We start from the raw sequence: 144,179 nt of genomic DNA on the forward strand, positions 1-144,179 counted from the left end.
GGCAGGTGCTTAAGAAAGCCAAGTCCATTGGTATGGACAGCTCTCATCCTCTCAGCTCTGAGTACAAGCTGCCTACTGCCTACTACAAGCTGTAGTTGTAGTTTCATCATCTTTCAGGTACAGATATTTGACTGCACAGGTGTTAAAATAATGTGATGGAATATGATCAAAAAGATGATCTGGCTGGCTGGGAATTGGCTGGGAATGTATTCTGTTGTTTCAGAAATGTATTTTCAACATGGTATGAACAATGTATAATTATAATAAAGCTCTATATTCTGATAGCAATCATTACCATAAGAGTATGTGTACAGCAACAGGTGTCTGTATCTCCAGCTGTATAAACTGAAAATGATTTTAGGTGGGTTGACAATTTTATCACTGTACACTGATTGAGTGTACAGTGAGTGCTCCAGTTCCAATGTTGCATGCTCACTTGTTTATCAACTATCATGACATAAGTTCTTGCTTTGGATAGAAGTGGTATTTTGGACTCTCCCATTATTTACAACAGGGGTCTTCAACAGGGGGTCCGGGACCCCTAGGGGGTCCTCAGAGTTACTATAGGGGGTCCTCCAAATCTTTGTGTGATAGAAACTTTTTTCTATTCCACTTGAACCCTAGTGTCCTTATTCTGAGAACTTTAGACAAAAATAGCCGATCTACAAGCTCACTGTGAGCTTGTAGATCTGCTATTTTTGGCAAAGGGCTTTGGTGTAGAGGGGAAAAAGAGCAGACTAATTACAGAGTGAAAGTGAAGCTTATTAAGTATTGACGGTTCAAGTGGTTAAATATCTGAAAACACAAATTGACATGAATCCAAAATACACTGATGATTGTGCGGTCAGGCGAATAAACTATATGGAATCTATGAAAAGGTTGTGGGGGTCCCTGCTTCATCTCTATCTCATCTGGGTCCGTTGCCTGAAAACGTTGAAGACCCCTGATTTACAATATCAACCTGTGTTGTCATTCAGTGTGGTAATCTTAGCATTTTGCATGGATTCCTTGGGTGAAACGAGTCATAGTTAAAGTTACTGGTCTGTTCTAGACAAGCCTAGAGTTGTGTTCTGTTCCAGAAACAAGTTTAAATATAATTCATATAGGCCTAGTAGCTACAGTCTGAAATAGAGTATTTTTATTAGATGACAGTGTGTTGACATATAGAGACATTCTTTGAAATCCACATTAGATATTATATATATACTCTATGCATTAGATGCACTTTGTCCAAAATGAATACATTTAATTACGCATTTGTAAGTGTCACAGACAGAGTGATGGAGACAGGCCATGAGACAGACCCACTTATAACTCTATGAGACAGACAGGCCTACTCAGAAATGGCTTTCGCCTACTTGTGGGTTATCAAACCATGTATGTATCGCATTTAAATTCCATTTTGATAGTAAATCTTCATTAACATTTCACGTAAAGCTTCTATTTAAAAAAAAGATCGGACTTTTCAGAACCCAATGCAAAGTCAATGGCAGACAGCCTCTGTCAAGATGACAAAACGCGAAAATCGTAATAACTAATACTAATGAGTAAACCAACAGTTTTATAAGAACAATATTGTTGTAACTAAGAGATTCGGGAAGGTATCTATATTTAATAAACACAGAATAAGAAGTAATAAGAAGAAGTCGCTATGGTTATTTCCTGGTTTAATGCGGTCTGCGGTGCGGTGCTCTCCGCTCCGGAGAGGAACAGAGGATTCAGCTGTCTGGAGTGGAGGGGGTGGAGCCAAAATGCGCGTTCATGAGATTAGACCCAACTGCAGTACCTCAAAACGGCCAACATGTCCTTTTGGTTTCAGGGGTTCTGGGGGCTTGGAAGTGCCTCTACATCTCATGAACCGTTTATCGTACAGAGTTGTGGCTGGTGTCATACATTTTTTTTTTCTCAAAAAATTTTTTTTCTCAAAGTTTTTTTTTTCTCAAAATTTTTTTTCTCAAAAATTTTTTTTCTCAATTTTTTTTTCTCAATTTTTTTTTTCTTTCAAATTTTTTTTTCTCAATTTTTTTTTCTCTCAATTTTTTTTTCTCTCAAATTTTTTTTTTCTCTCAAATTTTTTTTTCTCAAATTTTTTTTTCTTTTTTTTTCTCAATTTTTTTTTCTCAAATTTTTTGCTCAAAAATTTTTTTTTCTCAAATTTTTTTTTCTCAAAAATTTTTTTTTCTCAAATTTTTTTTCTCAAAAAACTTTTTTTTCTCAAAAAACTTTTTTTCTCAAAAAACTTTTTTTTTCTCAAAAAACTTTTTCTCAATTTTTTTTTCTTTTTTTTTCTCAATTTTTTTTTCTCTCAAATTTTTTTCTCAAAAATTTTTTTTTCTCAAAAATTTTTTTTTCTCAATTTTTTTTTCTCAAAAAACTTTTTTCTCAAAAAACTTTTTTTCTCAAAAACTTTTTTTTTCTCAAAAAACTTTTTCTCAATTTTTTTTTCTCAAAATTTTTTTTTCTCAAATTTTTTTTTTCTCAAAAATGTTTTTTTTTCTCAATTTTCTATCTCAAAAATCTCTATTTCGCCAAACAGGAAGTGCCCCTCACCAAACAGGAAGTGACCCTTTACCTCGTGAACCGTTTGTCGTACAGACGCGTAAATGTAACGCTAATGCTAACACCAACCGCTACACAAGGTTGCACAGACTTAGCGAGCTGCAGGCACACTTAAAAATTCTTAGAAATTTTCTTTTCTAGTTTTATTTTAGCATCCGTTTTTCAAGAAAAAGTTGACTATAGCTCCTTTAAAGCATAAAATAATGACACTCAATAATGTGTACCCGTTGTTAAGGCATGTCTGAAGTTGAACTGAGGGGTGGAGGAGAGGGATCAGACTGGGGCTCAGCAGCACCAGGGGAGAAGAGGGAATCATAGGTAGGAGGATCATCCATAGATTGGTCCTGAGATGCTGTGGTCGTCGCCTGAAAGAAAGAAGACCAAAGGGATGATGATGCATGATACTCTAATGTACTTTTTTTTTTTTTTTTTTTTTTTTTTTCTAAATTTTTATCCCCCAATTTTGTAACCCATTTTTTCACCCAGTGCCAATTGCCTATGTAATCCTGGGCTCTGCTCTCCCTCTGACGTGCCTGGGGAGACAACGGACTGACCTCATGCTTCCTTCTATGCATGAGGAGTCCAAGTTGCTTCTTTTCACCTGACAGTGGAGATTTCCCTGGTTTGGACGTAGCGCGTGGAAGGAACACGTTATTCCAACCAGTTCCTTTCCCCTCCATCAGGCGCCCCGGCTGGCCAGGGGGAGGCATTATTGAGACCAGATTTACGTGCATGTTTTTGTGAGGGTATCAACCCTAGGAGACACGGGGAGAACATGCAAACTCCACACAGAAAGGCCCTATCGCCAACCCCACCTAGGGTGTGGGCGCTGATGACGCGGAGGGAGGAACACGCCGCCAGCGCCCACAGCGTCCCCCGGCGGGAATCGAACCCAGGACCTTTTAGCTGTGAGGCGAAGCGCTAACCACTGCGCCACCGTGCCCAAGTACATTAAACTACTTGTAGCTATACTGTATCATACATGGGCAACTGGCCCCGGGGGCCACATGCGGCCCCCACCTTCACTTAATGCGGCCCGCAGGTTAATACCGGAATACTGATATATTATTGATTTCAGCTGTTACAATTCCAAACATGACCTGCTTTAATTCCGTCAGTCTATGTTAGTAGCTTAATGACTAGTATAGTAGTATTAAAATGTATGTTTTATGTCCAATGCATTTGTATTTAGGTTCATAAATTTAACATGAGTATATAACTAAATGCGTTTGAAATTAAATAAAAATGTTACATTTCAGGATTCCAATTAAAAAGAAGCAAAAATAGCCGATCTACAAGCTCAAGCTATTTTTGCTTATTTTGTATGAGATACTAGAATGACAAAGATGGACGTAGCAATATGCAATGTGGCCCTCTGGAGTGAAGGTGGAAATATAGTGGCCCTCGCCATCATCAAAGTTGCCCACCCCTGCTGTATATAAACACTTATTTAGAAGTAAAAGGCCAATTTTAAATGTTTTACTTGAGTAAAAAGTACAACAATATCAGCATCGAACAACAAAAACAAACTAGAAGAAGTGCTCTTCCGAGCACATGTCTCCACCAGCCACGCGTCCTGGTGGTGCTATAGAGCACAGGTCTCCACCAGCCACGCGTCCTGGTGGTGCTATAGAGCACAGGTCTCCACCAGCCACGCGTCCTGGTGGTGCTATAATAGCACAGGTCTCCACCAGACCACGCGTCCTGGTGGTGCTATAATAGCACAGGTCTCCACCAGCCACGCGTCCTGGTGGTGCTATAATAGCACAGGTCTCCACCAGCCACGCGTCCTGGTGGTGCTATAATAGCACAGGTCTCCACCAGCCATGCGTCCTGGTGGTGCTATAATAGCACAGGTCTCCACCAGCCACGCGTCCTGGTGGTGCTATAATAGCACAGGTCTCCACCAGGCCAGGCGTCCTGGTGGTGCTATAATAGCACAGGTCTCCACCAGACCACGCGTCCTGGTGGTGCTATAATAGGCCAATGTAAAAAGGGTGGCATGTGTTCTTCACCAATCTTAGACCTTTCATGGCGCCACCATGAGGCTGATTTGAACATTTTGTAGTGTAATTTCTTCCTTGGCCGTTTGCGATTGTGCGTGCACAATTTCATTACAATTGCACGCTGTGTTTGATTTGAGGCATTTTGTTCGAAACGGATCAATCCTGCTAAGTTTGGAGGCCAGATCATCTTGATCATATGACTGTAGAGATACTGTGTACTGATTTGTGTTCATTTTGGGTAAAATCTGAAGGAGTAATATCCAAAAATGTGTCTTACATAAGTCGGCCTTCTGGTGGCGCTATAAAAGGCTGATGTGAAAAATACAAGGAAAGGGGTTTTCCTTGGCCTAGGGAGTGCGCTTACAAAGTTTGAAACTGATCGGTGGAGTTATAGGTAAAACCACAAATAGTTATAGTGCCACCATGAGGCTGATTTAAAAAAATTGAAGTGGCATTTCTTCCTCGGCCTAGTGGGAACGTGTGTGCGTTATTTCATGTTAATTGCACTCTGCGTTTGTGATTTGAAACACAAACTCAACATTTGACACAAACTCGGAGGACGGACGGACGGACGGACGGACGCACGGACAGGGGCGAAAACATACTCTCCCCCTGCCTTCGGCTGGTGGAGACAAACAAACATTTGAGAAACACAGTTGTATAAAACAGCAACGTACCAGTGGTGGCTGGTAGGAGGATGCAGAACATAGTTCTATAAAACAACGTACCAGTGGTGGCTGGTAGGAGGATGCAGAACACAGTTGTATAAAACAACGTACCAGTGGTAGCTGGTAGGAGGATGCAGAACACAGCTCTATAAAACAACGTACCAGTGGTAGCTGGTAGGAGGATGCAGAACACAGTTCTATAAAACAACGTACCAGTGGTAGCTGGTAGGAGGATGCAGAACATAGTTCTATAAAACAACGTACCAGTGGTGGCTGGTAGGAGGATGTAGAACATAGTTCTATAAAACAACGTACCAGTGGTAGCTGGTAGGAGGATGCAGAACATAGTTCTATAAAACAACGTACCAGTGGTGGCTGGTAGGAGGATGCAGAACACAGCTCTATAAAACAACGTACCAGTGGTAGCTGGTAGGAGGATGCAGAACACAGTTCTATAAAACAACGTACCAGTGGTAGCTGGTAGGAGGATGCAGAACACAGCTCTATAAAACAACGTACCAGTGGTAGCTGGTAGGAGGATGCAGAACACAGCTCTATAAAACAACGTACCAGTGGTGGCTGGTAGGAGGATGCAGAACACAGCTCTATAAAACAACGTACCAGTGGTGGCTGGTAGGAGGATGCAGAACACAGTTCTATAAAACAACGTACCAGTGGTAGCTGGTAGGAGGATGCAGAACATAGTTCTATAAAACAACGTACCAGTGGTGGCTGGTAGGAGGATGTAGAACATAGTTCTATAAAACAACGTACCAGTGGTAGCTGGTAGGAGGATGCAGAACACAGTTCTATAAAACAACGTACCAGTGGTAGCTGGTAGGAGGATGTAGAACATAGTTCTATAAAACAACGTACCAGTGGTAGCTGGTAGGAGGATGCAGAACATAGTTCTATAAAACAACGTACCAGTGGTGGCTGGTAGGAGGATGCAGAACACAGCTCTATAAAACAACGTACCAGTGGTAGCTGGTAGGAGGATGCAGAACACAGTTCTATAAAACAACGTACCAGTGGTAGCTGGTAGGAGGATGCAGAACACAGCTCTATAAAACAACGTACCAGTGGTAGCTGGTAGGAGGATGCAGAACACAGCTCTATAAAACAACGTACCAGTGGTAGCTGGTAGGAGGATGCAGAACACAGCTCTATAAAACAACGTACCAGTGGTAGCTGGTAGGAGGATGCAGAACATAGTTCTATAAAACAACGTACCAGTGGTAGCTGGTAGGAGGATGCAGAACACAGTTCTATAAAACAACGTACCAGTGGTAGCTGGTAGGAGGATGCAGAACAGTTCTATAAAACAACGTACCAGTGGTAGCTGGTAGGAGGATGCAGAACAGTTCTATAAAACAACGTACCAGTGGTAGCTGGTAGGAGGATGCAGAACACAGCTCTATAAAACAACGTACCAGTGGTGGCTGGTAGGAGGATGAAGGCTCTTGGGGGTGGAGTGGGTAGGAGTACGTTGGTCCATGTGATGGACTAGCAGTAGGATGAGCTGAGGTGGAAGGCTGGGTGTTGTCCTGTAATTGAACCAAGGAAGTTGGACTGTGTTGATTTCGTCGACTAAAACTATGATGAAAAATGTTTGTCGACTGCGTTTTTTTTCACTGACGAAAACTAAATAAAAACTAAGCTGTGATGACTAAAACTAAGACTAAATATATTGACAATTTTGTCAACAAAATAAAAACCAGACTAAAACGTTAGGGAGGGACTGGTGGAGAAGAGAGTCATTTTATGTTTGGTTGCTCACAACGCGTCGCAGTTGTGAGCTTGTAGATCGGCTATTTTCAGCACGCAACCAAGTGTAAAATTACGATTACGATGGCATCAAGGCCTGCCAAAATACTTTTCAGTTGACTAGTTCAACAGTAGATTTAGTCGCCTAAAAAAACGTATGATGTTTAGTCGACTAAAATTACACTAAAACTAAAACATTTCAGGTGACTAAATTATGACTAAAATTCTATTATATTTTATTCAAAAGACTGACTAAAACTAAATCAAAATTTGCTGTCAAAAACAACATTGAAGTTGGAAAACATTCTTTGGCAGTTTGGTGTGTTTGTGTTGGTGCTTACTGTACCTCAGTTTGGTGTGTTTGTGATGGTGCTTACTGTACCTCAGTTTGGTGTGTTTGTGATGGTGCTTACTGTACCTCAGTTTGGCGTGTTTGTGATGGTGCTTACTGTACCTCAGTTTGGTGTGTTTGTGATGGTGCTTACTGTACCTCAGTTTGGTGTGTTTGTGTTGGTGCTTACTGTACCTCAGTTTGGTGTGTTTGTGATGGTGCTTACTGTACCTCAGTTTGGTGTGTTTGTGTTGGTGCTTACTGTACCTCAGTTTGGTGTGTTTGTGTTGGTGCTTACTGTACCTCAGTTTGGTGTGTTTGTGTTGGTGCTTACTGTACCTCATTTTGGTGTGTTTGTGATGGTGCTTACTGTACCTCAGTTTGGTGTGTTTGTGTTGGTGCTTACTGTACCTCAGTTTGGTGTGTTTGTGATGGTGCTTACTGTACCTCAGTTTGGTGTGTTTGTGTTGGTGCTTACTGTACCTCAGTTTGGTGTGTTTGTGATGGTGCTTACTGTACCTCAGTTTGGTGTGTTTGTGATGGTGCTTACTGTACCTCAGTTTGGTGTGTTTGTGTTGGTGCTTACTGTACCTCAGTTTGGTGTGTTTGTGTTGGTGCTTACTGTACCTCAGTTTGGTGTGTTTGTGATGGTGCTTACTGTACCTCAGTTTGGTGTGTTTGTGTTGGTGCTTACTGTACCTCAGTTTGGTGTGTTTGTGATGGTGCTTACTGTACCTCAGTTTGGTGTGTTTGTGTTGGTGCTTACTGTACCTCAGTTTGGTGTGTTTGTGTTGGTGCTTACTGTACCTCAGTTTGGTGTGTTTGTGATGGTGCTTACTGTACCTCAGTTTGGTGTGTTTGTGTTGGTGCTTACTGTACCTCATGGTAATTTACAGGTCCATCCCCAAAAATTAGAATATTGTGTAAAAGTACATTTTCTTGAAACTTTCATATATTTTTTGAAACTTTCATATATACCATCATGGTAATATACTGGTACATCTACTATACATAGTGTTGGTATTCACATCATGGTAATAAACATAGTGTTGTACTCACATCATGGTAATAAACATAGTGTTGGTACTCACATCATGGTAATAAACTGGTTCATCTACTATACATAGTGTTGATACTCACATCATGGTAATGTTCATCTGGTGCTGCTTCAGTGTCAGCAGCAGAGCGGTTCTTTCCAGTGGTCTTGCAGCAGCACTTTCTCACGTAGCAACAGCAGATCACCAAGGCTAATATGCCCACAGCAACACCAATATATCTGAGGTAAGAAGGATATTTCTCTTCTGGAAGAACAGAAAAAAGAATGCCCTGTGTTGTTTACGTGAACCAGAAACTTGAGATTAAAGGCTCTCTTTTTACCCCAATTTACAATTCTGGCATTTAGCAGACGCTCTTAATCCAGAGCGACTTAAGCCTCATTCAGAGTCCAGGGTGAAGAGCTATTCACTTCACCGCTGTGTCGTTTTCTAGCTATCAAGCTAAAAATACATAACAAAGCCAAGGTGATAGCTAGGAAACTACAACGCGGTGAAGTGAATAGCTCTTCACCCTGGACTCTGATAGAGGCTTTACAATAAGCATCAATACAATAAGCAAGCTAATACATCAACATCAATACATCAAATACATAGAAATATCAATCTAGAAATAAATGACGTAGGTAGACCAAGCAGGCGAGCACCTAATCAATAAAAAGCTTCATATAAAAAACCTAAAAATAAAAATGCTATCTAGCTTTCATGAACGGTCATTGGTGGAAGGGGAGTGCTATATAAGTGCTATGGGCCACAGTGAAGTCTGAATAGATGAGTGTTCAGGTGAAGTCTGAATAGAGGAGTGTTCAGGTGAAGTCTGAATAGATGAGTGTTCAGGTGAAGTCTGAATAGATGAGTGTTCAGGTGAAGTCTGAATAGATGAGTGTTCAGGTGAAGTCTGAATAGATGAGTGTTCAGGTGAAGTCTGAATAGATGAGTGTTCAGGTGAAGTCTGAATAGATGAGTGTTCAGGTGAAGTCTGAATAGATGAGTGTTCAGGTGAAGTCTGAATAGAGGAGTGTTCAGGTGAAGTCTGAATAGATGAGTGTTCAGGTGAAGTCTGAATAGATGAGTGTTCAGGTGAAGTCTGAATAGATGAGTGTTCAGGTGAAGTCTGAATAGATGAGTGTTCAGGTGAAGTCTGAATAGATGAGTGTTCAGGTGAAGTCTGAATAGATGAGTGTTCAGGTGAAGTCTGAATAGATGAGTGTTCAGGTGAAGTCTGAATAGATGAGTGTTCAGGTGAAGTCTGAATAGATGAGTGTTCAGGTGAAGTCTGAATAGATGAGTGTTCAGGTGAAGTCTGAATAGAGGAGTGTTCAGGTGAAGTCTGAATAGATGAGTGTTCAGGTGAAGTCTGAATAGATGAGTGTTCAGGTGAAGTCTGAATAGATGAGTGTTCAGGTGAAGTCTGAATAGATGAGTGTTCAGGTGAAGTCTGAATAGATGAGTGTTCAGGTGAAGTCTGAATAGATGAGTGTTCAGGTGAAGTCTGAATAGATGAGTGTTCAGGTGAAGTCTGAATAGATGAGTGTTCAGGTGAAGTCTGAATAGATGAGTGTTCAGGTGAAGTCTGAATAGATGAGTGTTCAGGTGAAGTCTGAATAGATGAGTGTTCAGGTGAAGTCTGAATAGATGAGTGTTCAGGTGAAGTCTGAATAGATGAGTGTTCAGGTGAAGTCTGAATAGATGAGTGTTCAGGTGAAGTCTGAATAGATAAGTGTTCAGGTGAAGTCTGAATAGATGAGTGTTCAGGTGAAGTCTGAATAGATGAGTGTTCAGGTGAAGTCTGAATAGATGAGTGTTCAGGTGAAGTCTGAATAGATGAGTGTTCAGGTGAAGTCTGAATAGGTAAGTGTTCAGGTGAAGTCTGAATAGATGAGTGTTCAGGTGAAGTCTGAATAGATGAGTGTTCAGGTGAAGTCTGAATAGATGAGTGTTCAGGTGAAGTCTGAATAGATGAGTGTTCAGGTGAAGTCTGAATAGATGAGTGTTCAGGTGAAGTCTGAATAGATGAGTGTTCAGGTGAAGTCTGAATAGATGAGTGTTCAGGTGAAGTCTGAATAGATGAGTGTTCAGGTGAAGTCTGAATAGATGAGTGTTCAGGTGAAGTCTGAATAGATGAGTGTTCAGGTGAAGTCTGAATAGATGAGTGTTCAGGTGAAGTCTGAATAGATGAGTGTTCAGGTGAAGTCTGAATAGATGAGTGTTCAGGTGAAGTCTGAATAGATGAGTGTTCAGGTGAAGTCTGAATAGATGAGTGTTCAGGTGAAGTCTGAATAGATGAGTGTTCAGGTGAAGTCTGAATAGATAAGTGTTCAGGTGAAGTCTGAATAGATGAGTGTTCAGGTGAAGTCTGAATAGATGAGTGTTCAGGTGAAGTCTGAATAGATGAGTGTTCAGGTGAAGTCTGAATAGATGAGTGTTCAGGTGAAGTCTGAATAGATGAGTGTTCAGGTGAAGTCTGAATAGATGAGTGTTCAGGTGAAGTCTGAATAGATGAGTGTTCAGGCCACAAGAACGAAGCCAATTGATTGGTTTCCATTGCAGCTTGGTTTCACATACCCTGCTCAGGAGGTTCTACTAACCTTGAGTTCTGGGAATCCAAGAACTCAGAACTTTCAATTTGTCCAAAATGGCTGATCGATAAGAACTTGTAAATCGGCTATTTTCAACTCCGGTCACAAAAGCGATATCAAAAACATGCCGGGTGCACGGCTCCAAAAGTAAATCATGTAAAGAATGATAGCCAGCACTCACGCTCTGTCCATTCAGGTACTTCTGATTTATGCCATTTAGGCCTGCCATAACGCACCATTATTTTATGCTTTAACCATAAAAGAAATAGCAGATATACAAGCTTGTAGATCTGCTATTTCTTTGCTGTCTTTGAATATAAACAATATATAAACATATATATAAACATCTTCTAAATCCTTCTTTGGTTTTTGAATAACACGCTTAGCAATAACAAATGACACTTATCATCCTCTGTATCGCTACTTCCACCTCTTGCCATCGGGCGAAGATACACAACCTTGAAGTGGCTCGAGGTACGGTTTAGCAGGAGTTGTGTCCCCTCAGCCGATGGAAGGCTTTATAGTTGAGTACAGCAGGGGTTTTCAAAGTGGGTGACGGGGCACCCTGGGGTGCCGGCGTGCCGCGAGATCATTTGATAATATTTGGAAATTTATTTGGACACTTGAAAAAATATTATTTAGTATAATTTTAAACTTGAAGTACCAAGTTATTTTCAGTCAGTTCTAACCAAAATGGCTGTTATCTCAACGTTTTCCTTGCAACATAATCACTAAAATATCATCACTGTCGGGCAGAAATCTCCAAGTTTCAAATGTGTACGTCTTTTGCCCTGCTTCATCATACAAGACCGTCTCACAAAACTAGTGAAAACAGCCGATCTACAAGCACACAACGCCTCGCGGTGCGAGGCATTGTGTGCTTGTAGATCAGCTGTTTTCACTAGTTTAGTACATTTTATAGATGATAAATACAAAACGAACGGTTTTGGGGGTGAAAATTATAATGTAGGGGTGCCTCGGATTAAAACAAAAATATTTATGGGGTGCCCTGAGACAAAAGGGTTTGGGAACCCCTGGACTACAGCATGACTCACCCTTTACTTCCAGAATCACTACGAAGGCCAGGTTGCCCCTCTGGTCTCTGAACTCGTATCGACCCGAGTCGGACGGCTGGAGGTCCTCGATGGCGATCTGCAGCGTCGGCCCGTCCAGCTTCTGCATTCTACCTTGGAACACTTTATCCTTTACCCTGATCACTTTAGACTCCCAATGCAGCTCGCCTGCCGTCATCACGCGCACTTTCCTCTGGGAATGATCTGCTTGGAAGGTCATGTCGAACAGTGCGGGGTCCATCCCCAATGTGATGCGGAGGTCCTGGCCCTGGTCCAAGTCCTGGAAGTACTGGTACTGCTCTGTGATGTGAGATAGAAATTGCATTAAAATTATGGCATATTCCTCTATCTCATATTCACGGTTACATATCGGCACTCCGACACATTGCTAATCCGAGTCTCACCACCTAAACCTGGCTTAACCCTAACCTCCAGTAAAACTAATGCTGGTGAATGCTAACCTGGTGAATGCTAGCTTACCTGGTGAAATGCTAACCTGGTGAAATGCTAACCTGCCGATGCTGGTGAAATGCTAACCTGGTGAAATGCTAACCTGGTGAAATGCTAACCTGCCGACGCTGGTGAAATGCTAACCTGGTGAAATGCTAACCTGGTGAAATGCTAACCTGCCGACGCTGGTGAAATGCTAACCTGGTGAAATGCTAACCTGCTGACGCTGGTGAATTCTAACCTGTGAATGCTAACCTGGTGTTCGGAATGGGGATGTGTCGGAATGGAAGAAACCCGCCACCCATTTTAACCCCAGGCTGGAGTGCCTAACACGTTCCCAGACGTTTTAACAACATGTGTTAGCTGGTTACCATGGTAACCAATAGCCAGCACGCTACCGCAGGCGGGAGTGAGGGAAAAGACTCAGTTTCCCACAATGCCTTGTGAAATACTACATCCGGACGACCATTGAATTGTATTCATCTTGGCTGCTGAAACATGCATACAGTTTATCTCTGCTTCTTTTCCCATATCGCGTGGTTGGTCAAAACTGCCAGTTTTCTATGGACCATAACTTACAATTTACACACGGATCATCGCGGTTGAATGTTTTCTTCTCCGCGTGAAAGAAAAGACGTTGGTCGGCCGTCACATGCTGTGTACACGGAGCCCCAGAAAATCTGGTAAATACTAGGGGTGTAACGATATAGTAACTGCATCGAAATATTTAGTTTTTAACTAAAATCGAATCGTATCATTTGATTTTGTATCGGATCGAATTGGCAGTGCAAAGAATCGATTGTATCGATACTACCTACTTGTGCATTGTATTTAGCATTTTTAAGAAGAAAAAATGAAAAAGGAGGGTTTAATAACTTTTCCATTCCATATAGCTACACTGGTCTATCGGTAAATGTGTGTAATCTCTGGGTTTATGTCAAGGTGCAGGTTTGTCAATATACAATGTCCATGTATTTGGCAGATAATCACTGTGTTTACTTATTTATAAATCATAATAATACATGTTTCCCTTAAAAACCTGCACTATCCACACCTTTCACACAGATTTAATTTCTTTGCTAAATCGTTTTTTTTTTTTACTAAATCGATTTTAAATCATTGAATCGAATTGTATCATATTGCCATGAATGAACCAATATCGTGCATGTATCGTAACGTCAACCATGTATCGTGATATGTATCGAACCGCTATTTAAATTTATCGTTTCACCCCTAGTAAATACAATAGGAAAAAGCCTTGGCAGTAATCTACATTAGTTATGGCAAAATGATGGCAGTCAAAGTGTTAACCTTGAATTTGCATCCTGAATCTGGAAACCATCTTGTGGTTGTGGTCCCTGAAGGTGTAGTAGCCGTCGTATTCATAGGTGAGCTTGTTCATCGTCCACTTGCCGTCCAGCAACCTTCCCCTGCCACCTGGCTGGCCGGCTTGTGGGTTCGTGCGATTCCACAGCACCTGAGACTGGGTTGGAGAAAATGAAAAAAACGATATTCAGTAAAAAGACCTGAGGACCCCATTCTACAAATGTTGAAAAATGTTCAGTGGTTGTCAAACCTTTTCGTGTCAAGGACCCCTAGAATTATATGTATCTGACCGCAGACCCAAGGACCCCTAGAATTATATGTATCTGACCGCGGACCCAAGGACCCAAGTTTGTTGGCAGGGTATGAGTTAAAATATGTTGTTCCAGGGGCCCCGCCCCCGTTACAAACATTCAAACCCTTTAAACATATACTAGGGCTGTCAAATGATAAACATTTTTAATCAGATTAATCACAGCTCAAAAATTAATTAATCATGATTAATCACGAATCGAAATATGCCATTTCTTTATGTATATTGTTGCGGTAATGGCAAGCTAAAGGCAAAGATACATTTATCATACAATATGTAGGCCTATATATATGTTTATTATCATTATTGTTATTATTATTACTATTTATGCATTTTTTTTACCTTACCATTTATTGCGTAGCAATAGCAAATATTTATTCAATAGGCCTATGGCTACATCTAAAACACTGGCTTACACATGACTTTTCAGGCTGTGACCCCCCAAAATAATCATATTTGAACTGTTTTTTTTTTTGCACAAATCTTCTGTAAATATTATTTACTTTGGTTGTCGCTTAAAATAATTAACACATATGTTCTAAGCTTTTTACCCCTTTTTATGTAAAAATAAAAAATAGAATAGATAAGCAGAATCGCAACCGAAAAATCCTAATAATACCCATCCCCACTATTTTGGGCATGGAACCACCACAAGCTTGACATGCAATGCATTGTAAACTTGTAGATGAGGCTATTTTCCCCGCTATATTTAGTTTTAATGTTAAAGTATAATGTATGGATAAATGGTAATGTTTTTCGATTATTCAATTAATTGGAAAAGTAATCAAATAATCAATATTTGCAGACCTACCTGTGACCCGTTTGTGTTCAGAGGAGTGAATTCCAGGGAATGTGCATCATAGGGACCTTTGAAGTCGTAGTCAGACCCAAACTCCTTTGTTACTTTACTGGAACAATCTACACACACACACACACACACACACACACACACACACACACACACACACACACACACACACACACACACACACACACACACACACACACACACACACACACACACACACACACACAGGAAAAACGTTGATATGAATGTGACATGGGTTAACTCAGTGGTTCTCAACCTGTGGGGCGGGACCCCCAGGGGGTCCCCAAATTATTGTGGGGGGGGTCCCCAGATGATCAACTTTTCTCACTCAACATTTAACAAACCAACATAAAGAAAAGCAGAAATTGTGAAAATAGCTGATCTACATGCTCATAACGCCTGCTATTTTCACAATAGAACCATTATGTAATGCCTCAACTCTTAGCGCTTGTCATGGGGGGGGGGGGTCCCCAGTTATAATATGATTATTTATTTTGGTGGTCGCAGCCTGAAAAGGTTGAAAACCACTGGGTTAACTGACAGTACAGTGAAATAAAGTGGTCATAGAACCTAGATACGTCTCACCTTTGACTCTCAGTCTGAAGAGCGTTATTCTGAAGGGCAGTTTATTAGCAAGGGGGGCTTTAGTAGCGATATACCCTTCATCTCTCTGAGTAACGTCCCGTATGGTGAACTTATCGGACGATATGTCGTAGTGAGGATCCAACGTCTGGGAGAGGAGAGGGGAGGACACAGAGACATGGAGACAAGAGTCAATTGGAATTCTACCCGCACGCACGCACGCACACACACACGCACACACACGCACGCACGCACGCACGCACACACACACACACACACACACACACGCGCGCACACGCGCACGCACACACACATAGGGCTGTCACAATTATTACATAATCGTCTAATCGCAATTATTTGAGGTAATTTTAAAATATAGATTATTTTGGGGGTTGCAGCCTAATTTTGAGGTATTTTGCATAATCGTCATAATCGTCTCCATGTTGATGTTAACAGTTACAAACACTTTCAAACACTTTCAAAAAGTAGTGGAAATAGCAGATCTACAAGCTCACAATGCGTCGCGATGGGAACCGTTGTGAGCTTGTAGATTGTCTATTTCCACTATCATTGTTCTTTTTTAAGAATAAATGTGTCAAATACGTCAGAAATGTCTTTGCATATTTAGGTTGTGTCATGATTGACATGTGCAACTTCAAAGCCTACAAGCCAAACAGAAATGTAATTGTCAACGACAAATACACAATTAAATCGTTAATCGCAATTATTTGAGTGACAGTTAATCGTCATGTAAAATGTCATAATCGTGACAGCCCTACACACACACACACACTGTCAGACAATAACTTCAGAATGTTTAAAATAGTGAAAATAGCTGATCTACAAGGATCACAGCGCTTTGCAGTGCAATGCTTTGTGAGCTTGTGCTGTTAGTAGATCGGCTATTTTCACAACTTCTGAAATCTGACTTTAAGGGTCCCGGTTTGGAGTTTTTTGAAAATATGGTCTCCCTATGTAGGTAGGGCTGTCACGATTATGACATTTTACGCGACGATTCATTGTCACTCAAATCACAGCGATTAACGATTTAATTGTGTTTTTGTCGTTGATAATTAGATTCCGGTGCGTTTCTCTGCGTTTAGGCTTTGAAGTTGCACATAGCAGATATGACACATAACCTAAATATACAAAGAAATTTACATATTTGACAAGTATACTTATAAAAAAAATCACACCCGTGTGAACTGAGCGGTGGTCGTGGAGGCTGCGCGCGTGTGTGTGTGTGTGTGTGTGTGTGTGTGTGTGTGTCTGGTGTGTCTGGTCTGGCCTGAACAACAGCGCCCCTCCCTTAACATGTGTGGTCAAAAAAGGTACTGTAGGCTTAGGCTACATACAGACAGACACGGACGGACGGAGACAGACAGACCCACACACACGGCCACGTATAGGAGCGTTGTGACCACCGCTCAAAAAGAACATTGATAGTGGAAATAGCAGATCTACAAGCTCACAACGCATGATGAGCTTGTAGATCTGCTATTTCCACTATTTCTGAAAATGTTGAAAAATATATGAACACTTTCAACATGAAACGATTATGACAAACAATTGCGATTAAACCAAGGGTCTTCAACAGGGGGTCCGGGTCCCCTAGGAGATCCTTAGATTTACTACAGGGGGTCCTCCAAATCTTTGTGTGATAGAAACTCTTTTTTTCCCTGAGAACTTTAGCCAAAAATAGCAGATCTACAAGCTCACAACGCCTCGCGGGGCAAGGCACTGTGAGCTTGTAGATCAGCTATTTTAGGCAAAAGGGTTTAGTGTAGACGGGAAAAAGAGCAGACTAAGTACAGAGTGAAAGGTCAAGTTTATGAAGTATTGACGGTTCAAGTGGTTAAATATCTGAAAACACAAATTGACATGAATCCAAAATACACTGATGATTGTGCTGTCAAATGATGAAACTATATGGACTCTGTGAACAGGTTGTGGGGGTCCCCGCTTCATCTCTCTCTCTCGACTAAGGGGTCCCTGCTTCATCTCTCTCTCTCGACTAAGGGGTGCTTTGCCTGAAAGACCACAGTTTGTGAGACTGCAGAGCTGTCGGTCTGATGTGCTGGTGAGCAACACGGGGGCCCCTCAGGGAACTGTGCTCTCACCCTTCCTGTTCACTCTCTATACATCGGACTTCCGCTTCAATTCCAAGACCTGTCATCTGCAGAAGTTCTCAGATGATACTGTGGTGGTCAGCAAGATCTCGGGTGACAACACGGCTGAGCACGATGGTGTGGTTAGGGACTTTGTGCAGTGGAGCGAGGCTAACCATCTCAGGCTCAACTCAAGCAAGACCAAGGAGATGGTGGTGGACTTCCGTACTTCCAAGAGAGTCCCCCCGGTGCCAAGCACCATTAACGGAGAGGTGGTTGAGTTCGTGGATAACTACAAATTCCTCGGAGTACACCTGAATAGTTCACTGGACTGGTCGGACAACGCGCAGGCGATTCACAGCAAGGGGAAAAGCAGGCTGTTCCTCCTGAGAAGACTGAGATCGTTTGGTGTGTGCAAAAGGATGTTACAGATGTTCTACCAGTCTGTCATGGCAAGTGTCCTCTTCTTTGGTATAACATGCTGGGGTGGCAACAACAGAGCAGGTGACACGTTAAACCTAAACAGACTGGTGAGGAAAGCAGGCTCTGTCGTTGGGTCCTCTCTGCAGGGGGTGGAGGAAGTAACCAGGGTGCGATCAGCGAGGAAGCTGGACTCCATCTTGGAGAACTCCTCCAACCCCCTCCATCTTGAGATCACCAGCTACTGGAGTAAGAGAGGAAACGACCGCTTTGCCTACCCAGGACGGAGATGCGAGAGATTAGGAAAATCTTTTGTACCGGCTGCCCTTAAGCTGTACAACGAGACACATAACGGACGAATGAAAAGGACTTCCTTCCTAACTTAGACTGACGGAACTATTGCTGTATTGACTTTGACCTCTAAGGACCTTCCAGGGAAAGTGCTCATGTGCGTCTTGCGGTGACATGCTTCCTAGTTTCTTCTTCTCTGAGCTGTTATTGTTTTCTTTTTTTTTCGCACTGTTTTTTTTACTTTGCACTATTAAGTTGGAACTATTGCTGTATTGACTTTGACCTCTAAGGACCTTCCAGGGAGAGTGCTCATGTGCGTCTTGCGGTGACACGCTGCCTAGTTTTTCTGTTTTTTTCGCACTGTTTTTCGACATTGCACTATTGGGTTGTGTTGGTAGTTTCTGAGTATGTGTCTTGTTTAACAATGACAGTGAGATACTTGTTGCACTAACTAGCATTGACTGCTTTGGTCTCTTTTTGTAAGACACTTTATGTATATATACTTATATTTAATTCGCCCCCTCTATTTGATGCGCCTTCTCTTTTTTGGTACTCTACTGCTCTTGTTTTTACTCTTTCTATTTTTTCCTACTTCTCTGTAACTTTGTAAATAACTGTATACTGCTGTGCTACAACTGGACAACTAAATTTCCCCCTTGGGATAATAAAGATATCTATCTATCTATCTATCTATCTATCTATCTATCTATCTATCTATCTATCTATCTATCTGAAAACGTTGAAGACCCCTGGATTAGACAATTACTATGTAATAATTATTGTGTGTGGCAGAACATATAGCATGTCTTGTTCTTTACCGTGCCGTTCTCCATCGCCACGGGTATCCCCTCGTCAGTGTGGACGTAGGAGATATCACTGTTCCGATCGAACGGTGTAGACGGCAAGAAGAACAACTCTCCACCTCCTCCTAAGAGACGCATTTCCACCAAAGATATGGTGAAGTCGCTCCCATAGCAGACTTCATACGTACGTCTTCCGTATGAGCCTGAAAACACAGACAGAGAGATGTTAATAATCTACAATTAACCAGTGAAAAATAGCAGATATACAAACTCACCGCGTGGCACCGAGTGCCGCGCTGCGAGCTTGTAGATCTGCTATTTTTGAAAAAGTTGTGAAAATGTGTGCAAATCTATGAACATATGTATTTTCAAAGCGAACGTTCGTAACTCAAATTTTGCTTCTGGGTGGTCCCTGGAACTAAATATTTTGAGATGGGGGTCCGTGGCCAAATACATATAATTTTGGGGGTCCTTCACATGAAAAAGGTTTTAGAACCACTGACATAGTAGTCTCTCAAGAACAGGCTAACTGAGTTCCAGTTAAGTGAAAAGGACCTTTTCTTTGACGATGGCTGGCCAGATTGCTGACATAGAAACATAGGGTTTTTCAAAAAATCTTAGAAGGATTCAAAAGACACTCATAGAATCTGGTCAAAATTATAATTTTCACGATTTTTCAAAAATAGCAGATCTACAAGCTCGCAGCGCGGTACTCGGTGCCGCGCTGTGAACTTGTATATCTGCTATTTTTCACTGGTTAAAGGCAGAATTCAATAATTCTAGGCCTAAATGGGTTAAACCAGTGGTTCTCAACCTGTGGGTGGGAGCCCCCAGGGGGTCCCCAAATTATTTTGGGGGGTCCCCAGACGATTAACTTAATGTGCAACATAGTTTTTTCACTCAACAGTAAACAAATCAACATAGAGTTTTAAGTGTATAGAGCGTAAATGGACATTTCTAAAGTGGCAAATTAAGGACTTTTTAATACCTCTAAAACGACAAATTAAACATTGGCCGAATTGTCAAATATTAGAGGCAGAAATTGTGAAAATAGCAGATCTACATGCTCACAACGCCTTGCGTTGCGAGGCGTTGTGAGCATGTAGATCTGCTATTTTCACAATAGAACCGTGTTATACAAAATGTAATGCCTCAACTCTTAGTGCTCTGAAATGGTTGAGAACCACTGCAATAGAAAAGCATATTCAGGTGCTTTGCCAATTTCAGCCAATCAGGTCATGTTCCACTTCCAATTTCAGTTGTCACTACTGTTCTGTATGACAGCACGCGCGCGCGCACACACACACACACACACACACACACACACACACACACACACACACACACACACACACACACACACACACACACACACAGTGACACACACATTTACTAAAGAGCTGGAGTGTCGGGTCGTGGGCCCTTTTCTTTTACTGAACAAAATATAATAATTATGAATATCATTTTTCTTATATATATATATATAGTATATAGTTAATTAACTGCACCTTTAATTGCACATTAATTTACATAAAAAAGAGTAGGTAAATTAACCACGGTTAATTAAAATCAAAAGTATAATAAATCAATTTATTTAGCATTATACTATTTATTTTATAATATATGAGAACATGAGTGTATTAAACTTACCAGCACACGTGCCTGACAGAATCAGCAGGAATAGAAGTGACATGTCCTTTAGTTTACACAGAGAGAGAGAAGACAGACTGAAGACACAACAGCTGATACCATAGAGTATATATTTATATAAGGCTGATACTGGTTAAAAATGTTGTTTTACGACAGTGGGCATCCTAAATGAAACGTTTTCAGGGACACGGTAAGTATTAGTAACCTCATAGAGTTATCATATATAATAGATCTAGTACCGGTAACCCTATGAATCATAGCTATGAATAGTAAACAAACCTCTACCCGTAACCCACGTGACACCTATGCGTGACGCGATGCAGGTGGGATTTATGGCTCTTTGAAGTGAGCCGGATCTTTGCGATCCGTTCCTTTTCAAAGAGCCGTTCAAAATACTACATGTAAAAAGCACAAACATTCTTTACTACAATGTACAAAATAAATACACAAGCTGAAGTGTAATTAAAATGTACTTGAGTAAAAGCACAAAAGTATTGGTATCAAAATGCACTGAGTAGTTCACCCCCTAGCTCTGGTCCATATAGCGTTAGTGGAGTTGAGAACTCCACTAACGCTATGGACCAGAGCTATTCACCCCCCAAAATGACTTTTTGGAGCCGTGTGCAACATGGCTCCCTGTGCACAGCTTTCAGCTTTTGTCCCGTCTAGTGGGAAAAGGTTGTTTCGTCCAGTTCGAACAGGATCTACGCATGCGCGACTTTACCGCGCACACACCGATTGCACAGACACACACACACGCACACACACGCAGTAAGTGCAGCCTCTGTGTGCGATTCTGACAGTCAGTGTGAGATGCTGCTAGCAGCAGGGCTAGTAGAATGAGACCCCATAACTATGTATGAGACAGACAAAACGGCAGAGATTTTTGTAGCAGACAACCACAATCAAAACTACAATATAAGCGCTGACGGCGTCGCGCGCAGCAAATGCCGAAGTGTAGACAGCGCGAGCCCCATGACACACACCCTCCCAAGAACATCAGCGCTCCAACTTGTACACGAGCACATAGTAGCCTACGTCCTTTATACAGTGCAGACCCCCGCACCAACACGCTAACAGTGACCACCAAATGCATGCAAAAACGGCCACATAACCCACATAGCAAACAACATAGTTAACATCATAACATAACAGCTAGTTTATCTGCGTTCTGTTCAGTTCAGAACTCCATCCTATGGGTGGCACTCTAGCGTCACAGAACACCCCTGAGTTGCACTGTAGGCCTACTTGAGTTATTTTTCCATACGCCAACTCTCTTCACCAAAAATAGCCGATCTACAAGCTCTTGTAGCATCTTGTAGTGAGCTTGTAAATCTGCTACTTTTGGTGAATATTCCCTTAGAATAGGGATGCTGGGGTTTAGTGATTGAATGCCAAGTATAAACGTTTATTTTAAATCTGTCCCAATGAAATATAAGGGAGCTCAAAAGTGTGCAAAATCATGTTCTTTATTTTCAGTTAAATAAAGTGCAAGCTTTTGGTCATATACCTTCTTCAGGCATGCAGCACCTCGATGAGCGGTGGTCCTTTCACTATTAATCTGTCCTAAGATATTTGTGTTATATGTTTGTTAGGCCTATTATGGACAGTATTTGTTATTATTTCAAAAATAGTAAATATGCTGCATTTGCATAAAGCAAGTATTTGTCTACTCCCATGTTGATATGAGTAGTAATATCTGTTTAAGGTAGATTTAGAACAGATACGAAATATGCGATTAATTTGCGATTAATCGCGCGTTTAACTAAGAACGATCATGCGATTAATCTGATAAAATATTTTAATCGACTGACAGCTCTAACTAGACCACAAAATGTATAGATCTAGAAAACATAGAATTTATAGTTCTAGAACACATATAATTCATAGATCTAGAACACATAGAATCAAAAACATAGATCTGGAACTGCTCAAATTCACGGCTCCACTTCGAACCAAGGTTTGATTTTTTTCTATTGATTACTCGATCGTGCCATGGAGACTTCAATAATGTGTTGTAGGCCTATTTGTCGCATTCCTAACAAAAATATGATTATAGTACATTTAGCCCCATATTGAATAGAAAGTACTCAATATGCAGAACGTCACATTTCACAGGTTTTCCAATTAATAACATTTGGAAAAATCATTTGAAAATAGCAGATCTACAAGCTCACAATGTGTCGCAACGTGACACGTTGTGAGCTTGTAGATCGGCCAATATTTTCAAATGGCGGAAATATTATGGCCAAAATGTAGGCCTATATAGGGTTGAAGTGATTTGTAATTATAATCAAAATCTAGAAAGTAACAAAATAACTAAAAGTAACTAAAATGAGACAGTATTTTGAACGGCTCTTTGAAAGGGAACGGATCGCAGAGATCCGACTCGGCTCACTTCAAAGAGCCATAAATCCCACCTGCAAGAATCATCAAGCCGAATGAGCTCCTCGCATGCGTGACCGCCACCTGCTGGAGGAGCCCTGAAACATGACGGTCGCTGATAATCTGACCGTCATGGATGAGGATTAACCTCGGTTGGAGGACGCGAATTGATTCGCCTGTACAAACTACACAAGCATTCAAATTTCACAAACAAAGTGCTTTGTAGAGTCAGAACCAGTTATAAATCTTGGCCGGTGTTGTATAATTACTGGCCGGCATTGTGTTCTTTAATAAGTAAGAAGCCTTTCGTTTTATGTTTTCCCGTGTATTTCCGGACCCAGTTTAGTAAGGCCACGCCCACATTTCAGTGCGGATGGGGAACACCAGGAAACGCATGGGTAAACAGAAAAAGGCTTCTTATTAAAGAACACAATGCCGACCAGTAATTATACAACGCCGGCCAAGATGTATACCTGGTTGTGACTTTATAAAGCACTTTGTTTGTGAAATTTGAATGTTTGTGTAGTTTGTACAGGTGAATCAATTCGCGTCCTCCAAACGAGGTTAATCCTCGTCCATGACGGTCGTACGGCTACGTCAGATTATCAACGACCGTCATGTTTCAGGGTAGCTCTGGTCCATCGCTTTCACCTCCCGCATTGCTCCCGGTGAAGCTCTGACCCGTCGGGAAACGCATGGACTGGAAACGCATGGTCTGTCAGAGCTTCACCGGGAGCAATGCGGGAGGTGAAAGCGATGGACCAGAGCTAGTTTCAGGGCTGCCGGAATGATATCTTTTCACATCCCGTTCATTCATGGTCATGCATGTTTGGGCAGTGGTGGAAACTTAATTAACTATGCACATGTAGACTACTCAAGTTGGTTACAACGAGTTTAAAAATAATAATTTCTCCTCCACTATTAATCTAACAGTGCCAGGGTTGCCAACATTAGCCTACTGTCAGCATCCTGGAGATTTGTCGGGTGGGGGGATTTGGGTGTGGTGGAACTCCCTAAGCGGGGGTCTGGGGGTCCTCCTGTTGAAAAGATATAGGCTTTTATTCCTGTGTTCTGTTGAATGTTGTGTGTTTGATAGGCGTACTTCTATCAATCAGGCTTGCTTTAGCATGGACAATTATTATGGGTACAGTTTAAGCCTTTAAAACGCTAAAAGTATGCGTACAGAAATTGTATTTGATGACTGAAGCAATGTAAGACCCATCTTTAATAATAACCAGTAAATACTAGGGGTGTAACGATATAGTAACTGTATCGAAATATCGTTTTTAACTTGAAAAATCGAAGTATATCGAAATGAAAACAGCTAAAATCGAATCGTATCGTTTTATTTTGTATCGTATCGAATCGGCAGTGCAAAGAATCGAATGTATCGATACTACCTACTTGGGCATTGTATTTAGCATTTTTAAGAAGAAAAAATGAAAAGCAGGGGTTTGATTACTTTTCCATTCCATATAGCTACACTGGTCTATCGATAAATTAGTGTAATCTCTGGGTTCATGTCAAGGTGTAGGTGTGTCAATATACAATGTCCATGTATTTGGCAGATAATCACTGTGTTTACTTATTTATATCCATAATAATACATGTTTCCCTTAAAAACCTGCACTATCCATACCTTTCACACAGATTTAATGTCTTTGCTAAATAGTTACTATATCGATTTTAAATCATTGAATCGAATCGTATCGTATCGTCATGAATGAACCAATATCGTCCATGTATCGTATCGTCAACCATGTATCGTGATATGTATCGAATCGCTATTAAAATGTATCGTTACACCCCTAGTAAATACAGTATCTCTGATTGCTCTGCCCCCACCCCTCAAGCGGGGGGTCTGGGGGTCCTCCCCATACGGTCCTCCCCCATGAACCGTTTTAACAGGCTGTAATTTCATGTGTTCTGCTGAATTTGGGGAGTTTGATACCAAATCCAGGAGAAATTACAGGAGCATGGATTGGCAGGAGATGGGGTCAAAATTCAGGAGACTCCTGCAGGATTGTCCATAGTCTGAGAACTGTAGCCAAATTAGTAGATCTACAAGCTCACAACGCCTCGCAGCAAGGCGTTGTGAGCTTGTAGATCGGCTATTTTCGGCAAAGTGGTTTGGTGTAGAGGGGAAAAAAGAGCAGACCAAGTACAGAATGAAAGGTCAAGTTTATTAAGTATTGACGGCTCAAGTGGTTAAATATCTGAAAACACAAATTGACATGAATCCAAAATACACTGAGGATTGTGCTGTCAAACAATGAAACTACATGGAATCTATGAACAGGTTTTGGGGGTCCCTGCTTCATCTCTCTCTCAGCTAAGGGGTCCCTGCTTCATCTCTCTCTAAGGGGACCCTGCTTCATCTCTCTCTCAGCTAAGGGGTCCCTGCTTCATCTCTCTCTACACCCAAAAAACTGATTCAACCCCCCTATAAATGTGACACATATAAATTATGTTTGCTTTATTTAATTACTTCACTTCAAGGCATAAGCATATACATTTAATTGATATAACTCAAATATTATTAATAGTGCCAGATGTGATACATTTACATTATGTTGGCTTTATTTAAATGTATTTAATTATAATATATGCAAATGTATTGAATTGATGTAACTGAACAAATATTAATCGTGCTTACCTTAAATATATACATTTACAATATATGCATTTTTATTAAATTGTTCCAACTCAAATGTAATTAATAGTGCTTATACAAAATCTATTCATTTAACATTATGCATTTATATTACATTCACGTAACTCAAATCTTAGTAATGGAATTTAAAAACACATTGAAAATGAGTTCCAATGAAAACTCCCAGAGTCCCATAAACCACGCCTCTCACCAATTTTATTGAGTAGTTTTTAAGGCTGAAATCATTCTGAGAATATTGTTTGAATCCAACTCAATTTTATTAAGTACATTTTACAGATCTGAGAAGTGACTCCAGCCCTTTCCCTTGATTGGTCAAATAAGTTGGTCACATGTTATGCAAAGCATGCTGGGAACAGCATTTTTCTAGGTTTTCAGGGAAATGTTTAAGCTTTCGGGAGCTAAAAATGCTAAATGTATCATATCAATGTGTCTGCCTTGGCAAGATGACTGTCATATGTCAGAATTTGATTTGTCAGTATTTGAGCCTAAACCCTAACCCTAACTGCTAGGCTGCTAGTTTAAGCTTGAGCTCCCTCCCCATGCTAGGCTAAAAGAGAAGAACTCATGGTAACTTTGAGGTTATTGCGTTGGTTTTCTCTTAAATGTTCTGATTATTCAATAATCACTGCTATTGCATATATCCATTATGCATCTGTATGTTGATATTGTAAAACTTGAAACAAATCATCCAGAAGAAAACCTGAAACCGAACTCTTCTTATGTAAATGTAAAAGTATTTTATTTATCTTAGCTTAATTCCATAAAAATGAGTTGAACCAACACATTTACGTTAACATTTGTTTGAGTTGGACAAACGTAAATTAATTAAGTTCATATAATTAACTTGGCTTAAGTTAATGAAAATGAGTTGGACTAATTGAACAACATGCATTGCATTGAATGTAGATTTGACTTGGGACTACATATATCCCATATATAAATTTACTCATATAAAATGGGTGGAAAAGTTTCACACATTTAAAATGTGTTCAACTGAGAGATTATTTTTTTGGGTGTAAGGGGACTGCTTCATCTCTCTCTCAGCTAAGGGGTCCCTGCTTCATCTCTCTCTAAGGGGTCCCTGCTTCATCTCTCTTTCAACTAAGGGGTCCCTGCTTCATCTCTCTCTCAGCTAAGGGGTCCCTGCTTCATCTCTCTTTCAACTAAGGGGTCCCTGCTTCATCTCTCTCTCAGCTAGGGGGTCCCTGCTTCATCTCTCTCTCAGCTAAGGGGTCCTTAAATGGCTTGAAAACTTTGAAGACCCCTGGTGTAAAGTGTCTTTGGGTGGACACTGAAGACCAGTCACTCCAGCAGGGGGCGGCATGCTACAGCTAAGTAGGAAACCAACGCAGAAGGGAGTGTCACGTGGGCGGAGGGTGGACTGGGATCAATTCGCTTAGCAGATTGCAGATCCGGTCTGCAACGGATATGGAGACGGTACGGTTCTGTGCATGCATTTTGAGTGCAAAATGATGACCGGATACAGTAGGTGGCCTGTGGGCGGATCAGAGCACTGAGAAGTAAATAGAAACCAGGCTGGTACAGTAGGCCTACAGCAGAAAGAGGCGGAGGGTTGTTGTTACCAAGAACATGTTTTGTTCATAACTTGTGTCTGTCATGTTTACATACTGGATTAAATAGTAATACAAAAGCAAGGGATTTTAAATCATTTACCCTCGTTTTCTTTTTTTTCTGCTTAATTATTACTGTTAATTACTAATTAACATTGTTGGATGAAGTACTGTGATCAATGGAATACCTTTAATAAAAGTCTGTATAGTGTACAGACTTGAGATATGAGATACTTCAATGGTTTCCAGTGGAAATAAGCTTAGTCTTTTCATGGATTACCTTTTAGTAGACCTTGTACCAGTGAACTGTACCGTCATGAAACTGTACCTTTTCCTATGCAAACTTCTAATAAAGTCTTCAATCAATCAGTCAATGTATTCAGAATGAATGAAGTTAAATAGCTCTACTCTCTACTCTGATATCAGAATAATTGTTATATCTGCCTATAGTGTAACAGGGAGTCGCCCTGTCTCTCCAGCGCTTATTGATTGATTGATTGATTGATTGATTGAATACTTTATTAGTAGTTTGCATAATTCAGATACAGTCTACTAAAAGGATTTAAACCCAAGAAAGCACAGTGGCTTGTTTGCATTGGGGTCCAATTTGTACTCAATTCATGAAAAAAATATTTAGTAAGCACACGGATGGATTAACCCCCGCGAGGGCCCCTGGATGATATATTTTTAGGGCCCACCCTCCACCATAACCCTCCCTCCCTCCCTCCTGACGAGGTACTTTTACTTCGAGTGAAGTAAGTACCTCAAGGCGTCAGTTCAGAAAAAGCTAAGGTATGGCAACATGACTGGTGTCTTGTTGCTAAGGTATGGCAACATGACTGGTGTCTTGTTGCTAAGGTATGGCAACATGACTGGTGTCTTGTTGCTAAGGTATGGCAACATGACTGGTGTCTTGTTGCTAAGGTAAGGCAACATGACTGGTGTCTTGCACGTGCGCGAAGACACCAGTCATGTTGCCATACCTTAGCAACAGGCACGATGAAAAGTACATGTTATTATTTCTCCCCTGTAGCCAAGGTATGGCAGCTGCCATAGCTTGCCATACCCAATTGGCGCCTCTGATGGTCATTAACCCTGAACTGCTGCATGTTGGATTGCAACAAATAATAAACATTTGATGGATTTCTTGGCAGACTATTGCAGCTGTGGAGTTTGTGGAGTCGCGGTCCCGTCGGAACGGGACAAAATACCAAAGCCTTGTGGGCAAGACAGAAAGAGCACCAAGAACTTTCTTTTATCAAGCTATAAGACTCTTGAACAAATAGACATATACATATGTATAGGCTACTGACACACACATGTAATGTTTTTATTTTAGCGGCTAGTATTAAGTTAAGTTACAGAGGGTTTATGTGGTACTGGATATGCAGCTCGGCAAATAAAAGGTGAATTCATCCCAGGGCATGACGGAGGACGATATGACGATGAACTTCATCGTCATCCACGTCCCAAACGCCAACGAAAAGTCAGCAGTTTTCTGAAGGGCCACGTTGTGGAGCAGAGTCTTGGTCAACGTGAAGACGATACTGAACAGGAATGCAAGCGGCTGTTTTTTGCTGTTCTGGACTGTATTCTTGCTGAAATGGCTGTGCGTTTCAGCGAGCGTAATAGCAAGTACATGCAGGCTTTGGAGTCACTCGATCCTGCCAGCAAGAACTTTTTGGATCCCAGCAAAGTGCAGCCTCTACTGGATTTAACGAAGACTGAAATGAACAAGTCACAGTTCATCGTGGCACGTGCGTTTATTTTGCAAGACATGCAAGAACGCAAGAACGTTATACCGGACTCAGTGTTTTTCTTACATACGAGAGGAGGGACCCTGGGGACTGAGGAGACAGTTGTAAATGTTTTTTTTTTAATGTATGTGCAGCAATTGAACAATGTACTATTTTGCGTGTCCTAGAACTAATATTTCATACCACACCAACATGTAGACAAACATTTTATTCAACAACAATGTAAGTAACCCAACAACTAATCACCAAATTGCACATAATGTTGTACTGTTCACCGTAGTTATCTTATAGTCATAATGCTCTCCTTAAATATAATATTTCATTTACAAAGCTTTGTGAGCATTTTGTGACAAACCTTTTTTTCTTTCAGTTCCCTTTAAAATGATCTGTTGTAGCTTTGGTCACACATATCTAACCATAAACAGTAGTGTGTGTGCGTGCGTATATATCATTTATATATTTAATTTAGAATTCAACTCATAAGCGGTTGAATGTGTAACCACTTTCAAACTGGATTCCCTATTTTAATCATGTCGTTATTGTCAGAAATTAGCAAAATTCTTCTAATATTTAAAAACATATTTACAGAAAGAGCGAAAACAGCTGATCTACAAGCTCACATCACGTCGCATCGCACCGAGTTGTGATCTTATACAACTATAGTTGGCTATTTGGGGCCCCCGTCCGTTACAGACTCATTCATGTCCTTGTTGTCATCGAGGAACAAGAGGAAGGGACACCAACATCATTTTCGCTATCTTGCAATTCCAACAGGCAGATTGGTGGCACCATGAAGTTCAGTAGAAGCACTGGAGTCAGTGGAAGCCTGTGGAGCAGCTCATGACCAAACACTATTTCTGAAGAATTGAGAGGCCTTTAAACAAGTCTCAGGAAAATAAAAGAAGACCTCTCACAAAAAAATGTCTGCTTTTCGATGTGCGCACTGTCATTTTATAGAGGTATCTAAAGAGCACAAAGTACGTTTCTGAACGTGCCAATTAAGTATCGCGAGACTGTCCACCGTTTCCTGTCTGGAACCAAATCTCGCGATACTTCTGAGACAGAAATTATTATTATTTACTGTTATTATTATTATTTCATTATGTACTGTGTACATCAAAAAGCAAGTGATTGTAAAAATACCTGTGATAGGTTTTCTTTTATATTCCTGAACCGATTATATGACAAAGGTCTCAGTCATTCATAAATAGTGTTTGTTCATGAGCTGATCTAGCCGTCTCTATTCACTGCCTGCCATGGATTTCATCGCACTTCCGGGATGAGTTTTGGCTCCCATGTCTCAAGTCCTTAAATCAAATCCTATTTCCTTGCTTGTATGTTAGTCCCTCCCATTGAGGACATAGAGAAGAGGAGACATCCCATTTCTGATGACCAGCAGGACTCCCTAATCGGGGGATAAGCGACCGTCACGTGGCACACGTGGGCAGGACTAACATACAAGGAAACAGGAAAGAAGTGTAGGAAATAGGATCTAATTTAAGGACTTGAGACGCAGCTATAGCGAGCCTCATGATTGGTCAACGGCGCATCCCCGGCGTCACGTGTTTCCCTTCCTCCTAAATATTCCTTGGTCGTTCTAGAGCCGACGACACCCGGGCGTTTCCCTAACCGTCGTCGTGTTCCTGTGACGCGTGTGACTCCGCCTTGTTCTGAGGAGACGGGCCGTCCTGATTGGCTCTCGTCTTGAACTTGGAGATGAACTCGTTACTGGCCAACGCCCCTTCCTTCTTGGGACACGTGTGTTTTATCATCACGTGGTGTTCTGGGCGGTCTGCCAAAGAAACAAACAAGATAACAATATGTTTTATCATCACGTGGTGTTCTGGACGGTCTGCCAAAGAAACAAACAAGATAACAATATGTTTTATCATCACGTGGTGTTCTGGACGGTCTGACAAAGAAACAAACAAGATAACAATATGTTTTATCATCACGTGGTGCTCTGGACGGTCTGCCAAAGAAACAAACAAGATAACAATATGTTTTATCATCACGTGATGCTCTGGGCGGTCTGCCAAAGAAACAAACAAGATAACAATATGTTTTATCATCACGTGGTGCTCTGGACGGTCTGCCAAAGAAACAAACAAGATAACAATATGTTTTATCATCACGTGGTGCTCTGGACGGTCTGCCAAAGAAACAAACAAGATAACAATATGTTTTATCATCACGTGGTGCTCTGGACGGTCTGCCAAAGAAACAAACAAGATAACAATATGTTTTATCATCACGTGGTGCTCTGGACGGTCTGACAAAGAAACAAACAAGATAACAATATGTTTTATCATCACGTGGTGCTCTGGACGGTCTGCCAAAGAAACAAACAAGATAACAATATGTTTTATCATCACGTGATGCTCTGGACGGTCTGACAAAGAAACAAACAAGATAACAATATGTTTTATCATCACGTGGTGCTCTGGACGGTCTGACAAAGAAACAAACAAGATAACAATATGTTTTATCATCACGTGGTGCTCTGGACGGTCTGACAAAGAAACAAACAAGATAACAATATGTTTGATCATCACGTGGTGCTCTGGACGGTCTGCCAAAGAAACAAACAAGATAACAATATGTTTGATCATCACGTGGTGCTCTGGACGGTCTGACAAATAAACAAACAAGATAACAATATGTTTTATCATCACGTGGTGCTCTGGACGGTCTGACAAAGAAACAAACAAGATAACAATATGTTTTATCATCACGTGGTGCTCTGGACGGTCTGACAAAGAAACAAACAAGATAACAATATGTTTTATCATCACGTGGTGCTCTGGACGGTCTGACAAAGAAACAAACAAGATAACAATATGTTTTATCATCACGTGGTGCTCTGGACGGTCTGACAAAGAAACAAACAAGATAACAATATGTTTTATCATCACGTGGTGCTCTGGACGGTCTGCCAAAGAAACAAACAAGATAACAATATGTTTTATCATCACGTGGTGCTCTGGACGGTCTGCCAAAGAAACAAACAAGATAACAATATGTTTTATCATCACGTGGTGCTCTGGACGGTCTGACGAAGAAACAAACAAGATAACAATATTTTTTATCATCACATGGTGCTCTGGACGGTCTGCCAAAGAAACAAACAAGATAACAATATGTTTTATCATCACATGGTGCTCTGGACGGTCTGCCAAAGAAACAAACAAGATAACAATATGTTTTATCATCACGTGGTGCTCTGGACGGTCTGCCAAAGAAACAAACAAGATAACAATATGTTTTATCATCACATGGTGCTCTGGACGGTCTGACGAAGAAACAAACAAGATAACAATATGTTTTATCATCACATGGTGCTCTGGACGGTCTGCCAAAGAAACAAACAAGATAACAATATGTTTTATCATCACGTGGTGCTCTGGACGGTCTGACGAAGAAACAAACAAGATAACAATATGTTTTATCATCACATGGTGCTCTGGACGGTCTGACAAAGAAACAAACAAGATAACAATATGTTTTATCATCACGTGGTGCTCTGGACGGTCTGCCAAAGAAACAAACAAGATAACAATATGTTTTATCATCACGTGGTGCTCTGGACGGTCTGCCAAAGAAACAAACAAGATAACAATATGTTTTATCATCACATGGTGCTCTGGACGGTCTGACAAAGAAACAAACAAGATAACAATATGTTTTATCATCACGTGGTGCTCTGGACGGTCTGACAAAGAAACAAACAAGATAACAATATGTTTTATCATCACATGGTGCTCTGGACGGTCTGACAAAGAAACAAACAAGATAACAATATGTTTTATCATCACATGGTGCTCTGGACGGTCTGACAAAGAAACAAACAAGATAACAATATGTTTTATCATCACGTGGTGTTCTGGACGGTCTGACAAAGAAACAAACAAGATAACAATATGTTTTATCATCACGTGGTGCTCTGGACGGTCTGCCAAAGAAACAAACAAGATAACAATATGTTTTATCATCACGTGGTGCTCTGGACGGTCTGCCAAAGAAACAAACAAGATAACAATATGTTTTATCATCACGTGGTGCTCTGGACGGTCTGCCAAAGAAACAAACAAGATAACAATATGTTTTATCATCACGTGGTGTTCTGGACGGTCTGCCAAAGAAACAAACAAGATAACAATATGAGATCAATTATTCTTAAACACTTTTGACTTGGCAAAATATTTTTGGGCATGTAATTATAGGCAAAACAAGTTTTAAAAGGAATATTTTTTTTCCACGTTAAAGCTTGTGAAAAAAGTACATCTTGATTCTACAAATGGATCTGCTATGTTCGCTATTTGCTGTACAGCAAAGTATAAAGGGCTTCAGTGGTTAAGCAGCCCTGACGGGACGAAAGCAAGCAGCAACACAATTAATACAACATAAATAAATATAATGTATAAGTTCACACAGCTATTCTGCGTCACCAAATCAACTTTGGGATTTAGATTTCTGATCCTGCTTCAAGCAGATCAGAATTCAGATCTCAGGGAGTCTACTTTTTTTTTTACTTTATAATTTTTATCCCACGATTTTGCAACCCATTTCTTTCACCCAGTGCCAATTGCCTATGTAATCCTGGGCTCTGCTCTCCCTCTGCCGCGCCTGGGGAGACAACGGACTGACCTCATGCTTCCTTCAATGCATGAGTAGTCCAAGTTGTGTCTTTTCACCTGACAGGGGGGATTTCCCCGGGATGGACGTAGTGCGTGGAAGGAACACGTTATTCCAACCAGTTCCTTTCCCCATCAAGCGCCCCGGCTGGCCAGGGGGAGGCATTATTGAGACCAGGATTACTGCATGTTTTTGTGAGGGTATCAACCCTAGAAGACACGGGGAGAACACGCAAACTCCACACAGAAAGGCCCTATCGCCAACCCCACCTAGGGTGTGGGCGCTGATGACGCGGAGGGAGAAACACGCCCCCAGCACCCACAGCGTCCCCCGGCGGGAATCGAACCCAGGACCTTCTAGCTGTGAGGCGAAGCGTTAACCACTGCGCCACCGTGCCCCAGGGAGTCTACATTAGCTGTACCTTTAATCCTAAACTCAGCTCAGCTCTGTAGAAGAACGAGCCTAGAAACGGTCTGTGCGATCGGCACTAATCTTGTAAACCGCTGGACCGCTCAGCGCATTAGCAAAATGTATTCATCAAATCAAAACAAGTTATGAGGAAGATCCGTACCAGAATTACCCTAATTGTAATCTTCCAAACAAAACAATCTGATTTGGATAATAAATGTATGAATGTCCCCGCCCTACCTCCAGGTTCGATGGGCTTCATAAGGCGGTTGAGCTGGACGTTCCAGTGGCGGACATGTTGACTGGCGTACCTCAGCTTCTCCTGGATCTCCTGCACACATCAGTCCAACAAGAATGGTGACATCAACCCATTCATTCAGGCCTAGAATTATTGAATGCTTTATATCTATTGAAAAATAGCAGATCTAGCTTGTATTTTTGAAAAGTCGTGAAAATGTGTGCAAATCTTTGAATATTATGTATTTTTAAAGCGAACGTTTGTAACTCAAATATTGCTTCTGGGTGGTCCCTGGAACTAAATATTTTGAGATGGGGGTCTGTGGCCAAATAAATATCATTTTGGGGGTCTTTCACATGAAAAGTTTTGAGAACCACTGACAGTAGTCTCTCAAGAACAGACTAACTGAGCTCCAGTTGAGTGAAAAGGACCTTTTCTTTGACGATGGCTGGCCAGATTGCTGACATAGAAACATAGGTTTTTTCAAATAACCTTAGAAGGATTCAAAAGACACTTATAGAATCGGGTCAAAATTCTAATTTTCACGATTTTTCAAAAATAGCAGATCTACAAGCTTGTATATCTGCTATTTTTCAATAGTTAAAGCATAAAATAATAATACACAATAATGTGTACCCGTTCTAAATGGGTTAACACTTGGGATGCCATTATTGTTGTAATTATTTGGCTACAGAATGCCGTCATTCACTTGCGCTTTATTCTGAAGAGCCCCGGAAGCCACAATCGTGTCTATGTTGTGGAAATTCACGGTCTTGTAATGGCGGTCACTCACTGGTCAGTATGTTTATTTTCACACTGAAATGAAAAATTCTAACTGCGACTGACCATCGCGGCCCAGTGTCGCCGTGAAAAAAAAAAGCGGTTCTCTGCGATTGAAGCGTTTTTTTGGAAGTAGATTCCAAGATAAAGCCATTTCTTCGCAGCAGCAATGAATAGAGATTACATCATTTTCAATTGAAGTGGATGGCAGCGTCCACACCTCAACGATAAAGCGATATCGTTATCTTTATGGCGTCAGGGGGGAATGAATCGTAATGCATGTCAAACTGAGGGTCCTTCATGTTTGAGAATCACAGCTAGTAGGGATGGGTATCGTCTGCCATACTTTTAATGGTATCGATTGCATGACGTTGATACTATCGGGTATCGGTTCACGTGAAAACAAACGATACCTCGCTTCGATACTCTGGAACGCACCCCTGGCCGGTCGCATCTGTAACAGTTGGGCTACTGAGAGTTTAATGACGGCTACACTCGTTACTGTGGAAAATAGCTGACAATAGCCTATAATGTTTATTATTATGATGATTATCCAACGTCTACTGTCCGCTCCGCCACACTGTGTGATCATCATCATCACCTCAAAAATGGTATCGAAAAGGGTATCGTATCGATTCACAGGTATTGAAAAAGGTATCGTATCGATTCAAAGGTGAACGATACCCATCCCTAACTGCTAGTGCTGTGAAGATCTTCTCTTATGGAGGCCCCTGGCGTATCTTTTCAAACGGGGGTCAGCGGGCCTATATATCGTTGTTGTCGGGTGGAAACCTCGTATCTCCAAGTTTCAAATGTGTACGTTCTTTCGCAAAGCAAAGCCCTGCTTCATCGTACAAGGCCGTCGCACAAAAGTAGTGAAAACAGCAGATCTACAAGCACACAGCGCCTCACGGCGCGAGGCGTTGTGTGCTTGTAGATCGGCTGTTTTCACTAGTTTATATATATATATATATATTATATTTCTTGACATGAAAAGGTTTGAGAACCCCTGGTCTACCGGTCTCACCTCCAGCCTCTGGTGGCTCCTCTGGCGGGAGGCCTGCAGGTCCTGCAGCTCCTGGGAGGCGGAGTGGAGGGCCGATGAGGAGGGGGCGTCTCTCCCCTCCTCCACACCCAGAGAAGGAGCCTCCTCCCTGGGCAGGACCACGCTCTGACGCTCCTGCAGGAGCTGGAACTGCAGCTTCTTCTCCTCCTCGGCCTGCAACAACCTGGAGAGAGAGATTTGAAAAATAGCAGATCTACCAGTAAGACTCCCTAATCGGGAGATGAACAACCGTCAGGTCACAGCGTGATTTGGCCTAAAATCACGCTGCGACCTGACGGTTGTTCATCTCCCGATTTAAATGTGTAGGAGCAGTGTCCAAAAATGTGTTTGAAAAAATCGGCCTGATGGTGGCGCTATATGGGACAGATCCATGTTGATGAGATGAGTGTAGACATACTGTGTAGCGATTAGCGTGATTTTAGGGCAAAAATTGTAGGAGCAGTGTCCAAAAATGTGTTTTGCAAGAATCGGCCTCGTAGAAGAGGGGCATGTGAGAATTGATGGGTGGAGGTTGTGGTTTGGCAGGCAAGGAGTGTGTGTGCAATATTTGGCATGGATCGCGGCAACGGTTGCAGAGATATGAGCAGGGCAAAAGTGTGACGGACGGACAGACAGCCGGTGGAGGTTTTGATAGTAAATGCGTCCGTCGCTCGCAGCGTGGCACTCGGTGCCGCGTGGAAGGAACGCGTTAGTCCAACCAGTTCCTTTCCCCTCCTACCTACCCTAGGAGACACAGGGAGAACATGCAAACTCCACACAGAAAGGCCCTTTTGCTAACCCCACCTACAGTAGGGTGTGGGCGCTGATGACACGGAGGAGAGAACCCAGGACCTTCTAGCTGTGAGGCGACAGTACTACCAACTGTGTCTTAGTGAGTTCAAATCAACCACGCACTGTACTTTCAACATTGCATCCCTGTGTTGTGAAAGTCATGGGTGAAATGATAGCAAATATAGCAGATCGACAAGCTCATAACGTGTCTCATTGCTTTGATTGGCTATTTTTGTAGCATGATGACGCCGCTGTACGACAAAGTGTTTAACGGGGCTTAAGTGTTAAACGCAGTGCTCTAAGGGAGGTGATAAGGCTTAAACGTCTTAATACGTTTATATATATATATATATAAATATATTATATTATATACATACATTATATTATACTTTATACCATGGGCGTGATAAATAAACCATATGAGTATTCAAAACCAATAAATTCATGCCTCCTTCATGCAAGTTGCTGCCTTGAATCGTGCTGAAAAATCGGCCTCTTTCAGAGTATAAGTTGCATCACTTTATGGCTGTGTAATATTCACCTTCTGAGTGGATGTACACAATGTATATCATTTTGGGAGAATTAATCACACACACACACACACACACACACACACACACACACATTCCTTTCGTCAGTGAAATACTTGAAAAGGCTTTCTACAAACCAGTGCATACCGTAGCAATCTGTAGTATGTACCATTAGTCCATTACCAATGGGTTTTAGAGCCAATCAAAGCCCTCATAACGTTGTAACCCTAACTGAAAGCACTTAAACTTTTTTTTTCTTCGTTTGATGCATGTTTAAAACGCATTGGATTTGGTGTGCAAGGCTGTGCGGAATCCACACTGCGGATCCCAAAAGGAGTCATAAAAGGAGTCAATGAGTTTTTACTGCATGCGACAAGATGCACACATCGAACTGGATGCGATTGGAAAAACAACGCACTGCCGCAGCCACTTGTCGCGCGGCAAATTTGAAGCCGGTGTGTGCATGAGATCGTAGAGAATCATTGTTTTCTTTAAAAAAAATGCAATCGTCCGTTTTTTCCGTGCGAGAAAACGCGTCTGTGTGCAAAGCCCTTTACACTGATGCAAACAGACTCTCCGTTCTAGTGGTGTGCAACCGTTCATCCTTTTGATCACCATATCTTAATATCTAGACTAGGACATTGTGTTGACCTATCTGGCCATGTTCATAACTGCTTTTCCTCATTATGTATATAAAAGGCAGCACATTCTCTGTATCTCAGTCCTTTGACTGCCCATTTCCATTAAACTGATGAAATGCGATTCTTGGGCGATCCTGCCTGGGTCAGTCTGACCGACCTGCTGTAAATACTTCCCAGCGGGCTTGCACACGGCTGGGATGGGGCTGATTTGTTCAGACCGAATCCGAGACATGAGCACTGCTGTGACTCGCTACACACTCATCCTGCAGCGTCGCAGATGTGAGCTGCTGTGAGCTTGTAGATCGGCCACTTTTAGGCACGCAACACGGTGTGATGACGAAGGGTCACTCCGTGTGTAACAACCGGTTTGTTTTGTGGGCTAACGCTATACAATGGACGTTAATTAAGCGGCGGGGGAAAGAAAGTGTTATAGGAGGACGATATGGACCAGAAAGTCATCATTTATTCGCATTTATTGTCTGACCTGTTGCCATTCACAAATGCGCATTTAGTTTATTCGATTAAGCCTCAAAATCCTCCTCCTCCAAGCGGATAATCTTTTTTGCGGATAATGAAAGTTTATTCGAATTTTGAAGTGTTTCCATAAAAAGATTTATTTGCAAAACTCTTAATGCGCATTAAGAGGCTTTATGGAAACGCAGCTTCTGACCATCGAATCTCTCCACTCTGGACGAGTGTCTTGACGTCATAAAATCATCCCCTCCCCTACGGTACATTGGAATTCCGGACTTGTATTTGCAGTGTTGAGTGTGTAACAGAGGTGATCCGAACCTCCCCACTCGGCTTCGAACCCGGGTCTCCCGTGTGAAAGTCCAATATCTTAACCATCACTCCAAAAGACACATCCCTATGGAACGAGAGCAGATACTAGACTTTTGAGGCTTCGGGCTGAGGCTGCGTCTCATCACACTGTGCGACGGTCTACGACCCACCACAAGTGCATGCATGACTGCATGTGTGTGTGTGTGTGTGTGTGTGTGTGTGTGTGTGTGTGTGTGTGTGTGTGTGTGTGTGTGTGTGTGTGTGTGTGTGTTACTGTACCTCTCCAGGTCCAGTCTGGCTCTCTCCTCCTCCATCCTAGCCTGCACCTCCATGCTGAGAGCAGCCTCTAGCTCCTTCTGGGTGTTCTCCAGCTCCTGGATCCTCCTCTTCTGCTGCAGAGCCTCCTTCTCCTTCTCCTGCATCTCCGCCTGCATGCTCTCCCTCAGCTAGGAGACACAACGACAAGACAGATCAGACTGCATGCACTCCTTCAGCTAGGAGGCACAACGACAAGACAGATCAGACTGCATGCTCTCCTTCAGCTAGGAGGCACAACGACAAGACAGATCAGACTGCATGCTCTCCCTCAGCTAGGAGGCACAACGACAAGACAGATCAGACTGCATGCTCTCCCTCAGCTAGGAGGCACAATGACAAGACAGATCAAACATCCTGCATGCTCTCCCTCAGCTAGGAGGCACAAAGACAAGACAGATCAGACTGCATGCTCTCCCTCAGCTGGGAGACACAACGACAAGACAGATCAGACTGCATGCTCTCCCTCAGCTAGGAGACACAACGACAAGACAGATCAGACTGCATGCTCTCCCTCAGCTAGGAGGCACAACGACAAGACAGATCAGACTGCATGCTCTCCCTCAGCTAGGAGGCACAATGACAAGACAGATCAGACTGCATGCTCTCCTTCAGCTAGGAGACACAACGACAAGACAGATCAGACTGCATGCTCTCCCTTAGCTAGGAGACACAACGACAAGACAGATCAAACATCCTGCATGCTCTCCTTCAGCTAGGAGGCACAACGACAAGACAGATCAGACTGCATGCTCTCCCTCAGCTAGGAGGCACAACGACAAGACAGATCAGACTGCATGCTCTCCCTCTCAGCTAGGAGACACAACGACAAGACAGATCAGACTGCATGCTCTCCATCAGCTAGGAGGCACAACGACAAGACAGATCAGACTGCATGCTCTCCCTCAGCTAGGAGACACAATGACAAGACAGATCAGACTGCATGCTCTCCCTCAGCTAGGAGACACAAAGACAAGACAGATCAGACTGCATGCTCTCCTTCAGCTAGGAGACACAACGACAAGACAGATCAGACTGCATGCTCTCCCTCTCAGCTGGGAGACACAACGACAAGACAGATCAGACTGCATGCTCTCCCTCAGCTAGGAGACACAAAGACAAGACAGATCAGACTGCATGCTCTCCTTCAGCTAGGAGACACAACGACAAGACAGATCAGACTGCATGCTCTCCCTTAGCTGGGAGACAGTGGCGTCAGTTCAGAAAAAGGTAAGGTATGGCAACATGACTGGTCTTCGCGCGCGTGCAAGACACCAGTCATGTTGCCATACCTTAGCAACAGGCATGAAGCGTTTATTTTAAGAAGTACATTCTATTTTCTTCCCCCAAAATGCCTTTGGTTTCTTGGGCTGGATATGGCAGTCTGGAACAGTTGTTCAAGTGCAGCTAAACTTGACATCATATAGTAAACGTGCCGCAATTAACAATAATGAATTGCACCTGTGCAGCTGACCTGCAGAACCTGGGAATATATCATTCTGTCAAAATGGGGAGAATGCAAGTGTGGAGAATATAATTATAATACCTTGTTAAAGTGACCATTTTGTAAAATTTTGCATTTGCAGTTATTTTACTGTAATTTAACAACATAATAACCAGCACAGATAGACAAAGAGACATTCATGGATTTATATTTAAAAGTAACTTTTATTCCCCCCCCCCTGGACCCAGGGTATGGCAGCTGCATACCCCTGGACCCCCCTGGACTCAGGGTATGGCAGCTGCATACCCCTGCCATACCCAATTGAAGCCCTTGCTGGGTGAGCACAACGACAAGACAGATCAAACAGGGAGCTTCCGTTTTATCACCGGCCTTCTGAGCCATGGGATGCACACAGCACTCCATTAGACCAGGATCAGGGGCGTCGATCCAAATTCTGTGCCCTGGGTACAAGGATTCACTGTGGGGGCCCATGTGCTTTAACTATTGAAAAATAGCAGATATACAAGCTCACAGCGCGGCTCCGAGTGCGAGCTTCTAGATCTGCTATTTTTGAAAAATCTTGAAAATCTTTGAATATTTCAAATCCTTCTAAGGTTTTTTGAAAAAATAAAAATAAATAAAAAAATAAATCTATGTCAGTGGTGCTCAAACTTTTTCATGTGTATTTTGGCCCACGGACCCCCATCTCCCAGATTTGCACACATTTTCACAACTTTTCAAAAATAGCATATCTACAAGCTCGCACCGCTTGTGAGCTTGTATATCTGCTATTTCTCAATAGCTAAAAGTATAAAATAATTAAGGCCCCTCCACCTTGGGCCCTGGTAACTCAACAAACTAATGATGCACCTTGTTTCTTTCGGAAACTCTCCAGTCCCTCCGCAGATAGCAGAGGAAGAGGTTCCAAAAGGAGCTGCCGTTGAGAAATCATTGCACTTGCAGGCTATAGCCTAAATAATTATATCCCTAATGCAAGGTGAAGCTGTATTTTATTTCTACTGTATAGGCTATTCACATTCAGATCGTTTTCAATCCCAAATACAATGATTTAACTGTTATTTTTGGCTCCCTATGCACCTGCTTGTCAAAAAACTGCCAAAAATCATATTATGTGTTTTCACTAAAGGGAAATTTGTATTCTCACGGTACTTTCAGCAAAAATTACTAGGTATTTTGCCGTCAAATTTCGGACTCCAAAACTCCCGGAACACAAAATAAGTGGCCGTTTTCACATGGCGTGAATTAAAAAATTGCCATCATTTTTGAAAGAACTTCCAGAAGTTTTGCTCAATGAAAACGGGGCATAGGGTTGTTGTTGTGGTTGAGGTTTGGAGGTCTCACCGTCTCCGCCTCTTTCAGCTGCCTCTCCAGCTCCAGCTGCACCTCCTTCTGCCGTCTCCTCTCCGTCTCCTCCACCTCCCTGCGCCGAGCCTCCACCTCTCTGGCATGCTGCATGAGAACACACACATCAATCCTCCACCTCTCTGGCATGCTGCATGAGAACACACACATCAATCCTCCACCTCTCTGGCATGCTGCATGAGAACACACACGCTCATCTGGTCACTTATAGATAGATAGATAGATAGATAGATATCTTATATACATGAACAGTGCTTCTCAACCTTTTCAGGCCGCGACCCCCCAAAATAATCACATTTGAACTGGGGACCCCCCAAAATAATCACATTTGAACTGGGGACCCCCCAATGAACTGGGGACCCCCCAAAATAATCACATTTGAACTGGGGACCCCCAAAATATTCACATTTGAACTGGGGACCCCCCAAAATAATCACATTTGAACTGGGGACCCCCCAAAATAATCACATTTGAACTGGGGACCCCCAAAATAATCACATTTGAACTGGGGACCCCCAAAATAATCACATTTGAACTGGGGACCCCCCACTGAGGTCACAGGCTGGCCACATGAAGTCTGAGATCCACCCTGGAACCACGATGTTCCCATTTGGGTCCCTCCTGAGATCAAATACTTTTAAGATGCTTTTTTTTACACTCTAAGGTCCTTAAAGTTTTGTTCTATTTCGAGGACCCCAATTACATTGGTTACAGACCTGTAAAGGGTCCATTTAAAACCTCCATAAGGAATATTGAGGGTCCCTGGACCCCGCTTTGAGAACCACCGCTCTAAACCCTTCAATTAAACATAAATGGTAAATGGTGCATTTACAGTATATATAGCTCCATTATCCAAGGCGCTTTACATAGATTGTGCATTACATTCACCCATTCACACACACATTCATACACCGGTGACCATGCAAGGCACCAACCTGCTCACCGGGAGCAGTTAGGGGTTCAGAGTCTTGATCAAGGACCCTTCAATACTAACTCTGGGGGAGCCCGGGATCGAACTGGGAACCCTCCGTGTTCTAATGAAGGTTTCTCTACCCCTGAGCCACTGCCGCCCCTATACATAGGATAAATGCTGGTGCTCTCTCACCTGTAGTAACTCTGAGGACCCCCTAGGGGTCCCGGACCCCCTCTCCAGGGGTTAAAGCCAAAAAGAATCACAAGACTGAAATTATTTTCAGACCATGTCCCAATATGTGATTTCTTGAAACATGGCATGTGCAGCGCACACTTTAAAAAAAAATATATATTATTATTTGTTTTCTCCTGAAGTTCTGAACTGCTTTCACTGAATGTATGTGTGCCAATCTATGCTTTATTTTATAGAAATATCTTCTGAAGTTCTGTTGTCTTCTATTGCTTGTCTGGCCAATTCAAATACTCATATCTTGAAATTATAACTGCTTTTTAGATTGGAGATCACTAGACTTTTTGACAACTTTGTCATTCACACCGTGGCCATCGCTACACCTCCCCCTTATTTTATTTATTTGTGTTTTTGCAGATCTGCACTGATCTCAGAAACAGACCCTATGGAATCCTCAAGACTGAAATCAGTCCCCAGGACTGAGAACTTTAACCCCTGCCTCTCACCTGGATGATGCTCTCTATCTCCTTGTCCTGGCGTTCTTTCTCTCTCTCCGTCTCGTGGCTGTTGGAGTCGTCTGATTGGCTGCTCCCGCTGCTGCGGGTGCTCAGGCTGCGTTCCCGTTGGCTGTGCTGGCGGTGCTCCCGCCTCCTCAGCTTCAGCTCCTGATGCACAGAGGACCTGCCCTCGCTCTGGAGGCGGAGCGCCGTCTGGATGGCTGGACGGAAAGGACAGACGCACGCACGTTGGTATTGATATAGATGTTCTGTGAAGTGCAGTTTTACTATTTAAACTGTAGCCTTTAAGTAAAGCCCTTTGCACACAGGCGCGTTTATCCGCGCGGATAAAACGGACAATTTAATTTTTGTAAAAGAAAACAATGATTCTCTACGACCACATGCACACCGGATCCGAATTAGCGGCCGTGCGTTTTTTTCTCGGTCGAACCCAGTTCGATTTGTGCGTCTTGTTGCATGCGGTAAAAAACTCATCACTCCTCTTATGACTCCTTTTGGGATCCGCAGCGCCGATTCCGCACAGCATTGCACTCCAAATCCAATTTGTTTTATTCATGCAGCAAACGGAAGAATCGCAACTGTCCTGTGTGCAAAGGGCTTTAGTCCATATTGGGAATGGACCAAAATCTCTGGCATGGGTCGGCCTCTAGTGGTTGTTTGTCACACAACAACGTACCTTGGGTCCTCTAGTGGTTGTTTCTAACACAACAACGTACCTTGGGTCCTCTAGTGGTTGTTTCTAACACAACGTACCTTGGGTCCTCTAGTGGTTGTTTCTAACACAACGTACCTTGCGTCCTCTAGTGGTTGTTTCTAACACAACAACGTACCTTGTGTCCTCTAGTGGTTGTTTCTAACACAACGTACCTTGTGTCCTCTAGTGGTTGTTTCTAACACAACAACGTACCTTGTGTCCTCTAGTGGTTGTTTCTAACACAACAACGTACCTTGGGTCCTCTAGTGGTTGTTTCTAACACAACAACGTACCTTGGGTCCTCTAGTGGTTGTTTCTAACACAACAACGTACCTTGGGTCCTCTAGTGGTTGTTTCTAACACAACAACGTACCTTGCGTCCTCTAGTGGTTGTTTCTAACACAACAACGTACCTTGGGTCCTCTAGTGGTTGTTTCTAACACAACAACGTACCTTGGGTCCTCTAGTGGTTGTTTCTAACACAACAACGTACCTTGGGTCCTCTAGTGGTTGTTTCTAACACAACAACGTACCTTGGGTCCTCTAGTGGTTGTTTCTAACACAACAACGTACCTTGCGTCCTCTAGTGGTTGTTTCTAACACAACAACGTACCTTGGGTCCTCTAGTGGTTGTTTCTAACACAACGTACCTTGTGTCCTCTAGTGGTTGTTTCTAACACAACGTACCTTGTGTCCTCTAGTGGTTGTTTCTAACACAACAACGTACCTTGGGTCCTCTAGTGGTTGTTTCTAACACAACAACGTACCTTGGGTCCTCTAGTGGTTGTTTCTAACACAACAACGTACCTTGCGTCCTCTAGTGGTTGTTTCTAACACAACAATGTACCTTGGGTCCTCTAGTGGTTGTTTCTAACACAACGTACCTTGTGTCCTCTAGTGGTTGTTTCTAACACAACGTACCTTGTGTCCTCTAGTGGTTGTTTCTAACACAACAACGTACCTTGGGTCCTCTAGTGGTTGTTTCTAACACAACGTACCTTGTGTCCTCTAGTGGTTGTTTCTAACACAACGTACCTTGTGTCCTCTAGTGGTTGTTTCTAACACAACAACGTACCTTGGGTCCTCTAGTGGTTGTTTCTAACACAACGTACCTTGTGTCCTCTAGTGGTTGTTTCTAACACAACAACGTACCTTGTGTCCTCTAGTGGTTGTTTCTAACACAACAACGTACCTTGTGTCCTCTAGTGGTTGTTTCTAACACAACAACGTACCTTGGGTCCTCTAGTGGTTGTTTCTAACACAACAACGTACCTTGGGTCCTCTAGTGGTTGTTTCTAACACAACAACGTACCTTGGGTCCTCTAGTGGTTGTTTCTAACACAACAACGTACCTTGGGTCCTCTAGTGGTTGTTTCTAACACAACAACGTACCTTGGGTCCTCTAGTGGTTGTTTCTAACACAACAACGTACCTTGTGTCCTCTAGTGGTTGTTTCTAACACAACAACGTACCTTGCGTCCTCTAGTGGTTGTTTCTAACACAACAACGTACCTTGGGTCCTCTAGTGGTTGTTTCTAACACAACAACGTACCTTGGGTCCTCTAGTGGTTGTTTCTAACACAACAACGTACCTTGGGTCCTCTAGTGGTTGTTTCTAACACAACAACGTACCTTGGGTCCTCTAGTGGTTGTTTCTAACACAACAACGTACCTTGGGTCCTCTAGTGGTTGTTTCTAACACAACAACGTACCTTGCGTCCTCTAGTGGTTGTTTCTAACACAACAACGTACCTTGGGTCCTCTAGTGGTTGTTTCTAACACAACGTACCTTGGGTCCTCTAGTGGTTGTTTCTAACACAACAACGTACCTTGGGTCCTCTAGTGGTTGTTTCTAACACAACAACGTACCTTGCGTCCTCTAGTGGTTGTTTCTAACACAACAACGTACCTTGGGTCCTCTAGTGGTTGTTTCTAACACAACAACGTACCTTGTGTCCTCTAGTGGTTGTTTCTAACACAACAACGTACCTTGGGTCCTCTAGTGGTTGTTTCTAACACAACAACGTACCTTGGGTCCTCTAGTGGTTGTTTCTAACACAACAACGTACCTTGCGTCCTCTAGTGGTTGTTTCTAACACAACAACGTACCTTGGGTCCTCTAGTGGTTGTTTCTAACACAACAACGTACCTTGGGTCCTCTAGTGGTTGTTTCTAACACAACAACGTACCTTGGGTCCTCTAGTGGTTGTTTCTAACACAACAACGTACCTTGTGTCCTCTAGTGGTTGTTTCTAACACAACAACGTACCTTGTGTCCTCTAGTGGTTGTTTCTAACACAACAACGTACCTTGCGTCCTCTAGTGGTTGTTTCTAACACAACAACGTACCTTGGGTCCTCTAGTGGTTGTTTCTAACACAACAACGTACCTTGGGTCCTCTAGTGGTTGTTTCTAACACAACGTACCTTGCGTCCTCTAGTGGTTGTTTCTAACACAACAACGTACCTTGGGTCCTCTAGTGGTTGTTTCTAACACAACAACGTACCTTGTGTCCTCTAGTGGTTGTTTCTAACACAACAACGTATCTTGCGTCCTCTAGTGGTTGTTTCTAACACAACAACGTACCTTGTGTCCTCTAGTGGTTGTTTCTAACACAACAACGTACCTTGGGTCCTCTAGTGGTTGTTTCTAACACAACAACGTACCTTGGGTCCTCTAGTGGTTGTTTCTAACACAACAACGTACCTTGGGTCCTCTAGTGGTTGTTTCTAACACAACAACGTACCTTGTGTCCTCTAGTGGTTGTTTCTAACACAACAACGTACCTTGCGTCCTCTAGTGGTTGTTTCTAACACAACAACGTACCTTGTGTCCTCTAGTGGTTGTTTCTAACACAACAACGTACCTTGGGTCCTCTAGTGGTTGTTTCTAACACAACAACGTACCTTGGGTCCTCTAGTGGTTGTTTCTAGGTACAACGTACCTTGGGTCCACTCCACCTTCTGTCTCTGGTCAGAGGCGCTCATCTCGTAGGTTTTATTGTGGGTTTTCACACAGAGCAGGCAGCGTTTCCCCTCCCTGTCTGGGACAGGCTGAGAGAAACACAGGAGGAAGTCACATTTATCACTGCATAATAATAAGCCATAAGCGACTGTCACGTCGCATACACAAACTTTAGAAGGCAGTCGTAGCCAATCAGGAGGGAATATGGACAGATAGATACACGTTGATGACATGACTCTAGTAGACATACTGTGTATCGCTTTACGTGATTTTAGGGCAACATCTGTAGGAGCAGTGTCCAAAAATGTGTTTTGCAAGAATGCCCAACTGACATGAACCAAGCTGACATCACTACAGTGCCCAAATTTGGAGGTGACATCACATACTGCCCTGTACAGACACGGAACACCAAAGGTTATGGGCATAAAAGAGGGCCAGACAGACAGACAGACAGACAGACAGACAGACAGACAGACAGACAGGGTATTGCACAACTGGACATCAATGGTGACCATTTTACATATCGTTGCTGTTGGGCACAATCATCTTGTGTGGCCAAAACCGTCACTTTTCAGGAAATGTAAAAAGAGTATCTTCTTTTATACATAAAACATTTTTTGTTCAGCACCAGCTTAATTCCTTTTGAATTAAATATTGATATAACCCACAGACAGGCTTATACTTTCTTTATACGCAGAAATGCACAAACGTTTTTTTTAAATAACAGATCAAAAGCTACGCAATGCGCTGCAGATCTGCTGCTTTCACTACGTTGGCGCAGGTCTTATGAAACGTGGCATTAATAAAACCTTGCTACGACATGGCATCTGCTAAGGTGGCACCGCTGGCACGCTAACTAAACCTGCCATCCTAAAGGCCCATTCCCACAGATAACAGATAAAACTAGAAGCAGTGCTCTTCCGAGCACAGGTCTCCACCAGGCCACACAAATTGCCCTGTTATAGCGCCACCATGAGACTGATTTGAGAAATTTGAAGTGGCATTTCTTCCTCTGCCTAGTGGGAGCGTGCACGCCCAATTTCACCAAGATTGCACGCTGTGTTCATGATTTGAGGCATTTTGTTCAAAACGGAGCAATCCTGCAAACTTTTTTCAATTGTAGCCAATCAGGATGGAATATGGAAAATCGGCCGTATCCATGATGATCACATGACTGTAGAGATACTGTCTACCGATTTGTAGGAGTAGTGTACAGAAATGTGTGGGCAGAGGTTCTGAATTGGCATCCAGGGAGTGTGTGTGCTCGGTTTGGCAGTTATCGGGCCAACGGCGCCGGAGATTAGCTGTACACAAACTCGGAGGACGGACGGACGCACGGACATGGGCGAAAACATACTCTCCCCCTGCCTTCGGCTGGTGGAGACAAAAATCTCTTTCTCCAGATATTTTTCCATTCAAAGTGGATGGTAGATACAGATAAAAAAAAAAAAAAACTTCTGTCACAGATAAAAGAAATATCTGTGGCAGCTATTTTTTTTTATCTGTATCTACCATCCACTTTGAATGGAAAAATATCTGGAGAAAGATATTTTTTGATCTGTTATCTGGCCCAGTGGGAATGGGCCTTTATTCTGTTATCTGGCCCAGTGGGAAAACAGAGTGGACGCCAGTGTTGATTTCGTCGACTAAAACAATGACAAAAACTAAATAAAAACTAAGCTGTGATGACTAAAACCAAGAATAAATATATTGACAATTTCGTCAACAAAATAAAAACTAGACTAAAAAGGGACTGGTGGAGAAGAGAGTCATTTTTATGGTTGCTCTCAGGTGTAGCGTGCTGAAAATAGCCGATCTACAAGCTCGCGACACGTTTGTAGATCTGCTATTTTCAGCATGCAACCAAGTGTAAAATCAGTCATTACCATGTCATCAAGGCCTGCCAAAAAAACATTTCAGTTGACTAAATCAACTGTAGATTTAGTCGCCTAAAAACGTATATTTAGTCGACTAAAATTAGACTAAAACTAAAACTTTTCAGGTGACTAAATTATGACTAAAACTAAATGACATTTTATTCAAAAGACTATGACTAAAACTAAATGACATTGTATTCAAAAGACTATGACTAAAACTAAATGACATTGTATTCAAAAGACTATGACTAAAACTAAATGACATTGTATTCAAAAGACTATGACTAAAACTAAATGACATTGTATTCAAAAGACTATGACTAAAACTAAATGACATTGTATTCAAAAGACTATGACTAAAACTAAATGACATTGTATTCAAAAGACTATGACTAAAACTAAATGACATTGTATTCAAAAGACTAGGACTAAAACTAAATGACATTGTATTCAAAAGACTATGACTAAAACTAAATGACATTTTATTCAAAAGACTATGACTAAAACTAAATGACATTGTATTCAAAAGACTATGACTAAAACTAAATGACATTTTATTCAAAAGACTAGGACTAAAACTAAATGACATTGTATTCAAAAGACTAGGACTAAAACTAAATGACATTTTATTCAAAAGACTAGGACTAAAACTAAATGACATTGTATTCAAAAGACTAGGACTAAAACTAAATGACATTGTATTCAAAAGACTAGGACTAAAACTAAATGACATTGTATTCAAAAGACTAGGACTAAAACTAAATGACATTGTATTCAAAAGACTAGGACTAAAACTAAATGACATTGTATTCAAAAGACTAGGACTAAAACTAAATGACATTTTATTCAAAAGACTATGACTAAAACTAAATGACATTGTATTCAAAAGACTAGGACTAAAACTAAATGACATTTTATTCAAAAGACTAGGACTAAAACTAAATGACATTGTATTCAAAAGACTAGGACTAAAACTAAATGACATTTTATTCAAAAGACTAGGACTAAAACTAAATGACATTTTATTCTAAAGACTAGGACTAAAACTAAAACTTTTCAGGTGACTAACTTATGACTAAAACTAAATGACATTGTATTCAAAAGACTATGACTAAAACTAAATGACATTTTATTCAAAAGACTATGACTAAAACTAAATGACATTTTATTCAAAAGACTATGACTAAAACTAAATGACATTGTATTCAAAAGACTAGGACTAAAACTAAATGACATTGTATTCAAAAGACTAGGACTAAAACTAAATGACATTTTATTCAAAAGACTAGGACTAAAACTAAATGACATTGTATTCAAAAGACTAGGACTAAAACTAAATGACATTGTATTCAAAAGACTAGGACTAAAACTAAATGACATTGTATTCAAAAGACTAGGACTAAAACTAAATGACATTGTATTCAAAAGACTAGGACTAAAACTAAATGACATTGTATTCAAAAGACTAGGACTAAAACTAAATGACATTTTATTCAAAAGACTATGACTAAAACTAAATGACATTGTATTCAAAAGACTAGGACTAAAACTAAATGACATTTTATTCAAAAGACTAGGACTAAAACTAAATGACATTGTATTCAAAAGACTAGGACTAAAACTAAATGACATTTTATTCAAAAGACTAGGACTAAAACTAAATGACATTTTATTCTAAAGACTAGGACTAAAACTAAAACTTTTCAGGTGACTAACTTATGACTAAAACTAAATGACATTGTATTCAAAAGACTATGACTAAAACTAAATGACATTGTATTCAAAAGACTAGGACTAAAACTAAATGACATTGTATTCAAAAGACTATGACTAAAACTAAATGACATTGTATTCAAAAGACTAGGACTAAAACTAAATGACATTGTATTCAAAAGACTAGGACTAAAACTAAATGACATTTTATTCAAAAGACTAGGACTAAAACTAAATGACATTTTATTCTAAAGACTAGGACTAAAACTAAAACTTTTCAGGTGACTAACTTATGACTAAAACTAAATGACATTGTATTCAAAAGACTATGACTAAAACTAAATGACATTGTATTCAAAAGACTAGGACTAAAACTAAATGACATTGTATTCAAAAGACTAGGACTAAAACTAAATGACATTGTATTCAAAAGACTAGGACTAAAACTAAATGACATTGTATTCAAAAGACTACGACCAAAACTAAATCAAAATGTGCAGTCAAAAACAACAGTGGTGCTGGCGTTCCTTCACCAACCTCCACGGCGCAGCTCCTGTCCAGTGGGATCTCTCCCCTCTTGTCCTTGAGGTCCTCTCCAACGTAGTACGAGATGGACGATGGCTTCAGGACGAACCAGCGCTCCGTCCAGTTACGACGCATGTGACCTTTCTTCCACATGTAGCCCTGGGGGACACGGAGGAGAGGCATGTCAATGACAGCGTCACAGAGGCAATGAAGACCAGCACAGTTATGCGACCTTGTCAGGCTAGCATTTGGCTAGCCTGGTTAATAAACCAGACTACACAACACCACTCCCTGTTGGTAGTGGTGGTGTTGTGTAGTCTGGCCCTTCACATTAAATAAGCTTTTTCCACCAGCCCTCAGAGAGGGCGAGCCAATCAGGGCTGTAGGCTTGGGGCACGTGGTGGGTGGTGGCCTGGTTCAAAACCATTCAGCCAATCAGGGCGAGTCTGTGTGTATTCAAACACATTCCCCCCTCCACTCTTATTACAGACATCAAACAGATTGTAGTCTTTGATGCTTTCAGTGACTAACGAGCTATTGACACTTGTATGGCTCAATCAATTACAGCAGCTCACAAGCACTTTGAAGTTCAGAGGGAGCAATTAAGAGCAAGTCAACTTAACATTTTTTTAAACCACCCCCTGCCCGCCCCCCCAGAAGTGGAATGTCTGCCCGAAATCTCAGACTCTCTTCCCAAAACGAAGTGTGTGATAGAGTCTGACGCTTGCAGTCAGGCTAGCATTTGGCTGCTTGTACGTACCTGTATGCATTCAAAAATATATATTTGATCTTTGTCACTTTATATCACACATAAGCCTAATCTAATCTTCTATTTGATTAGATTTGCATGTTTTAACCATGAATGTAATATGTTTTAATGATGATGTTTTTGTTGAATTACACAATTAATAAAATAGTTCCCTCGCTCTCCTTTTCAAAATCCCCCTGCCTTAGCTTAACACACTTTGAAAACCTGTGGTGTCAGCCAGTGGTTCTCAAACTGTGGGTCGGGACCCCTAGGGGGGGCCCAGATGATTTTTTTTTAACTTATTTTTTATTTGCAGTTTGTTACATGTACAGTATAAAACGTTACAGGGTCAACATCATTACATAATTTTAATTATCACATTTTAGTCCATGTCAGACATTCGTGGTGTCATTCCGTTGGGTTTGATATTCCGTCCATTCTTTCATTTCCCAGATGACTTTTTAATACCTAAATACTTCAATACCTAAAATAAAAAGACCATTACTGTATCAAAGAATAATCAACAAACCCTACTATAAAAACTGGTCAAATTGTAGATCTGCTATGTTCACTATATTTATCTGTGGAACCGAGTCAAACTAAATGTAATGCCTCAACTCCTAGATTCCAAGTGCTCGTCAGGGTGGGGGATCCCCAGTTAAAATATGATTATCAATTGATTATAAAAATGTTTTTCTTCAAAAACGGCCGTCTATGACGTCAGCGACGGCAGCAAATCTGGACAGCCTGTTTTGAGAACCCGTGGGATGCTTTTAACCTCCGCCTTACCAAAAACCAGAGAAAGACACAATGGTCAGAAATGGGACTTTGTGAGGATAGAAGGTGCTATGAGACCCCAAAAAAGGTTTTAAAATAGGAAAAGTGAATTTTCATGTTGTATCACCTTTAAAAGAATACACTTTGGCCGGAAAGATAAAACCGGATTCAGTTTTAACTCAAAATAATTCCCCTGCGCTCAAGGACATACTTTTAGGGCCTACCTAATAAACTCCTTGATGTCGCATAGTTTTGCTTTTGGAAAATTAGTTTGGTATATGCATCTTTTAGTCCAACTCATAGCGACTGGCAAGACTACACTAGGCTACTGGAGCATTTTAATAGGGATTGGGGAAACAAACGGGGGGAAACAAATCAAAGTGACACCGCTTCTTCTGCTTGTGGTTTCCACCTAGACCGGATCAAACGGACAGGAAAGACTGGTGACGCGAGGTTACTGGTGTACGCTACACCAGACTAGAGGGACACAAACACACATACTGTAGTGGCTCACCCTCTTCATAACGTTGTGGTACATCTCTAGATAGACTCACCTCACCCTCTTCATAACATTGTGGTACATCTCTAGATAGACTCACCTCACCCTCTTCATAACATTGTGGTACATCTCTAGATAGACTCACCTCACCCTCTTCATACCATTGTGGTACATCTCTAGATAGACTCACCTCACCCTCTTCATAACATTGTGGTACATCTCTAGATAGACTCACCTCACCCTCTTCATAACATTGTGGTACATCTCTAGATAGACTCACCTCACCCTCTTCATAACATTGTGGTACATCTCTAGATAGACTCACCCTCTTCAGAACGTTGTGGTACATCTCTAGATAGACTCACCCTCTTCAGAACGTTGTGGTACATCTCTAGATAGACTCACCCTCTTCAGAACGTTGTGGTACATCTCTAGATAGACTCACCTCACCCTCTTCATAACGTTGTGGTACATCTCTAGATAGACTCACCCTCTTCATAACGTTGTGGTACATCTCTAGATAGACTCACCCTCTTCAGAACGTTGTGGTACATCTCTAGATAGACTCACCCTCTTCATAACATTGTGGTACATCTCTAGATAGACTCACCCTCTTCATAACATTGTGGTACATCTCTAGATAGACTCACCTCACCCTCTTCATAACATTGTGGTACATCTCTAGATAGACTCACCTCACCCTCTTCAGAACATTGTGGTACATCTCTAGATAGACTCACCCTCTTCAGAACATTGTGGTACATCTCTAGATAGACTCACCCTCTTCATAACGTTGTGGTACATCTCTAGATAGACTCACCCTCTTCATAACATTGTGGTACATCTCTAGATAGACTCACCCTCTTCAGAACGTTGTGGTACATCTCTAGATAGACTCACCCTCTTCAGAACGTTGTGGTACATCTCTAGATAGACTCACCCTCTTCATAACATTGTGGTACATCTCTAGATAGACTCACCCTCTTCATAACGTTGTGGTACATCTCTAGATAGACTCACCTCACCCTCTTCATAACATTGTGGTACATCTCTAGATAGACTCACCCTCTTCATAACATTGTGGTACATCTCTAGATAGACTCACCTCACCCTCTTCATAACATTGTGGTACATCTCTAGATAGACTCACCTCACCCTCTTCATAACATTGTGGTACATCTCTAGATAGACTCACCCTCTTCATAACATTGTGGTACATCTCTAGATAGACTCACCTCACCCTCTTCATAACATTGTGGTACATCTCTAGATAGACTCACCCTCTTCATAACATTGTGGTACATCTCTAGATAGACTCACCTCACCCTCTTCATAACATTGTGGTACATCTCTAGATAGACTCACCCTCTTCAGAACGTTGTGGTACATCTCTAGATAGACTCACCCTCTTCATAACATTGTGGTACATCTCTAGATAGACTCACCCTCTTCAGAACATTGTGGTACATCTCTAGATAGACTCACCCTCTTCATAACGTTGTGGTACATCTCTAGATAGACTCACCCTCTTCATAACATTGTGGTACATCTCTAGATAGACTCACCCTCTTCAGAACGTTGTGGTACATCTCTAGATAGACTCACCCTCTTCAGAACGTCGTGGTACATCTCTAGATAGACTCACCCTCTTCATAACATTGTGGTACATCTCTAGATAGACTCACCCTCTTCATAACGTTGTGGTACATCTCTAGATAGACTCACCTCACCCTCTTCATAACATTGTGGTACATCTCTAGATAGACTCACCCTCTTCATAACATTGTGGTACATCTCTAGATAGACTCACCTCACCCTCTTCATAACATTGTGGTACATCTCTAGATAGACTCACCTCACCCTCTTCATAACATTGTGGTACATCTCTAGATAGACTCACCCTCTTCATAACATTGTGGTACATCTCTAGATAGACTCACCTCACCCTCTTCATAACATTGTGGTACATCTCTAGATAGACTCACCCTCTTCATAACATTGTGGTACATCTCTAGATAGACTCACCTCACCCTCTTCATAACATTGTGGTACATCTCTAGATAGACTCACCCTCTTCATAACATTGTGGTACATCTCTAGATAGACTCACCCTCTTCAGAACATTGTGGTACATCTCTAGATAGACTCACCTCACCCTCTTCAGAACATTGTGGTACATCTCTAGATAGACTCACCCTCTTCAGAACATTGTGGTACATCTCTAAGAACACCTCGTCCAGACCAAGACTGAAGGACTCTGAGCTCGTCACCCTCAGCAGGCGTCCGGCCTCCATGTGCTCCAGGAAGGCCCAGACCGACAGGCCCTCGTCGCACAGCGACGCGTCCCGGGACAGCAGCTCGTCCAGGGCCGTCCCGTCCCACTCGGCGGTCATCGCCGAGGAGATCTTCTTGAGGAGGTATTCCACCTGCCGTGGACAACATCCACACATTGTGATGACCTGAACTCTGTGGTGTAAAGTAACTAAGTACATTTAGTTACTTAGTTCAGGGTGGCCACGATCTGATGTTTTTTTTGAGGAAAAACATTTTTTTGAGAAAAAAAATCTTTTTGAGAAAAAAAAATTTTGAGAAAAAAAATTTTGAGAAAAAAAAATGTTGAGAAAAAAAAATTTGAGAAAAAAAATATTTTTGAGAAAAAAAAATTTTTTGAGAAAAAAAAAATTTGAGAATAAAAATTTGAGAAAAAAAAATGTTTGAGAAAAAAAAAATTTAGAGAAAAAAAAATGTTTGAGAAAAAAAAATTTGAGAAAAAAAATTAAGAAAAAAAAATTTTTTGAGAAAAAAAAATTGAGAAAAAAAAATTTGAGAAAAAAAATTTTTTTTCTAAAAAAAAAATTTTAGAGAAAAAAAAATTTAAAAAAAAAATGTTTGAGAAAAAAATTTTTTGAAAAAAAAAAATGTTTGAGGAAAAAAAATTGGGAAAAAAAATAAATAATAATAAATAAAACGTATTGGTGATGCGATGACGTGGTATACGGATTGAGGTGAAAGAGAAAAGTGGAAAGTTGTGAGCTAACTATTAGCTATTTGTGTGTGTGTGTGTGTGTGTGTGTGTGTGTGTGTGTGTGTGTGTGTGTTCTGGCTACGCCCCCCTCGGTTGAAATTGGATCCGCCGGTCCCATAGCTGGGAATACGAGCCAATGGACGGCGGTCACCATGGCAACGGGGGGCCAATGATAGAGTTATGGGCGGTTTTTACACTCTACCGACATCTGCTCTACCGACATCTGCTCTGGCTATGAGTTGAAGTGGAGGCGAAATGGGCGTGGAAGTGGGATGCGGCTCTAAGAAAAATGTAATAGTAGATTGAGTATTTCCCATTTCCAATACTTTTACTTCTACTCCACTACATCTGGGATCCAAACATTTTACTTTTACTCCACTACAATTACAGTATTTGAAAAGTTTTGTTACTAGTTACCAATTTTATAACTTGGATGTTTGAAAATAGCCGATCTACAAGCTCACAACGCGTTGCATCGCAACGTGTTGTGAGCTTGTAGATCTGGTATTTTCAAACATTTTGTACTTTTACTTTTAGTACTTTAAGTACATTTTGATGCCAATACTTTTGTACTTTTACCCAAATACATTTTTTATTCTGGACTTTTACTTGTAACAGAGTATTTCTATAATGCAGTATTGATACTTTTACTTAAGTAAAACATTTTATTACTTTTTCCACCACTGCCTGAACGGTTGTTAAAGGTGGCGAAAGTGATATTTTTGAGTATAAAAAGAAAAAGAAAAGAAAAAGTGAAAGCTCTAGGGCCATATTTTGAGTCGCAACAACATCTTACGGATGCATGAATTAAGTAAAGTCATAAGACCTGGTACTTTAGACGCAAACAATAGGGTCCATAGTGTAGTAATTATATATTACTAGAAGCTGGGGCGGCCCAGCGTCTAGTCGGCGACCTGGCCAACTCGGAACAATGTAAATAGGGAATGAATGCCCCGCCCTTTAATGCAAACCCCATTATACCTGTTTTCATAGGACCCGTTTTGACCATCTGTCTGCCTGTGTCCATTTATGCCCATATATGGAGATATCTGTATCTGTCTGTCTGTCTGTCGGCGTCCATTTTATGTCCATGTCCATATATGGAGATCACTGCAGTTATAGTTCTGGGTCCATTTTATGCCCATATATGGAGATATCTGTCTATCTGCGTCCATTTTATGCCCATATATGGAGTATCTGTCTGTGCCTCCAACTGTGTTGCAGACACAGTGCCGGTTCCCCCTTTAATGCAAACCTCATTATACTTGTTGTCATAGGACCCGTTTTGAACATCTGTTTGCCTGTGTCCATTTATGCCCATATATGGAGATATCTGTATCTGTCTGTCTGCGTCCATTTTATGCCCATATATGGAGATCTTTGACCATCTGTTTGCCTCTGTCCATTTATGTCCATATATGGAGATATCTGTATCTGTCTGTCTGCAATCCATTTTATGCCCATATATGGGGGCATTCATTTTATGCCCATATATGGAGAACGCGCGTGCCCGTGGGACGAACGGTTCTCGAGATACGCGGATTACATACATACACACTCACAGAGATTTTTTGTTGACTCATGTGGCGTACGTGATGTCAGAGCCTTTTATGAAGTGATGTCACAATGAGTCAGAGCTTTCGCCGATTTCCTCCGGAACAGCCTGATGTCAACAATCAACCCCGCATAAGGAGATTCCGAACGTTTTGCGCCGGTTCGGGAAAACCGCGCGTCGGGTCGGGTCGAGACCCGGCACTGCACTCCGTGCCGCGTTCATTTTATGCCCATATATGGAGAACGCGCGTGCCCGTGGGACGAACGGTTCTCGAGATACGCGGATTACATACATACATACACACTCACAGAGATTTTTTGTTGACTCATGTGGCGTACGTGATGTCAGAGCCTTTTATGAAGTGATGTCACAATGAGTCAGAGCTTTCGCCGATTTCCTCCGGAACAGCCTGATGTCAACAATCAACCCCGCATAAGGAGATTCCGAACGTTTCGCGCCGGTTCGGGAAAACCGCGCGTCGGGTCGAGACCCGGCACTGCACTCCGTGCCGCGGCGGGGAACGCGCGTGCCGAATCTGAAGCCGGTGGGACGAACGGTTCTCGAGATAGGCGGATTACAGACACACAGACAGACAGAGACTTCTCGCATTTATAGATAGATATCATGTCTTGTCTCCTCATTTTCTCGTTGATTATTGATTGTTCCGATTTCCACCACACCAGTCTCTAGTCTAGGCATTGCTACAGAGACTAGAGTCTAGACCAGGGGTTTTCAAAGTGGGTGACGGGGCACCCTGGGGTGCCGCGACGGCAGTCCAGGGGTGCCGCAAGATAATTTGATAATATTTGGAATTTATTTGGACACTTGAAAAAAATATTTAGTATCATTTTAAAATTACAAAGTTATTTTCAGTCCGTTCTAACCAAAATGGCTGTTATCTCAACGTTTTCCTCGCAACATAATCACTAAAATATCGTCACTGTCGGGCAGAAACCTCGTATCTCCAAGTTTCAAATGTGTACGTCTTTTGGTAAAGCAAAGCCCTGCTTCATCATACAAGACTGTCACACAAAATTAGTGAAAACAGCCGATCTACAAGCACACAACGCCTCGCATCGAGGCGTTGTGCTGTTTTCTGCTGTTTTCACTAGTTTAGTACATTTTATAGATGTTACCAAGGCCAAAAGTGTAAGGACCTGGAATAATTGTATGCTTTAGCTATTGAAAAATAGCAGATATATAAGCTCACAGCACGGCAACCAAGTGTAGCGCTGCGAGCTTGTAGATCTGCTATTTTTGAAAAGTCGTGAAAATGTGTGCAAATCTTTCCGTGACCAAATGCATATCATTTTGGGGGAGCACCACTGACATAGATTTTTTTTTCTCTCCAAAAAACAGATTCAGAAGACATAGAAAACACACATTTTCACGATTTTTCAAAAATAGTCGGTCTACAAGCTCGCAGCACGGCACTTGACGCCAGGCTGTGAGCTTGTATATCTGCTATTTTTCAATAGTTAAAACACAAAATAATGCGTAATAATGCGTTCCCAGTCTAAATGGGTTAAACCCCCTCCCCCTATGAAGAACATTCATGAGGGGCCCGCAGTGAATCCTTGGACCCAGGGCCCAGAATGTGGTGCTACACCCTAGAGTACATCAGGGGTAGGTTGGTCTCCAGAACAGGAAGGAAGTGACTAATGATTCATTTCCTTACTTACCCTTGGCTTTTTTACTTTTCTTTTTTTTTTTTTCTGCAGTGAGAAATCTGAATGGATGTCATGTGACCCTTTCTCCCCCACCAGGATCAGGGGTGTCACACCACATTCTGGGCCCTGGGTCCAAGGATTCACTGTGGGCCCCCCGTGAATGTTCTTCATAGGGGGAGGAGGGGGTTTAACCCATTTAGACTGGGAACGCATGATTACACATTATTTTGTGCTTTATAACTATTGAAAAATAGCAGATATACAAGTTCACAGCGCGGCACCAAGTGCCGCGCTGCGAGCTTGTAGATCTGCTATTTTTGAAAAATCGTGAAAAAGCTTTTTTTGAAAATGTGTGCAAGTCTTTGAATATTTCAAATCCTTCTAAGGTTTTTTTTTTGGAAAAACCTATGTTTCTATGTCAGTGGTGCTCAAACTTGTTCATTGTGTAAAGGACCACCAAAATGATATGTATTCGGCCACGGACCCCCATCTCAAAATATTTAGTTCCAGGGACCACCCAGAAGCAAAATTTGAGTTGCAAATGTTCACTTATAAAAAAAAATACATACATTCAAAGATTTGCACACATTTTCACAACCTCTCAAAAATAGCAGATCTACAAGCTCGCAGCGCGGCACTCGGTGCTGCGCTGTGAGCTTGTAGATCTGCTATTTTTCAATAGCTAAAGTATAAAATAATTAAGGCCCCTCCTCCACCTTGGGCCCTGGTAACTCAGTCCCACTCCCCCCCCCCCCCTTGTGACGCCCCTGTCCTGGATCAAAAGGAGTCACAAACATCCAAAAGAGCCTTTTGAAGCCTTTTGGTGCCTGAACCCAAACCAGCTGAGATCAAAGGCAACCAAGGAGGACCCCCCCCTCCCCCCCCCTCTGTAGTGACTGTTTTACAAGAGCCCCTTTTCGACTGCAGTTTTAGCACCACACCACACCACACCACACCACACCACACTACACTACACTACACTACACTACACTACACCACACCACATAAAAATATCTACATTTTCCATTACAAAAAAGTTCCCCTATCGGTAAGAAACAAATTGAACCTTTTAACTGTGATTATAATACAATATACATTTGTATTACAACTATCCTAATTATAATGCACTGTAATGGATTATAACTGTGATTATAATACATTATAAAGTATTAATGTATTACTATGATCATTAAAATAAACTATAATAGATTATAATAGTGGTTATTATAACACAATAGAATCTATTATCATGTATTACAACTATATCCTGGTGGTCTAAATGAAAAGTCAGTGAGTGATCAGTCATTATGAAGTGTTTGGCCCTGTTTGGCCTAGCTCAGACCTACTCTAGAGTGGATACTCTTTAGTGCCACGTTTAGCACCACTTTCACACCACTCTACCCAGGTCCTTGTAGTGGAAAACCTGTCACAAGTGGGCGGTGTGGTGTGGAGTGGTGTGGAGTTGGGCCAGTGGAAAATGGGCTAAGGCGTCTAAAACAAGTGCCGTTCCGAGCCACCGCTCTTCTTCGGAAATCTTTGGCCCCAACCCCCCCCCCCATCCCCAATGTTGATTTGTGTGGGTTGGGAGTGGGGAGCATTACGTGAAAACAGACGATCTACAAGGTTATTAGATTTGTATTAAATGGTTAAATGTGTGGTAAACATACATGTTCAATTAATTTGTTAAATTGTGATATTATCAATTATAAACATGACACATAACAGAGAGTCTAACATATCCCCAGCGGCCATACAACTGAATGAAACAGAGCAGGGGCGTCAATTGGGTATGGCAGGGGTATGCAGCTCCTCAGTGCCCAGCATTGGTCTGGTCTAACCAATCACGTCCAGAGCCATTTTTTTAACCCACCCCTTGGAAATTAAAATTCTGCACGCGAGTCCAGACTAAGATCCGATACGCAGTGAGGAATTATGTATGAGCAACGCCAGGCTACGACGTTGCTACCCTGGACTGGAATGGAACCTGGGACAACCAGGGGCTCTGGTTCCCCAGGCGGGCTCCCTAACCATTCAGCTATGGAATGGAACCTGGGACAACCAGGGGCTCTGGTTCCCCAGGCAGCTCCCTAACCATTCAGCTATGGAATGGAACCTGGGACAACCAGGGGCTCTGGTTCCCCAGGCGGGCTCTGGTTCCCCAGCTATGGAATGGAACCTGGGACAACCAGGGGCTCTGGTTCCCCAGCTATGGAATGGAACCTGGGACAACCAGGGGCTCTGGTTCCCCAGGCGGGCTCCCTAACCATTCGGCTATGCTGCCCCTTAAAGGTGATACACCATGAAATTTCACTTTTCCAATTTTAAAACCTTTTTTTGGGGTCCCACTAGCACCTTCTATCCTCACAAAGTCCCATTTCTGACCGTTGTGTCTTTCTCTGGTTTTGAGAAGGCGAAGGTTAAAAGTATCCCACGGGTTCTCAAAACAGGCTATCCAGATTTGCTGCCGATTGTGACGTCATCATAAAAATAAAAAAAATATAAAAAAAAATAAAAACTTTTTAAAAAAAAACTTTTTTTTAAAAAAAACTTTTTTTGAAAAAAAAAATTTTTCAAAAAAAAAAAAAAAAAAAAATTCAAAAAAAAACCTTTTTTTTCAAAAATATTTTTTTTGGGGGGGGTGGCGCAGTTCAGGCCAAAGGTGGTACTGCAGCTGAAAATGCTCTGAGAGCCATTCAAAATGAGAGAGGCTCTCTATTCAGGAGTGGTAATTTAGCCTCAAACCTTTTGAAAAACGTTTTTGGGACATAAACAATATGACATAAATACTTTTTAAATGCATGGTGTATCACCTTTAAAACTCATGACTATGGGATAGCTTACCTCCTCTGGCATCATGACCAGGGGATAGCGGTCCTCCGACAGCAGGTTGAAGAGGCAGAAGAGCTTGAAGCAGTCTCTCTTGGAGGACAGCACCCCTGCTGGCTCGCCGCGGTAGTTCTTCTTCATGGTCATCATCCAGCAGAGGTCGTCAAACTTCTCCTTGTCAAACGTACCGTCTTTGACCTGGAAGAACGACAACAACAAAATGTACCGTCTTTGACCTGATGGATGACACCATGTTATTATAGTCTGGTCTTTGACCTGGACGGACGACAACAACACAACGTACCGTCTTTGACCTGGACAGACGACAACAACACAATGTACCGTCTTTGACCTGATGGATGACACCATGTTATTATAGTCTGGTCTTTGACCTGGACGGACGACAACAACACAACGTACCGTCTTTGACCTGGACGGACGACAACAACACAATGTACCGTCTTTGACCTGGACAGACGACAACAACACAATGTACCGTCTTTGACCTGGACGGACGACAACAACACAATGTACCGTCTTTGACCTGACGGACGACAACAACACAATGTACCGTCTTTGACCTGGACGGACGACAACAACACAATGTACCGTCTTTGACCTGACGGACGACAACAACACAATGTACCGTCTTTGACCTGGACAGACGACAACAACACAATGTACCGTCTTTGACCTGGACAGACGACAACAACACAATGTACCGTCTTTGACCTGACGGACGACAACAACACAATGTACCGTCTTTGACCTGGACGGACGACAACAACACAATGTACCGTCTTTGACCTGGACAGACGACAACAACACAATGTACCGTCTTTGACCTGGACAGACGACAACAACACAATGTACCGTCTTTGACCTGGACAGACGACAACAACACAATGTACCGTCTTTGACCTGACGGACGACAACAACACAATGTACCGTCTTTGACCTGGACGGACGACAACAACACAATGTACCGTCTTTGACCTGACGGACGACAACAACACAACGTACCGTCTTTGACCTGGACGGACGACAACAACACAACGTACCGTCTTTGACCTGGACAGACGACAACAACACAATGTACCGTCTTTGACCTGACGGACGACAACAACACAATGTACCGTCTTTGACCTGGACGGACGACAACAACACAATGTACCGTCTTTGACCTGGACGGACGACGACAACAACACAATGTACCGTCTTTGACCTGACGGACGACAACAACACAATGTACCGTCTTTGACCTGGACAGACGACAACAACACAACGTACCGTCTTTGACCTGGACGGACGACAACAACACAACGTACCGTCTTTGACCTGGACAGACGACAACAACACAATGTACCGTCTTTGACCTGACGGACGACAACAACACAATGTACCGTCTTTGACCTGACGGACGACAACAACACAACGTACCGTCTTTGACCTGGACGGACGACAACAACACAACGTACCGTCTTTGACCTGACGGACGACAACAACACAACGTACCGTCTTTGACCTGACGGACGACAACAACACAACGTACCGTCTTTGACCTGACGGACGACAACAACACAACGTACCGTCTTTGACCTGACGGACGACAACAACACAACGTACCGTCTTTGACCTGACGGACGACAACAACACAACGTACCGTCTTTGACCTGACGGACGACAACAACACAATGTACCGTCTTTGACCTGGACGGACGACAACAACACAACGTACCGTCTTTGACCTGACGGACGACAACAACACAATGTACCGTCTTTGACCTGGACGGACGACAACAACACAATGTACCGTCTTTGACCTGACGGACGACAACAACACAATGTACCGTCTTTGACCTGACGGACGACAACAACACAATGTACCGTCTTTGACCTGGACAGACGACAACAACACAATGTACCGTCTTTGACCTGGACGGACGACAACAACACAATGTACCGTCTTTGACCTGACGGACGACAACAACACAATGTACCGTCTTTGACCTGGACGGACGACAACAACACAATGTACCGTCTTTGACCTGACGGACGACAACAACACAATGTACCGTCTTTGACCTGACGGACGACAACAACACAACGTACCGTCTTTGACCTGACGGACGACAACAACACCATAGGACTCGCATGTCATTATAGTCTGGTTGCCAAAAGGCTTAAAGTTATACTATGTAACTTTTTTTATAAAACATATCTTAAAATTGTCCTAACTATTAAATCGCTAAAGTTTTAGAACCCCCACTCTGTTAATTTCAGCTCCCAAAGCCTTTTCTTTATATGTGTTCTACTGAGCCCTGGTGGCCGTGACCGGGGCTGTTTTTCCCGGCAAAATTACGTCATTATGCATCATTCTGTACACGTGTCTCCCTACCGGCCAATCAAAGCCCAGATCTGAGCTCTTCAGGAAGTACACTGCAGTGTTTACACTGGGCTAGGAGTCTAGCATGTAACTCCCCAACCGAGGCTCGTAGAGGGACACGAAAGACCTCTATGGATAGGTCTCGGCGAGGCGAGGCGGACGCGGTGGTCTGAATGCCCGGTCTGCGGCGAAAAACGGCCGAAAAAAGCAGACGCGACCGCGGTTTGCTCTACTGCTACTGACCACTAGTTGAGCAACTTACACAGTATAGCTTTAAGTATGACATTTGGTACAGCATATCGTTTTCTTTATTGGCCTAAAATATTGTCTATAATATACATACAATCATGAATCCACCTTTGAGCAATTTCTTTTATAGGGGGTAAAAGTGTGGGGCCCATTCACTTACACTATATTATAAAGGAAAGAAATACCCCCCCAAAAAATCTGCTTTAAGTAGCATGTGAGGGGTCAAACTAAGGGTTTTTACTTTAATGATTCGGAATACATTGCAAGCATTCGTTTTGCATGAAAAACATTGCTTGGGCTAAAAACAGCCCCACAAAACTATGGTTTTAGTGATGAGTCATTGAACTGGGACCCACCCACCCTGACGAGCACTAAGAGTTGAGGCATAACATTTTGTATCACACGGTTCTATTGTGAAAATAGCCGATGCTCACAACGCCGTTGTGAGCATGTAGATCATCTGCTATTTTCACAATTTCTGCCTCAATTTCTGCCCATATTTGACAATTTGACCAATATTTAATTTGTCATTTCAGAGGTATTAAAAGGTCCTTAATTGTCACTTTAGAAAAAACATTCCCCCAAAAAGCTAAGAATTCCATGAAAAAAATAAAAGAAACAAGCTATGATTAATTAGTAAGTACATTTCATTAATAAATAAAAGACTAATCTCAGAAATCCAAAAAAAATAAAAAAAATAAAAATAAAAGTAATGTTTGGGTCCCAGGGCAAACGTCTGATTTCTCTTTAAGGGTGTTATTGAGGTAAAAGGTTTGGGAACCGCTGCTCTCACCCTTACCAAAGATTGAAAGATTATTGTCTTGGCTCTTAGTCAGCAGCGTGCGTGCACACACACACACACACACACACACACACACACACACACACACACACACACACACACACACATTCCTGCCTGGAGGCAGTCACTTCAAGCAGACCACCACGCCCACAAACCTCTGAGGGGCGGCATGGCTCAGGGGTAGAGAAACCGTTATTAGAGCATGAAGGGTTCCCGAAGGGTTCCCAGTTCGAATCCGGGCTCCCCCAGAGTTAATGTGGAAGAGTCCTTGGGCAAGACTCTGAACCCCTAGTTGCTCCCGGTGAGCAGGTTGGTGCCTTGCATGGTTTCCTCCGCCACCGGTGTATGAATGAATGGGTGAATGTAATGCACAATCTATGTGAAGCGCTTTGGATAAAAGCGCTATATAAATGCACCATTTACCATTCTGACCAAGCTGCAATCCGGGACTTGTTTTAATGAACTAAATCAGGGGTCTTGAACAGGGGGTCCGGGACACCTAGGGGGTCCCCAGAGTTACTACAGGGGGGCCGCCAAATCTTTGTGATAGGATAATTATTTTAAATGAAACTAATAAATAAATAAAAACTTGAACCCTCACATCCCTATTCTAAGGAGAACTTTAGCAAAAAAATAGCAGATCTACAAGCTCTCAACGCCTCGAGCTTGTAGATAAATGTCACTTATTTCTTATAAATGGCCTGGCCCCCACTTACATACGGGATATGCTGCCCCCTCGTGAATCAGGGCGCATTCTTAGGTCTTGGGACAAGGGCCTTTTAAAAGGCCTAAATACTAACCTGGTAACCCGGGGCGATCGCGTGTTCGCCGCTCGGGCACCCAGGATGTGGAATGCACTGCCGGTGGAATTACGGTTAGCACCGTCCCTGCCTCGGTTCAAGTCAATTCTGAAAACATACCTTTACACCAAATGTTGCTCATAACTGTGTTGTAAGTGCCAAATCATTAAAACCTGCTCATGAATTGGTGTGACCATGGGGTGGCGTTGTACAATATAAAAGGGTCAAGTTCACGGGCACCTTTGGGAGGTTTTGACCCGGAAGGGCAACGGTTTTTGACCGCAAGTTACATGCTGTGTTTTAAGTCGCTGTGGCGCGAATTGTTTGTTTAAATGTTTGATTCATTAATTCACTGGAGTTGCTTGTGGAACCCTAATGATTTCTGCACGGTGGAGTAATAAATGTACCCTATGTTGCATGAAGACGCTGCCTGCATCGTTTCTTTTAAACATTGATACACACAGCGAAGTTGAACAACCAGTACTGTATTCTATCAACCAGACCAACGGCGCGTCAGGCAGGTCCAGCTACGGGTCAACTCCTCGCTAGCTCAGTATGAGGCCCAGCTTGTGAAAGTACACTCTTGTATATTGGTATTTGTGTATCATAAGTGTTTCATGCTTTGTTTAGTTTTTTGCTGTATGTTGTTGTTTTTAACAATGTTCTGTGAAGCACTTTGTAACTTTGTTTGGAAAAGTGCTATACAAATAAAATTCATTATCTTTATAATTACCTTATCCAGTATGTACTTGTTGAGGTAAGGACAAGGTGACAGTACCTTATCTAGTATGTACTTGTTGAGGTAAGGCATGTAGCCGTGGTTGGACACGGGTCCGTCGTCGTCATCCTGGAAGTGCTCCTCCAACGCCACGGGGTCATGGGGGATGTTCAACACCGTGTAGAGGTTGTGAGACAGCACCTGTTGCAACCACATGAACGGTAAAACGATGGGTTTACTGTATATGGTGCAGTGGTTCTCAACCTCAAAAAGTGGGGTCCCCAAATTATTTTGTGGGGTCCCCAGATGATTAGCTTAATGTCATGTATAGCTACATGGTATCTGCACATTTCTAAAGTGACAATTTAAGGACTTTCAAGACCAAACTGGTCAAACGGTCACATGTGAAGTAAGCAAAATGAGAACATTGTGAAAATAGCAGATCTACATGCTCATAACGCCTCACAGTGCGAGGCGTTGTGAGCATGTAAATCCGCTATTTTCACAATATTTATCTGTGGAACCGAGTCACATTAAATGTAATACCTACCAGTAAGACTCCCTAATCGGGAGATAAGCGACCGTTGGTCGCTTATCTCCTGTCACACTGCAGACATCAGTATGACATCACACCGTACACAAATGACCCTTATATAAGACCGGCATTATCTACCGACAGATTAGTAACAAGATGTCAAAATCGTTGAAGGTTGAATCTCCAGATATGGAGATAACCAACACATCACTCCATATATGGAGATAACCGACGAATCTCACTAAGTCTGACCTCACAAGCCCCATATTTGGACACGAACAACATATAACTCCATATATAGAGACATAGCTGCTGACATCAGTATGACATCACACTGCTGACATCAGTATGACATCACACCGTACACAAATTACCCTTATATAAGACCGGCATTATCTACCGACAGATTAGATGCAAGCAGGATCTCGACTCTGACACAACTCATCGGCTCATAAGCTGGTTCTCCCTCCATATATGGAGATAACCGACGAATCTCACTAAGTCTGACCTCACAAGCCCCATATTTGGACACGAACAACATATAACTCCATATATAAAGACATAGCTGCTGACATCAGTATGACATCACACTGCTGACATCAGTATGACATCACACCGTACACAAATGACCCTGACGGCACACACCAAGCAGTGTGATGTCATACTGATGCGGAGATATGAGCAGGGCAAAGGTGTGACGTGTGACCGACGGACGGACGGACGGACGGCCGGTGGAGGTTTTGATACCAGTAAGACTCCCTAATTGGGAGATAAGCGACCGTTGGTCGCTTATCTCCACAAATAGGCCAAAAGTTTGTTTTACCAATTATCAAGACATACGGGCAGTTGACAGTTTGCCATGGTTACTCATTGAAGTTGAATCTCCATATATGGAGATAACCTACGCATCACACTAAGTCTGACCTCACCAGCCCATATTTGGGCATGAGCAACTTATGTCTCCATATATGGAGATATGATGACATCACACAGTCCTCAGCCGATGATGTGGCGTGATGTCATACAATACACAAACGAGCCCTACAGTATAAAGGGGCAATTCTTGCCAGGAAAGAAGCATTTCTTCGACTCAGACCTTATCGCCAGGGTTGGCTTATAGCAGCTGTCGGTAGGACCATATATGGATTCTGTTAGTGTGGATCTCCTAACAGGGCATCATCTGGGATACAATCCCTTTTATGCCCATATATGGAGATCCCTAACAGAATCCCTTTCATGCCCATATATGGAGATCCCTAACAGAATCCCTTTTATGCCCATATATGGAGATCCCTAACAGCATCCCTTTTATGCCCATATATGGAGATCACTAACAGCTAACAGAATCCCTTTTATGCCCATATATGGAGATCCCTAACAGAATCCCTTATATGCCCATATATGGAGATCCCTAACAGAATCCCTTTTATGCCCATATATGGAGATCCCTAACAGAATCCCTTTTATGCCCATATATGGAGATCCCTAACAGAATCCCTTTTATGCCCATATATGGAGATCCCTAACAGAATCCCTTGTATGCCCATATATGGAGATCCCTAACAGAATCCCTTTTATGCCCATATATGGAGATCCCTAACAGAATCCCTTTTATGCCCATATATTATGGAGAAATCCCTGCTCTGAGTATCTGACATCAGTGTGATGTCACCTGTTTATGCCCATATATGGAGATCCCTGCTCTGCGTATCTGGTTGCTATGGTAAACAGTTGGTTGCTAGGGTAAAAAAACATGGTTGCTATGGTAAACAGTTGGTTGCTAGGGTAAACAGTTGGTTGCTAGGGTAAAACCATGGTTGCTAAGGTGGTTGCTAACGTACACTAACAGACCAGCAACAACAGACTGTTGCCACAGCAACGTACACAAAGGTTTGTGTACACATGTGGTGTGATGTCATACTGATGCGGAGATATGAGCAGGGCAAAGGTGTGACGTGTGACGTGTGACCGAAGGAAGGAAGGCCGGTGGAGGTTTTCATAGTAAACTGCTCCCTGACGGTCGCAACTAAACTGCGACAATTCCAAGTGCTTGTCAGGGTGGGGGTCTCCAGTTCATATATGTTTATTTTGGGGTTCACGGCCTAAAACATTTTGAGAACCCCTGATATAGTGCTTTTATCCAAGGCACTCTACAGAGATTGTGCATTACATTCACCCATTCACGCACACATTCATACACCGATGGCGGAGGAAACCATGCATGGCACCAACCTGCTCACCGGGAGCAATGTGGGGTTCAGAGTCTTGCTCAAGGACTCTTCGACACGTTTTTTTCGTTGCGTTTTGGAAATCCAAAATCCTCGAAAGCATTTTTCAGGCCAAGGAGAGAGAGAGAAGAGAGAGAGAGCAAGGGACCCAGTGGCGACAGTTGCGAAAATCTGAAAAAATCAACCCTGCTCCGAAAATAAATACGAAACGGGCGGCAGTGTGCAAACGTGATTGACATAACGTGAGGTTGATTCTTTTATTTACTCGCTCCGAAATTCATTCCGATATTCGGCCTGAAAATGCAGCAGTGCACATAGGGCTGTCACAATTATTACATAATCGTCTAATCGTGATTATTTGACATAATCGTGATTATTTTTCATAATCGTCATAATCGTTTTCATGTCAAAAATAGTGGAAATAGCCGATCTACAAGTTCACAACGCGTCGCGATGCAACGCGTTGTGAGCTTGTAGATCGGCTATTTCCACTATCAATGTTTTTTTTAAGTAAAGGTTGTCAAATATGTCAGTAATTTCTTTGTATATTTAGGTTATGTGTCATATCTGCCATGTGCAACTTCAAAGCCTAAAAGCCAAACAGAAATGTAATTGTCAACGACAGAAACACAATTAAATCGTTAATCGCAATTATTTGAGAGAAAATTAATCGTCATGTAGAATGTCATAATCGTGACAGCCCTAAGTGTGCAACGACCTTAACTCTGGGGAGCCCGGGATCGAACTGGGAACCCTTCCGTGTTCTAAGACGGCAACTCTACCCCTGAGCCACTGCCCCCCCCCGCCGCCACATACAAACACATGTACAGGTTCGATTATTACATTCTGACAAATGTTAGAATAATGCAGTTTACAAACTAGTAACTAGTAACAGTATCAGACGACTCACTACTGAGAGCTCCAAGAGGCTCCAGTGCAATCCTGACGTTGCCCACCTGCTCTGCTGTGCTACGCAACCTTATGTATAGAGTTATATGTAGGGCATCTGAGTCAGTGAATTACATCAGGTGTTTTCAAAGTGGGTGACGGGGCACCCTTGGGTGCTGTGATCAGTGATACCAGTCCAGGGGTAGCCTGACACTTCAGTCCGCACATCACCACCCCCTGCTGGTGGGTGGTGTGTAGTGTGGACTGAAGCTGCACATATTTTATTTTATTTCCTGCGCGCCTGAAGAGCGGGCGCTTTGAATGGGCCAATCAGGGTTGTATGCTTGGGGCACGTGGTAGGCTGCTCCGGTCCCAGCCCCCTCCAAACAGAGCTCTTGAGCTCACGTGAGACTCGCTCGTGGACTCTGATTGGTGTCCTCTGCCCACGTGAGAGTCTAGTGGACTCTGATTGGTCCGTGAAAACTGTCACGGCAGAGTCAGACTCGACTCGTATTATTTTAATAAACGATGCAATAGTGCCGTTTCATCACGTTTTAATACCATTTTTCACTAACGTAAACATGCAGACATATAATATGTTATGAGAAAGAACGTATTTTTGCAATGTCACGCCACGTCGCCGTTGCGTGTGTGTGTGTGTATGTGTGTGTGTGTGTGTGTGTGTGTGTGTGTGACGTCAATAGGCTTCAGCCCCCCCCCCCCCCCCGCCGAAATAGAATGTCTGCCCTCAATTTCAGACTCTCTCCCCCCACGTAGTGTGGTGTGAGATGTCTGGCGCTCGCAGTCAGGCAAGTCCAGGGGTGCCGCGAGATCATTTGATGATATTTGGAATTCATCAATATCACTACATCAATATCACTTCACTATGCTTAGTGAAACAGACCAGATTTGCACTGTACTTGATGAGTTCTTTTTCCATCTATGACAACTCTCTTCACCAAAAAAAGCAGATCTACAAGCTCACAACGCGTCACGTTGTGACGCGTTGTGAGCTTGTAGATCTGCTATTTTTGGTGAACCTTCCCCCCAGAATAGGCATGCTGGAGTTCAAGTGGTTAAACGTCAAGTATAAAGTTATTTTCACTCAGTTCTGATGGAAAAGGATATTTCTCCAATAGGATGTAAGATGTAAAAAAAAAAAAATCACACCCGTGTGAACTGAGCGTTGGTCGTGGAGGCTGCGCAACAGCAAAACAAATACTGTATATATATCCATCATCCATCCATCCATCCATGTGTGTGTGTGTGTGTGTGTGAACAACAGCGCCCCTCCCTTAACATGTGTGGTCAGTCTGGTCACAAAAGGTACTGCCAGGCTACATACAGACACGGACACACACACACACGCATACACACACGGCCACGTATAGGAGCGTTGTGACCAACGCTCAATAACAGTGTAACTCAGGGGTGTCCTGAGTCAAAAAGGTTTGAAAACCCCTGAATGACATCATTGCTGTCATAACTAACCCTATCCCTCTTGTCTACTCTGTGGAACCACTGGTGCACCTGTCTGTATGTTCAAAACTGAACAAGGTGGAAGTCTTTTTATTCTATTTCCTTTTCAGTTTATTTTTTATTACCTATATTGTTTTTTTTTTTTTTTTTTTTTAATTGTGATATGTCCATGAATTAAATACAGAGGGCTTTCAACGTGAAAAAAAAGACCGTAAAAGGTCTTATTTGGGATGTTCCTTTTAGGCAGGGTGTTTAACTGTACTTGTACTGGACTACATTTATATTGTATTGACTATACTTGTACTGTTCTCCAATTTTGTTGTCTAATAAAATAATCAATCAATCAATCAATGGATCTCCCTTGGGTCTGAAATAAAGATTAAATTACTGTAGATTAGAGTGGGTTTACCAGGTATTCTACACAGCTCTCTCTGCATTCTATGTATGAATGTATGTGTTTATTTACCTTGCTTATTGTAAGTCATTTAGTATGTACATTTAGGTAATTGTTTTAGGGTATTATTACTATTATATAACTTTTTGTAACACGTATCATTTTATAATATTTGGATATTTATTATGGTATGAAGGGGGCCGGACAACATTTGCTTCTCCCTGTCCCTTTTTGAACACAATTGTTGTTTTCAAAATTGTGATGGTGATTATTTTTCTGTACTGTTTTATTTGTTCAAGAAGAATAAAGATCAAATCAAATCAAAAATATCAAAGTCGCTCTGGATAAGAGCATCTGCTAAATACCTTAACTGTTGAAACATGAACCAATTTGATAGCTTAGTTTTTCTTACACTGACAGAATATAGGCGGGTTAATAAATGCTCTGCCATGCCAACCAGAGTTCACTACGACCCAGAAGTTCTCAAAACACTTCTTCATATCAGTTCTTTGTTGACACATTGAGAGAAACACACGTCTGGCTTTGCACAGAGTTTCACAGACCTTGAGACGGACCTAGACCCAAGACACAGAACATTTAAATAGCATAGGATGTCATAACTAAATTCTCCATAACTATTGTATATATATTGATTAGATCCCATACCTATCACTATTACTGTTACATTACTATTAAAAAGATCCTTTGTCCATCAGTCGATTTTAAGGCTTAATCAGGAGTTTGGCCAGAGGTAGGCTAGGCTTGTCTGTATTATCCTTATGTATGTAATCCTGTCTCGTTCATTTGTTGTTTACTAGTCCTTACCCGTTCAAAGATATGAGCTCCGAAATGATGTGCAGTGTGTGGGTTATGGGGTGTGCACTGTGCACACAGTATATGAGGGATGGAAAGTAACTTTAACTGGTGCTTGCATGATAATATGTAGGAGCATCAATGTAAGAAATACCCGTTTCGTTTAATGGCTATAGAGATACTGTGTACCGATCTGCATGATTTTTGGACAACATCTCTAACAGGAAGAGGGCCCCACACACACACACACACACACACACACACACACACACACACACACACACACACACACACACACACACAGCTGGTTAAACATTTTGCCTCATGCTAGATGCAGAATAGATATGCCTCATGCTAGATGCAGAATAGATATAGATACACATACCACACATACCATAAAATCACACCTGTGTGAACTGAGCGGTGGTTCTCACCCCCCCCCCCCCCCCCCCCCCCGTGTGTGTGTGTGTGTGTGTGTGTGTGTGTGTGTGTGTGTGTGTGTGTGTGTGTGTGTGTGTGTGTGTGTGGCCTGGACAACAGCGCCCCTCCCTTAACATGTGTGGTCAGAAAAGGTACTACACAGGCTTGAGGCTACATACAGACCCACCCACATACAAACAAACTAACATACCTACACACACGGTCACGCTATGGAGACGGTGTGACCACCGCTCAAAAATGCTAATATACAGCATATGATTTGTGAAAGTGACAAACGGGCTTCACAGTTATGTCAGGTGTGTTCATATGCTAATGGTGATGGCGATTTCCAGATCAATTGCTCCATTCACCGAGGAGAAACGCTGTGACAGACACTCACTCACTCACTCACTCACTCAGATAGACATTCGGAAAATTATATGTTTGATGTCAAATGTTTGTATATATGTTTTTGCATACATGGCTGCTGTGTCGCAAGACAAATTACAGTGTGAACTGACAATAAAGTACTTTATCATATCATATCATATCATATCATATCATATCATACTGTCAGTACAAACACACAGTTCTGACTAGGAGACAGGATATGTCACTACAGTTAACACTGTGGTTATGAGCATCTGTCATGGTGAACACAAGAAGTAGTAATTACTGGGTTTCTACAGGCGTTATGCCTTAGCCTCAGAAACCCAGACATTTTAGGATGCCTTGACAAACTTTACATTATCGTTCAGCTTCGGCTTTACTGAATAAAACAAACATGTTGCTTGTTTGTCCTCCTGAATGCATGGACTGTTGTCGCCTGTCACTCACTACAGCCTCATATGCTAATAGAATTCAGCTTTTATCTTGTTTTTCATCCTGTTTCCAGAATGGCAGCTGCCACTGATGAAGCCTTGACAAAGTATTTTACAATGCTTTTAGTCAGTGCAGTGCATGTCCACAGAGCTTCCTCCTTTATTTAGCTTATTATTATTTATTAATGTCTGAATTCATTATTATTATTATTAAAGTCTATGGTGTTATGTTGGGTCACAAGCATGGATTGGTAATTCTGAAAAGAGCAGCCTACAACCTACTAGCCTGCCTTTCTCTCTCACTCACACGCACGCACGCACGCACGCACACACACACACACACACACACACACACACACACACACACACTCTCACACACACACACACACACACACACACACACACACACACACACACACACACACACACACACACACACACAGCTCAGCTCAGCCAGTGGCGTCAGTTCAGAAAGAGCTAAGGTATGGCAACATGACTGGTGTCTTGCACGCACACCTTCGCGTGCGTGCAAGACACCAGTCATGTTGCCATACCTTAGCAACAGGCATGATACATTTATTTTAAGAAGTACTATTTTACCCCCGTTTCTACGGTTTCTTGGGCTGGATGTGGCAGCCTGGAACGGTTGCTCAAGTGCAGCTAAACTTGGCATGTTAGTAAACGTGCCACAATTAACAATAATGCATTGCACCTGTGCAGCTGACCTGCGGAACCTGGGAATATACCATTCTGTCAAGATGGGGAGAATACAAGTGTGGAGAATGTAATGTTGTGTAAACACAACAACATAAAGTTAGGTGTGTAGAGGGGTTATAGCCTATGCACATTTCTAAAGTGTCAATTTGAGGACTTTTTAATACCTCTAAAATGACTAGTTAAACGTTGGCCAAATATAGAGGCAGAAATTGTGAAAATAGCAGATCTACATGCTCACAACGCGAGAACGAGAATACAAGTGTGGAGAATGTAATTATAATACCTTGTTAAAGTGACCATTTTGTTACATTTTGTAGTTTGTAGTTATTTTACTGTAATTTAACAACATAATAACCAGCACAGATATACTTTTATTTCCCCCCCTGGACCCAGGGTATGGCAGCTGCATACCCCTGGCAGCTGCATACCCCTGCCATACCCAATTGACGCCCCTGAGCTCAGCTGATGTTTCAGCCTGTCTGGACAACAGTCTGCTATTTCCCTGGATTCTTCACGTCCCCAGGGACAGACAGGGACAAGTCTGAACAGGACGACAAGCACCGCGGCACACAGAGATATGACACATAAACACTTACTGTTAGGTGGGTTATGATGGGTACAGTATAATGGATATGAGTACAATAAAACCCTCTTTTCAGCTTGGTGACAGGCGTCAACTAGTGATATGACTGTTACTGTAGCCTACAAAATAAAGTGGAAAGTCGTGGACTTTGACCTGTGCTTGCATAAGGAGTTTAACTGAGGGAATGTTTATGTAGGCTGGCTACTCCCATTGTCCCATTTAAACTTTGTGTGGTGTTATGTCCTTTCAAAATAGCTTTTTCTTTTTTCTGACCGCAACAGAAGAACGCTATAATAGGCATAACCTAGCCTAATTGTGCGGACAAGTTTTCTAGATAACAAAGACATTTATTACAGCCTACAATATACGCTATTTAGACGGTTCAAGCTCTATTTAACATAGCTTAATGTTCGCAATACGACGGGGTGTCGCTTGCCGAAAATAACGACGGAGTTTATAAATTAAACCGCTTTATCTTCGTCGTAAGAAGATGGTGTCGCACGGCCGGCTACACGCTGTTTTTTCGGAACCACAGCCCAAAAAAGAAGCCGTTAAAAAACGGTCAGTTAGTCTACTTTGGAGTCGTTTCGGAGGAGCCTACCTTGAGCTGGGACTTGGACACCTTCCCGCACTTCTCCACATCCAGCGAGGTGAAGGCGTACCAGATGGACTTGAGCAGTTCAGATCTGAGGTCCATTCTGTTCTGGAGGCGAAGAAAAGGTCTATTTTATTGTCATTTGAGAGCAGTTTGTTTGTTTGACTCAAGCGAAGCGCACCACGGAGAAAATAAAGCCCCGTACACACAGACAGTGTAGGGCACACAGCTGTGTGTGTGTGTGTGTGTGTGTGTGTGTGTGTGTGTGTGTGTGTGTGTCTCGAGGTGGAGATGCAGTTGCATGTAGCCTGCAGTCACACTGACATAGCAGGCGTCATGTGGTTTTTGTGGTACAATTACAAAATATATGAGCCTAGGCTATGGTTTGGTGGCCATAAAGTTGCATCAGAGAAGAAACCAAAATCTGTACACCCTTAAAGCAGTGGTTCTCACTCAACCTGTGGGTCGGGACCCCCATGCAGGGGGGGTCCCTAAATTATTTTGGGGGGGTCCCCAATCCCCATTATGATTAACTTAATGTGCAACATTGTTTTTTTTCTTTTCTCACTCAACAGTAAACACACCAACATAAAGTTAGGTGTGTAGAGGGGTTATAGCCTATGCACATTTCTAAAGTGTCAATTTGAGGACTTTTTAATACCTCTAAAATGACTAGTTAAATGTTGGCCAAATATAGAGGCAGAAATTGTGAAAATAGCAGATCTACATGCTCACAACGCGAGGCGTTGTGAGCATGTAGGAGTTGTGAGCAGTTTCCACCATCGTACCAGTCCCCAAGCGTGCTAACACATCATGCCACAATGACTGGAGACCTGTTGCCCTAACACCAATCGTGAGCAAGTGTTTTGAGAGGTTGGTAAGAGACTATATCTGCTCTGTGCTTCCTGCTACACTAGATCCATGGCAGTTTGCATACCGGAAAAACAGATCAACCGACGACGCAGTGGCCATGGCTCTCCACACCGCCCTCAATCACTTGGAAGCGAGAGGGAGTAACAACAGGTATGTACGGATGCTGTTTGTGGACTTCAGCTCAGCCTTCAACACAATTGTCCCTGCAAGACTTGACATGAAGCTCAAAGATCTAGGCCTTCACCCAACCATGTGCGGGTGGATACTGAGCTTTCTGTCGAGTCGCTGTCAAGTGGTGCGGATGGGGAATTTAACATCGGACCCAATGACCCTCAACACTGGTGCACCCCAGGGCTGTGTGCTCAGCCCCCTCCTGTACTCACTGTACACTCATGACTGTGTGACCACGTACAGCTGTAATACCATCATCAAATACGCTGACGACACAACCCTCATGGGGTTGATCACAGACGCCAATGAGACGGCCTACAGGGAGGAGGTTAACACACTGGCGCTATGGTGCCGGGAGAATAACCTCGCTCTCAATGCTGGGAAGACCAAGGAGCTCATTGTGGACTTCCGGAGGCCGAGGAGGGAGCACACGCCAATCCACATCGATGGAGTTGCAGTAGAGAGGGTCAGTGAGTTCAAATTCCTCGGCACACATATTGATGACGACCTGAAGTGGGACACTCACGCCACTCATGTAGTGAAAAAGGCACAACAACGCCTGTACTGCTTGCGGCGCCTAAAGAAGTTTAGGGTCAGCCCCCGTATCCTGAGGTCGTTTTACAACTGCACCATCGAGAGCATCCTGACGGGTGGATTTATCGTGTGGTACGGGAGCTGTACTGCTCTTCAGCAGAAGTCACTGCAGAGAGTGGTGCGGACAGCCCAGCGGATAGTTGGAGGTGAGCTTCCCTCCCTCCAGGGACTATATGACAAACGATGCGTGGCCAAGGCTAAAAGGATTGTCGGGGACATCCACCATCCCGGCCACGGCCTGTTCAGGCCAGTAACTCGGCCGCGGCCAGGCAAGCGGTTCCTTAGCCTCGCCAGCCGCACCCAAAGACTTTGGAGTACCTTCTTTCTGGCCGCCATTAGACAAATGAACAAACACTGAACATTACCTGGCCCGGACTATATGGCCATATGTCTGTGGCTATGTATTGGCATTTTGCACAAGTTTGCACTTTGCACAATTATGCACTTTGCACTTGAGCTTTTGCACTTTTAGGTAACTTAATCTTAGACTATTAATTAAGCAGTGTAGTTTTTAACAACTTAACACTGATTTTAATGTGGTATTTAAGACTGTATATCTGCTGCCTTGGTTTTAGCGCACAATGAATTTCACTTGCCTTTTACATGTAACTGGTATTGTTGACAATAAAGTTGAACCTGAACCTGAACCTGAGCATGTAGATCTGCTATTTTCGCAATATAACCATGTTATACAAAATGTAATGCCTAAACTCTTAGTGCTCGTCAGGGTGGGGGGGGGGGGGGGGGGGGGTCCCCAGTTAAAATGTGATTATTTTGGGGGTCCCCAGTTAAAATGTGATTATTTTGGGGGTCCCCAGTTAAAATGTGATTAAAATGTGATTATTTTGGGGGTCCCCAGTTAAAATGTGATTATTTTGGGGGTCCCCATTTAAAATGTGATTATTTTGGGGGTCCCCAGTTAAAATGTGATTAAAATGTGATTATTTTGGGGGTCCCCAGTTAAAATGTCATTATTTTGGGGGTCGGGGCCTGAAAAGGTTGAGAACCACTGCCTAAAAGAATGACTTCACCACTTTTCAATCTATCTTCGTATTGGCCTAATTGTTCCCACTATAATGTTCATGATCTGGACCTTGGGTTCCTACAAGCCAAAAGGGTTATCGCCCTTTCATGGAAAAAGACAGGGAAACCTAGCATCGCTCAGTGGTTTAGGGAACTATTATCTTTGTGCCTTCCTTTAGAAAGAATCACATACACTCTCAAGAACAAACAAGAGATATTTGAGAAAATATGGGGGAATTTTATTCAGTATGTCAAGGGCAACGATCTTTCTCATTTGATGGAGGAACCGGGAGATGTTTTCCCTCTGCAGCCACACTGACCCGGCCTTGTGGCATGTGGGAACCTGGGTGTTGATGGTATGTGTGCTCTGTGTGTCATAAGAAAATGTGTACATTGTTATTATTGTTATTTTTGTAATTCACCCTTTGTCAAGTCCCGCCCATTGTCCTGCCCCTCTCCACACCCATTGGTTGCTTTGACTTGGAGGGACATTCAGTGGGACATTCCATCCACTGCCATGTTAATTCAGTTGCTTCATATTGTTATTCTGTGTGCTCAATTCTAATTTCAAACTTTGTTTCAGTCAATTGGAGCTGCTCAGTGGCAGCATAGTGAATCAGCATGTTTTTAAATGTTTTTATTTATCCAAAAATTATGTTTTAGCTAATTCAACATAAAAAAGGCGGAACCAGGGCGGGACAAGGCAGATAGAGCCTGCTGGTTGGTCAGTCAGGGACCAACCAGGAGGCTAACAAAGGGTGAATTGTGTTGTTGTTGTTTTTCTTATATTGTTTTGCGGTTTTGTTACGGGATTGTTTTTGTTTTATGTTTGTATTAAAACATATGTTTGATGTTCCCTGTAAAAAAGAAAAAAAAACTCAATAAATATATTGTTAAAAAAAATGTTCATGATAAAATATCACTTTCTTTCCTACTTGGTCTGTCTCTCATTCTCATAGGAGGGCTGTGGGGGATCACGGCCTTGAAAGGTTGAGAACCACTGCACTAGTGCTGGTGGCCCGACTAATTAGCATACATTTTAGGCCCTACCCTACCCTAAATGTCAGTCGGGTTCGGGCAGAATTTGAGAACTCTACATAGTATTAAGCCCCTATCAGAGTCTGTGGTGAAGAGCCTACCACCGCAAATTTTAGTAAAGCTAACCACCTAAAGTGAGAAAACAAGTGTAGGCCATCATAGTCAGTCACGGTGAAGTCCTAACACTGTGACTGACTGGTCTAGATCAACCAATCAGTGAACGGGTTGATGGGCCGATCTGTCTGATAGTAAAAACAGAGAGATGTGTCGGGGTTCGCGGTGGATAGCTCTTCACCGCGAGTAATGACGCAATGTTGTAGTTTTATGACTTAAAGATGGGGTGCCATGATTTTTTTCCCCCTATAAAACATGATTATCTACTATTATGTTTATACTAGGAGGATGATTTTTCCAAAAAAGTGTACAGACGAGTTAAAATGATGTTTTTATGTGGCCACACCCACGAGTTCATTGGTATGCATGGTTATCATGGTGGGTGGTGACACAACTGAAGTTAGCCACACCCCACCATGTTGGGTGAAGGTTAATTAGGGGAGGGGTTGAATCTGTGATGTAATAAGTATCTGTGTTTTTGGACCGGCACGTTTGACCCCACAAGGTGGCATCCTCCAGCTAAAAACACAAATAAAAAGAGAATACATAATTGCTCATAACAACCACACCAGGGGGTCTAATGTAGTACTGTCAAACCTCCAAGACACATGAAAAACAGAAAAAGTACAAAACTATGGCACCGCCCAGGGGCGTCAATTGGGTATGGCAGGGGTATGCAGCTGCCATACCCTGGGTCCAGGGTATGGCAGGGGTATGCAGCTGCCATACCCTGGGTCCAGGGGGGTCCAGGGGTATGCAGCTGCCATACCCTGGGTCCAGGGGGAAAAATAAAAGTTACTTTTAAATATAAATCCATGGATGTCTCTTTGTCTATCTGGTCTGGTTGTTGTGTTGTTAAATTACAGTAAAATAACTACAAATGCAAAATTTTACAAAATGGTCACTTGACAAAATGGTAGTCTATATTCCCAGGTTCCACAGGTCAGCTGCACAGGTGCATTATTGTTAATTGTGGCACGTTAACTAACATGCCAAGTTTAGCTGCACTTGAACAACCGTTCCAGGCTGCCATATCCAGCCCAAGAAACCATAGAAAAAAAATTTACTTCTTAAAATAAATGTATCATGCCTGTTGCTAAGGTATGGCAACATGACTGGTGTCGCGCGTGCAATACACCAGTCATGTTGCCATACCTTAGCTTTTTCTGAACTGACGCCACTGGCACCGCCTCTTTATAAGAATACTCTATGCCAGGGTAAACAGGGACACTAGTATCAGACTAGACAATCAGCACATAGCATGTAGACAGATCAATTCACTCACTAGGTCAATAGGTCAATAAGGTCAATAGGTCATGCATCGCACATTGGACTTATTGTGACACAAATAGTACACAAAGTCTCTCTCCTTCGCTCCGATTTATTTAAGTTTCAAGGTAAACAATACATTGTATGACATTGTATGTCTGTTACACATGCAGTTTAAACTGTGAACACAAACTATTAACGTACACCAACAAACTGATTGATACAGTCTGATCCTCTTGCATCGGTTAATGAATCAGTACATGGTTGGTTGGCTCTGGGTGGGCGGGGGGGGGGGGGGGGGGGGGGGGGGGTAGGGGTTGGGTTGGGGTTGACTCTGGGTGGGTGGGGTGTTGGGCTGTCACGATATGACATTTTACATGACGATTAATTGTCACTCAAATAATTGGCGATTAAAGATTTAATTGTGTTTTTGCCGTTGATAATTACATTTCTGTTTGGCTTTAGGCTTTCAAGTTGTACATGGTAGATATGAGACATAACCTAAATATACAAAGAAATTACTGACATATTTGACAACGTACTACTACTTTGATAGTGGAAATAGCCGATCTACAAGCTCACAACGCGTCGCGATGCGACGCGTTGTGAGCTTGTAGATCTGCTATTTCCACTATTATGACGATTATTACGATTATGACAAAATAATTGCGATAATGTCAAATAATCACGATTAGACGATTATGTAATAATTGTGTCAGCCCTAGTGGGGGGTTGGGTTGGGGTTGGCTATGGGTGGGAGGGGGGGGGGGGGGGGTGCGGGGGGGTTGGGTTGAGGTTGTGCTTCTATCCAGAAACAAGTCCTGTTCTGTTTGTCGTCTCTTTCAAGGGCAAATCTCCAATGACCTTTTGTCTCAGGAGGAAGAAATGACGTGTCATTCCATACAGTCATAACTCAATCCCCTTCCACTTGGGCATCCAACCAGGATGGACCCTCTAATATAGGGGCGGGGCATAGCTCAGGGGTAGAGAAACCGTTATTAGAGCACGAAGGGTTCCCAGTTCGAATCCGGGCTCCCCCTGAGTTAATGTGGAAGAGTCCTTGAGCAAGACTCTGAACCCCACATTGCTCCCGGTGAGCAGGTTGGTGCCTTGTATGGGGCTGTTAAGTATGACATCATTTTGTAGGCAGAAAAGAATTTCTGCCCCCAGTTTCCGTGAATCTTTTTTACTATTTACACATTTTTCTTTTCTTTGTTGTTGAAAGGAAAGTGTTAGAATTATACTTTAGTCGTTATTTTTGTCTCGGATCTGTTGAAATAGCGAGGGACAGAAAATGCTCTGGGGGCAGAGTTCTCCTCTGCCTACAAAATGATGTCACGGCTTAAAAGCCCCATGGTTTCCTCTGCCATCGGTGTATGAATGTGTGTGTGAATGGGTGAATGTAATGCACAATCTATGTAAAGCGCCTTGGATAAAAGCGCTATATAAATGCACCATTTGCCATTTAATGAGAATCAAGTCCTGGGCTTAGTCTAGAGCAGGGGTCTTCAAGGGTCTTAGTCTAGAGCAGGCCAGGGGTCTTCAAGGTTTTCAGGCCAGGGACCCCTTAGAAGCAGGGACCCCCTCTACATATTGTATAAATGCGTTATGCAGATTGTTTGACTGTCATCAGTCTATGTTGGATTCCTGTTCATGTTTTTTTTCCCCAGACATTTAGCCACTTCAATCGTCGATACTTTCACTCTGTACTTGGTCTGCTCTTTGACCTCTACACCAAACCTCTTTGCTGAAAATAGCAGATCTACAAGCTCTCAACGCCTCGCAGTGTGAGGCGTTGAGAGCTTGTAGATCTGCTATTTTCGGCTAAAGTTCTCAGAATAGGAATAGGGATGCGAGGGTTCAAAGTTTTTAATTGAAAATAATTATCCTATCACACTAGGATCGTTGTGGCCCCCCTGTAGTAACTCTGAGGACCCCCTAGGGGTCCCGGTCCCCCTGTTGAAGACCCCTGGTCTAGAGGCCTTTAAAATGGACGACAGGCAAATCAGCTGAGTTTAAAGAGTTACAAACCACAACACGGCTAAAACGATTATAGTCTAACATTTGAGTTGTTTAAATTAACCATATATTATGTTACATTAATTTCAGAACATTGCATATTTTATCCATGATAATAAAAGTATTTCACTCAAAGTTCACTTACTAGACTACTCCTTGCGTGCACTGTAACTAGGGCTGTCAAAATTATTACATAATCGTCAAATCGCAATTATTTGACATAATCGCGATTATTTTTCATAATCGTCATAATCGTTTCCATGTTGAAAAATGTGCATATTGTTTTTTTAAAGTAAAAAAAAAATTGTGGAAATAGCAGATCTACAAGCTCACAACGCGTCGCATCGCGACGCGTTGTGAGCTTGTAGATCGGCTATTTCCACTATCAATGTTCTTTTTTGAGTATAAAGTTTTCAAATATGTCAGTAATTTCTTTGTATATTTAGGTTATGTGTCATATGTACCACGTGCAACTTAAAAGCCTAAAAGCTAAACAGAAATGTAATTGTCAATGCCAAAAAACACAATTAAATCGTTAATCGCAATTATTTGAGTGACAAATAATCGTCATGTAAAATGTCATATCGTGACAGCCCTAACTGTAACATCCTCAGTGGTAATTTATCCGTTTGTAATGCGGAGCGTTTGGTTCCATTTATACCCTCTCGGAGACCAATGAACACAGGATTTTACGGCGGGTACAACAAGGCTGCTGCCGATGCATTTTATGTTCACAGACAGAACCGTCAGAGCTTGAAATTGATCTTATCCTTCCTGTGCCTCTGATGCCATTTTCTATAACGAGGCATGGATTATTTTTTGTTTTGTTTTGTTTATGATCGGTCAGATATGGATGGTCCACACTGATTGGTTCATGCTCAACCCACTGCTGGTAGACATCAAACATATCATTTACCAAATGTCTGTCTGTCTGTCTGTCACAGCGTTTCTCCTCAGTGGCTGGAGCAATTGATCTGAATCCGTATCACCATTAGCATATGAACAGACCTGACAGAACGGCAAAGCCCGTTTGTCACTTTCACAAATCATATGCTGTATATTAGCATTTTTATGGTGTATCTTTTCTGCATCTAGCATGAGGCATATCTAATTCTGCATGCAGAATAGATATATCTATTCTGCGTCTAGCATGAGGCAACATTTTTAACCAAAATCTTTGGTGTCTGTCTGAGTGTCTGGCCCTGTTACAGCGCCACCAGGAGGCAGGTTTGAGTAAAACACATTTTTGCACAGTACTCCTACAGATTTTGTCCAAAAATCATGCAGATAGGGGCTTTTAAGCCGTGACATCATTTTGTAGGCAGAGGAGAACTCTGCCCCCAGAGCATTTTCTGTCCCTCGCTATTTCAACAGATCCGAGACAAAAATAACGACTAAAGTATAATTCTAACACTTTTCTTTCAACAACAAAGAGAAGAAAAATTTGTAAATAGTAAAAATAGTAAAAAGATTGACGGAAACTGGGGGCAGAAATTCTCCTCTGCCTACAAAATGATGTCATACTTAACAGCCCCATAGCCATTAAACGAAACGGGTAGGCTATTTCTTACATTGGTGCTCCTACATATTATCATGCAAGCACCAGTTAAAGTTAGGCCATCCCTCATATACTGTGTGCACAATGCTTTGAACGGGTAAGGGCTAGTTAGAATATATTTCACACAACATGTGAATCATGTGGGATACATACAGTATACATACAGTATACAAGCATAACACATTTACAAGATCAATACTAATATAGGGAGGCTGAGATGGATTATAATGAGTACAATTATCTGGATATATTAAATATTGATCCAACTTTGCATTATGTTGTTCCCGAAAAGAGGAGTACACTTAACTGCAAAATCCAGAGTGGTAATTTAACCCTGAAAATATACAAATGGTCCTGGGACAATTATGTTCAGCGTTGAAATATACCACTCATGGCTTTTGCTTTGCACTGTACTGTACTGTACTGTACTGTACTGTACTGTACTGTACTGTACTGTACTACTAACCCCTCTGCTAGCCATACTGTAGCTTTATATGTTATATCAAAGCAAAGGAAACTCAGAATAATGAGCTGCACATTCTCACTAATGCAGGGGTCTTCAACGTTTTCAGGCCAAGGACCCCTTAGTTGAGAGAGAGATGAAGCAGGGACCCCCACAACCTGTTCATAGATTCCATATAGTTTCATTTTTTGACGGCACAATCATCAGTGTATTTTGGATTCATGTTAATGTTGGTTTTCAGATATTTAACCACTTGAACCGTCAATACTTAATAAACTTGACCTTTCACTCTGCACTTAGTCTGCTCTTCCCCCCCTCCAAAGCTCTTTGCCAAAAATAGCCGATCTACAAGCTCACAACGCCTCGCGCTTGTAGATCGGCTATTTTTGGCTAAAGTTCTCAGAATATAGATGCTGGTTAATATAAAAAAGGGGGAAAAAACAAGTTTCTATCACAAAAAAGATTTGGAGGACCACCTTTAGTAACTCTGAGGACCCCCTAGGGGTCCCGGACCCCCTGTTGAAGACCCCTGCACTAATGTAATCAAATAAAAAGCAGTTTGATGGAGACACAAAATAAATCTTGTATTCTCACATTTCTTCAAAAGCAAAAGGAGATCATTTTGACCGGACATGTTTCATGCATGTTGGCCACTCAAAGCACTTTGTGCAATGCAATGCATTATGGGTCGTAGAAGGCATGTAGTGAAATGTTGCACTACTAGAGTCAAACTCTTTTAGTTTTTATGCCTATAAAAAGGAAGTCGGTGCCTGTAAAATATACAATTCTGCAGCAGGAACCAGAGGGACCCCCTAGTACCGCTAGTACTACAGTAGTTCTAGAGGGACCCCCTAGTACCACTAGTACTACAGTAGTTCTAGAGGGACCCCCTAGTACCGCTAGTACTACAGTAGTTCTAGAGGGACCCCCTAGTACCGCTAGTACTACAGTAGTTCTAGAGGGACCCCCTAGTACCGCTAGTACTACAGTAGTTCTAGAGGGACCCCCTAGTACCGCTAGTACTACAGTAGTTCTAGAGGGACCCCCTAGTACCGCTAGTACTACAGTAGAACCAGAGGGACCCCCTAGTACCGCTAGTACTAGATGAGGGACCCCCTAGTACCGCTAGTACTACAGTAGTTCTAGAGGGACCCCCTAGTACCTAGATAACCTACAGTAGAATGCGATCAACACAATCCTGAGTTATTTTTTGTGTTCAATCTGTTTGAGATATTTTAGTATTTCAGCATGTATTAGTGATGCGTTTTGCATCATATGATGCAAAAGGCATCACTGACACTAGTCATGCTGAAATACTAAAATATCTAAAACCACAGATTGAACACAAAAAATAACTCAGGATTGTGTTGATCGTGTCCCAAACAACAATAAAATAAGATCTGGTTGTCCCAGAGGTGAAGCGGCCCTTTAAGTAGGCTTTGGGAATCTTTTTGAGGAATAATCCAAGGGGCAACTTTATTTACATGGTCTGGTCTAAAAGAAGGGGTTAACGTGTCCCAGTGTGGCTGTACCTCTCCATGGATCACTATAGTAAGGGCAACATAAAGCCTGTACCTCTCCATGGATCACTATAGTAAGGGCAACATAAAGCCTGTACCTCTCCATGGATCACTATAGTAAGGAGAACATAGAAACATCTGCAAAGCAAATCGTTACCAAGAAATGTCTTCACCAATGTGTTTCTAAAGGTGTGTAATAATATGTACTAAAAGGTTGAAATTCAACTCCCGGGGGAAAAAATGATTCGTGTTTGTGTCCCATTAACTTTACTATACAGGAAAAAAATACAAAAAAAATATATATGCTTTAAGTAGCATGTGAGGGGTCAAACTAGAGGTTTTTCATGATGCTGAATCCATTGCAAGCATTTGTTTTGCACAAAAAAACATTCCGTGGGCTACAAATGGCCCCTACAAAACGGTAAAAAGTGATGATTCATCACTAAACCATCGTTTTGTGGGTACGTTTTTTAGCCCAAGGAATGTTATTCATGCAAAACAAATGCTTGCAATGGATTCAGCATCATGAAAAAAACCCTAGTTTGACCCCTCACATGCTACTTAAAGCAGATTTATTTTTTGTATTTTTTTTCTTGTATAGTAAATTAATGGGACACAAACACGAATCATTTTTTTTTATGAGGTTTCCCCCGGGAGTTGGATTTCAACCTTTTAGTACACATTATTACACACCTTTAGAAACACCTTTAGAAACACATTGGTGAAGACATTTCTTGGTAACGATTTACTTTGCAGATTGGTCAAATATCTTATAACATCCCCTTACTACTAGTGTGCCGCTACGAGTCGTGGATGCCTCGGTGCCAACCTGTTGGCCAGCAGACAGATCACTAGTGTGGTGCTAGGAGTGGTGGAGGCCTCGGTGCCAACCTGTTGGCCAGCAGACAGATCACTAGTGTGGTGCTAGGAGTGGTGGATGCCTCGGTGCCAACCTGTTGGCCAGCAGACAGATCACTAGTGTGGTGCTAGGAGTGGTGGAGGCCTCGGTGCCAACCTGTTGGTTAGCAGACAGATCACTAGTGTGGTGCTAGGAGTGGTGGAGGCCTCGGTGCCAACAGGTTGGCCAGCAGACAGATCACTAGTGTGGTGCTAGGAGTGGTGGACGCCTCGGTGCCAACAGGTTGGCCAGCAGACAGATCACTAGTGTGGTGCTAGGAGTGGTGGACGCCTCGGTGCCAACAGGTTGGCCAGCAGACAGATCACTAGTGTGGTGCTAGGAGTGGTGGAGGCCTCGGTGCCAACAGGTTGGCCAGCAGACAGATCACTAGTGTGGTGCTAGGAGAGGTGGAGGCCTCGGTGCCAACCTGTTGGCTAGCAGACAGATCACTAGTGTGGTGCTAGGAGTGGTGGACGCCTCGGTGCCAACCTGTTGGCTAACAGACACGCCAGGGCGATGCCACCGATCTGGGTGAAGGCCAGTCCCAGGACGGTGGCGGCGATGTGGAACACGTTGTCGTTGACGAAGCTGAAGACCTTCCGGAAGCAGCCGTGCGGGTGGATCCCGGCCGCGACCACCGCCTCGGCGTCCGTGGACGGCAGCGGGCGGGTCAGGGTTAGGGTGGACGGCAGCGGGCGGGTCAGGGTTAGGGTGGGCGGCAGCGGGCGGGTCAGGGTTAGGGTGGACGGCAGCGGGCGGGTCAGGGTTAGGGTGGACGGCAGCGGGCGGGTCAGGGTTAGGGTGGACGGCAGCGGGCGGGTCAGGGTTAGGGTGGACGGCAGCGGGCGGTTCCGGCAGGCCTTGCGCCTCACGCAGCAGCTGTCGGGCAGCGACACCCAGGAGGTGGCGTTGTTGTCGTCCCCCCCGGTGGCCGAGAAGAACCCCGCGTTGTCCTGGTTGGCCCAGTCGGACGTCAGCCAGTCGCGCCAGCCCTCCGCCCCGCAGCACTCCAGCGCCCTCTGGAGGCTGTCCAGGGCGTCGGCCCGGCCCTCGTCGTCGGCGTAGCCCGCCACCGCCCGCTGCAGGCCGCTGCGGAATCCCCCGGCGATGTCCTGGCGGTAGAAGAGGCCCGAGAGGCCCGTGGCGAGGCCGGCGACGAGCGCCGCCAGCTGGAAGAAGCCGTACGCCCGCAGCACGCAGGGCAGCTTGGCGGCCACGCCCAGGCACCCCAGGAAACCCCAGGCGGTCACGGCGGCGCCCGTGGCCAGCAGGACGAGGGGGGCGTTGGGGTAGCGGTGGGCGGACAGCAGCATGTAGTCTGCCAGTGAGGCCTGTGCCCACACGCCCAGGGTGAAGAGGGCCAGGCCCGCCGCCCAGAAGAGCACGCTGAACGCCAGGAGGGCGAGGCGCAGGAGGGGCATGACGCCCACGGCAAGGCAGCAGGGCTGGCCGCCGCCGCCCGGGGGGGGCGGAGCCACCGGGGGCGCCAGGGAGGCCTCGGAGCAGAGGGAGGAGGAGAGGCTCCTCTGCTGCTGCTGATTGATTGAAACTGTATTAGAAGTTTGCATAGGAAAAGGTACAGTTTCATTACGGTACAGTTCACTGGTACAAGGTCTACTAAAAGGTACAGTTTCATTACGGTACAGTTCACTGGTACAAGGTCTACTAAAAGGTACAGTTTCATTACGGTACAGTTCACTGGTACAAGGTCTACTAAAAGGTACAGTTTCATTACGGTACAGTTCACTGGTACAAGGTCTACTAAAAGGTACAGTTTCATTATGGTACAGTTCACTGGTACAAGGTCTACTAAAAGGTACAGTTTCATTACGGTACAGTTCACTGGTACAAGGTCTACTAAAAGGTACAGTTTCATTACGGTACAGTTCACTGGTACAAGGTCTACTAAAAGGTACAGTTTCATTACGGTACAGTTCACTGGTACAAGGTCTACTAAAAGGAGAGCCATGAAAAGACTAAGCTTATTTCCACAGGAAACCATTTAAGTATCTCATAGAACATTGAATGACAGACGAATAGAACACAGTACTATGCAGTAGATATGTAAAGAAAAGAAAGTGAGAGAACAAAAAAAAAGAAAACAGTAGGCCTAATTCTAAACAAACAGTAAGTATATACAAAGAAGGGGCAGGGGAGGGTAGGGTTGGGCTAGGTTAGTTTTTTTACCAGTTGCGAACGGCTGCTGCCTGTAAGTGGTTGCAGGGGGTCCTGGCGCTGCAGGGGGTCCTGGCGGGGGTCCTGGCGGTGCTCCCGGTAGGGGGACAGCAGGTAGCCCGGGACGGCGGACCCCCGGCGAGGGAGAGACGGCAGCGTGAGGAGGTCGAGGCCCCGGGGAGAAGACGGCCTCCGTGTGGCCAGCTGCTCACGCTCCCAGTCCAGAACCCGCGGTCTGCCGGGACTCAGCCGGGCTGGCAGAGAGTCGTAAGGCAGTGCAGAGCTCATAGCCATGCCTCCCGCTTTATCAACCTCCCCCTCTCTCTCCTTCATGCAAACCCTTTCTCTCTCTCTCTCTCTCTCTCTCTCTCTCTCTCTCTCTCTCTCTCTCTCGTTCTCCTGCAACACAAAGCCCCCCCCCACTCCCCCTTTCCCTCCCAGTTCTTTATGACTGGCCGTTAAAACGCCCCCGCTGCCCCCCCCCCCTGCACCAACTATACCATAAATCCCGCTGATGGGTGTCGCGTTGGCAGCGTTATCTGCATCCGCAGACGGCCTTTTATTCCACTCTGTTTATCTGTTTATTCCAGACATTCTTCACACCTGCGTGGTCACCCAAAAATTCCCCCGTCGTGGACGGTGGCGTTCCTCTCTGTTGTCCCTTTGCTCTGGTGGCGTTCCTCTCTGCCGTCCCTTTGCTCTGGTGGCGTTCCTCTCTGCTGTCCCTCGCTCTGGTGGCGTTCCTCTCTGTTGTCCCTTTGCTCTGGTGGCGTTCCTCTCTGTTGTCCCTTTGCTCTGGTGGCGTTCCTCTGTTGTCCCTCGCTCTGGTCATAGCCGGGGAGCCACATGGTCCAAAAGCTCAAAGAATAGGGTTTTACCTGTGACGTCATGACGTACTTTTTAGGGCCCGAGCACACACAGTGTGAGGACCCTATTGTATTTGCAAAGATTATTCTTATTCTTTTCCCGAAAGTAAATCGCGTTCTTGAGGCGCCAAACGTACTCCAAAAGTTGCGCAACTTTGCACGCACATCACAAGTGGCGAAAAATTACGTACTTAAAAAATAATAAAAGTGGGCGGGGCCTAATGGCGCAACAGCGCCCCCTACAAATTTTCAACGCAACAGCCCCACTATACGGTTTCACCCACAAGTACGAAAATCGGTACACATCTGTATCATGTCCGGACTCACATAAAAGTCTCCTGGCGCCATGTCCGAAACCAAACAGGAAGTCAGCCATTTTTACTAATTAGTGGTGTTTTGGCGTATTTTTGGCCGTTTTCACGTGTCGCACTTTAACGAACTACTGCTAGGGGGTTGATCGGATCAACTTTAGATTCGCTCGGCATACACAAGACAACTTAACGATGAAAAGTTATCAAAATCGTGAGTTTTCGTGAAACGACGTCAGCGTGGCGAAACGTCAAACTTCCTTGGCCAAACAGTAAGTGCCCTTCACCAAACAGGAAGTGCCTCGATATCTCATGAACCGTTTGTCGTACAGACTCGTGGCTGATGTCATATGACTTGATTAAGAGTCCTTAACCATAATTGACGGTTCCTTCGCCAAACAGGAAGTGCCCTTCCCCAAACAGGAAGTGCCTCTTTATCTCATGAACCGTTTGTCGTACAGACGTGTGGTTGGCGTCAAATGACTTGATCAAGAGTCCTTAACCATAATTGGGGCCTATTTTGCCAAACAGGAAGTGCCCCTCACCAAACAGGAAGTGCCTCTTTATCTCATGAACCGTTTGTCGTACAGACGCGTGGTTGGCGTCAAATGACTTGATTAAGAGTCCTTAACCATAATTGGGGCCTATTTCGCCAAACAGGAAGTGCCCCTCACCAAACAGGAAGTGCCTCTTTATCTCATGAACCGTTTGTCGTACAGACGTGTGGGCGGCGTCATATGACTTCATTAAGAGTCCTTAACCATAATTGGCGCTTCCTTCGCCAAACAGGAAGTGCCCTTCACCAAACAGGAAGTGCCTCTTTATCTCATGAACCGTTTGTCGTACAGACGTGTGTGTGGTGTCATATGACTTCATCAAGATTCCTTCAGCTTAATTGGTTTAACTAGCCCCGCCCCCTCTTCCGATTGGCTGCTGCCCCTTGTGACGTGGGCAGAGCTGCGAGGGCCCGGTCATTGCTGCTTGCAGCTTTAATTATTTTTGTTTTTTCTATTCATTTGGTCATTAAGGTACACAGAATGAGAGGCCTGCTCTGTCATGTCTGTTATGGCCATTTGTATATTCACTCCGACTTCAATATACAGGAAAGAAACACACCAACAAAATATGCTTTCTGTGTGGAGTTTGCATGTTCTCCCCGTGTCTCCTAGGGTTGATACCCTCACAAAAACATGCACGTAATCCTGGTCTCAATAATGCCTCCCCCTGGCCAGCCGGGGCGCCTGATGGAGGGGAAAGGAACTGGTTGGAATAACGTGTTCCTTCCACGCGCTACGTCCAAACCAGGGAAATCTCCACTGTCAGGTGAAAAGAAGCAACTTGGACTCCTCATGCATAGAAGGAAGCATGAGGTCAGTCCGTTGTCTCCCCAGGCGCAGCAGAGGGAGAGCAGAGCCCAGGATTACATAGGCAATTGGCACTGGGTGAAAAAATGGGTTACAAAATTGTGGGATAAAAATTATAAAGAAAAAGAAATGCTTTAAGTAGCATGTGAGGGGTCAAACTAGGGGTTCTTGATGATTCTGAATCCATTGCAAGCCATTTGTTTTGCATGAAAAACATTCCTTGGGCTAGAAAACGGATCAAAATAACGGTGAAAAGTGATGACTCATCACTTTTCACAGGTTTGAGAAGCTGAAATCTAGCCCAAGGAATGTTTTTCATGCAAAACAAATGCTTGCAGTGGATTCAGAAACATGAAGAACCCCTAGTTTGACCCCTCACATGCTACTTTTTTTGGTGTGTTTCTTTCCAGTATATTGAAGTCAATGGGAAACTTTTTTTCGCAGTGTTTCCGGCAGAGCAGGCCTCTCATTCTGTGTACCTTATTGACCAAATTAATAGGAAATTTTCATTCATTCATTTTGGCACAGTGGCTCCCCGGCTATCAGGTCTGGTGGTGTTTCTCTGAATCCACCCAGGCTCAGCCTCTCTCGGTGCCAGGGACGGGCTGGGCCCCTGATTCAGCCAGGGAAAAAGAGTTGGAGAGGCCCTCTTTTTTTTTATATATATATATATATTTAGTCGTTGTTGGGTGGAAACCTTGTATGTCCAAAACCGTTTGTTTTGTATTTATCATTTTAAAAATGATTTAAACTAGTGAAAACAGCCGATCTATAAGCACACAACGCCTCGCACCGCGAGGCGTTGTGTGCTTGTAGATCTGCTGTTTTCACTACTTTTGTGCAACGGCCTTGTATGATGAATAGAAGCAGGGCTTTGCTTTGCGACAAAATGTATAAATTTGGTTTCTGCCCGACAGTGACGATTTACTTTTTTGGCCGCCCAGCCCCCAAAATGGAACGAAGGCCGACATTTTATTTTGATTTTTTTCCTAATGGCCGGCCTGGACCGGCCGGGAATGAACCGGCCGTTCGGGAGTTGTCCCGCTTTTCCCAGTGGCCAGCACGTCCCTGCTCGGTGCGGAGGAGAGGAGACACTCGTTTGTTTTTTTACTACGCTCCATTTGTGGCATCAATGAGTCGGCAGAAAGTCCTCCAATCTATTTAACCATCAAGTACCTGGACCGTTAGACTTTAACCACTTTAACCATTATTTTATGCTTTAACTATTGAAACATAGCAGATATACAAGCTCACAGCGCGGCACTCTGTGCTTGTAGATCTGCTATTTTTTTTCTAATCGTGAAAATGTGTGCAACTCTTTGAATATCTTTGACCCGACTTCTAAATCCTTCCTCTAAATCAGTGGTTCTCAAACTTTTTCATGTCAAAATAGAGTGCCACGCTGTGAGCTTGTAGATCCGCTATTTTTCAATGGTTAAAGCATTCTAGGCCGCGGACAAATAGTGTTTTTTTTTTTCAGAATAAGTTTAGGGTACTTTTTGTCACTAATGTGCGTTTTGAAAATTAGGGCAGTAAAAACTATTTTTAAAGAAACTTTGATAACAGATGGACATGTTGAGGACCTTGTCCATTCATCACAGAACTGACCCTCCAGATGTCCTTGAAAATAATTTATACACACGCAAATACGTCTTTTATGAGGTCAAAATATTAATTGGACCATTGAAGAGGACGTAATTGATAGTCGATTAAAGAGGTGGTACCATAGTTTTGTACTTTTTCTGTTTAGTATGTTATATAGACCCCCAGGTGTGGTTATAATATAGTATGTGTCTATAGACCCCCAGGTGTGGTTATAATATGTTGTGTATGTGTCTATGAAGCTAACCTTACTCTAACAGACCACCAGGTGTGGTTATAATATGTTTTGTATGTGTCTATGGAGTTAACATTACTCTAACAGACCCCCAGGTGTGGTTATAATATGTTTTGTATGTGTCTATGGAGTTAACATTACTCTAACAGACCACCAGGTGTGGTTATAATATGTTTTGTATGTGTCTATGGAGTTAACATTACTCTAACAGACCCCCAGGTGTGGTTATAATATGTTTTGTATGTGTCTATGGAGTCAACATTACTCTAACAGACCACCAGGTGTGGTTATAATATGTTTTGTATGTGTCTATGGAGTCAACATTACTCTAACAGACCCCAGGTGTGGTTATAATATGTTGTGTATGTGTCTATGGAGTTAACATCACTCTTACATGAAGTTTTCAAATGTTTTCTTAAACTATACACACATAACAACAATATGCTGCTCGAATGTTTCCAATGGGACTACAGTTTTGAGAGGTATAGTTCCAGACTCTATCCACCTGTTTAGGAGGTGTAGTTCCAGACTCTATCCACCTGTTTAGGAGGTGTAGTTCCAGACTCTATCCACCTGTTTCCGCCAGAATTTACAGTAGAATTGTGTGGGGGACACATCCGCAGAACAGCAGACATACAAGCTCACGTCGTGTGATTGTATTGTGCTTGTATTTGGAAATGCCGCACACCTTCTGCGCAATGCACGATGGGACGTTGGAAACTTAAACATTGTCCAAATTGTCAAATATATAGAGGCAGAAATTGTGAAAATAGCAGATCTACATGCTCACAACGCCTCGCAGTGAGCATGTAGATCTGCTATTTTCACAATAGAACCATGTTATACCAAATGTAATGTAGCACTGTAATATTGGATCATTCCGTCCTTGACAATAAGCAATCCTACTGTTTGAATGCTGTACAGACGCACACATGGAGCAAAAATAATTATAGAAAAAAATACAAAGGATTTATTTTTACAACTTCGACTTTCGACTTTCTCTGATGGGACTCGACTTGTGTAATGAAGTCGACTCAGTCGACTTTTTCGTCAATGCCCTTGTGTGTACTGTGGAGCATGCATCTCAAATAAAGATAAGTTGGGGGATAAAATGAGATATGTATTCACTTCTACGTACTGCACACTCACTGAGTGACCACTTTAAATCTGGCATCCCTACTTTGGGCACGTCATTATAGGCTAAATGTTTTCAAATACTGTATGTTCACGGATTGTGAATAGCTGATCTACAAGCTCACAATGTGTTGCGAGCTTGTAGATCGACTACTTTGCAGATCTGCTATATGAGCTAGTTTTTCCAAATACAAAAAGTACAAAAGGCGCCTTAACACTTTTCCGAAGCCTTGATTTCGTCTGTCGTCTGATCGAAAATGATGAGGAGACGCGCTGGCCAAGTGGCTGCATACACAATACAAGGGCACGTAATGGAGGTCCGTGGACACCAGTTGCTCCCTAGCAGATGACGTCATCACTCTCCGACGTGATCACGTCTCAGGAGCTCTCTTAAAGAGACAGAGCACGACCGGCGACTGTATTTTAAAAAAAATTATAATTAATTTCATAAATTACGGGAAAGTACGGGAAAGTTCGAGCGGCGCACTGGGTGGTCCGGACAAGTACGGGCAAGTACGGCCCGGCCTAGAAAGTGTTTTTTAAAGGACAACTTTAGTTTTTTACAACAAGGGTTCATATTTTAGATTGTAATTAAAGAATATAAAAGATGAGTGTTAAAATTATTTAATTTACTTCTTTATATTGTTTTAGAGATTCTTATTTCAGTGGTTGGGGGCATGCGTACAAGTGGCTAAATATGTCATTTCACACAGAATAAGCCCATTCCCAAGATACAACGCAACCTTTCATGGTTGGATGTGACTTATGGGGGCTAGTAGTGTTACTGTAAATAGCAATAAAGAAACTGCAGGCTTATTGTGTCTAAAAAGACATGTTTAGCCACTTGTACGCATGCCCCCATGCGTAGCGTACGCATGCCCCACATTTTAGCACGGTAAACGCGATAAAACAATAGAACGAAGCAAATTAAAACATTTTAACACTCACTTTTTCTTTTCTCTAATTACAATCTAAAATATGAACCCTTGTTGTAAAAAAAACAAAGTTGTCCTTTAAGTACTTACTTACGTTTTAATTTTGTATTAATATAATGCTGCTGAAGATTTTTTTTTTATATATTTTATTCTACGATAAGTGCATTTAGTTAGAATGAAAACACATCTTCAGTACTATGAGTCAAACTGGATGCTAAAAATAGACAATCAATTTGGAATGCAGAGAGAAAATATCCCTGGGGTCATTTATGTAATTAATATGCACTTATCTCTTCCTTGTTAAATGGTACATGAACTTTTATCATGTCTCCTTCAAAGGCCAGGAGAGGGCTAATTAAAGACTTTCTGTTAATTAAACACATCTGTTAGGAATGGATGTCATTTTAAAAAGGACAGTCATGACAACAAGAGGGGGTGGTACCTGTGTCCATAGGCTGGGATAGAGACAATGACCTGTAGGTGGCGCAGTTGGTAGTGCTGTCGCCTCACAGCTAGGAGGTCCTGGGTTCGATTCCCGCTGGGGGGCGTATTCTCTCCTCCGCGTCATCAGTGCCCATAATTGGGGTTAGCAAAAGGGCCTTTCTGTGTGGAGTTTGCATGTTCTCCCCGTGTCTCCTAGGCAAGGTTATTATAGTAAACGAAAACCAACTAAAAAACGAAAACTAGAATGGAAAAACATTTTAGTTAACTGATATACAAATAAAAACTAAGCTTTAAAAAAAAAAAAAAAACTAACTGAAACGGTATTGTGTGTTTACAAAACTAACTGAAATAAACTAAAATTATAGAGAAAATCTCCTTAGTTTTCGTCTTTTGTGGAAATAAAAAATAAAAAAACACCAGTTGGTGAGGTCAAAGAGAGAAGTTGTATGTCTCAACATTCCTGCCACTCAACAATATGATGTTTGTTGATTTTCTTTATTGGACAATACTTTTTCCGGAGCTTTTTTAATCTCACCCCTGACAATTACCCCATATTACGTAAAAGACTAAAACTAACACTAAAACTAATAAAAACGAAACTAAAACTAAGCATTTTCAAAAAATAAAAACTAAACAAAACTAGCAACCTCACTTTAAAAACTAATTAAAACTAAACTGTAATTGAAAACAAAACCTCAAAACTAATAAAAAATAAAAACGAATGGAAAAATCCAAAACTATTATAACCTTGCTCCTAGGGCAGTGGTTCTCAACCTGTGGGTCGGGACCCCCAAGGGGGTCCCCAAATTATTTGGGTGTGATTAGCTTAATGTGCAACATTGTTTACTCACTCAACAGTAAACAAACCAACATACAGTTTTGGGTATCTCATTTCTAAAGTGACAATTTAAGGACTTTCTAACCTCTAAAATGATAAACATTGGCCAAATTGTCAAATATTATTGAGGCAGAAATAGTGAAAATAGCATGTCGATTGGCTATTTTCACAATATTTCCACAATAGAACGTATAGGGTAGGTACCCTCACAAAAACATGCAGTAATCCTGGTCTCTATACTGCCTCCCCCTGGCCAGCCGGGGCGCCTGATGGAGGGGAAAGGAACTGGTTGGAATAACGTGTTCCTTCCACGCGCTACGTCCAACCGGGGAATCGCTCACCTGTCAGGTGTAAAGAAGCAACTTGGACTCCTCATGCATAGAAGGAAGCATGAGGTCAGTCCGTTGCTCTCCCCAGGTTGGCAGAGGGAGAGCATATTACATTAGATGATTGACACCAGGTGAAAAAAAATGGGTTATAAAACCTTTGGTTAAACATTTAGAACGGGTACACATTTTGTGTATCATTATTTCATGCTTTAACTATTGAAAAATAGCAGATATACAAGCTCACAGCGCGGCACCGAGTGCCGTGCTGCGAGCTTGTAGATCTGCTATTTCGTGAAAATTTGAATTTTTACCCGATTCTATAAGTGTCTTTTGAATCCTTCTAAGATATTTTGAAAAACCCTATGTTTCTATGTCGGCAATCTGGCCAGCCATCGTCAAAGAAAAGGTCCTTTTCACTTAAATGGAGCTCAGTTAGTCTGTTCTTGAGAGACTACAATGTCAGTGGTTCTCATAATTTTTTCATGTGAAGGACCCCCAAAATGATATTTATTTGGCCACGGACCCCCATCTCAAAATATTTAGTTCCAGGGACCCCTCAGAAGCAAAATTTGAGTTACAAACGTTCGCTTTGAAAATACATATATTAAATGATTTGCACACATTTTCACAGTTTTTTTCCAAAAATAGCAGATCTACAAGCTCGCAGCGCGGCACTCGGTGCTGCGCTGTGAGCTTGTATATCTACTATTTTTCACTGGTTAAAGCATTCAATAATTCTAGGCCTAAAAGGGTTAAACATTTAGAGAAGAGAGAAATGCTGTGCAGAACTTTAGTTGTGGTCTCACACTGGAGGACCCCTGGAGGACCCCCGCCACCCCGGTGTAGAACCAGTGGTGCTGTAAAATAACTCATTTACAATTTCAAGTTTAGGCATTTAGCAGACGCTCTTAACCCATTTAGGCCTATAGGATTATTGACCGCTTTAACCAGTGAAAAATTGCAGATATACAAGCTCGCAGCGCGGCACCGAGTGCCGCGCTGCGAGCTTGTAGATCTGCTATTTTTTTTAAATCATGATATTTCTTTGCAAGTCTTTGAATATATCTATTTAAAAGCGAACATTTGTGACTCAAATATTTGCTTCTGGGTGGTCCCTGGAACAACATATTTTGAGATGGGGGTCCGTGGCCAAATACCTGGAATTTTTTGGGGGTCCTTGACATGAAAAAGTTTGAGAACAACATGATTTAGAAGAGGGATTTAGAAGTCGGGTCAAAGATCGGGTCAAAGATATTCAAAGACTTGCACACATTTTCACAGTTTTTTTTAAAAATAGCAGATATACAAGCTCGCAGCGCGGCACTCGGTGCCACGCGGTGAGCTTGTAGATCTGCTATTTTTCAATAGTTAAAGCATAAAATAATGGTTAAAGTGGTTCAAATCTAACACGACTCGGGCGCGTTCCAGGTGAGCCACTTACAATAAACATGGACAGCACAAAGGTAATCAAATCATCATCAAATGCATAGCCATAGTAAGATCATACTGGAGGTCAGTGGTTTTGTACCACCTCAGAAAATATCTGTCTCCAAGCAAAGTACCACCGCAACTGATGTTAAAATACAGGCGTAGACGCCATCCTATTCAACTATAACCTCGCCTCACCAGGCTTTCCTGAGAGAAAGCCTGGTATTCGTTTACTAAACAGGTTGGTTGATCCGGTCTAGACCGGATGATATCTTACGTCATTTTGTATTCAAAACGGACTACACTTTGGCCGGAACTACCGACCGGAATCAGTTTTATCCCAGTGAGCGCATGCGCAAAAACAGGTTAAAACTGATTCCGGGTCGGTAGTTCTGACAAAATGTAGTCCGTTTTGAATACAAAATGACGTAGGACGTCATCCGCTCCCGACCGGATCAAAAGCCAGAAATTGGAAGCGATCCCAGGCTAATTCAACTATGCAAGGGGTTTTCAAAGTGGGTGATGGGGCACCCTGGGGTGCCACGACGGCAGTCCAGGGGTGACGGGGCACCCTGGGGTGCCGGGGCCACGACGGCAGTCCAGCTGGGGAGCCGCGTGCCTTCGCGCGCGTGCAAGACACCAGTCATGTTGCCATACCTTAGCTTTTTCTGAACTGACGCCACTGATCGTCAGTCTAACAGTGAAATAACAATAAATAAATAAAAACATCTGCACAAGGTACAATTATTTGAAAACTTTAGTTACAAGTTACTTTGTAGATTTGTATTGTTCCAAAACATACATTAACCACATCATCAGCCCTAAATACATTTCTGCCATCTGAAGAATCTACGAGCTCAGAATCTACGAGCTCAGAATCTACGAGCTCAGAATCTACGAGCTCACAACGTGTCGCAAAGCAAGCAAGTCTATGAAGCCATCTATGAAAGGTTTAGTCTGCCAACAACCACATGTCGTTGGTCCTTCCTTAGTCTGACAGAATAATCTGCAGAAGTAATGGAAGAGATTTGCAAACTGGTTTCACGAAAGTCAACTGATTCAAAATGTTAGTCAAAAACAATTATACAACAGGTAGTCTCAATGGAAAACAGGCTCTCCAACCGTGCATATAACGAGCACTACTGCACTGTCTCTCATCAAGTAAAGAAATCAGCTGCGTTGGTCACGAAAGACAGCAAGCGCTCCTCTCTCCCCACACTATGCTAGGCGGCTAGGCTAGCGGTTTTCATGTGACGTTCAGGGACACAGTAGCCAAATGTGGCATTAAAAAATTACAAATTTCTATCGAATATCTTAATTACAATGAAATAAAGTTGACGTGTTTTTTTTTTAAGGGCAACAGTTGTATAATCGCAATATTACACTGGAGGGTCTGCATTAACACGGTTATCCTGCACTCCAGCCCTGCCTACGGAACTCGCCTGTCGGCTCGTTCCTGCGGAAAGGCTGTCGTGCAGGATAACCGCGTTATATGCACACCCTCTTGTGTAATATTGCTTAATTATACGCTTCCAATCAATCATTTCTGTCAAGACTATTCAGACTAAAGTGATAGTTCACCTATTTTTGACATAAAGCTGTGTGAAATACTTGCCATTAAAACAGTGGTTACAAATGTATTAATTGATTACCAGAGTCCCGTGGTCAGAGTTCTGGTCAGTTTCTAATGAATATTAAGTAGTTCCAATGGGGTGGGGGCCATTTGGCGTGGCCCAATCATTGAAAATAGATTAATCCGCAAAACTAGTGTCATTTGTATTGTTGGCCTATTTCTACCATATAGAGCGAGGTTTCGTTCTGATCAGCTGACTGCAAAGCACCTTGTTTTGGGGAAATACGTTGCAGCGGCGTAGTGATACTGGACACAAAAAATAGTACCATGTGACAGAGGGGTCAAAGTTGAACGAAAGTTGGTCTATTTGGTAGAAATAGGTCAACAATAGAAATGACGCTAGTTTTGTGGATTCATCTATTTTTAATGATTGGGCCATGAGCCCCTGCCAAATCACCGGAACTACTTTATATTCATCTAAAACTGACCAGAACTCTGACCACAGGACTCTGGTAATCAATTAATACATTTGTAACCACTATTTTAATGGCAAGTATTTCACACAGCTTCATGTCAAAAATAGCTGAACTAACACTTTAAGGTTTTGAAGACATTGACAGAACGATTCCTAGTAAATGCAGAAACCGTGAAGACAAATCTCTGCGTCTACATTGCAACACATGATGGAATGTCAGCATACAGTAATTAACTCATACCTCGCGATCCCCGTAGAGACCGTAGATTTCCCGCTGTACCGCGCTGCCATGCCCGTAGAGCCTGTAAAGTTTAATTAGCTTTAATCATTATGAAAGGATTAAAAGTATTAGCGCAGATTTTCGCTGATTCTGGCTCTTTAGGCCCGCCCCCCTAACTGTATCCAGTCATTTCCGGTCTGGACCGGATCCAGCTTTCCGTATCCAGTCTGAGCCTGGGCCATAGTCCCGCCTCCATTGGTTTACTGTGTAACAGAAGTGGAAGCTACTGGGCGACGGAACGCTCGTTTTTCAATCGGACTTTTGCGTTTGGAAACTTTGATCCAGTCTCTACACGCCTGGATTATGATCCCCGCACATATCGTGCGTTTTGTGCGCGAACGTGTCCACGTGTTACCATAGCGCACAGTTGGCTTTTTTCAATGCTTTTTCATGTAAACACTGGCTGATAAGCAGAGATACAGCGTGGCAACGGATATGTCTTTTTCAATGGGGTTTTTTGTATTCGAAAGCTTGTCACCGAGTCTACAGTCTACTAGATGAGTCGTGCACAGATTGTGCACGATGCGTGCGCGTGCCCACGCTAAAAGGTAAGGACAATTTGGCAGCTGCTTACTACAGCTATGTTTAAAATGGCAGAGAAAAAGTTAAGCAGTATTACATGCGAGGGTGTGGCTTAATGAGAGGGTGTGGCTTAATGAGAGGGTGTGGCTTAATACTATAGATCAGCATTCCATCCTAAACACAACACATTTCCTCACAGTCGGGCAGAAACCTTGTATCTCCATATTTTATTTTATTTTTTTCATACACAAATGCCATATTTTACAACTTGCATTGTGCAAATGTAGCTAAAATAAGCAATCGATAAGCAACAATTATTTTGTTTCTTAATAGAGTAACAAAGTCATGACGTCACTAGCTCAAGTAATTTTTCTATGGAGAATAACATTGAGTCATCTTAAAGGAGTAGTTCACCCCCAAAATGACTTTTTTTCTATTGATTAGTCATGCCATGGAGACTAGAGTTCAATAATATAGTCACACTCCTAAGACAAAAAATGGATTATTGTAAATTTACCCATATTGATTCTGGATGGGGACCCGAATGCATTGGGTCCCCATCCGGAATCAATGGGGGTAAATGTACTGTAATCAAATTACTGTCTTAGGAATGCGACAAAAAACAAGTCTCAAGTCTCCATGGCGTGACTAATCAATAGAACAAAAGTAATTTTGGGGGTGAACTACTCCTTTAACATCGTCTCATATAAGCATTGTGGTCCAAAAATAAACAAACGGTCTCTGTGATATTGTCTTATCTGTATGGTTTATGATAGTCAGTCACTCATATTTGATACAGTCTGTTTCTGGTGAAAATGTAAATAATTGGGCGACAGTAACATTAGCGTTTTCTCACCATCAGTTGATTCTTCATATCCATATGAGTCAAACCGCTGAGATCATTTGTTTATGTTTAGAACACAGTTCTTATATGACGCGATATGAAAAAAATCTATGGGAATTCAGAATGGGGGGGAAAATACGTAACACTTTGTTACTCTATAATTTTTCTTTTGGACCACTGCTTCCTGAAGCAGTGGGTGTTTTGTGTATTGAAGTTGGGTTAAGAGGTTTTCTTTCTGAAAATGAAAAGTGACTAGACTATAATTCTGTTAAAGCTAGTATCGTTGATAACAATCCCCCCAGTTAACGCTTTAGCCTGAGGCAGGCATGTTAAAAACTCATTCTGTGCCAAATGCCAAAATGGCTCCAAGGTAGATGTGCCACGATTTTGTATGTTTTTCTTTACTATGCAATAAAAAAAAATGATTTTTTTTTAATAACACACAAAAAAAAAAAAAAAAATCTATACAAAAAACACAAACAAACGTCAAAAACCGTCATTGGCACAGAATGAGTTAAAGCTGCACTGGGACAATCTCATCCTCCTCCAAAGTGTTTCTGTGATCCTCCTCCATGTGCTTCTGCAGCCTGGCCTTGGAGGAGAAGGCCTTGGCACAGCGCTGGCAGTACGGCCTCGCCGCCGGCTTCTGCCCCGAGTGGCAGCGTCTGTGTCGCGCCAGCTCAGAGGAGCTCTTGAACTTGAGGTGGCACAGGGAGCAGGGATAGGGGCGCTCGCCCGTGTGGACGCGCTGGTGGAGCCGAGCCTCGCCCAGGGTGAGGAAGGCCTTCTCACAGTGGGCGCAGGGGAACGGTCGCTCGCCCGTGTGCATGAGGTTGTGACGCGTCAACGCGTAGGGCTTGGTGAAGCGCTTGCCGCAGTAGGAGCAGGGGTACGGACGCACGCCCGTGTGCGCCACCATGTGGTCCTGCTGAGTCTTCTTGCTCTTGAAACGCTTGTCGCACTTACTGCAGCCGTACGGACGGTCGTCTACGTGGGACCTGTGGTAGGAAATGATCCATTAGTTCATTAACTGATAACCTTATCGATCCTTATCGATCACTTACTGCAGTACGGACGGTCGTCTACGTGGGACCTGTGGTAGGAAATGATCCATTAGTTCATTAACTGATAATCTTATTGATCCTTATCGATCACTTACTGCAGGTGTACGGCCGGTCGTCCACGTGGGACCTGTGGTAGGGATGCAAATGATCCATTAATTCAGGGGTTTTCAAAGTGGGTGACGGGGCACCCTGGGGTGCCGTGACGGCAGTCCAGGGGTGCCGCGAGATCATTTGATAATATTTGGAATTTATTTGGACACTTGAAACAATATTTAGTATCATTTTAAACTTGAAGTACAAAGTTTATTTTCAGTCAGTTCTAACCAAAATGGCTATTATCTCAACGTTTTCCTCGCAACATAATCACTAAAATGTCGTCACTGTCGGGCAGAAACCTTGTATCTCCAAGTTTCGAATGTGTACGTCTTTTGGTAAAGCAAAGCCCTGCTTCATCATACAAGACTGTCGCACAAAACTAGTGAAAACAGCTGATCTACAAGCACACAACGCCTCGCGATGCGAGGCGTTGTGCGCTTGTAGATCTGCTGTTTTCACTAGTTTTAGTACATTTTATAGATAATGTAGGGGTGCCTCGGATTAAAAAAATATCCATGGGGTGCCCTGAAACAAAAAAGTTTGGGAACCCCTGCATTAATTCATTAATTAATAACCTTATCGATCGATTAACGATTCATTGATAAGCGGCGTTTTTTCAGGGCCAAATGGAACATTCTTGTCCAAAACCGAAAAGGAGTGCAGAAACATAATTGCCTTAAAACGAGTGTCAAGGAGCTTTAGCTGGACACAGACACACCACCCCTTTGCAGTGCTCAAATGGAGTCTCTCATTTATTTCCAAAAGCCCTTGACTATGATTAAATATTACTGTGAAGATCACGGTTAAGTTCACATTTCATATCATACACACACCATACCTGTAAATGTCACTAGGCAAAAAAAAGAAAAAGGATCATATTGCAATTAATGTATTTTACTTCCTTAGCGGCAATTAATGTATTTTAGATGAATTGTTAACATCCTAACCTGTAGTGTTTGGAGATCTAACCTGTAGTGTTTAGAGAGCTCTCCCTGGGACAGGAACCCCTTCCCACACTGAGAACAGAGGTAAGGTTTCTCTCCGGTGTGCATGGGTTAGGGTTAGGGTTAGGGACAGGGTTAGGTTAAGGGTTAAGGGTTAGGTTAAGGGTTAAGGGTTAGGTTAAGGGTTAGGGTAATGTGGAGACCTAACCTGTAGTGTTTGGAGAGCTCTCCTTGGGACAGGAACCCCTTCCCACACTGAGAACAGAGGTAAGGTTTCTCTCCAGTGTGCATGGGTTAGGGTTAGGTTTAGGTTAAGGGTTAGGGTTAGGGTTAGGGTTAGGGTTAGGGTTAGGGTAATGTGGAGATCTAACCTGTAGTGTTTGGAGAGCTCTCCCTGGGACAGAAACCCCTTCCCACACTGAGAACAGAGGTAAGGTTTCTCCCCAGTGTGCATGGGTTAGGGTTAGGGTTAGGTTTAGGGTTAGGGTTAGGTTAAGGGTTAAGGGTTAGGTTAAGGGTTAAGGGTTAGGTTAAGGGTTAGGGTAATGTGGAGATCTAACCTGTAGTGTTTAGAGAGCTCTCCTTGGGACAGAAACCCCTTCCCACACTGAGAGCAGAGGTAAGGTTTCTCTCCAGTGTGCATGGGTTAGGGTTAGGGTTAGGGTTAGGGTTAGGGTTAGGGTTAGGGACAGGGTTAGGTTAAGGGTTAAGGGTTAAGGGTTAGGTTAAGGGTTAAGGGTTAGGTTAAGGGTGAGGGTAATGTGGAGATCTAACCTGTAGTGTTTAGAGAGCTCTCCCTGGGACAGAAACCCCTTCCCACACTGAGAACAGAGGTAAGGTTTCTCTCCAGTGTGCATGCGTTGGTGCCTGTCCAGGATGGAGGCCAGGGTGAAGCTCTTGGGACAGTGTGAGCAGTGGAAGGGTCGTTGTCCCGTGTGGGTCTGGAGGTGCTTGACCAACATGAAGCGCAGAGAGAAGCGCTTGCTGCACTGGCTGCACGCGTACGGCCGCTCCCCCGTGTGCCAGGCCTGGTGCCGCTTCACGTCAGAGCTGCGCGTGTACGTCTTGTCACAGTGCTGGCAATTGAACTGACGCTTCACCTGCATGGTGGAATTAGGAGGTGGGAAGAGTACTCACATTTTGTACTTAAAGGGGCACTCCACCACTTTTCAACCTATGTTCATATAATTGGTCCTCACTCAAAAATGGCTTTTTTCTTTTTTTTTCTCAGAGGAGGGCTGTGGGCAGGTCAAAAACCCATCGTCTTGTGACATCATCGATTGCCAATCCAGCTTATAGAAACGGCAGGCTTTCTATTCCTGAAAAGTTGCAATGTTAAAGTGGAAGCTATTGTTCTCGCGATAATAAAAATCTAAATATTTTTTTTTTCAAAAATATTGATTACATTTTTTTGGGGGGAAAATGATGATGTCACAAGACGATGGATTCTGAACTTCCCACAGCTCTCCTAGGAGACTTGGACTGAGTAGAAAAAATTTTGATATTTTATCATGAACATTAGTGAGGACCCATTATATGAAGACAGGTTGAAAAGTGGTGAACTACTCCTTTAAGTAAAAGTAGCAATACTGCACTGTTAGATGTACTCCGTTCAATTCAAAATGTACTTGAGTAAAAGTATGAAAGTATTGGCATCAAAATGTACTTAACCCATTTAGGCCTAACCTAATAGCTTTGACAACTTTACACTTTATAAAGAACATTGATGGTGGAAAATATTTTTTAAATGTTTGAAAATATAAAAAACATTTTTCAACATGTAAATGATTATGACGATTATCACAACATAATTGCGATTATGTCAAATAATTGCGATTATGTCAAATAATAGAGATTATCACAACATAATTGCGATTATGTCAAATAATTGAGATCATGTAATAATTGTGACAGCCCTAAGGCCTACTGAAGGCCTTTCGACTCCTAACCATCAAGCAGTAGCGACATCATAACGACCAAGATATTAATACAATCAACGAACACATGATCTACTCTAATAACGTCACACATAATCAATCATGATAATATATAATATACCACACCTGGCGGTAGGGGGGGGGGGGGGGGGGGGGGGGCGATATGGAAAAATACAATATCACAATATTTTCCCAAGCTGTATCACGATACACGATTTTATCATGATTCTTTTTCACGTTGGTTTTTATGGTCATTTTTCAAGTTACTTGACAAAAGCTAGACTATCTGGGTTCCTTTTGGGAGGTATAAATTGAACTTTACAAGCACGTAACTCTGACAGTATACAAATGAAACCAAATGGACCCGTAAGGGTCCATTTGGTTTCATTTGCATACTGTCAGAGTTAAGTGGAGACCTTGACATTTTAAAATTTGAGAACTTCTGATTTAGACCAAAATGCAGGTTTAAATATAATTCTGCAATGAACCTCTGTATTAACTCATTTTGTGCTATTAAATTGAAATTGAAAACGGATTAAAATGTCCAGCGTGCCTGCCGCAGCCTGCATTCACAACCATTGTCTTATTTTGAAGGCCAGAAATCCATAGCGTAAACACTTCCGGTCTGACGTCATCACGTCCTTCACCGGAATCGATCATTGTTTACGTGGTGTTGTGTAATGGCGAATCGGTGCTTTTCAACATGTGTTATATAAGCGAGCATCTAGTGCCATCCTCGCTTTGAAAGTGTTGTTTGGAGATAATGGACATTAAAGATGAGATTCCCCGTCTGCCTCAATGTTATGGGATTACTATTTTGTGCTCGTGGATCTGTGATGATGATGTATCGGCGAGGGCGATCGACTCAGGACGTTCCGGGCACCAACAGGGTAGGATTACCGCCGTTACAGTAATAGAGTACTTTTCGCGAGTATACTCAGGATCGGCACTCTGGATACTCGAGTATTTTTCACGAGTATTCTCGGTATCGGCGCAAAATGAGTTAACAGGATTTTTTACAGGGCTCCCTCAATTGTATCCCGATACATACGATACCTCTGAAAAGGCGTATCGTGGAGACATTGTATCGTCTCAACGATATTTATCACCGTATCGCCCACCCCTACCCGGTGTGTCTCCCGGTGCAGCGAGCGTGCCCGCAGCGTGGCGAACCCTTCTCCACACTGCGTGCAGACGTAGCGCAGGCTGGGCCGTGGGTTAGGGTTAGTTATGTTAGTTATGTTAGTTATGTTAGTTAGGGTTAGTTATGTTAGTTATGTTAGTTAGGGTTAGTTATGTTAGTTATGTTAGTTATGTTAGTTAGGGTTAGGGTTATAATAATATACCCCTACCCGGTGTGTCTCCCGGTGCAGCGAGCGTGCCCGCAGCGTGGCGAACCCTTCTCCACACTGCGTGCAGACGTAGCACAGGCTGGCACCGTGGGTTAGGGTTAGTTATGTTAGTTATGCTAGTTAGGGTTAGTTAGGGTTAGGGTTATAATAATATACCACACCCGGTGTGTCTCCCGGTGCAGCGAGCGCGCCCGCAGCGTGGCGAACCCTTCTCCACAATGCGTGCAGACGTAGCGCAGGCTGGCACCGTGGCTCCTCCGGTGCTCCTGGAGCTCGGCGCCGCTGGGGAACGCCAGGCTGCAGATGGAGCACATCTGGGCCAGCTTGCTGCCCTCGCCCGGGTGGGAGTCCTTGTGGTGGACGGTCAGGGCGCGCAGGTTGGCAAAGGAGCTCTCGCACACCTGGAATAGATTCATTAAAACCTTAAAGTTATACCATGTAACTTTTTTTATAAAACAAATCTTAAAATGGTCCTAACTGTTAAATTGCTAAAGTTTTAGAACCCCCACTCCGTTATTTTCAGCTTCTAAAGCCTTCTCTTTATATGTTTTCTATGATACCTACCGGGGACCGGTTTTCGCGGAAAAATTGCGTCATCACACTACCGGCCAATCACAGCGAGGGTTATACACTGCCGGCCAATCACAGCGCATCTTGGAGTGGGGTCGCTAGGGCGGCCATATTTGTAGTCTCCCGTGTGTCTCTATACTCGGGTGCACGGTGAAGCATGGGTGAAGGAGTGTATCTCCGGAATGGCTGAACGCACAGCAACCAGGGACCCCTCAAAAGATAGATCTCGGTGAGGTGGAGGCAGACGCGGGGGTTTGAGAACCGAAAAACGTCCGAAAGACGCGGACGCGACCGAGGTTTGCTATAGAGCTACTGACCACAAGTTGAGCAACTTACACAGTATAGCTTTAAAGGAGCTATAGTCAACTTTTTCATTGTAGGGCCGACACTTTGTTTACATCCTAGTCTATAGACTAGAATGTAAACAAAGTGTCGGTCTGACAATGGCCAAAATGATAATTTTATCATTATTTTACGCTTTTTGTGGTCATTTTTGAGTGGAAACATTTTTTCGAGCGGCAGTTTCAAGAAAAAGTTGACTATAGCTCCTTTAATATAGTATAACATTACATTTCCACAAGGTAGAGTCGGAATATGAATACAATATATGTATTTAACAACAGAACGAGAGCTGTCCCGAGTGGCCCTCTCGACTCTAAGGACACTCTCCTCCTATAGGAGACTGTATTACAAGAACAGCTGAAGGTGTGTCTAATAAACAGCGTCTAAAGATACAATTCTGTTGAGAAGAGTCTTCCATACATGGACTGGTGACGTAGGAGCCAGTCAGCATTTGGCAGATGTTCGTATCACAGCTGCTGCTGCCGAGTCAGTCTTATGTGGAAGGTAATTAATCTAATATAGCATACAGTAAGTTTACAGTAAGTTTACAGTATGTGGAAGGTAACTAATCTAATATAGCATACAGTAAGTTTACAGTAAGTTTACAGTAAGTTTACAGTACGTTTACAGTATGTGGAACGTAACTGATCTAATATAGCATACAGTAAGTGTGGGAAATAGACAATAGACGGTATGCGCGTGACATCATCATACCCGGAAGTTATGCGGGAACGCCTACTGATGCCTACTACGTAAGGGATAATGAATGGCTCCGCGGTGAATGACGCTAGATAACAGACCGACGGCTTGATAACTCCCGAGGCGCTAGCCGAGGGAGTTATCAAACCAGGTAGTCGCAAACCAGGTAGTCGCAAACCAGGTAGTCGCAATGATGGTCGCAAGATGACCTGGCAGCAAGAGATGGTTGTCTACACACCTGGCAGCAGAAGGAGATGGTCGTCTACATTCCACTACACTACCTGGCAGCAGAAAGAGATGGTCGTCTACATTCCACTACACTACCTGGCAGCAGAAGGAGATGGTCGTCTACACACCTGGCAGCAGAAGGAGATGGGCACGCCGTGGTGCTTGCCCTCGTGCTTGGTCAGGTCCCAGGAGTGCTGGAAGGTGCGGTCGCACTGCGAGCAGCGGAAGGGCCGTTCCCCCGTGTGCGTGAGCTGGTGTCTGCGGACGTCCGACGTGCGCGTGAACACCTTGCCGCACGTTTGGCACGCCAGGGCCGCACGTTGTTTGGCTCCTTGGGGGGGCGGCGAGGGTTCCGAGGGTTCCACGGCGGCAGCAGCACCTTCACGGTGTTCCGTGTCGTTTGGCTCCGTCTTGACCTGGGGGGGGGGGGGGGGGGGGGGGGGGGGCGATATGGAAAAATACAATGTCACCATATTTTCCCAAGCTGTATCACGATACACGATTTTTATCACCATTCTTTTTCACGTTGGTTTTGATGGTTAACTAGACCCTCCTTTTGGGAGGTCTAAATTGAACTTTACAAGTAGGCCTATGTAACTCTGACAGTATACAAATGAAACCAAAACTGTCAGAGTTAAGTGGAGACCTTGACATTTTTAAAGTTTGAGAACTACTGATTTTGACCAAAATGCAGGTTTAAATTGAATTCTGCAATGAATCTCTGTATTAACGATTAAACAGGATTTTTTACAATTGTATCACGATATATACGATATCTCTGAAAAGGCATATCGTGGAGACATTGTATCGTCTCTCTCCACGATAATGTATCACCATATCGCCCACCCCTCTCTTGACGGCGTCGTCGTCGTCCCCTTTGGGGAACAGCTTGATGGAGGTGAAGATTTGATCCGTGTCGCAGGGGGAAGGCATGAATCCGTCTCCGCCCAGCTTGGCGTTCATCGTGCGGTTCCGGTACTCCTCTGAGGGGACGGTCTGGATGTGGATGTGAGGCGGACTGTCTGCGTCGGCGAGGTGGAAGGGACACCGTGAGCACGTGAAGATGATGGACGTCGTCTCTCCACATTCATCTGGAAGAAAATAAGAACAAGAAACAGAGCGGTTCAAATTAAAGATGGGATTTATGGTTCTTTGAAGTGAGCCGGATCTCTGAGATCCGTTCCTTTTCACAGTAACTTCAGGTCGTCAGGTCGCAATCGAAGCCGAATCTTCTTTGGCTAAACTAATCAAAGAGAGCAAGTTAATCATCTAGGACGAGATCTTCAGCGTTAACCCTTTGGACACTGCACTATTAGGTTGTGTTAGTAGTTTTTTTTTGTATTTCTGCTTGTGTTTGACATGATGTAGAGATACTTGTTGCACTAACTAGCATTGACTGTTATGGTCACTTTGATTTGGGCACTGTATTATATTGATAGTTGTGCTTTAAGACACTTTATGTATATATATTATTCGTTCCCTTTCCTGTTGTACCTTGCTCTTACTGTACTTACTGTACTCTGTTCTTGTTTTTTCTTTTTATCCTTTTCATACTTCTCTGTAACTTTGAAAATAACCTTATACTGCTGTGCTGCCTCTAGGCAACTAATTTTCCCCCTTGGGATAATAAAGGTATCTATCTATCCACCTATCTATCCACCTATCTATCTATCTACTTACCTATCTATCTATCTATCTATCTATCTACCTACCCACCCATATACCTACCTACAGTACCTACCTACAGTACCTACCTATCTATCTATCTACCTACCTACAGTACCTACCTACCTACCTATCTATCTACTTACCTATCTATCTATCTATCTATCTATCTATCTATCTATCTATCTATCTATCTATCCATCTATCCACCTATCTATCCACCTATCTATCCACCTATCTATCTATCTATCCATCTATCTATCTATCCATCTACCTATCCATCTATCTATCTATCTATCTATCCATCCATCCATCCATCCATCCATCCATCCATCCATCCATCTACATACCTACCTATCTATCTATCTATCTATCTATCTACCTACCTACCTACCTACCTACCTACCTATCTATCTATCTATCTATATAATATGGAGTGTGTGGAAAGAACACTGGAGGGATATAATGATATAAATAATATATACAACCTTGGGGAGGAAAAACCATCCTCTTGGGCGGAGATCCAAGGCAGACACTTCCTGTTATAACAAGAGGAAGCAGGACATAATAGTTAGAGCTTGCATTCAGGTGTCACCACTCTATCTTACCATCATTCAGGTGTCACCACTCTATCTTACCATCATTCAGGTGTCACCACTCTATCTTACCATCATTCAGGTGTCACCACTCTATCTTACCATCATTCAGGTGTCACCACTCTATCTTACCATCATTCAGGTGTCACCACTCTATCTTACCATCATTCAGGTGTCACCACTCTATCTTACCATCATTCAGGTGTCACCACTCTATCTTACCATCATTCAGGTGTCACCACTCTATCTTACCATCATTCAGGTGTCACCACTCTATCTTACCATCATTCAGGTGTCACCAGTCTATCTTACCATCATTCAGGTGTCACCAGTCTATCTTGACATGAGGGAATACAGATTTAACGTGAAAAGGATTGCATTTGGTGAAGGCAAACTCACTGAGGGCTGCATTGTGTTTGTCTTCAGTAGCAGCTCTTATGCCTTAACTTAAAGGCCTGTCCATACTGTCTCCGACCACCCAACCATTCGTCGGAGAGTTCAGACTTTCCGACGTGCAGCTTTCACAACTCTAATTCAGGGTAATGCTTTTCAGAAGATGCAAGTGGCATCATTTTGTAATTGAACCGGACCTTTCAGATGAAAGGTTTGGTGGTCAGAGACATAGGATCTGAGGGGTCTAACTTGGGGTTTGTCATGATGCTGAATCCATTGCAGGCATTTGTTTTGCACAAAAAACATTCCTTGGGCTAGAAATGGCCTCAGAAAACAATGCATGTATGGGTGAGCATTCATTTTAGTCGGAGGCCTTAGGGTTTTATTTGCACAAATGTAGCTCAGGGCATGCTCTAACGATTTAGCAAGGGCGCCCGAGTCAGCGACATTCGGGGTCACCACAGCTCCAGAAAACACCCACAAAACTCTGAAAAGTGATGACTCATCACTTTTCATCACTAAACCATCGTTCTCTGTGGCCATTTGTAGCCCAAGGAATGTTTTTTTGTGTAAAACAAATGCTTTCAATGGATTCAGCATCACGACAAACCCCTAGTTAGACCCCTCACATCCTACTTAAATACCCAGAAAAAAGTGTTTTTCTGGGTATTTTCCTCCTGTATTGAAAGTCGATCGGAGCCCAACTTGATTTGGCCGCTGTGGCGACCCCGAAGGTCGCAGACTCGGGCGCTAGCTAAATCATTAGAGCATGCCCTGGGCTACATCTGTGCAAAATATTGCGCTTTAAGACAAATTTGCACGAAATTAGCATTTGCTCCCCTTAAATCCCCACACTAACAAGAGTGAACGAATCTTCCTCCCAAGAATCCCTCACCATGACAGAAGTAGAGAGCTTCCCTTCACCCTTTGCAGAGCTCAGTTACCATCCATAAAGGTCAGGGCCGGGTGTGTTTTCAGATATTTAACCACTTGAACCGTCAATACTTAATAAATTTGACCTTTCACTCTGTACCAAGTCTGCTCTTTTTCCCCTCTACACCAAACGAAAATAGCCTCGTGCTGCGAGGTGTTGTTGGTTGTAGATCTGCTATTTTTGGCTACAGTTCTCAGAATATGGACACTAGGGTTCAAGTTGTTAATATAAAAAGGATTGGAAGATTTGGAGAACTCTGAGGACCCCCTAGGGGTCCCGGACCCCCCGTTGAAGACCCCTGCTCTAGTTTATTTACCTGTGTTCATTCCTTTGACTGCTATGACAGAAGAGCCCATCGCTGCCTCAGCACTGTTCCTGGTGAAACAAACAATACATGTCACTGCTGACATGTCAGTGGCAAACAACAGAACGACGCAATGTTATTTTTATCACATAAAAAAGTATGCAAATAAATATACAGTACATTTTAAGTTTTCCAATATTCGATGAAGTCTTGGCTTTAAGTGTGTGCATCCTTTTTGACTTCCTGCTTTCAAGACGGGTGGACCGGCGCACGTTCTCTGAGGAGGGCGACGGTTGAGTTTCCGGGTCCGGGGACGACCGTAGTGTTTCAGGGTCAGAGGGGTCACCTTGGCTGGCCGCCACAGACTCTTCTTCATCCCTGGACGGCATGTCTGACCCCGTCGGTTCGATCCCCACCACGTCATCGTCCAGCTGGACGGTCACTTCGTTTGCCGTTCCTTCAGCTGCAGTGAATTCTTCGGACTCCGCCGCCCCTTTTGAATCGTCGACCGTCTCCACCGATGCCTCCTGGGGGTCCACGTCCTCCTGGGGGTCCACGTCCTCCTGGGGGTCCACGTCTTCCTTCCTGAGCGTAAACGTCTTGGTCAGGGTTTCCAGCGATTCGGCCACGTCTACGTTTTCTCCGGGTTGTCCCCCGTGGGAACTCCCAGCCTCCGTGTCTTCGCCGGCGCCGCCTTCACCTGGGGGGGGGGGGGGGGGGGGGGGGTGAGAGGGGGGGGGGGGGAATACAACGTCACCATATTTTTCCAAGCGGTATCACGATACACAATCTTATGACAATTCTTTTTCATGTTGGTTTTTATGGTTATTGCAGGTCCATTTGGTTTCATTTGTATACTGTCAGTTAAGGGGAGACCTTGACATTGTAAAGTTTGAGAACTACTGATTTAGACCAGAATGCAGCTATACATGAATTCTGCAATGAATCTGCTGTATTAAGAATTCAACAAGGATTTTTTTTATAGGGCAAATCACAATATTCCTAAAACGGTTAGTTCTAATACTTGATTCTGATTGGCTGGTTTCTGATTAGACCAGTGTTTAAATCACAAGATAATCCACACCTTGAATCAGTTTATATCAAACCCAGGTGCGTTATTTCTTTCCACAGTGTTGTGAAGCTGAACTAGAGAAGGGAGCGGTGGATTTTCTCTCAAATCCTGCCGTGCGGTCGCCTGATCTCAGACTCAGCTCACGCAGTAGTCTGAAACTGTGCCCTATTCTGAACGATTTACGTGGGAGGGACTTTTTTTGCGTCCGCGCATGAGTGATCGCGACGCACGGTGATCGAGACGCACGGTGGACGCGACGCAAGGTTGCGGAGTGTGTGTGTGATTGTGTGTGTGTCTCTGTCTGTGCCAGTGACTGCTTCCACACAGAACTGCGACCAGAAACATGTAATCAACATTAACAGCTGTGTGTGTGCCTTCCTCAGCCTGCCTGTGTGTGTGAACTTTGTTTGAATCGTTTCAACTGCTGCGCGGATTGGATATTGATATTCGTTAGACCCACCCCCCCCCGCACTCATTGGACGGGCCGAAAATAAATGCCGATTCATGTACTCAGCCCCAGACCAGAGAAAGAGTCCACTCTGAGAGTGGGCGGGGTCTATGGTCTGGAAGCAGTGGGCGGGGTCTATGGTCTGGAAGCAGGCTAGTGGGCGGGGTCTCTGGTCTGGAAGCAGGCTAGTGGGCGGGGTCTCTGGTCTGGAAGCAGGCTAGCCGTGCAGGGCTTCTAAGCACCACACGCGTACGTAGGACAGTAACTGAGTGGCTCCGGGCGGGGCTTGTAAAAACAGCAAGCCCCCCCCCATTCTGATTGCAAGTAACAGGTGTGTCGTTTCTGCAGCCTGGCCAGGAACTACTTTCTTGTAGCTGGGGACTACTTTCTTGTAGACCTTGTAGTGAATCATTAGTGAAATAGAACAGTTTTAATTGGCACATGATTTTTCATGTTGCCATATTGTAACCGTTTTAGAAAAGCAATAAGCCACGCAAGGCCCCCTGGTTACCTGTATTTTATAACGGCTGAGAGGGTTCGTCTCCTGGCCTCTCAGCCGTTATAAAATAAAGGTAACCAGACAGAGGCGTCTTGTGGCTTATTGCTTCAATATATGATATCTCTGAAAAGGCCAATCGTGGAGACATTGTAACGTCTCAAGGATATTTATCACCACATCGCCCAGCCCTACCGTGGTCCTCCACAGCCTCCACCTGTGCTTCACAGAACTCTGCCTGCACGTGGACCCCCCCCTCCTCCTCCGTGGACTCCACCACCTCTTCGGTGAACTCCGCCCCGACCTCCACCTGGTGGTAGTCGGTGTAAAGCGTCACCACCCTGTACTGGTCGGCTCCCACAAAGGTGATGGGATTGAGTACGTGGTGGGCGTAGCTGTGCATGGCCTCCAGGCCACTGGCGGCGCTGTTCCTTTGCGAGGGAGGGATGGATAAAGCAGACATGATGCAGCTGCCAGCGGGGGACGGAGGGCCGTCTAGCAAGAGAGGAGAAGAAGAGTCAGATTCAAGGTTCGTTATTCACCTTATTCCTGGCCCCGCCCCTATCCTGAAAGAGGCGGAGGCTGAAAAAGCTGGCCTGAAAAACATCATTTGGTTTCCTGTTGTCCTTGCATTAAAGTGTCAGTAGTTGGCGTTCTGGGCTCTGAATGTACCTGGGTTGCCATGTCTGCTTATAATAAGCAATTAGTGTCTTTTTAAAAATAGTATAGTTGCTTATTGGGCTTACTTTCTAATATGTTTTTAAACCAGTGGTTCCCAAATCTTTTCATATCATATCACATATTTGTCCACAGTCGCAGACCCCCAACTGAAAATATGTGGTGCCAGGGACCTCCACACAGATTTATGTTGTTAAAATGTTTCAAAAATATAAAAAATATCCTTTTCTCTCAATATTTTTTAAATAGCAAATATACAAGCTCACAATGTGTCGCAATGTGACACATTGTGAGCTTGTTGATCTGCTATTTTCAAATGTAAATGTAAAGTAGTATAGCCTAGTTGCTTCTGTTGGGCTCATTTCTTTGGCAACATCTGGCAACAGACAATTCCCTGTCACTTCCTTACTTGGGAGGAAGTGAAAAGATGTTTTTTTGAAGCAGCATACAAAGAAAAACTCTCTAGCGCCCTCTGTAAAAGAAAATGGCAGCCTCCATAGAGAGGACCAGGAATATGGTGAATAGAGCAGTGAAGTCATGACGTGACTCGCTCATCCCCCGGTTCACAGGAGTCATTTCTCCATGGAGAATAACATCGGGTCATCTTAAAATCCTCTCATAAAAACACTGCGGTCCAAAAATAAACAAACGGTTTGCGCGATATTGTCGTGATGGTTTATGATAGTCATTCGCTCATGTTTGATAAAGCCTGTTTCGAGCAAAAATGAAACTAATTAGGCATCAGCAACGTTAGCGTTTTCTCACCATCAGTTGATTCTTCATATAGTCCATGGGCCAGACGGGTTGTCGGTATCAAAAAGGTGGCAAAGGTTACCATGCATTTTTGAAAAGCTCTATATCTGTAGATTATATTTTGGTATGATAACCCTTTCTTAGACCCAGCTAAATTGGTGTTATCAGCCACTGGAGTTGGTGTCATTAACTTTACATTACAGGGAAAAAAAGCAAAAAAAAATAATTTGCTTTTAGTAGCATAAGAGGGGTCAAACTAGGGGTTTGTCATGATGCCGAATCCATTGCAAACATTTGTTTTGCACAAAAAACATTCCTTGGGCTATACATGGCCTCAGAAATGGCCATTTATGGCATTTCATGGCCTCTTCTGAGGCCATTTATAGCCCAATGAATGTTTTTTGTGCAAAACAGATGCCTGCAATGGATTCGGCATCATGAAACCCCCCTAGTTTGACCCCTAAAAGCAGATTATGCTACTAAAAGCAGATTATTTTTTTTACCTTTTTTTCTTGTAATGTAATGTTAATGGGACACCAACTCTAGAGGCTGATAACACCAATTTAGCTGGGTCTAAGAAAGGGTTATCATACCAAAATATAATCTACAGATATAGAGCTTTTCAAAAATGCATGATAACCTTTGCCACCTTTTTGATACCGACAACCCGTCTGGCCCATGGACTAATATCCATATGAGTCAAACCGCTGAGATCATTTGTTTATGTTTGGAACACAGTTCTTATATGACGCCAAATGAAAAAGGTCTATGGGAATTCAGAATGGGGGGGGGGGGGGGGCAACATGAACCAGGTAGGGCTGTCACAATTATGACATTTTACCTGACGATTAATTTTCACTCAAATAATTACGATTAACGATTTAATTGTGTTTTTGTCATTGACAGTTACATTTCTGTTTGGCTTTTAGGCTTTGAAGTTGCACATGGCAGATATGACACATAACCTAAATCCTAAATATACAAAGAAATTACTGACATATTTGACAACTTTATACTTTAAAAAGAACATTGATAGTGGAAATAGCTGATCTACAAGCTGTGAGCTTGTAGATCTGGTATTTCCACTATTTTTTTACTTTAAAAAATATATGTGAACATTTTTCAACATGGAAACGATTATTGCGATTATGAAACATAATCGCGATTATGTCAAATAATCGCGATTAGACGATTATGTAGTAATTGTGACAGCCCTAAACCAGGTAGGATGGGTAAATGACGTCACACTTCACTGCTTTATTGTTACGTCTCATATGCCTAACCCTAACCCTGTAAATGAGTACAAATTGCTGTAGTTGTCTTTTTTTCCCCACGATTTTGTAACCCATTTTTCCCCCGGTGTCAATCATCTAATGCTTCACTCCCTCTGCCAACCTGGGGAGAGCAACAGACTGACCTCTGACCTCATGCTTCCTGCTATGCATGAGGAGTCCACGTTGCTTCTTTTCACCTGACAGGGGGAGTTTCCCCAGTTGGACGTAGCGTGTGGAAGGAACACGTTATTCCAACCAGTTCCTTTCTAGCCTGACACTTCAGTCCGCACATCACCCCCCCCTGTTGGTGGGTGGTGTGTAGTGTGGACTGAAGCTGCACATATTTTAATCTATTTCAAACGCGCCTGAAGAGCGGGCGCATTGAATGGGCCAATCAGGGTTGTATGCTTGGGGCACGTGAACTCTATGCTCCGGTCCCAGCCCCCTCCAAACAGAGCTCTTGAGCTCACGTGAGACTCGCTCGTGGACTCTGATTGGTGTCCTCCATAGATATATATAAGAAGGCTAGATGGCGCAAGGCGGAGTCGGCGGCGTCGTTCACTGGCGGCCATCTTAGGACAGGACCATCCCCCGCGTCCTGCCGTTGTATTGTGCCTGTAAGGTGAGTGATCTGCACACTTAAATACTCTTTACTCTCTGAAATTTTGACCGATTTACTAACGGTTTGGATTATTACAAACATTATTAGCGTGGCGATGAGCTCAGGCTGGTTGACATGTTGAAATTGAAGCTTTTCATTTCGAAAAAAGAGCATGCAGCATAGTTAAGTGACATGGCTGCTTGCACAAGTTCATCAAGACAACAACAATCGAGATTTTCAAATATTATCAGGTTTTCCTGAGACCAATAACGATTTCATGACAACTAATCTTTTGTCTAAATTACATTTCTTTGTGTGGATATTGTTGTATTTTTTAGCTGCAGGCTAAGAGACAAGAAAGAGGCTGTGAGTGTGAGCTAGACCTATATCTTATTACAAAGTTGACAGCAAAGTTACAATGGTGGGAGAGGCAGAATTACATGATTTCCAAGCGGTTTGGTTTGTTAAAAATATCTTACATTTAGATACATTGATACAGGGAATTGCTGGCTTTTTGTTTACAGAAATAGGCCTAGGCTACTGTATGTGAACTTAAGTCTGTTGTGAAGATGCCTGATTGTTTTGCTGCCTAATGCCTATGGCTGCTCCAATGAAAGGAGTAGGCCTATCCAAATGGAACCTGTGGGATCACCTGCCACAAATATGACAATATTATATTATAATTAGGATAATCATTATGTACAATACAAGTTCTGCTTCACAGGAACAACAGGGCTGTGAGATAATAACATTGCAAGAGTGTTGTTGACCCTGGCTTTTAGAAATATTTCTACCACCTGTTTACACACTTTTTAACTCTTTTATTGTGGTTGTCTTATTCTCAAAGTTTGCATAGGCTAATGCATACATGCATACATACATAGTGTACATAGGCCTACATACATCCTACATAAATCCTTAAAGGAGTAGTTCACCCCCAAAACGACTTTTTTTATATAGATTATTCACACCATGGAGACTTGAGTTCAATCATTTCTTTTTGTGTTTGTCACATTCTTCACAAAAAAATGATTATAGTAAATTTACCTCCATTGATTCCGGATGGGGACGAATGCATTTGGGTCCCCTTCCGGAATCAATGGGGGTAAATTTATTGGGGTAATAATAATATTAATAATATTATAATAATCTGTCTACTGCTAATTTCAGGATTTGTTGTGCGACGCTCTTTGAAGAAGCTGTCCTGTGATGTCTGCCGGGCCAGCCTTGTGACCGATGCTGAATCTGCCTGTAAGGACAAGAGCTACCACCTGCTGACCCTGAAAAGCAATGGAGGTCTGGTGATACCATCTGTTCTGAAGGCATGGTGAAGGCAGCAGAGTGGGTCGTTCGCCAGGCATCTGCAGAATCCAGATGAAAACAGCCCATAGGATAGGAGGATAGGTTCAGAGGATGTGTTTTTGCTCAGGCATTGACAGTCACCACCATACACTGATGAAGTTAGTTATGTCCCTGTTTTTTAAGCTGAGGCTGCACCATATTGCTAAAATGACTACCCAAAACAGTCCTTTTTAAAGGCCATTCGCTCAAACTCTGTGTGCACATACGGAAGCCTAATTTTGGCTTCGAGCCAATGTTCCTCAGTGGTTTATACTGTATATATATATATATATATATATATGGAAACATTTCATCCACAATTCCATGCTGTATTGATCTGGTACCATAGGAGAGATAACAGGCAAACAATGATCAAATAAAACATTCTTCTACATTCTATAATTGTGTAGTCTTCTTGTAAGTAATGCAGATGTTAAATAATGGGTCATTTTCCCCCAATGAATGTATTTGAGTCTGGTTTACCTCCTTTTTAGGCTTTACATTTAAAGTTGACTCCAAGCAAGAACGTATGAGCCCATGAGTAGTGCACTGAATGCCATCTGAGAAAAGGAACCCACTGTGATTTTGCTATTCAGTTAATGCTACAGGTATACTTGATGATGGTAAATCCTGTCTGTCTTTCTACACTGCCACGCCACCGCCCTCTCAACAGCCTCTCAACAGCCCCAGTCTAACCCCCAACCTCATTGATCATTGTTGAGCTGTTCAATACAATATTGGTCCATTGAACCTTCAAACAGGTGTACTGCATGTAGCCTACTTCAATATCAAGGGCCACCAAAAGCTACCTGTGCAGCATGGGGTTTAACACAAAAAAAAAAAGATTATTATATATCATGATTATTGCTGTTATGACTATAGTTGGTATATATTATGTATGTACTCGTCTAGCTGTTAGTGGTCTGATTTCAGAGGGAGGGGAGGATTGGTCATGTTACTGATTGGGAAATGACTTGCAGTTGCAGTGCTGAAATAAAATGTATTATTTTAGTTAAAAAAGAGGTTTATTTGGTTTTGTTATGTCCTTAATAAAATAACCTTGAAGCCCCATCTCTAATCTCATATTTTACAGAATGGCAACATGAGACTATTTTATATGAAATAAATATAAGCCAAATGAGACCGTTTTTTATATTAAATAAATACATTGATACATTTAATACATAATGTATTAAATAATATAAATATTACTAATAATGGAACTATTACATGTTATATTTACAATATAAATACAGTGTGTATAGCTAATTGCTTTACTTTACCTATATACTTAATGTTATTTCATATGGAAATCCATGGTTATAATTATTCTAAGTATACAGTAACGTAGCTACGTTTCTTAGGTTTATAACAAACCAATCCGTTTCAAAATAGGTTGAAAATTGAGCAAGCTCTGGTCATTTAAATAGTTCATGCACTATAGAAATGAATGTTAAACTGGGCGATCGGTCCTGTCCCAAGATGGCCGACCTGTAGCGTCGTCAGTCCCCATTGGCCAACAGCGGGCGTGAGCTATCTAGCCTTTATATATATCTATGGTGTCCTCTGCCCACGTGAGAGTCTAGTGGACTCTGATTGGTCCGTGAAAACTGTCATGGCGGAGTCAGACTCGACTCGTATTATTAATAAACTATGAAATAGTGCTGTTTCCTCACGTTTTAATACCATTTTGCACTAACGTAAACATGCAGACATATAATATGTTATGAGAAATAACGTATTTTTGCAATGTCACGCCACGTCGCGTGTGTGTGTGTGTGTATGTGTGTGTGTGTGTGTGTGACGTCAATAGGCTTTAGCCCGCCCACGCCGAAATAGAATCTGCCCTGGTAATCTCAGACTCTCCCGGAGTGAAACGTAGTGAACGTAGTGTGAGATGTCTGGCGCTCGCAGTCAGGCAAGTTCCTCTCCCCTCCATCAGGCGCCCCGGCTGGCCAGCCGGGGCACAGGGGTTTTCAAACTTGTTTGTCTCAGGGCACCCTATAAATATTGTTTTAATCCGAGGCATTCCCTACATTATAATTTTCACTCCCAGCACCTTATATTTATAGCATATTGTCGTTGTCAGGTGGAAACCTTGTATGTCCAAAACCGTTGGGTTTTGTATTTATCATCTATAAAATGTACTAAATGTACTAAACTAGTGAAAACAGCAGATCTACAAGCACACAATCGCGATGTGCTTGTAGATCTGCCATTTTCCCAGGAGATATTTAGTGTAGAGAGACAACAGGAGGGGGTAAACCAAGTCAGGGGTTCCCAAACCTTTTTGTCTCGGGGCACCCCATAAATATTTATTTAATCCGAGGCACCCCATAATAATTTTCCCAGTACCTTATATTTATAGCATATTGTCGTTTTCGTGTGGAAATCTTGTATGTCCAAAACCGTTCGTTTTGTATTTATCATCCCATCCCACGACCATAATAGACAGCGAACCTCTTCAATTATTTTTAAGCATCCTGCGCGATAGAATCACATTTACACTGCATCTAAAGACTCCACCTTTTGCACAAAAATCGTGCATTTTTACCCCAATGTTCCTAGCAGCTTCTCCTGAAGCTATTGTATTTGCACGATGCACACTTTGTAGAAAAGTAATGTGTGGGTTTAGTATGCAAATCTTTCCCCAGAGGTACTGCCACGCAATTTTCGTCAGCAAAGTATCAGGTTACAGGGACCGAGAGAGAGAGACAGAGAGAGAGAGAGAGAGAGAGATGAGGGGAGGGAGGAGGGGGGAGCAGCTAGCTAACAGCGTGCAGCAACGGACGCGAGCGAGCGAGAGAAAGAGAGAGAGAGGAGGGGAGAGGGGAGCTGCTAACAGCGTGCCGTGGAGGGACGCGACAGAGAGAAGAGAGAGAGAAATGAGGGGAGGGGATGGAGCAGCTAAGCGTTAACACAGCAGACCTCTCTATGAGCAGTACAATATCTAGAACAATATCTTCATTGTTGGTGTCAAAACATGAGGAACACATGCGTTCAGGTACGTCCCCGAACACAGACCAACAAAAGTAACAAGTAAAAGTACTCCAGCCCAGCCTTCTTCACAATGATCAAAGAAAAAGTCGCCAATTCAACAAGTAAAAGTACTCCAGCCTTCTTCACAATGATCAATGGACAATGATCGCCAGCAATAAGGATTGGAAGAAGTGTTGTTTTCTACAGTCACAGCTGCCGTTGGATCCACTTTCATGAAGCAATGTTTTGGTGTGTTGACTCAAAGCCGTGAAAAGGAAACATGTCAGACAGACGCAAGGTTTATATGCTGTTGCACACGCACGCGTGCGTGCACACACAGCGCGTATGGTACGAGTCCATTTGGTACCAGAGTGAAGTTTTTCGCGGAATAGGACTGCACCATGCTAAAAAGTAAAAGATATCCCTGCCGTCTCTCTCTCTCTCCCTGTCTCTCTCTGTCGATGTCAAGCTGTGTTTGTGTGTGTGTGTGTGTGTGTGTGTGTGTGTGTGTGTGTGTGTGTGTGCGTGCGTGCGTGTGCGTGCGTGCGAACGTACTGGGCTGTTACACCGCAAATGTTGACCTATAGAATCTGGTGACAATGATTGCGTTCACTGCATATAATATAAACAGACGTTAATAAAGTATTGGTGAGGCGATGACGTGGTGTAGGCCTATACTGTTCTCTCCAACCCCCCTCCTCCCTCCCATCCTCCCTCCATCCTCCCCCCATCGGTAAAAAAAAAAAAATGTGTAGGAAAGATTTGAGTGACTGTGAAAGAACTTTCTCCCAATGTAAGATTAAGACATCATACTTTATATAAACCCTATTATATTAAGCCTAAACGGTTCTGCCGCTGTGTAGAACTGTTTTTAACAGTTTTTTACTTTAAAAGTAGGACCCCCAAAGGAGGACCATACAGATGTATTTAGATGTATTTCCTTTTGATTTTAAATCACATTTCATTTGTACATTTCCTTCATAAATACAGGGAAATACATATACATTTCACCCCTTTAAGACAGTTTTTCAGTTGCTTGATTCAGATTTAGATATTTGATATTAATTGTATTAGACACACCCCTTACAACACATTGTTACTTCAAACAACTTCACACTTTGGAAACAAATGCCTATTTAACATTGATGGCAACAACATTGGTTACCTGTCCACTGGACCTGTATTCGTCTGCATGGATTACATTGCATATATATATATATACAGTGTGTATATATATACATTTGTTTAAATCTCTGTGGCAAAAAATAGCGGTCGACAGAGATCTCCATATATGGACAAATCAATTTGATTGCTGGTATACGGCGAGGGCCCCCGGAGGGGGCCCGAGCTCTAGATTTGAGGGCCCCCGAAGGGGGCCCGAAATTCTAGTCTATAAAATGTACTAAACTAGTGAAAACAGCAGATCTACAAGCACACAACGCCTCGCAGCTTGTAGATCGGCTGTTTTCACTAGTTTTGTGCGACTGTCTTGTATGATGAAGCAGGGCTTTGCTTTACCAAAAGACGTACACATTTGAAACTTGGAGATACAAGGTTTCTGCCCGACAGTGACGATATTTTGGTGATTATGTTGCGAGGAAAACGTTGAGATAACAGCCATTTTGGTTAGAACTGACTGAAAATAACTTTGCACTTCAAGTTTAAAATGATACTAAATATTTAGTGTCCAAATATTTATATAAGTGGCCAAATAAATTCCAATTATTATCAAATGATCTCGCGGCACCCCTAGACTGCAGTCACGGCACCCCAGGGTGCCCCGTCACCCACTTTGAAAACCCCTGAACTAAGCGTAGTAGGGTTTACGTTGGGTTTTAAAGATACTCACATGCTGGCACCTTCAGAAGACCAGCGCTTTTATGGTGCTGGTAGATGAAGCTCAGCTCTTCAGGCGTGGCCTGCACAAAGTCCTCCATCACGGAGGGAGCAGAGCCCAGCCACGCCACCGTCTAGGAGCACAACCACAGCCTGTTACACTTAACCCGCAGATATACAAGCTCACAGCGCGGCACCGAGTGCCGCGCTGCGAGATTGTAGATCTGCTATTTTTGAAAAGTCGTGAAAATTAGAATATTGACCCGATTCTATAAGTGTCTTTTGAATCCCTCTAAGGTTTTTTGAAAAACCTGTGTTTCTATGTCAGCAATCTGGCCAGCCATCGTCAAAGAAAAGGTCCTTTTCACTTAACTGGAGCTCAGTTAGTCTGTTCTTGAGAGACTACTATGTCAGTGGTTCTCAAACCTTTTCATGTGAAGGACCCCCAAAATGATATTTATTTGGCCACAGACCCCCATGATTGCCCCATCTCAAAATATCTAGTTCCAGGGACCACCCAGAAGCAAAATTTTAGTTACAAACGTTCGCTTTGAAAATACATATATTCAAAGATTTGCACACATTTTCACGACTTTTTCAAAAATAGCAGATCTACAAGCTCGCAGCGCGGCACTCGGTAGGGAAGGGAAAGATAGGGAATAAAATAGGGATAGGAAATCAATAGGGAATCAATGGGAGTGGGAATCATTAGGGAATCAATGGGAGTGGGAATCAATAGGGAATCAATGGGAGTGGGAATCATTAGGGAATCAATGGGAGTGGGAATCAATAGGGAATCAATGGGAGTGGGAATCAATAGGGAATCAATAGGAGTGGGAATCAATAGGGAATCAATGGGAGTGGGAATCAGTAGGGAATCAATGGGAGTGGGAATCATTAGGGAATCAATGGGAGTGGGAATCATTAGGGAATCAATGGGAGTGGGAATCATTAGGGAATCAATGGGAGTGGGAATCAATAGGGAATCAATTGGTCGCATGACAGTTAGCTTACTGTAGAATATAGTCAGCAACCGTCAGCAACAACACTCGCAATGTCCAATTGTATCTTTCTAGTTAATATTGTTGTTGAGTTAAGCCCTTTGCACACAGGACAGTTGCGTTTTTTTCGTTTGCTGCATGAATAAAACGCATTGGATTTGGTGTGCAATGCTGTGTGGAATCGGCGCTGCGGATCCCAAAAGGAGTCATAAAAGGAGTGTTGAGTTTTTTACCGCATGCGACAAGACGCACGAATCGAACTGGGTTCGATCGAGAAAAAACGCACGGCCGCAGCCACTCGTCGCACGGCTAATTCGGATCCAGTGTGCATGAGGTCGTAGAGAATCACTGTTTTCTTTTTAAAAAGTGAAATTGTCCGTTTTATCCGTACGGATAAACGCGCCTGTGTGCAAAGGGCTTTACTCTGTGCTGCGCTGTGAGCTTGTATATCTGCTATTTTTCAATAGCTAAAGCATAAAATAATTAAAGCCCCTCCACCTTGGGCCCTGGTAACTCAGTCCCACTTCCCCCCCCCCTTGTGACACCCCTGCAAACATCTCCAACTGTGACATGATTCAGCATCAAAGGGTTTGTACAACAAGGGAGGTTGTGCAACACGTTGCACAAGGGGTAGAGGTTGAGACATCGTGGGTGGCGACGCCGTAAGGCTAATCGTTGGGTGCGGGAGGGTGTGGAGGTTATAGGGCTGTCACGATATGACATTTTACATGACGATTAATTGTCACTCAAACAATTGCGATGATGTCAAATAATCAGGATTAGACGATGATGTAATAATTCGAGCAGCACCTGGCTGCAGACACTAGGGTCCTGTTGATGTCCACGGGAGACAGGAACATCAACAAGTGGCAGGAAGTGACCTCACAGTGTCAAGTGACTTCATGCCGCTTGTGGAGGTCACGTGACGTCTCTGCCTTGCAGTCCAAGGCACTACAGTCCCTTTGAGCCGCATTGTCGCTATGTGTACATGTTATCTTTTATCTTTTAGACAACCCAACTCTACCCCCTAACCCTAAACAGAACCTCCATGGGGTAGAGCAAGAAAGAGGTGTGAGGTCACTTCCTGCCACTTGTTGATGTTCCTGTCTCCCGTGGACATCAACAGGACCCTAGTGTCTGCAGCCAGGTAGTCTTGAATAATTCACCGTTTGTCAGCCTTCTGATTGGTCCCTGAGACTCCCTGACTGGCCAACCAGAAAAATACATTCACTTTTTGCAAGCGGGGGTGGAGTTCTGCAGTCGGAGAAAGTGGCAGCCGTCTTTCACCGGCTGTCCGCACTGCGGAGCACGGCCAGGCCGCTCGCGACCATAGCGTTTGCGATCATTGTAATGAATAAGCTTCAACAAACTAGTTCACATGGACCTTATCAATGGTCTAAGAGTTACGATTGGGTACATATATTTTAAATGGGCAGAATTACGAAAAGCCATATGGAGATCCTCTGATCCAGAGGATTAAACTAATTAAAACATATATTTTCGGGGGAAAACTACTGTTTTGCTATGTAATTACTGTACCTTTTTCTTCCCTTTTTATTAATATCACGTAGATGTGTTTTTGGGGTACTTTATATAGATGTAATGAGGCTATGAAAAAATTAAAAAATCCCATTCACTGCCACTATAAAAGAATCTGCAATGGGTGATTCTGTCCCACTGGGATTAAACAAATTAAAACATATATTTTCGGGGAAACCCCCTGTTTTGCAATGTAACTACTGTACCTTTGTCTTCCCTTTTTATTAATATCACCTAGATGTTTTTCCTTTGGTACTTTATATAGCTGTAATGAGGCTATGAAAAAATTAAAAAATCCCATTCACTGCCACTATAAAAGAATCTGCAATGGGTGATTCTGTCCCACTGGGATTAAACAAATTAAAACATATATTTTCGGGGAAACCCCCTGTTTTGCAATGTAACTACTGTACCTTTGTCTTCCCTTTTTATTAATATCACCTAGATGTTTTTCCTTTGGTACTTTATATAGCTGTAATGAGGCTATGAAAAAATAAAAAAATCCCATTCACTGCCACTATAAAAACAATCTGCCTAGGGTTAATGTCCCACCATAGTAACAGGGCAGAATGGGGCGGGATTTGCAAAAGCCTGAATTGTGACAGCTCTAGTGGAGGTGTACCTGTTTGAGGTCTGGCACTGGGAACAGCTTCTCCAGCTTGGAGAGCAACTCCCACAAGAGAATGTGCAGAGCGTCGTCATATCTGGATCCATATTCCACTGGGAACACCTCCTAGGATTCAGAAAACACACACACAATATTAGCCTTCTGCTTTTGATTAAGACTTTATTGTCAGTTTGCATAGGAAAAGGTACAGTTTCATGACGGTACAGTTCACTGGTACAAGGTCTACTAAAAGGTACAGTTTCATGACGGTACAGTTCACTGGTACAAGGTCTACTAAAAGGTACAGTTTCATGACGGTACAGTTCACTGGTACAAGGTCTACTAAAAGGTACAGTTTCATGACGGTACAGTTCACTGGTACAAGGTCTACTAAAAGGAGATCCATGAAAAGACTAAGCTTATTTCCGCAGGAAACCATTTAAGTATCTCATATAACATTGAATGACAGACGAATAGAACACAGTACTATGCAGTAGATATGTCAAGAAAATAAAATGAGAGAACAAAAAAAAAAGAAAACAGTAAGTCTAAACAAAGAAGGGGCAGGGGAGGGTAGGGTTGGGCTAGGTTAGTTTTTTTTTACCAGTTGCGAACGGCTGCTGCCTGTAAGTGGTTTTTCAGGGCAATTTTAAAGGATGCTAGTGATCCACACTCCTTTATGACCTTCGGTAAGGCTTTCCACATTTTGGTGGTATAGCAGAAAAAAGAGTTTGACCCTTTGTTGGTTTTGACTCTGGGTTGAAAGTGATCTGTGGCGCTTTGTAAGCCAAGTCTAAAGATGATTGCGATCCAAAAATATTGGATCCAACCAATATGCCCATAAAAGGGAACAAGGACTGAGAGACAGATACTGACACGGACGGACACATGTCTGGGGTCTCCATATATGGGCATAAAAGAGATTGTATGTATGATGTCAGACGTCTTAGGCGTCATAGGACTTTCACATAAGGAGTAACGGAGTAAGCATGTCTGGGGTCTCCATATATGGGCATAAAAGAGATTGTAGGTATGATGTCAGACGTCTTAGGCGTCATAAGACTTTCACATAAGGAGTAACGGAGTAAGCATGTCTGGGGTCTCACAGCACACGGTTGTTTCTACAGAGTCTTAGCTGCTTCCCCTGCCGTTACTGTACTTACTGTACTTGCACAATGTACAGTTGTATGAAACAAAACGTTTTTGTAGATGAATTCCATCCTGTGCGAATTCCGTCCTGCGGGACCTCGCCCTCTGGTGTCTTAAAACAAATTGTTGCCCTATTTGTGGAGATAAGCCACCTACGGTCGCTTATCTCCCGATTAGGGAGTCTTACTGGTAATACAGCACTTCAGATATATTTATTAAAGGTCACTTATTAGGGCTACAGTATGTAGAGAATGTTACACAGTAAAAGTGAATTTAACTGACTGTCAGAGCTGTTAGATCCAACCTTTTTAGCCCGTGACCCAAAGAGAAATTAGACATTCGTCCAGGACCCAAGTGAAAATAGCAGATCTAGAAGATCACAGTGTGCGTTTATATGCACAGATGTATTCCACTTATATTCTGAATGACTGCTCATTCAGAATAGAAATGCTCATATAAACGTTTAGGAATGGCCATTCCGGTCTGACCCGAATGAATTTTCATTCTGGTCTGAAGAGGTGGTTTATGCCGTTTCAATCGGGATACATTTGTCATATAAACGCTCCATTCGGAATGAACTGCTGTCTGAACTGCCCCCCCCCCCCCTTCTCCGACCTGAAGTAGGCCTACTTTGCGCATGCCCAAAGTTCTATTCCGAATGAATCCTTTGGTCATGTAAACTACAGTGGAATGAGGTATACTTGTATTCAGGTCCCATGTAAACGTTTGGATATGAAGCTCTATTCGGAATAAGTTCATTCTGAATGGCATTCTGAATGTGCATATAAACGCACCCACTTGTGTCGCTTCGTGCCTCGTTTAGAGCTTGTAGATCGGCTATTTTCACTACTTGGGGTTTACAAAGTCCAGGGGTGCCGTGAGATAATTTGATAATATTTGGAATTTATTTGGACAAAAATATTTATTATCATTATAAACTCAGCCAGTTCTAACTAAATTGGCCATTATCAACATTATCCTCGCAACATAATCGCTAAAATATGCTATAAATATAAGGTGCTGGGAGTGAAAATGATGAATATAATGTAGGGGTGCCTTGGATGAAAAAGATATTTATAAGGGTGCAATGAGCCCCTGCAACTACTACTTAATTATTATACTTTCTTAAATGTGTTTGATTGCTAGATTGAAAATTCATAAAACTCTTAATTTTATTTATTTCTAAAAATAAAGTGTGTTTTTGGGGAGGCATTATTTTCTAAATACCCGTATTTTCCGGACTATAAGGCGCACTTAAAAGCCTTTAATTTTCTCAAAAAACTTATAGTCCGGTGCGCCTTATAGTCCGGAAAATACGGTATATAGGAGACCACCTCCAACGACGGCAGATGTGCTAGTTATATTGTACTCTCTACCATATTAAAATAGTTTATTTTATAAAAGCATTTTTTATTGTATTTTATTTATTCATAAAAGTAAGCCCCAGATTGTAGCTTCATGGCTCAGGATTCAGACTGAAAGCATCCAACCTGGTAGAAGTAGGCTCTTTCTGCAGGGTCTTTGAGGAGGCTCTGAACAAGAGCCATGAAGTTGGACTCTGTTTTCTCCACATCTGCATTCTTGTACTGCAAAACAACAGACTTATGTCACAAAACAGAAAAGAATAATATATATATGTTGGTCAAAACAATGTTATCGCCACCGTTGGGAAGAAACCTTGTATTATAATATAATATATAATATAATATGATATAATAATATTATTATGTCCAAAACCGTTACTTTTCAGGACATGGGAAGATAGATACCTTTATTATCCCAAGGGGGAAATTCACAAAGCAAAGCCCTGCTTCATCAGACAAGGCCGTCGCACACAAAGGTAGCGAAAACAGCAGATCTACAAGCACACCACGCCTCGCACCGCGAGGCGTTGTGTGCTTGTAGATCTGCTGTTTTCGCTACCTGGAAAATGGAAAGAAATAAGCAATGGATCCAATGTAGTTCTTATTTCGTCACAAGCGCTTGTTAATGCTTTCCATTGGTTAAAACACCTACAGGTGCGTAGAGGACAAAACAAAGGTCTGACTACGTTTCCGTCTGTTTGGACCTTCAGCAGCGGGCACGTGCACACATAGGCCTGGAAGGGGGCTTGAGCCCCTGCCCTTTTACCCATCTGTAAAATGTGCCCTCTCCAGACAATGAATTCAGTTTTCGCTATGGTAAAAGAAATGCAAATGCCCCTCTTTCCATGCCATACCTGAAGGCAGCATTAAATAGAATTGCCTTGTCCAAACTCTCCTGAACTTGAATGCAGCATCTTATGTTGAAAGAAATGCCCTCTCTGTGTAGAAATCCATGCTGTACACAACATTGCCTTTTTTATGCTTAGTTCAGTGTGGTATCAAGTACTGAAAATAGCCGACCTGGGGTGGTGTGGTGTGGAGTGGTGTGGTGTGGAGTGGTGTGGAGTGGGGTGGTGTGGTGTGGGGTGGTGTGGGGTGGTGTGGTGTGGTGTGGTGTGGTGTGGTGTGGAGTGGTGTGGTGTGGAGTGGGGTGGTGTGGTGTGGTGTGGAGTGGTGTGGAGTGGTGTGGAGTGGTGTGGTGTGGAGTGGAGTGGAGTGGCGTGGTGTGGTGTGGTGTGGTGTGCTTACCTCAGGGTGTGTAGAGGTGAAGCGTAGTCGTTCCAGACAGTGCTGCACCGCTGCAGAGTCAACACAGCCACGGCTCGACCCTTTGCACATCTCTAGGACGAGCTGAGAGTAGACAAAACATCCAAATATAGTCACTGCAAAACCCATGGGTAAAAAAATATACATTATGTATATATTGGTGATGTCAACAAATATACAGTATGTATATCTTCGTTGTCGGGTGGAAACCTTGTATGTCCAAAACTTTTAATTTATCATTAAAAAAAAGTATTTAAACTAGTGAAACAGCCGATCTAAAACACCTTGTAGATCGGCTGTTTTCACTACCTTTGTGCGACAGCCTTGTATGATGAAGCAGGGCTTTGAAACTTGGAGATACAAGGTTTCTGCCCGACAGTGACGATATATTTTGTATCTGTGTCTGTTGAAAATGAATGTTAATCAAGTCTAGCCTACATTCATTCTGATAGTAATCATTGCTATAGTGTTTGTTCAGTAGCAGAAGTCTCCCGAACTATTACCCTAACCCTAACCCTTACTAACCATCATCCAACTATTACCCAATCATTTCTATCAGACTAGCCCAGCAGGCACGGTCAGGACCTGGACCAATCAGTGGGTCCAGATCAAGTCAAACCATGTCTAGTCAGATCTGGCCCAGAATATCACCTGATTTCAACCCAACATAAATCCTGCCCACCAAAACGGACGTCCTGGATTAATCAGAGAGGGCCCGATCGAGGTCAGATAAAAGTCATAACTAGTCAGATATGTCCCAGAATATAACCTTACATGCTCATATTTCAACTGACATTACAAACAATAATCTTGTAAAACAAATAAGTCCATATGACGTCCTGGTAATGATGTCAAGATCCTCCCCAGATGGGCTGTGAAGCCTGTGATCTGGCCTAGCTCAGAACGTCACCACCAGATTCACCGGAGGACGTTATCATAACGTCATCATGACATCATTATGCTTGCTGGGATAGAGCTATAGCTTTTCAAACAAAACCTTTTTCTTTAACTTAACTATCACTGGCACCAAAAAAAAAACACTTTTTTGTCAAAACGTATTGCCCCCCATGCTTTGCACGCTTGTAGATCAGCTATATTTGTTACTTTTGTGTGACATAGAATGACGGAGTAGTAGGGCATTAATTTGCGTTAAAATACGAGGTAACTGCTTGATAGTGTATGCAATGTGGCCCTCAGGAGTGACTGTGGAAATATAGTGGCCCTCTCCATCATCATCATCCAAGTGGCCAAACCCACCTCTGCTCCGTGCACTTCTCTTGGCTCACCCTCGCTCACAGTGGTGTGGTGTGGAGTGGAGTGGTGTGGTGTGGTGTGGTGTGGAGTGGTGTGGTGTGCTGTGGTGTGGTGTGGAGTGGAGTGGAGTGGAGTGGAGTGGTGTGGTGTGGTGTGCTGTGCTGTGCTGTGGTGTGGTGTGGTGTGGTGTGGTGTGCTGTGCTGTGGTGTGGTGTGGTGTGGTGTGGAGTGGTGTGGTGTGCTGTGGTGTGGTGTGGTGTGGTGTGGTGTGGAGTGGTGTGGTGTGCTGTGCTGTGCTGTGCTGTGGTGTGGTGTGGTGTGCTGTGCTGTGGTGTGTGCTGTGGTGTGCTGTGGTGTGGTGTGGTGTGCTGTGCTGTGGTGTGTGCTGTGGTGTGCTGTGCTGTGGTGTGGTGTGCTGTGCTGTGCTGTGGTGTGGTGTGCTGTGGTGTGGTGTGCTGTGGTGTGCTGTGGTGTGCTGTGGTGTGGTGTGCTGTGGTGTGCTGTGGTGTGGTGTGGTGTGCTGTGGTGTGGTGTGGTGTGGTGTGCTGTGGTGTGGTGTGGTGTGCTGTGGTGTGGTGTGGTGTGGTGTGCTGTGGTGTGGTGTGGTGTGGTGTGGTGTGCTGTGGTGTGGTGTGGTGTGGTGTGCTGTGGTGTGGTGTGGTGTGGTGTGGTGTGCTGTGGTGTGGTGTGGTGTGCTGTGGTGTGGTGTGGTGTGGTGTGCTGTGGTGTGGTGTGGTGTGGTGTGCTGTGGTGTGGTGTGCTGTGGTGTGGTGTGGTGTGGTGTGGTGTGCTGTGGTGTGCTGTGGTGTGCTGTGGTGTGCTGTGGTGTGGTGTGGTGTGCTGTGGTGTGCTGTGGTGTGGTGTGGTGTGCTGTGCTGTGCTGTGGTGTGGTGTGCTGTGGTGTGGTGTGCTGTGGTGTGCTGTGGTGTGGTGTGGTGTGCTGTGGTGTGGTGTGGTGTGGTGTGCTGTGGTGTGGTGTGGTGTGCTGTGGTGTGCTGTGGTGTGGTGTGGTGTGCTGTGGTGTGGTGTGGTGTGGTGTGGTGTGCTGTGGTGTGGTGTGGTGTGGTGTGCTGTGGTGTGGTGTGCTGTGGTGTGGTGTGGTGTGGTGTGGTGTGCTGTGGTGTGGTGTGCTGTGGTGTGCTGTGGTGTGGTGTGGTGTGCTGTGGTGTGGTGTGCTGTGGTGTGGTGTGCTGTGGTGTGGTGTGGTGTGCTGTGGTGTGGTGTGCTGTGGTGTGCTGTGCTGTGGTGTGGAGTGGTGTGGTGTGCTGTGGTGTGGTGTGCTGTGGTGTGCTGTGCTGTGGTGTGGAGTGGTGTGGTGTGGTGTGGTGTGGAGTGGTGTGGAGTGGTGTGGTGTGCTGTGGTGTGGTGTGCTGTGGTGTGCTGTGGTGTGGAGTGGAGTGGTGTGGTGTGGAGTGGTGTGGTGTGGAGTGGAGTGGTGTGCTGTGGTGTGGTGTGGTGTGGTGTGCTGTGGTGTGGTGTGGTGTGGTGTGCTGTGGTGTGGTGTGGTGTGCTGTGGTGTGCTGTGCTGTGCTGTGGTGTGGTGTGCTGTGGTGTGGTGTGGTGTGGTGTGCTGTGGTGTGCTGTGGTGTGGTGTGGTGTGGTGTGGTGTGCTGTGGTGTGGTGTGGTGTGGTGTGCTGTGGTGTGGTGTGGTGTGGTGTGGTGTGGTGTGGTGTGGTGTGCTGTGGTGTGGTGTGCTGTGGTGTGGTGTGGTGTGGTGTGGTGTGGTGTGCTGTGGTGTGGTGTGCATGGTGTGGTGTGGTGTGGTGTGGTGTGGTGTGGTGTGCATGGTGTGGTGTGGTGTGGTGTGGTGTGCATGGTGTGGTGTGGTGTTCAATCTGTGCATGGTGTGGTGTGGTGTGGTGTGGTGTGGTGTGGTGTGGTGTGGTGTGGTGTGCATGGTGTGGTGTGGTGTGGTGTGCATGGTGTGGTGTGGTGTGGTGTGGTGTGCATGGTGTGGTGTGGTGTGGTGTGGTGCGGGGTGGTGTGGGGTGGCGTGGCGTGGCGTGGCGTGGCGTGGCGGTGTGGTGTGGTGTGGAGTGGAGTGGTGTGGCTCACCCTGGCTCTCAGGCCCAGGACCAGCTGAGCGGTCTGGGTGTGGCTCAGGAGCCCCGGAACCGCCTCCGTCACGGTGAGCACCAGACGCTCCAGAGCGCCGTACCTCATCACGTCCTTCTGCTTGGCCACCTGCCACATGGCGGCCCACAGCAGCCTCAGGGGGGGGACCAGCAGCCTCAGGGAGGACAGAGGAAGACCCGGGTCTGAGACGGACAGGGGACACAAGACCATAGGGTTAGGGTTATTATAATACGTACAGGACACAAGACCAGAGGGTTAGGGTTATTATAATACGTACGGGACACAAGACCAGAGGGTTAGGGTTATTATTATACGTACAGGGGACACAAGACCATAGGGTTAGGGTTATTATAATACGTACAGGACACAAGACAAGTCATGGGTTGTGTTATTATAATACGTACGGGACACAAGACAAGTCATGGGTTGTGTTATTAGAGCAGTGTGGGGGTGGGGGTCCCCAGTAAAAATATGATTATTTTTGGGGGTCGCAGCCTGAAAAGGTTGAGAACTCCTGCTATAGGCTAGAGCAGTGTGGGGACCACCATTGTGGGGACCACCATTGTGGGGACCACCAGTGTGGGGACCACCATGTGATGACATTCAGCCTCTCAGAGACAAAACCCAAGAATGTTGTTATCGTTGGATGGGATTTGGCTGTAGGCTATTAACTCATTTGCTGCTATGGCCGTGAATCCCGTAAAAATCCCGCTGTACGTCCCTGCCACGCCCGTGAATCCCGCCAATGTGCTTTTAAATTATGTAATGCTAAATTAGACTCTCCCACAGCTCCTCAAAAAGTTTTAGCCTTCTATCTTATAAGGAAACCAAAATATCACACATCAAAGTGAGTGTGTTTGAAAACAAGAGTGTAATAAATGTACAAATCTCAATAAAAGTGCTCCCCATAATCCACACAGTGAAGGAACAGTGCTGGCATTTCGCACACACCGCTGCATTCTGGCTGGCCTGGCACAATGCGTTCTTTTTTTTTCTCTCTTTTTTTTCAGCATCCTCCAACATGCATGCAGCCATTCACACACATCCCCCTTTCCTACACCAATCCTTGACATTACATCTATGGAATTGGAATTGAATCTCTGAATGGCAGCATGTCTGAATGGAGAAGCCCCCCCCCCAAGCAGTAGCTACAAAAGTGCGGCTCGATCTAGCTATAGAAACCATTATGAATAAATCAAACACAATCCCGTGACATTTTCACTTGAAAAGCCCTGCCATGAGCTCCATAATGCCACAGAAATATTTCAACAAAACTCCACAACAAAACAAAATAGGAGCGACAAAGTAGTCCTATGTCGCAGCCACAACAACAACATTTGCAGGGATGTCACAAGGGGGGGGAAAGAACGTGGGGCTGAGTTACTAGGGCCCAAGGTGGAAGGGCCTTTGATATTTTATACGTTTGCTATTGAAAAATAGCAGATCTACAAGCTCACAGCGCGGCTGCAAGCTTGTAGATCTGCTATTTTTTAAATCCCCATATGAAGAACATTCATGGGGGGCCCACAGTGAATCCTTGTACCCAGGGCCCAGAACCGCAGCCACAACAGCAGCGACAATTTGCAGGGATGTCACAAGGGGGGAAAAAGACGTGGGGCTGAGTTACTAGGGCCCAAGGTGGAAGGGCCTTTGATATTTTATACGTTTGCTATTGAAAAATAGCAGATCTACAAGCTCACAGCGCGGCACTCGGTGCCGCGCTGCAAGCTTGTAGATCTGCTATTTTTTAAATCCCCATATGAAGAACATTCATGGGGGGCCCACAGTGAATCCTTGTACCCAGTGCCCAGAACCGACACCCTTGCAAAACCAACACAGTCACACTCACAACTATACATCTACGTACCGCGGCTTCCTCAGACTTGAAATATCCACCGATTTCGGGGTCCCGGGGGTGGCAAAAGAGGCCAATGGACTAAAAGAGAATTGTTTTCCAACTCCCGGGCCAACCTGTGGAGTGAGTCGCTATCGCTCCGGTCGAGATGATGATGGACGACCAGTCTCCGGACAGCTACATAGTAGACAAAAAGTCAATGGTCGCCTGGACGGGGCTCCCCGGGGGATACCGCTTCTCCTTCGCGTGCCCCGCATATTGTCCCCCCATCTTGCAGCAACGGACAACTGCGAGCAATGCCTGATCATGGTCCCTCACGGAAAACGCGTTGGTAAAAATCCTCGTGTCCATTAGTCCATATAATCCAAACGATATGTCGCCTCCTTTGTATGAGCTGTCTGTAACATACGTGGATCCCAGTAACAGTGAGGCCGAATACGAGGAAGAAGCGCGGCGATCGTTCCATTTGCTGTAAATTTCTTTTTTTACTTTCATCCTAACTTTGTGCTGTGTCGTGTATCGGTAGCAGCCAGGAAACACACCGTTGCCATGTTTTGTTTATGAGAGAGAAACAAGTAATCAGGTCTATTTCCGTTGCCATGTTTTGTTTATGAGAGAGAAACAAGTAATCAGGTCTATGGAAATATATACATATATATCTTTTTTTTATTTTTTGCAGTGGGGGGGAGGGGGGCAAGTGGCCATGACCTGAGGGCAAGTAGAACATGACCTGTACTTGCCCGACGGGCAAGTGCCTCTGAGACCTTAGTGTCAACCCCTGATATATATATAATATATAAATATAAGCATATATATATAATGCCTATATAGCGTTTATGTACGTGTGTGTATAGCCTACAGTATTGTGTGTGTGTGTGTGTGTGTGTGTGTGTGTGCGTGTGCGTGTGTGCGCGTGTGTGCGTGTGCGTGAATATAAGCATATATATATATAATGCCTATATAGCGTTTATGTACGTGTGTGTATAGCCTACAGTATAGTGTGTGTGTGTGTGTGTGTGTGTCTGTGTGTGTGTGTGTGTGTGTGTGTGTGTGTGTGTGTGCGCGTGTGTGCGTGTGTGTGTGCGTGTGTGTGCGTGTGTGTGTGTGTGTGCGTGGGTGCGTGAGGAGGTACTGCAGACCATCGTGGGCCAGTCCAATATAAAAAGCGTATTTCTCTTTGTGTGAAGTAAGACGCCCTAAGGGCAAGAGGTGACCTATTACAGCACTATTACACAATTCCAGTTATACACAATTACACTTATTACACTAGTACACTCATCTGATAAGGCCTGAGGTCATAAAGATAGATATCAAGTGACTTATCTGCTTGAAAAGAGACCCTTCACAAAAACCTAAATAACTCCATTTCATTTGATTTTCAAGCTTGGAAAATCAAAAAACAAGAGTTTTGAAATGGCTATAACTATAGAACGGTACAGCGCAAACACAACATTTTATTTTTGGGTGAAACTAGAGCTTGTCCTCTTTCATCTTCAACCCTGTTTGACATTGTCGTGCAAATACAGAATTTAGGAAAAATGTAAATATAAAAAAAAATATCCATTGTACAAAATGGCAGGAAAGCCATACAGTACAATGTTAAAATGGCAGCAAATGAGTTAATAGCCTACTGTAGATGTGCTACCAACACGTCAATCAAAATAACAATTCTTCTCCACGCTGTAATTGTGTACTAGACTTCTTGTAAATTAAAGGGGAAGACCACCCATGTTATAATATTGAACTATGTCATTAATATACCTTAGAGGAGTTGGAGTGTGGAAATAGAAAAAAGTTCCCCCTCTTCTGTGTTGCCTAGAACTGGAGGATTGATTTTGGGGTTTGTATTGTAAAGTACAATGGTGTGATGTCATCAAGTTGTACTTTACAATACAAACCCCAAAATCAATCCTCAAGTTCTAGGCAACACAGAAGAGGGGGAACTTTCTTTCTATTTCCACACAACTCTCTAAAGGTATATTAATGACATAGTTCAATATTGAAAATGGGTGGTCTTCCCCTTTAAGTAACGCAGATCAGGGACGTGCTGGGCCCCTGATTCAGCCCAGGAAAAAGAGTTGTAGAGACCCTCATTGCGCGCTATAGAGAGAGATCTCTCTCTATTGCGCTGCTGCTACTCAAAGATTTGCCATTTCAGATCATGACAAGTGACAAGCCAGTGGGCCAATTACATGAGTTGTATTTTGTCGTTGTCGGGTGGAAACCTTGTATGTCCAAAACCGTTAGTTTTGTATTTATCATTTTAAAAATGATTTAAACTAGTGAAAACAGCCGATCTGCAAGCACACAACGCCTCGTGCAACGGCCTTGTATGATGAAGCAGGGCTTTGCTTTGAGAAAAAAATTACAAATCTGCCCGACAGAGACGATTTACTTTGTTGGCCGCCCAGCCCCCAAAATGGAACAAAGGCAGACGTTTTATTTGTATTTTTTTCCCAGTGGCCGGCCTGGACCGGCCCGGGAATGAACCGGCCGTTCGGGAGTTGTCCCGCTTTTCCCAATGGCCAGCACAGCACGAGTGTGAAATAATGATTCGCTCTCAAGAGTTAAAGATCTATCCTATAAGGGTCCATTTTGGTACCAACTGAACTCTCCCATCATTTAGCTGGGGACCACCTCTGGAACCCCCTCAAGGACCAGCACTACTGGCTGAAAACCACTGTTACAGAGTGCAGTGCACGACACGACTGACAGAGGAATCAACTCCAACTACAGTGATCTACTGTGTGTGTGTGTGTGTGTGTGTGTGTGTGTGTGTGTGTGGTGGATTCTCAACATTTAAAAATTACAGTCAATTTAGTCAATTATAAAAAAACATCTTTTTGGTGTCGATTTGTTGATATATAGGCTATAAGAAATGTGTTCTTATATATCATACATGGGCAACTGGCGGCCCGGGGGCCACATGCGGCCCCCACCTTCACTTAATGCGGCCCACAGGTTAATACCGGAATACTGAATATATCATTGATTTCAGTTGTTACAATTCCAAACATGACCTGCTTTAATTCCTTCAGTCTATAGTATACTAGTATTAAAATGTATTGTTTATGTCCAATGTATTTGTATTTAGGTTCATAAAGTTAACATGACTATTATAACTAAATGTGTTTGAGATTAAATCAAAATGTTACATTTCAGGATTCCAATTAAGAAATAACAAAAAATAATTCAGGATTCCAATTCAAAAGAAGCAAAAATAGCCGATCTACAAGCTAAAAAAAAATGCATTTCTAAATTGTTACTGACTCAATTGTTCAATACTGGACAATCCATTCATCACAAGTGTAGTTGCTGGAGACAATATGATGTCCATGGCCTCCGTTACACTGGACTGTTAGACCATTACATGCACCAACATAAAGAAAAGGACACACGAAAATAAAATAGCCAACATGATTTAAACAAACACACTGCAGCACTTTTACCACTGAATAGTCATGTCCTCCTGCACAAAGTGGTTGCACAGTTTCCCCATAGACATGCTAAAGCAACTTGACTCTCTTTATTGATACTTACCAATAATTCTCTGGTTTGATCCTCTAGAATCCATGACTTTAAAACAAATTAAATGACCAGCGTTCTGTAAAGTAACGTAGAAGTGAAACAATGTGTGTTTATGTGTGGTTTTAGTGAATAACATGCGCTAATGGAACGCAAGCACTCGACGCCTCAACTCTTCTTCGCCTGTGTGAAATGAGCAGAAATAAGCGTTAGCAGAAATAAGGCTTCCGGTACCGATCTCTTCAGAATAAGAGTACCCCTAAAGCCATTGAAAAACGTTGAAAAACGGACAATTTTGCCATAATATGGACGTTAAAAATATAGAAGATTAAGTATCTAAACGAACATACAAAATGCAAATTAGGTTTCTGTGTAAAAAAAGAAATATTTTAATAACATAAAAACATGATAAATGGATAAATGCTGTTCACTGGAGTGCATAGCCTTTACAAATTTGACTCTGGACAGCAGACGGCTGGCTGCGTCGGCACTTTGAACACACGCACGCGTTCGGGGAGACCTCCTCTATCACACCACACTCTCCGCTAAGCGGGAGAGGTGTAAAATCTATTTCTGTTGGCTTTCCAGTGCAGCCACCCGCTCAAAAAAGTGACATTTTCAGACATTTTCAGACTCTAGTCATTTGTATACACCACGCTTCTTTATACGGCTTGGCAGAGAATAAACAAATACAGACAATTTAAAGTAAAAAAAAAAAAAAATACCCTTTTATTACTCATTGTTAATAACAGTGTACACTTTCACTGGAAATGAAAACATAACATTTGGACTGAAAGGTTTAATAGTTTAGTAGCCTAATCACAGTTTTGATCAATTTACTATGTGTGTGTGTGTGTGTGTGTGTGTGTGTGTGTGTGTGTGCGCAGTACTTTTGTACTTTTACTCAAGTATATTTTGAATTCTGTGACTTTTACTTGTGTAACGGAGGTGATCCGAACCTCCCCACCCGGCTTCGTACCCGGGTCTCCCACGTGAAAGTCCAATATCTTAACCACTCTCTTTGGTCCAGGGGAGATACTAGACTTTTGAGGCTTCAAGGCTGGGGCTGCGACTCTCTCCGTCACACTCACCACACTCACCCCCCTTTGACCTCCTCCTACGGGGAAGCCCGAATCCGGGTCACGGCACCAATGTAACGGAGGTGATCCGAACCTCCCCACCCGGCTTCGTACCCGGGTCTCCCACGTGAAAGTCCAATATCTTAACCACTAGACCAAAGAGACATCTCTTTGGTCCAGGGGAGATACTAGACTTTTGAGGCTTCAAGGCTGGGGCTGCGACTCTCTCCGTCACACTTGCAACAGAGTATTTTAATATAGCACGTTTATGGTGAGTTGTTACAGGTATATTTTCATTAATTACATTAATATAGTAGCTACCATACTTTGCATCTGTCCTGTCAAAATAAACAGATAAACCCCTGCTCTAGCCTATGATAGCTCTTTTATGGGATTACAGTAGAACGAATTGAATTGGAATGGAATTAATTTTGTTAAGTGGCCTTTAATAGCTCACATTCCACGAATTTCAATCATGAAAGAACCTGGAAAATGTGTTAGGACAATTAGAAGTACACTAGTATAGAGACATACATCATATACTCATCTTTTAAATACATTTGTGTCTTTTAAATATACATTATTTACTGCACTTTTATTTTGAAGGCTGGAGCCTGGCTTATTTCTGCCGGCGCCCAGACCGGAAACGTTCTTTCTGCTCATTTCACGGACCTAAAAATAACCCATCTACTGAGCCACAGTGTTGGATTTCAGTCAGTCTGCCCTCTGCTGTTGAGGAGTGAAACTGCACCTGATACATTTTGTATAACGAAAATAGCAGATTTGCTATTTTCACAATTTCTGCCTCTAATATTTGACAATTTAAACGTTTATGTTGGTTTGTAATTTGAGTGAGAAAACAA

The 144,179-nt window shown here is 43.1% G+C and overlaps 3 protein-coding genes across 5 annotated transcripts; all 3 read right to left on the minus strand.

Moving 5' to 3' along the window:
- Positions 1 to 29,384: 29,384 nt before the first annotated feature.
- def6c (DEF6 guanine nucleotide exchange factor c) lies at positions 29,385 to 77,342 on the minus strand. Its single transcript, XM_080754744.1, has 12 exons — positions 77,113 to 77,342; positions 67,694 to 67,834; positions 62,694 to 62,876; positions 55,798 to 56,028; positions 51,591 to 51,737; positions 47,444 to 47,552; positions 43,794 to 44,005; positions 42,165 to 42,272; positions 39,323 to 39,489; positions 36,280 to 36,481; positions 34,475 to 34,565; positions 29,385 to 30,983 (listed from the first exon to the last, which is right to left on the minus strand). The coding sequence occupies exons 1-12, from the start codon at positions 77,206 to 77,208 to the stop codon at positions 30,817 to 30,819; spliced, it is 1,854 nt and encodes a 617-aa protein (XP_080610870.1). The 5' UTR covers positions 77,209 to 77,342; the 3' UTR covers positions 29,385 to 30,816.
- Positions 77,343 to 89,095: 11,753 nt separating this feature from the next.
- Positions 89,096 to 91,109, minus strand: LOC308308987 (tetraspanin-7-like; the record flags this gene model as incomplete). The annotated part of the gene is made up of 2 exons (XM_080754440.1): positions 89,096 to 90,181; positions 90,894 to 91,109. The coding sequence occupies 2 exons, from the start codon at positions 91,107 to 91,109 to the stop codon at positions 89,096 to 89,098; spliced, it is 1,302 nt and encodes a 433-aa protein (XP_080610566.1).
- Positions 91,110 to 101,117: 10,008 nt separating this feature from the next.
- On the minus strand, positions 101,118 to 142,399 carry LOC308309171 (uncharacterized protein). Of its 3 annotated transcripts, none has more exons than XM_080754648.1 (15): positions 142,253 to 142,399; positions 136,837 to 137,039; positions 133,509 to 133,610; positions 132,387 to 132,482; positions 129,763 to 129,873; positions 126,614 to 126,734; positions 117,334 to 117,633; positions 115,303 to 115,822; positions 115,135 to 115,187; positions 113,384 to 113,434; positions 112,077 to 112,321; positions 111,359 to 111,646; positions 109,553 to 109,792; positions 106,877 to 107,202; positions 101,118 to 104,996 (listed from the first exon to the last, which is right to left on the minus strand). In XM_080754648.1, exons 1-15 carry the CDS (start codon positions 142,374 to 142,376, stop codon positions 104,513 to 104,515), a joined length of 3,264 nt encoding a protein of 1,087 aa, XP_080610774.1. In that variant the 5' UTR covers positions 142,377 to 142,399; the 3' UTR covers positions 101,118 to 104,512. The 3 variants fall into 3 exon arrangements, with proteins under 3 accessions (XP_080610774.1, XP_080610773.1, XP_080610775.1); XM_080754647.1 differs by having other exon boundaries at positions 115,135 to 115,193; XM_080754649.1 differs by lacking the exon at positions 142,253 to 142,399 and adding an exon at positions 138,725 to 139,241 and having other exon boundaries at positions 115,135 to 115,193.
- Between the last annotated feature and the right edge of the window lie 1,780 nt (positions 142,400 to 144,179).

The sequence above is a fragment of the Nannobrachium achirus genome (genome assembly GCF_963921795.1).
Source record: "Nannobrachium achirus genome assembly, chromosome: 23".
In the NCBI taxonomy this organism is placed as follows: domain Eukaryota; kingdom Metazoa; phylum Chordata; class Actinopteri; order Myctophiformes; family Myctophidae; genus Nannobrachium; species Nannobrachium achirus.

Bases quoted from the DNA above. Each gene is read 5' to 3' on its own strand.
- def6c (XM_080754744.1), bottom strand. From the start codon at position 77,208: ATGGACCTCAGATCTGAACTGCTCAAGTCCATCTGGTACGCCTTCACC. The intron at 56,029-62,693 runs GTAAGCTATCCC...TGTCCACGGCAG, and splicing joins TGGTCATGATGCCAGAGGAG to GTGGAATACCTCCTCAAGAA. The intron at 30,984-34,474 runs GTAGGGCGGGGA...TTTCTTTGGCAG, and splicing joins GAAGCCCATCGAACCTGGAG to ACCGCCCAGAACACCACGTG.
- LOC308309171 (XM_080754647.1), bottom strand. From the start codon at position 142,376: ATGTTATTCACTAAAACCACACATAAACACACATTGTTTCACTTCTAC. The intron at 115,823-117,333 runs GTAGGGCTGGGC...CCCCCCCCCCAG, and splicing joins GGAGGCTGTGGAGGACCACG to GTGAAGGCGGCGCCGGCGAA. The intron at 113,435-115,134 runs GTAAATAAACTA...TTGTTATAACAG, and splicing joins AGTCAAAGGAATGAACACAG to GAAGTGTCTGCCTTGGATCT.